We start from the raw sequence: 144179 nt of genomic DNA on the forward strand, positions 1-144179 counted from the left end.
AGACTTTGACATTGTAGGGTATTCCTCTCATACTGTTAAAAAGGAAATAGAACGTTCAAAGGTCTTTCAGACTTTTTAAAGTTAATGAGTTCAGAGAGGTCAAGAGGCCTGTGTCTTTATGAATATGTCTCGTCTATTTGTGTCCTGTGAGACTGGCAGGCCAGTGGGACTCCAGACAGCCCATCTGAATAGCAGTTATTTAAATCTCCTGGTCAAAGACCAACATCAATGCAAATGTCCAATGTGCTGCTGGAGAAACTGACAGAGAGGAAAATGACACAATTCTGGCACTGCTCAGGCAGAAAGGGAACATTCATATGTACAGCAATTGTGAGAATGGATTTCCAGAAGCAAAGTAAGCTTAGCTGATATTTGAGTGTGTGCACATTGGTGTGTTTGAGAGAGAGAGAGCGAGAAGAAAGGAGGAAGACTTTGTGTCATGCCATTGTTGATGGGTTCTATACAAAAAACAACGCGTTTCCATTCATCTTCCTTATTCTCTCTTTTTCCCCTGCATATCCTTCTGAGTGTTTCCCTTTGAGGCCATCACAATTTAAAAAGTAGACCCACTGTCCTTATACAAGGACATTGCTTTTTTATATAAACAATTTCCTGTTTAAAGGCAGTGCTTGTTTTTCATAGCTATGAGAGAAGAATAGTGACAAAAGCCAAGTAATTCAATTTACATTCAGCAGCATACAGATGAGCACAAAGGTTTGCATATTTGTAGGACAAAATGGGGTCAGAGATGAACTCACTGTTGGCTTTTTGGCAGACCTTCAAGTCAGTAGCACAGAATCTTAATGGCCAAAGTAACACTGCCTTCCTGCTTCCCATGGTGATTTAGCAAGCCACACACCCTGTACTGTGAGCATCACTCAAGAAACTTAATAATTTACGATTACTCATTTTTTTGTGATAGCGTCCTGTGTTTACATCTGTGTGATCTTTATCATTAACACTAGAAAAACCCCAAAAGCAGTCAGGCCTCAACAGAAATGTTATTTCTGTAATTGCTTTTCATTATCAGACTCTGGTGGAAGTTGTGTCTGTCTCGGAGCTTGTCAGTAATTAGAGATGATAATTGATACAATGTGTTGTGGGCTAGATAAACACCTGAGGGCATTAGGGCTCTGTGATTTGGGCATATCTGAGGTAAATTTTAGTGTGTGTGTGTGTGTGTGTGTGTGTGTGTGTGTGTGTGTGTGGTGGGGGGTGGGGAGGGTGGCCATAATATAGGTAGTATTTGAGTCTGTAGTGCTATCTCTCCTTCTCACACTCTCTAAATAATGCTGGAGTAACATGTCACAAAAAAATAGAAATATCAAGCAGTGTCTTACTTAGGCATTTCAGAGTTCACAACAGAATGCACAACACATCAAAAATGGATGTAGTAAAAGGGGTATGGGCTAAAACAGCAGAAGAACACATTGGGTTCCACTAATTTCAGCCAGCACCAAGAATCTGAGGCTACAGTGGCCACAGTTTCACCTAAACTGGACAGTTGAAGATTTGACAAATGTCACTTGGTCTGATTAATTTCCATTTCTGCTGTGACATGCAGATGGTTGGGTAAGGATTTGGAGTCAGCTGCATGAACCTACCTGCCTGATCAAGAGTTCATCAAGAGTGTTGGTGGTGTTATGATGTGGATAATGTTTTCTTGGCACACACTGGACCCCCTGTTAGTATCACAGCCTATCTGAATATTGTTGCCGACCACATACATCCAAATTTACCCATCTTATAATAGCTACTTCCAGCATGACAATGCACCATGTACTAAAGCACATGCCATCTCAAACTGGTTCCATGAAGATGACCGTGAGTTCAGTATAATTTAGTGGCCCCCCCAGTCACCAGCTCTGAAGCCAGTAGAGCACCTCTGGGATGTGGTCAAATGGGATATTCACAGCATGAATGTGCAGCTGAAATAATGATGCAAGCATGGAAAATTCTCCCAAAATCTGAAAAGGACTGCTTTCAACACATAGTGGAATCCATGCCATAAATATAATTGGAGATAAACAGAAGGTTTTAGAATTCTTAAATATTTAATACAAAGAAAGTAAATGTTCAATAGCTTGAATATTTAATATTCAAGATCCTGCACTATTTCTAGGTTCCTATTTAAATGTAAGCTAAGTGAACTCTGTATGTATCATTATGTATCACCATGTGAACTGCTTTGCACTAAAGGTCAAGTTTTCATTAAGTCTTGTGCATTCTATTAAAGCACGTATTCAGATGGATTTGATATAACATGAATCATCGGGTTTTACAAACTACTGGAGTCCATACCAGCTCAAATGTGTTGTCATTATAGCAAAAGGGAAATAAATACGCAGATAAGATACTAAACACCAAATACTAAGAAATTCTGAAATTTGTGTAAATATTTCTAACTAAGGTTACTGCTGACAATATAATTAAATTAAATGATCAAATTATTAAAATGTTTTAATTAAATTGAACAAATAATGCAAAATAGAAGAATTTCCCAGAATATTGTACTCTCTGTGTGTGTAAAATTGCATTGTTGTTTTTCTTCTTAATTTAATTATAGTAAATGCTAATTACAGCATGTATAATGCATTAGCTATTAGAATCACATTAGAATGTGTTGGATGTTGGATACAAACTGTGTGGAATAATATATTGTTAATACATAATACATTAACACATTGAATGGCTAAGAAACTGATAAAATGCTATATAAATATACATGACTATGCAAATTATAAAAAACACCTTAGTGCCATCATCCTTAATAGCTATGGATGTTGAATATATACTGTGTGGAATAGAGGCTGTTTAAGTAGCATATAGTAGAGATTTAGGGGATTTTTATAAGATGACTGATACATACAAACCACTTTTTTGTTGCTTATTTTAAATATTATTACAATTTACAATTTTTACAATTTAAATTAAAAAATATAAAAAATAAACAGATCAGTCACATGGAAAAACTAAGTACACCCCTAAATTTATCACACATTCAAATCCGTAGAATTAGAATCGGGTGTTGAAGACTGGGTGCCAGTGATTAGAACCTTCTTAGGGAGTGCAGGTGGAACATGTCTTATTTATACCCCTCTCATGTCTAGTGTCTGGTGTTCCCTTTACTATCGAGGTGTGTGGTGTCATCATGCCAAGATCTAAAGAGTTCTGTGAGGCCTTGGATGCCTATGAGTCTGGCAAGGTATTTAAAAAGATCAACAAATTATTTGAAATACATCATTCCACTGTAAGGAAAATAATCTACAAATGGCAGAGATTTCAAACAACTGCCAATTTTTCCAAGACTGGCCGTCCCAGCAAATTCAGCCCAAGATCAGACCATCTGATGTTAAAAAAGAAGTCTCCAAGAACCCCAAAATTTCATCACAGGATCTCCTAGTAAGTATTGCAACTGATGGTGTCAAAGTGCACATGTCTACAATCAGAATGAGATTGTATAATTGTGACCTGTATGGGTAGCGTGCCAGGAAAAAGCTTTTTCAAGGCTACAGTTTGCCAATGAGCATATAGGCAAAGGCCAGGACTTTTGGAATGTGCTCTGGACAGATGAATCAAAGATAGAGTTGTTTGGCCACAGTAGCAGCAGACATGTTTAACACAGACCAAAGACAGCTTTTCAGGAGAAGCACCTCATACCAACTGTGAAGCATGGTGGTGGAAATGTTATAGTTTGGGGTTGCTTCACTGTCTCAGGGACTGGACAGCTTGCATTCATTGATTCAACTATGAATTCTGCTTGAAGATAATGTAAGGCCATCTGTCCAAAAGTTGAAGTTGCACCAGTGGACCTTTCAACAGGATAATGATCCTAAGCACTCTAGCAAATCCACCAAGGAATGTCTCAAAAAGAAGAAATGGAGAGTTATGGAATGGTCTAGTCAAAGCCCGGATTTGAATGCTATTAAAATGATGTGGGAGGATTTGAAACAGGCAGTACATGCAAGTAAACCCTCAACCATCTTGCAACTGAAAGAACATTGCATGGAAGAGTGGTCAAAAATTCCAGCAAGCCTATGTCAGAGATTGGTGGACAATTATGCAAAACGCCTACAAGAAGTTATTTCTGCTAAAGGGGGCAATACATGCTTCTGGGGCCAAGGGTGTACTTACTTTTTCCACAAAAGAATATCACATATAATGATATTTCTGTTGAATAAATAATTTAACAAGTTCATTTTCCTTGTGGTTTTGTTCAAGTGTATAAAATGTATTAATAGGCACTATTCCAAAGAAAAAAATGTTTGCTTGTCCAAATATGTCAAAAAAGCCAACAATTTCCATGGGGTGTACTTTTTTCTTTTTTTTTTCTTTTTTTACATGACTGTATGTGTGTGTGCATGAAAGGGAGAGAGAAAAGAGAGATGTGCATGTATTAAATATACAATGCAACTTGGAATTGAATACAGTGGCTTTTTGTTTGCATGCCAAACTGATATTTTTCAGTTCTTTTGTAATATGTTGCTCTGGAGAAGTTATTTCAGTGAGTGTGGGTATAAGATCAACTGTATGTATTGAGGATGTATAGAGATATAGAGGAAGGTAGAAATGTTGCATGTCACTGCTTTGACCTGGCACTGAGTAAATTGAGAGGGAGGAAGGGAAGAGGGAAAGGCAGTAGAAAGAAAGAGGGGAAAGGGAAAGGTGAGAGAGAGAGAGAGAGAGAGAGAGAGAGAGAGAGAGATGCCAAGGCCAGCCAATTCCAGTGTTGGTCTGTCAGACCCATTTGCATGCTCTATATCTCTGGGCACTACTGTTTGTCACAGACAAAGGAGAAACACAATCATGCAATCTTAAATTAATAATGATGAAACACCAGCTTTCAGAATGTGTCCTACACCCTGTCCTTGCCCTCAATGAGCATTCCGTCTGAATCATCATCAAGACAGAAAACAGATTTCACAGGAACAAAGTAATGCCATGTCAGCTTTATTTTTATATACCCCATGCCCTAAACCATGGAAAGCAGCTTTTCCTTTCTTGTCATTCTGTCTACTGGATGATCTGGAAAAGCAGCATCACTTGCAGGCTAATTATGTTCCTACTGTACACTAGACATTAATGACACAATCAAGCAACAAATACAGTTCTAAATAGATTTAGATCATGAAACGAAATACAACCCCAATTCCAAAAAAGTTGGGACGCTGTGTTAAATATAAATAAAAACAGAATGCAATGATTTGCAAATCCCATAATCCCATATTCACAATAGGACATAGAAAACATATCAGATGTTTAAACTGAGCAAATGTACCATTTTAAGAAAAAAACAAGGTAATTATGAATTTGATGGCCGCAACACGTCTCAAAAAAGTTGGGACGGGCGCAACAAAAGGCTGGAAATGTAAGTGTTACTAAAAAGAAACAGCTGGAGGTTAATTGGCAACAGGTCAGTAACATGATTGGGTATAAAAAGAGTATCGTAGAGAGGCAAAGTCTTTCAGAAGTAAAGATGGGAAGAGGTTCATCAATCTGCGAAAAACTGTGTTTACAATTTGTGAAACAATTTCAGAATAATCTTCCTTAATGTAAAATTGTAATGACTATGAATATCTCATAACCTACAGTGGATAATATCATCAAAAGATTCCGTGAAGTTGAAGAAATCTCTGTGTGCAAGGGACAAGGGTGAATATTGCATCAATATTGCATGTCCATGATCTTCGGGCCTTCAGGCGGTACTATTAAAAACAGGCATGATTCTGTAATGGAAATCATTGCATGGGCTCAGAAACACCTCCAGAACTCATTGTCTGTGAACACTGCTTGCCATTACATCCACAAATGCTGGTTAAAGCTCTATCATGCAAAGAAGAAACCATATGTGAACATGATCCAGAAACGTCGCCGTCTTCTCTGGGCCAAAGCTCATTTAAAATGGACTGAGGCAAAGTGGAAAACGAATCGGAATTTGAAATTCTTTTTGGAAACCATGAATGCCGCATCCTGTAAACTAAAGAGGACTAAAGAGGAGAGGGACCATCTGGCTTTTTATCAGTGCTCAGTTAAAAAGCCTGTATTTCTGATGGTATGGGGGTGCATTAGTGCCTATGGAATGGGCAGCTTGCACATCTGGTAAGGCACCATCAATGCTGAAAGGTATATACAGATTTTAGAGCAACATATGCTTCCAACCAGATTCCATCTGATCTTTACTTCTGAGAGACTCTGCCTTTCTAAGATACTCTATTTATACCCAGTCATGTTACTGACTTTTTGCCAATTAACCTAATTAGTTGTACAATGTTCCTCCAGCTGTTTCTTTTTTAGTAACGTTTACTTTTCCATCCTTTTGTTGTCCAGTCCCAACTTTTTTGAAACGTGTTGTGGCCATCAAATTGAAAAGGACCTTATTTTTTCCTTAAAATTGTACATTTCCTCAGTTTAAACAATTTGATATGTTTTTATGTTCTATTGTGAATTACATATGGGTTTATGAGATTTGCGAATCATTGAATTCTGTTTTTATTTACATTTTACACAGTGTCCCAAGTATTATGGAATTGGGGTAAAACATAATACAAAGGCAGCCTCAGTAAACAGATAATACAGTATTTATTTATTTATTTTTATTGAAGCAAAAAAGTTATCCAACACCTATCACCAATGTGAAAAACTAACTGCCCCCTTAAACTGAAAATCTGGTTGTGGCACCTTTAACAGCAATAATTGCAAACAAACGTTTCCGATAACTGGAGATCAGTCTTTCACTTAATTCAAGGACTAGGGCTTACTCCTGTTCTTTGGATCATTGTCTTGCTGCATAATCCAGTTGCGCTTGAGTTTCAATTTATGGACTGAAAATCAGATATTCTCCTTTAGGATTTTCTGGTAGAGAGAAGGATTCATATTTCCCTCAATTATTGCAAGTTGCACAGGCCCTGAAGCAGCAAAGCATCCCCACACCATCACACTTCCACCACCATGCTTGACTGAAGGTATTATTTTCTTTTTGTGGAATTCTGTGTTTATGCCAGATGCAACTGGACCCCTGTCTTCCAAACAACTCCACTTTCGACTCATCAGTCCACAGAACATTCTCCCAAAATGTTTGAGGATCATCAAGGTGTGTTTTGGCAAAATTCAGACGAGCCTTAATGTTCTTCTGGGTTAGCAGTGGTTTTCACCTTGCCGCACTTCATCGGATGCCATTTTTGCCCAGTGTTTTTTTTGATAGCGGAGTCATGAACAGTGACCTTTATTGATGTAAGAGAGGCCTGTAGGTCATTTGATGTTGTCCTAGGCTCTTTTGTGACTTGCTGAATGAGTTGTTGCTGTGCTCTTGGAGGTATTTTAGAAGGTCTGCCACTTCTGGGAAGCTTCACTACTGTGCCAAGTTTTTCCATTTGGATATAATGGCTATCACTGCGGTCATTTTCTGTCCCAGAGCCTTTGAAATAGCTTTGTAAACCTTCCCAGACTGATGTATTTCAATCACCTTCCTCATCATTTCTGGAATTTCTTTCAACTTTGGCATAGTGTGCTACTCTGTAAGACCTTTTAACCAACTTCATCCTGTTGAAAAGAAGTTCTATTTAAGTGATGACTTGATTGAACAGTAATCAGGCCTAATTGTGTCTCGTCCAGTTGAAACCCATTATGACTGCAGTTTCATAGATTTGGGGAATTAGTAACTACAGGGGCAAGTATATTTTCACACAGGCCCAGCTGGTATTGTATAACCTTTTTGCTTCAATAAATAACATTATTAAACATTAACATTAATATTAAATAACATAACATTAAAAACTGTATTTTGTGTTTACTCTGGTTGCCTTTGTTTATATCTTAAATTTTGTTTTAATTCCTGAAACAATTTAGTATGAGACATACACAAAACGGAAGAAATCAGATACTTTTTCACAGCACTGTAGAACTATAATAGTACATTTATAGCTACAGTAGGGTTCAAAGTCCACTACAAGGAAATGTCATCCATCAATTTTCTGTAACACTTATCCTACACAGGGTTATGGGGGAGCCTGTGGCCTATTCACACATTCACACTATGGACAATTTGGAAATGCCAATCAGCTTAAAACACATGTCTTTGCATTGTGGGAGGAAACTGGTGTACCCAGAGGAAACTCCTGAAGCACAGGGAGAACATCCAAACTCCACACACACAGGGCAGGATTCCAACCCCAACCCCGGAGGTGCGAAGCAAACATGCTGACCACTAAGCCACTATTTAAAAAAAAAAAATAGGGCAATTTTGCCAACCTGTATAATTTTTCACTTTTATATCACTAGCAAAAAGTGACACCGCCCATGTAGGGCATCAAGGCAAATAGATTTTATGATCTTGCTCCCCTTCCAGGAGATTTGAGGATTGTGAGTCTGCATCTACAGAAAGCCCAGCACCACCGGGAACTTGGAGGTGACGGTGATGAGGAGGAAGATACTTTCATGGTGCATAGCGCTGACACTGAGGGTGATGGGCTTGGTGCAATGTGTGATGGAGCCTCCACCAATGGCTCCTCCATTCAGGGCTTGAACTTTGAGGGGATGTTGCAGTGGTTGTAGGGGTAACTAGAGTCTCTCTACCAGGGTGCGGTCAATGAAATTTCTAGTGGCCCCGGTGTCAATTAGCACTGTAACAAAAGGTGCATCCCCTGAGTGCTCAATCTGAATGGAGTGAGTTGTGGAGGGAGCTCGCTCAGAAGAGGGCTGAGAGGCTTGACTCTGTGAGTGTGACAGAAAATTGTGCCACTTGATGGTGGGAACTGCCAAAATAGAAGCACAGCCTCTCTCGATGTCACCACTGGCATTAAATGTCATTCAGCTTTTCTTGTCCTAGCCACATGGGCTCGACAGGCTGGGGTTCAGGTATTGGCGAAGTGCTCACTTCTGTGGTGCCTCAGTTATGGAGGAGAGCATCTAGGAAATGGAAATATCATTCAGTGTGTTGAGGGATACTTGGTTATCATGGTATGCTAGCTCTGTGAGAAGGTTAGGTTCTTGAGTTCTTGGTGGTAGGCTGGCTCTTTCCAGCCACTGCCTGCTTCCAGCATGCAAGTCATGCAAGGTCCGTGGCGTGATGGTTCCCTTGCTTAAGCGTGAGAAGTTGTTCCCCAATCTCCTTACCCTCAGGAGAATTGTCGTACACATGTTAGAACAGTTGGAAAAAGTGGTTGTAGGAGGTTCTCGCCTATTGTGACCATACAGCTATGGCCCAGTCCAGTCTACTTTGTCAGTGAGCAGATTGATGAATTGCACAATCTTGGTGCACTCAGGGACTCCCTCCTGGCACAAGAAATAGAGAAGGCATTACAAGATGAACCCCTTGCATCTATCTGGGTCACCAGAAGTACATCTGAGGCTGTACAATGAGTGGCTTCAAAGGTTGGGAAAGTGCTGCTGATGGAGTTGCGAAGGCTGGTGGAGCAGTTTGGCGCTGTGGCATTTGCTAGGTGAGCCGATCAATTCGCTGCTGTTGTACTCCAGCGGTGTGGCCCTGTGCCGCAAGCGCTTGGTGCCAGGCAAAAGTTCCTGCTGTGTCCATTTGTTGGCAAAGTATTCTGTCCGGAGTGCAGGTGAGGATGCAAGTGCAGATTGACAGGTTTTTATTTATCCAAACAATCATGCAGGTGATGAGGTTAGATGCGCACTAGTGAACTCCACTGGCTAGCCTGATTATTCGTCAATAATCCTTCATTAGTACCCCTTTTCAGAGGAATTTTTTTGATTGATATCCAATTTGAAAGACTTTACTGCTTATGGCAGTATATAACGGGTCGGAAAGGTCATAAAGTGCAGTCGAGCAAGAATATCCCCGAAGCTAACAAACTTGGCATGCTAGCAAACATGGCTGACGACCTAGAGGGTGAAATTCCATTTCAAACTCTCTGGAATACGACTAAAGCCAGCAAGGAAGATATTAGCAAACAAACAGACAAGATAACCAATCAAATTCAGATTAAACTGATCCACATCGAATCCTCTATGTCAATGCTGTCTGAACAAATGGCCGAGTTTGAAACTCAAGTTAGTGCTGCTGCCAAGGACGATTTGAGGGACACTCGCTCAATAACTATTCGTTTGAAGAAGGACATTTCCTACCTTAAGGATAAAATGCAAGATCTAGAGAACAGACGCAGGAGATCAAACATTCATATTGTAAATTTCCCAAAGAAATCCGAGGGAGGTAACATGTCTACTTTTTTGGAACATTTTATCCCTGAGATTCTTGGCCCGGAAAACTTCCCATCCCCTCTGATAAACGAGAGAGCGCACAGAACAGGCAACATATATTTGGACAGACCAACTCCTATAGATCCTTGACAGATAATCATGGCAAAACTCCTGAACTTCAGAGAGAAGCAGAAATTCCTTCAACTAGCGAGAGAACATAAGGAAGTATACTACAATAACCGGCGCATCCACTTCTTCATGGATTTTAGCATGGAGTTTCAGAAAGTGTGTAAGGCCTATACAGACATGAAACGGCTGCTGAGAGATCGAGAAATTGAGTATTCCATCGAATACCCCTCCAAACTTCAGATCATGCACATCGGTAAAGCAAAGGTCTTCTCCACGCTGGCTGAAGTTCAGATCTTTCTCGATGCCAATGACAGGGATAGAGAAGTCTCTGCCCCGAATAGGTATCGAGATAATACTTTTCACTATACTCTGTATCCTGTATCCAGGCCATGCTTTGGCTAAGGGCTTTCCTCTTTATTTTTGACCAAAGATTACATCAGGCATCATGAGGTAATATTATTTCTCAATTGCAGGTTTTTATTGCCTTATGATTGTAACTCTAGTTCAAGACATAATACTTGAATAATTAGCTTACTGCTTAGCTCTTAGCACTGTAATAAGTATAATGATTCAATGATGCTATTGGTCAACAGCTTGATATGCCCAACCGTCCGAATAAGGACTTTTTGAACCGCTTTACAGATGAATGTTTAGCTGGCCTGCTATAAGTTCTGTTGTTAGGTAACTACAAGGCTGGGTGTCCTTTTTTTCTCACTTGTTATTTCACTTTTGGAATGTTTACAACTGTAGTTCCCTTTCTTTTTCTTTTTGTATTACCTGATGTATCATGCAACACAACATTACAATTACGTTTATTCATTTAGCAGAAGCTTTTATCCAAAGCGACTTACAAATGAGGAAATACAAGCAAAGCGATATATCAAGCTGAGAACAATACAAGTAGTGCTACCATACAAGATTTATAATTGAGTTCTAGAAAAGCAAAGTGTGCAGAGTAGAGGTGTAAGTGCCAGAGTAAGATTTTTTTTTTTTTAAGGATAATGTGGGGTTGGCATTTTAGGGGTTAGTTACGTGCTCATGGAAGAATTGGGTCTTTAGCTGTTTATTGAAGATAGTGACAGATTCTGCTGTCTGGATTGAGGTTGGAAGTTCATTCCACCACTGAGGGACAGTTAGTTTGAAGGTTCTGGAAGCCACGCTGAGTAGGCACTACTAAGCGTTAATCGTTTATGAGGCAACATAAGCCTATATATATATATATAATGCCTCCCCTTGAGAATTCCCAAGTCTTATTTTAAGGAACTTAATAAGGTACTCTCCCACTTTCTCTGGCAAGGTAAAATCCCTAGAGTGAAACTTCTTAAAATTCAAGCGCCTTATGATAAAGGTGGCTTGAACCACTCAAATTTTAAACACCATTATTTAGCTTCACAATTCTGCCCTATATGGATATGGTTGTTCCCTGATAGAGTAGATACTAGTTGGACATCAGTAGAACAGTGGGAGATGAATTCTATTCCACTAAGGGTCGTTCCTTTTTTGGGGCTGAAAGGAAGCTTTTCTAAATTCAAAAAGAACCCAGTAATACTCCATACGTTTTCTGCGTGGGCGGAATCACATCAATTATACTTTGCCTTAGTATAACTCCGCTTAGACATTCACGTCTCTGGGAGAACCCCGCCACACCTTCAGGTATAGCAGATAGTACCCTAAAAGCATGGACATGTAGAGTTATAAAGACATTTGGAGATTTGAATACTAATGGTTCCTTAATGGCATTTGATCTGCTATCTCAGACATTTAATATCCCAAAACATTATTTCTTTAAATATCTGCAAATTAAAGATTGGGTGAAAGAAATTACCCCTCAGACATTTCCTTATATTTCAACACTGTCACTGCTTGAAAACATTATGGTCAATGGGACTTCGTCATCCCCAAGAGGTATTACATCTTTAATCTACAGCACAATAACAAATAATTTTAAACAATTTCATAATGCAATCTTGAAACTGAAATGGGAAAGAGACCTCGCCTGCACATACAACCCCATAGAATGGGAATATGTTATGGTAAGAATGCAAGCTATGTTTATATCTACCACGCACAGGCAAATCCAGTTTAATATTTTGCATCAAACATATTACACACTTCAAAATCTTCACATGCTGAAGTCTGATACATCCTCAAAATGTCAAAGATGTAAAACATTTGAAGGTGATCTACTACACATGCTGTGGAACTGCCCTGTTCTAAATAACTTTTGGGACTATAGAATCAAATTATCTTCAAAGGTTCTAGTTTCTGGCATAAGCAAGGATCCTAGAATTTGGATACTGGGTGATACTGACCTAGTAGATTCTTCTCACCATAAAAAAAATTTCACCCTTCTGACTGGAACCGCCGGCAAAATAAATGCGTATAAATGAACTGGAAATCTGTACACCCCCCGTTAAGAAGACATTGGATCAATGAAATCATCTCATACTGCACTCGTGTGAAAATCTTTTTCAATTTTAGGAAAACGCCAAAGACCTTTGAAAAAATTTGTGGCTCCTTTCTGGACTCTTTACCCTCCCTCACTGAAATGTAATTGCAATGTCATACCTATGGTCCTACATTAGTGATCAGTGAAGAAAGTACGTAAATCTATGCACTACCTTCACTGTAAATTGCGTGTTTTTTCCCTCCCTTAGTTGTGTTTATAAAAGAAAATGACTATTGTGATGTCACATAATTTTCTCTTTTTTTATCATGATAAGAAATTGAAAAATATGCAGGCAAAGGTCAGGTGATTAGCAAAATACCCCAACCCTTTTTTTAATTATTATTATTGTTTTACTTCAATAGAGTTTATCTTAATACACTATATGGCCAATAGTATGTTGACACCCCTTGTAATTATTGAGCTCAGGTGTTTCAGCCACACCATTGCTAAAAGTTGCATAAAATCAAGGACATAGCTATGTAATCTCCAAAGATAAACATTTGCAGTAGAATGGATTGTACTAAGGAGCTCAGTGACTTTAAACATGGCACTGTCATGGGATGCCACATGGAAGCACACCGACACTTGACTCTGGAGCAGTGGGTACATGTTCTATTGCGTAACGAATCACGCTTCACTATTTGGCAGTCTGATGAACGAATCTGGGTTTGGCAGACCCCAAGAAAATGCCTCCTACCAGAATGCTTAGTGCCAACAGTAAAATTTGGTGAAGGCGGGATAATGGTCTGGAGTTGTTTTTTTTAAGAGTTTGGGCTTAGCCCCTTATTTCCAGTGAAGGGTAATGTTAATGCTACAAAGGCATACAAAGACATTTTAGACAATTGTATGCTTCCAACTTTGTGAAATAGTATAGAGAAGGCTCTTTCTTGTTCCTACATGGCAATACCCCTGCGCACAAATTGAGCCCAGGGGGAACAGGACATAACTCCCAAAGGTTATCAAATGTGCTCTGGGTACATGCGCCTCTCTCTCTCTCTCTCTCTCTCTCTCTCTCTGTGTGTGTGTGTGTGTGTGTGTGTGTGTGTGTGTGAACAACACTATATTCAGAACCTAACTGTAGTACTACACAGCATTACAGGTAAAATTATAAACCCACTGCTTGAGGATCTCTGTGCACAGCATAGCATTTCGGCTCAAACCTTACACCACTCAGCATAGATCCTGTTCAATTCTGTATATGAGATTACTGGCACAATTGTGAAATCAGAAGCCACAATTGGAGCTAAATTTCTTTTGACATGTACAGTGAGTCATTTTCCAAGCTACTATGTGAATAGCTTGCCATCAGGCCACACAGGAACATGAAAATAGGAATGACTCTTGTCCATTTCTCTTTGTTCCTGTTTTGTGGATGCTCAGTTCAGTAAAAATAAGGTCAGTGGGTGTGGTATGGTTTCAGTCATAAACTGTGCATGTTTTATGACATTACTCTCTCAGTAAATGTTGCACGATCATCTTTGACTCTTATCATTCATAGTGCATTTTGTAGCACTAATTACTACTGGCACTCAACTCCAAGTTCATGGTTACTTGTGGCTTTCTTTTTGTCTTGAAAGGAACTCACACTTGAGAGTTGTTGTATCAGTGTAAACAGCACTACAAACTATATGCCTGGATCTCATACAAAGTCAGTGTTTTGCCTGCTGAGATGAATTTCCATGTGAATGTAAATACAGAGTGCAGGGCTTTAGGTAAACACTGAATGCTGAATATAGTACATACTGTACATAATCCTAAGAATCCAAACAGGCAGGGAATTTGTAAAAACAAAACAACAACAACAACAACAACAACAACAAAAAAGAATTATCATGCATATACAGTCTCCTCCAAAACTATTGGAATGGTAAGGCCAATTCATTTGTTTATGCCATACATCAAAGTCATTTCGGTTTGAGATCAAAAGATGGATATGAGATGAGAGTTTAGGATTAAGGCTTTTATTTCCTGGTATTTACATCTAGATGTGTTAAACAACATGAAAAATAGAACCTGTTGTTTTTGAAGACCACCCAGTTTTTAGATGAGCAAAAATATAGGAACAGATAAGACTTAGTAAATTAAAGTAAATAATACTTAATATATGGTTGCATATCCCTTGCTTGCAATAACTGCATCAAGCCTGCAACGTATTACCTTCACCAAATTGTTAATTTCTTATTTTGTGATGTTTTTTCCAGGCTTTTAACGCAGCCTCCTTCAGTTGTTGTTTGTTCCGGGGGTTTCTCCCTTCAGTCTCCTCTTCAGGAGGTGAAATACAAGCTCAATTGGGTTAAGGTCTGATGATTGACTTGGCCAGTCTAAAACCTTCCAATAAAGTCCAATAATGTTTCCCCCAATAAAGTTCTTTGTTGAGTTGGCAGTGTGTTTTGTGTAATTGTTTTACTGCATGATGAAGTTCCTCCCAATGAATTTGGATGCATCCCTGTAAACTGGAAGACAAAATGTTAATGTAAACTTCTGAATTCATTCTGCTGCTACCATCATGAGTTATAAAGATTAGTCAGCCTGTTCCAGAAGCAGCCATGCAATCCCAAGCCATGACACTACCTCCACCATGCTTCACAGATGAGCTTGTATGTTTTGGATCATGAGCAGATCCTTTCTTTCTTCATACTTTGGACGTATGGGAGAAATTTTACATCATTTTGGTAGATGTAAATCTTGGTTTCAGAACTTTTGTGGCTCGTCTCTGTATTTCTTTGTTAATTCCGATTTGACTTTCCAATTCTTACTGCTGATGACTGGTTTGCATCCTGTGGTATGGCCTCTATATTTCTGCTCTAGAAGTCTTATTTGAATGGTGGATTGTGATACCTGCCCTGTGGAGGTTGTTGGTGATGTCACTGGCTGTTGTTGTTGTTGTTTCATAACAGCTTTCACAATTATGTGTTCATAATTGCTGGGGTGGACAATTGCAGCAGCAAAACTATCATCCTGAGTTTACATGCTCAGGATAAACTGGGCATACTGTAAAGTTCTTCCTACTGAACTTTATAGTGTAATATTGCAGGTGTGTGATTTTAATACATATTTTATTCTTTACTTCAATTAAGGAAACATACACTCTTTCCTGCATGACTCGAGTGTCAGACAACTTAAACTTAATGAATACTGGGTGTGATAGATTTTCAGTGTTTACCACAACATGATTAACCTCATAGAGGAATGAGTTCCAGCATCTTTGCAGAACAAGGAATACCTTTTGGTTAGAGTACAGAGGAACTCTGGGTTGGTATACACATGCATACACCTGCTCATTTGTTTCATACTCACAGTATGTTGGCTAGTTTCAGATCAGGGGGAACTTAGACTTTCAGTATCACTGTCAGCTAAGTTTAATGGAGTAAAATTAGTGAAATAGCAAATTAGACATTTAGCAAGGAACACATTGGAACACACTGGTATTGCATATTTATAATGGAGAGATATGTAAACATTCTCATGCCAGTGACCTTCTTAATAACCATCGTTCTCAAATAGCCCAATGTTGGACCTTCTTGCTAAGCACCTTGTGTGAATTTTCTTTCAAGATAATTACACAAAGGGTGAAGCTACTTCACACAGAATATCACTTTAGATGAATTTGTCCAAATTAATGAATATTATGCTGAAATTGCTAACTGGGTTGTGAACAAATTTTTTTTTAAATTATAGTAATTCCAATTCTAGATAAAAAGGAATAGACATACAGGTTACAAAGAATTGGCTTATGGCTCGGTGGAGCTGTAATTCAAGCTTCTCATGTGTGCCATTACTATGTGAAGCTAGATAAATTGAAATTGCTCTGTGTCGATACTGGGTGTGTTAAGTTTTCATAGTTAACTGCTCACGACATGGTTTTGTTCAAGAGGAACAAGTTCCAACATCTTTAGAATAAGGGACATTTTCATACACACACACACACACACACACACACACACACACACACACTAACACATGTGTATTATTGTACTTTATACTCTTTACACTTTACACTACTACTATATTTTGTCACTCTGTTTCACTTACTAGTATATTTACCATTATTAATCATTTCCATAGTAATGAGCAATCAGCACTAGACAGATGGAACTTCAGTCCAACTCATGTTTATTACTCAACATGTGAATTACTCAGGATTTCACAGAAGTGACAGCATGATTAACTACAATATACTGTAACACAGAGGACTGCTTCTGCAGCGCACGAATATTGTAATCACAGGCTAATATTTAGTCCAAGCATTAGTCAGTGTCTAGAAAACTGGATTAGTAGTTATGGGTCTTTACTTGCTGTTTATTTATGCACAAGTGTGTTACTATGTTAGAACAACAGCAGTGGAGTATGTCTGTGACATGCTCAAAAAAACTCAGATCAGTTTTAAAAATTAATCCCTGACATTGATTGGTCAAATGATTGATTGATTAATACATTCATTCATCTTCAGTAACCACTTGGTCCTGGTCAGGGTCACAATAAATCTGGAGCCTATTCTGGGAACACTATTCGAGATGGGAATAGACTGTATGCTATGCCAGTCCTTCTTGTGGGCATCAAACACAGGCACCTTCACAGACTTATTCACACCCAGGGGCAATTTAGAGTCACCAAACCACCTAACATAATGATTTTTGGACCGTTGATCCTGGGGATAGCGATATAAATTAGTGTACATAATACCTGTATGTTTGTTTGTTTTACCCAATGTGCTATGGTAAAAGCCAGGAGTATGATAGCATTTATAAAATAAAATAAAAAACCTATAATAACAGTGTAAACAGCGGGCAGCACAGCAATGCAGATAGTGTTAGTGCCTCACATATCCAGGGTTCAATCTTAAGCTCAGGATACTTCCCAAAAACAACTGCCTACTTTAAATTACTGCTCGGTATAAATGATTGAGTATGTGTTTGATGCTATGCAATTTAAAAAATATGATGCAGTACATAACTAAGAGTTTTGTAACAAGATAACAAAATAAAAGTTTTTTTTTTTTTTTTAATTACTAATAAGTCAAAAAAGAGGTGGAGCAACATAAAGCATTCACCCTATTGGCAGAAGTTTTGCAAGTTCAAATCCTGACAATGCTACAGCCATCTGTAGCCAGGAGCCAAGAAAGCTAAACTCTCTGGATGGGAGGAATGGCATACTCTCTCTTCCCTGTCAATCACAGTGATACTCGCAAACTGTAGTTGTCTGTGATGTCATGAACGTGGAAGAGGGTAGATAGTGCTTTCTTCAGAGTGTGTTAAGCTACCCTGTGATGCAGCAAGAGTCCAAAAAGCTGCGGTTGGCTGGCTTCACGTGTCTCAGAGGAAGCATGCGTTAGCCTTCACCCTCCCCAGTTGGTAGCGATCTTGTGATAGGGGAGAACTGGCTGGTGGGTGGGAATTGGGTAGTGACCAAATTGGGGATAAAAATAGGGGTACAGTTCCACATACTGACTTATATTTAAATACTGACACTATATTTAAAATACTACTATGCAGGGTGTGGTATTGATAATGGGTCTCTAATACATTTTCTTACCATCATATTAACCATATTGGGTGGCATGGTGGGACAGAGGGTTACTATAAATTGGTTACTAAAGTTGAATGAATGCATTAGCCATGTTAGCTCTTATCACAATGGAAGTATAGGAGCTCATAGTCCACATTCTACAGTGCCGTTTCAGTATGACAGTCTTATCCCACTGCCTAACCCAACTTTACTCTTCTATCTTACATTTCCATATGTGACTGCAAACTTGCAGGGTTAATTTCTAAGTGATTGTGAACACACACGACTCACTAATAGTACATGTTCCTCTGATGTATGACCATTTTTTTCTTTTCTTTGTTCTTCTTTTAGTTTGACTTCATGTCAAACTAAAATTATATTCAGACCTCAGAATCAGGATGTGTGTGTATCTGTGTGTTTGCATGTGCATATCAGTTTACATCTGCTTTGCCTAAGAGAAATGATAGTTGTGTTTGAAGGGCTCTCCTTCCTGCTATACTTACTGTCTGTTGCGAGGTTCCTCTGTGTGAGAAGTTTTGCCTTAAGCAGAAAACTGCCATTACAGGCTCAATGCCTGCACACAACATTGGATACAAATAAATACATAGATTATGATGAATGTACACCTAATCATAAGATAAAGTAAATTAGACTTAATGACATCTGAGGACATTTTATAATATAGAAAATGAAGACTTGTTCTGATTGCATGACCCACTGACTGTAAAATATCTAATTGGAAACATATTAAAGTTGTTTTATGCTCATACCGATAAAAACTCCTAACACTTCATCAGGAAAAAATGGTATTTCTTGATACACCATGGTTCTTATGATATGATATCATTTATTAATCAGTTTATTCCACAGGTCTGTTGAATTCTCATCTCTGACTTGATAACGTAACTCTGACAGTAGTGCTGGCTGTAATTGAAATCACAGGTTTAAATTTATTCTGATCATGCTATTGTTTCTATAATCACAGCTCATTCACATGGACTTGTATGGAGGATGCTCCACAAGTGTTAACATGAACTCATGAGCAGTGAAAATTGTCTGGAAATATGTATCATTCCAGCTGCAAAGTGGCAATAAACTCACTTCAATGTATTGATTAATTCAACTGATATCAAAGAAGACATATTGACGAGTAATATGCTTCTCTTTGTCGAATAGCAAGTGAATTATATTAATGGACTTTGGAAATGAAGAGAAATACTCTACAACAATTCATCAAATATAAGCCTGATTAGAAATGAACTGAGATATGTGGAATAGTGAAATAGTAAAAAAAAAAAAAAAATTAAATAGAAAGTACAAATACATCCGATAAAATCAGACAAGACAATATTTCAACACTGATCGAAAATTGTACTCAAACCTTCAACGTCCATGTGTGTGCGTGTGTGTGTGTGTGTATGTCAGGGAATACAAGGCCTCTTCTTTTTCCACATCATTTTAAATGGGTTTTAATTTGCCCCTGTACTTCGGAGTTCGGAGTACTTTGATGTAAATTGCTGTATTGGAACACTAAACACACAAGCTTGGCTTTCTGCCTAATGATGCTCTCCTTCTCTGTCCTTTCTTTGTTTCTCTCTTTTTTTCTAACCCTCACATCACCTTCTTTCACCCCAAAGCCACACCTCCACAAGCCTGTTCTTTCAATTCTTTTTTTTTTTTTTTTTTTACATTTATTTCTTTATTAAAGTTCTCTCAGGGGAATAGGGGACTGAAGAAACACGGGGTTTCCTGCTCCGAACCTACCATCAGAAATGTTACTGCATTATTACACACTTATTACTATGGATGTGGTTGGTTAGAGCTTGTCTGTCAGGTCTACAGAATGTAAGTGAGAATTGTGCAATGCTTCTTTTCATTTATTCCAAGAAGTATAACATATTCATCAGGACTCTGAGAGTGACACATAAAGACAGTAAGTTTTTCCCAAAAGCACTTTAGTGAAATGTTAGAAGTATACCAACCAAGTCCCTCAAGCTCATCTTTGTATTGTCCTGGGTATATGTAACTGCAAGACTATAATAATCTTTATTCCCAGAGGATTTTTTTTTTGCTGAAGGCTTTCTCTTTGATATCTCAGGAGACTTAATAATGATTTTCTCTTGTTTGTCATGTAGGTGTCAACATTGTCAAACGTTACTACTAAAATCTTTTAGGAGAAATACAGTCAGACAAAAAAATGAGACATGGAGTAGTCAGAACAGAGATAAGGGCCATGCTTCAAACATACAAGCTCCTGATCAAACACTTTAATGCTGCACCATGCTGTTTGATGACACTGTTACAAACATGTTTCTTTATATTATTCACTGGTTAGGTAACTTTTTTTTTCAAGTGTTGGCTGAAGAGCTTCACAGTAAAAAATAAAGTTAAAATAATATTTGACTAAAATGAATTTAAAATCTGTCCTCCAAATGCAAATAAAATGCAAGGCTTATCATTCTTTACATTTAGCAAGAAATAACAGCTCCAAGGTCCCTGGTACAATCCTGACCTCAGGTTCACTTGTCCTCATGTCCATTTGGGTTTCCTTGAGTTCTTCGGTTTTCTCCGTACACTAGCGTTCGTCTCATCTGTTAAAATTGGGCTTCATCATATATCAAAAGTTAATTCTAGGTCTGTCCAAATTTACATTAGTATGCTTATATTAAATCACATCACTGATTTTAAAGAGATGAAACTGAAGTTTAAGAAGAAACATACAGTGTATGTTAGATTACTGAGGTCTTTTGTTTCATGAGAAAAACCTCAGAGACAAGAGACTTCATCAGTAATCCATCCATCCATCCATCCATCCATCTTCAACTGCTTACTCCTTTTCAGGGTCACGGGAAACCTGGAGCCTATCCCAGGAAGCATCGGGCACACGGCGGGGTACACCCTGGACAGGGTACCAGTCCATCGCAGGGCACAATTCATCAGTAATCTATTTTCTATAAATATAATAATTTCAGATTTTCCATTATTCATACAGTCATTAAGATGTATTTGTTTAAAAATAGTTTAATATTTTTAAATACACTTCCACCACCACCCTTTGAAGGACCATAAAGCTTTGTAAGAAATGTATATGAGTGTATGTATGAGTTACAATGCTTCAAAAAAAAAGTATGCTTTTCTTTTAATCACTTAGTTTTCAATTTTTTTTTCTCTTTGCCTTTGGTCAAGCAGGTGATGCATTCCCAAAATAAATATGCATGCTTCGGTCCAGGTGGCTTCGGGCAGGATGAGCCGACCTTGCTCAGGGATGAAAAGGTGAGAGCAGACCTGCTAGACAGCTCGCTTATACCTGTCTGCCTCTCTCGCTGGCTTTCTGTACATCCCAGCAGTACATGTACAGTAGTACATCCCATTACCAGTGTGCACTACCTGTCTGACTGTCTTAAAGGGGCTGTGTGTTATGTTATTCCTCAAGATAAATACACTCCTCCTCACGGTAATTGGGACACTTACCGTGTCCCTTACCGTGTCCAGCTGTCCGGGTGGTCAGCTGCCAGCCTAATTGAGAGGCTGTGCCATGATTGCCTTTGATCCTGTTTCCCACAGGCTGTAACCTGCCCAGTGTGTGTGTGTGGTGTGTGTGTGTGAGTGTGTGTGTGAGAGAGAGAGAGAGAGAGAGAGAGAGATTGGGGGGGGGGGGGCTAGGGGAGAGAGAGGCCTTGCAGATCTAAGTTCCTTAAAGTGTAGTTTGTTCTTTATGAGATGACAGATAGGCGACCAGGTGTGGGTAAGATTTTTTATCCCTCAACAGCATACACATGCATGCAAACACATGCACACTTGTAATAGGCAAACACACACTTCCTCAACGTACAGGCCAACACATATGTAGATAACACATAATACTTCCCTTAAGCCCAAATTATGTGCAGGGGAGGTACTGAATGTGTGTGTATGTATGTGTGTGTGTGTGTGTGTGTGTGTGTGTGTGTGTGTGTGTGTGTGTGTGTGTGAGTGTGTATGTGCATGCACCAGACACCAGTAGTGAATTGCATCCCAAATGAATAAACCATGTCAGTCACTAGCACAAAGAGCACTGCCGACTTCACCACTTTTTTCTGAGCGACAGAGAGAGGGGCAGGCGGAGGGATGGAAGAGGGAGATCTTTTTCTTTTCCTTCTCTTCATCTCAGTCACCTCATTCCACTTTATCTTCATCAAACAGCTTTAAGATTTTCTTTTTCATTCCCCCCTCTAATCAGAATTGGAGAGTAGAGAAAATAAGATTCATTCTTTAAAGACATTTGATTGTTTTAGTGGCTGCTCGAGAATCTTAACCTGCAAAGAAGCTTTGCTTTGCTGGCAAAAGTGAATGCATGATAAGGTCATTTTAGCCATATGTTACCTATGCAACGCTGTGTATGGAGATTGTGAATGTGTTCTCATGCTAAAGTGATTTAATGTATTGTTTCTACGTGAAATCAAAAACTCCCAAAGATCCCAAATATACAAACACTGAGTGTGTGTGTATGTGCGTGTGTGTGTGACATAATCAACTGCCTTGCAGTGCAGAGCTAAATTTTCATTGTACATCATTGTATAATGATAACATTTGGTTTTCAAATCAGCAACTATGTGTGCTGCATTGTGTCCTGAAAAATGATGAGGTGGACTGCAGGACAAAAGCCTGCACTGAGATTCACATCAGCAGTAAGCCTACTAGCCTGGACCAACCAAAGAAATAATATGAGATTATGTCTGCAAGCTTTCTGTGCTTTCTTTTCTGAAATATTACTGTTTTTATCCAGCTACTGACAATAAATATTAAATTTTCATTGCCATGAAAAATGTAATATTTAAAAAAAAAAAATTATTATAATATTTACAATATTATAAAAAACTTTCTTAGAAATATAAATAGAATAAATATGTAAGAAACCTATCCCATTTTGATGTAACATTTACTTTGGCTGTTTAAAAATGCTCTTATGATATTTTTTTCCATTTTTCTCTGCAAGCTGAGAAGGTTACTGGTTTAGTTACAGTTTCTTTTCAATTCATGCTCATCATGATTAAAAACGAAACCAGGTGAAACAGTGACACTGACTGGTTTGGATTTCAATAATAATATGAAAAACATTACTTTAGACAAATAGTTCATGATTCCTATGCCCTATACTTGTACATGTATTACAGCAGTATTCTTTATTCATGCATTCTTTGTAGCCACCACTTACACAGGGACACATACTGTGATAAGGGGGTTGAGTAACAACATGCACTGTCTAGAATAGCATTTTGAAGGAAAACCCTGCCGTTTCAGTCATTCATCTGTGTGCATGTCTTAACACGCTCAACAGCTGTCACTGCACACACTGAGATTGACTGATATAATGCGCTGTGAATTTGGCGCTCATTCTTCAGTGTAGTGTCTTTCAATGCTTGCCATTCAATGCTAATGATTTATGTCATCTCTGCTGTACTTCACGTTGATATAAAGCTCCTTGCGTGCTGGAATGTCATCCACGCCTAGATTCCTGGAAGGTGTGTCCTCCTTGTAACTGTGGTGTACAGAGGAAATGAATCTCAGTCAAACCACGGGGAATATACAGGCTGTTACATGGTTTCTGACTGAAACCTTGGGTTTGGAGTTAATTAGATTTTGATTTTAATTTGTATAATTGATTTTGAACAAATATACAAATGATAGAATTGTTTGTCAATAGTAAGAAATTGTAGCTTACTGAGAAATAACTCTTATGTCTATCTTTTTTAGGGGGACACAGTGGTTTATTAGTTAGCATGTTTGCCTCGCACCTCTGGGGTTGGGGGTTCGAATCCCACCTCTGCCCTGTGTGGGAGGAGTTAGCATATCCTCCTCGTGCTTCGAGGGTTTCCTCCGGGTACTCCAGTTTCCTCCCCCACTCCAAAAACATGTGTTGTCTGCTGATTGGCATTTCCAAATTGTCTGTAGTGTGTGATTGTGCCCTATGATTGGTTGGCACCCCATCCAGGTGCCCCACTTTCTGCCCCGATTCGCCTGGGCTAGGCTCCAGGCTGTCTGCGACCCTTTTTAGGATAAGCAATTTCTTTCATATTTGGAAAAGCCTTCATTTCATCCTCTACCTCACCCGCTCTTGTGACACTATTACATTATCATTAGCACTGAGTAGTTTTCCAGCTCTTTAAATAATCTAAGAATGGGTGCAGTAAAACATTACCAGTCCAGCCAGCTTTACTGCTATAGCATATGCAGTCATAAGCTGAATACAGCAGGCACAATATACAGAGCTCAGACATCATACACAAGAGTAACATATCTAGCTTGCATTGTCATTATGAGACACAGGATTGCAGAAAATTACAGTGCTGAATGTAAGATAACAATTCCTTATTCCACCAATTTAACCCTTTAACATCCCGATGTTGACTAGTCTAGGTGGGTTAAACCTGAAGCCTTGTTCTCATAACTGTATATTTATTTTGCTGTATCTACGTTGAAACTAGCAACTTGTTACGTTCACACTTGTAGTTTGTCTCTTGTGGACACACAGTGAGTGTTACTGTTGTCACATGCAGGTATAGTTCCACTGAGAAACAGTAATGGCTATATATAAAGCTTCAATGTGCTTATAATGCACAAATTACACAATTTAATGCTGTAATGCAGTAATCAGTATAAAAATTGGCGTCATACTAGTTTCGCTGACATATTATCAAAGCAAATTACCTCTACTACCTCCATACAGTCACCAGAGGCACAAAAACGATCTCTGCTACTTCATTCCAAGCTTTATTTTTCTTTTTATTGTCTCTATACAAAATTAATCAGCAGTACATAAGTATATGACTGGGTAAGACGAACCAAGATTTTTTTTCTTGGGGGGGTGGGGGGGGGGCATTGAGTTGGAGTGAAACAGTAAATGGGAACTAATTGCAGCTGTGACCCAGAGTTTGAGTTGGAGCTTTAAAGTACAAAATGTAGTCTGTTTTATAGGTACCATTTACTCTATTCTGACAATTGGGTTTACTCTATTCCTCTTCTCTGACTGTATGTAGTGTACTTTTTACAGTTCTTGGCAATTATAATCCTATACCCAAGTTTTGATCTGCTCTTAGCAATGCATTTCTCCTTAAATTATTTTAGGTATAAAGCATTATACCTATCTATCTAGTCACATGTATCACGTTGATCGAAAGAAAACTCAGGTGTGTGTGTCTGTGTGTGTGTGTGTGTGTGTGTTTATGTTCTTAACAGCTAGAGCTAGAAAAGCTGGAAGCGTTCACTCCCTGGAAACTCAACAGAATGAAATGTGCTTATGGCATTTAACTTTCTCGGCATTGCTACTTCATCAGCATAGCATGTGACGACTGTAGAAGGGTGTTAATTCAGGTTCTGTCACTGGCAGGAGTCCAATATGCCCTGATCTCGTAACCAACCATGGAAACAACTGATCAGTGCTCGTAGCCAATTATGGTTACTCATTTACCAGTAGTTACAGTAACAATAATAGCATTTGTTCGAGCTGTGACCGTTCCCGGCAGGTTCCTGTGGTTTAAAATGCATGGGCGTGTGAGAAAGAGGTTTTCCCATGCTCTCCCTGTTTCCAGATAAGAAAGCAGCTAAATGATAATGTGATCAGCTTGTTTAAGGATATCTCCTTACTTACTTTAATGCAGCATGAAAAAGAGGGAGGTCTTTAAAAAACAAAAAAACAAAGGCAGTAAAGAGTAGTGAAGTGTGTCTGTGTGAGTGCATGCTTTTTCCTGGATGAACTCTCTGATACAGAGCTTTTGCCTAGTTTTCTTTAGAAAGTTCTCTTGTTACTTCAGTGGAACAGAAAATTTTAAAATGCAAACTTTAGTCTGTGGGAGTCATGTGACCCGGAGGCAAAGTGCCAGACTGCATGCTGGCAGTCGATTCTCGATCCAGGGGAGGTGAGACTGGAGAGGGGGAGTGAAGGAGGGAGGGAGAAAGAGGGGGAGGAGAGAGGAGGGTGGAGCAAGAGAACAAGTGAGTGAGTGAGAGAGAGAAACACACACACACACACACACACACCCTCTATACGCCAGCTCTTACCGGATAGACTACTCTACTCCACACATGACTGGAGAAACAAAAGTAACACAGTGGAGATAGAAGAAGAGAAAGAGAAGGAGGAATGCTAGCTCATGGTGGAATCTACAGTTTTACCTGTACAGCTTGGGATCTAACTGACCTGCAGTTCTTTCTTTCACAAAAGAGGAGAGCCATAGACGAGAGGAGCTGCATTTCTTGGACTTTTTAGAGGTACACATGAGCAAATCATAAGTCCACATAAGTGGATTTTTAATAGTCTGTATAGTCTTTTGGTGCTTCTTTGCTTTCTTTTACACTTGTGCTTCTTTAAATGGGGGGGGGGGGGGGGGGCTACCTTTGCTGCACAACTGGTGTCTTTATGTGTGTGTGTGTGTGTGTGTGTGTGTGTGTGTGTGTGTGGCCAGCATTGTTTTGGGTGGAGGTCCAGGTTTTCGAACCAAAGTGCCTTGTGGTCGTACAGCCCCTGCCTCCAGATGGAGGTATTAGAGAGATGAGTAGATTGGGGTGCACACTCATCTGTCTCTATCTTGCATGCATGCTCTGTGAGTGTGCAGTCAATATGTGGAGTCAATGACGTGAAATCTATCTTCTCTCTCACTCACTTCCACACTAACTTTTTAAATTGCATTGCAAGAGCGTGACGGGTCTCGCAAGTCTGTACCAGAAGTGTTGTGTTTATCTGAACCTGTCAAAACTGGAGCCGTCCCAGAACTCAGAGAGTGTGTTGCCTCGTTTCACACTCTTGGCTGTATCTTGGTTTGATGTCTCAGCTGTACTGGACTCTGACCTTTGGTGTGTGTGTGGGGGTCTGAGTTTGTTTTTGTTTTGTTTTTTCTTAAAAGGGATAAGTAATGTGGACAGGCAGATAACTACATATTTCACAAGATTTTCAGACTGTTTTGTAACTCAGAACTCAAAAAGAGAGAGGAAGATGGGATGATGTAAAAGGAAGTCAAACTGGGAGGGATAGAGGGTAGTGTGTAGGAAAAGGGAAGATGAGAAAGGCAAAGATCAGGAAGGAAATAAAAACAAAGAGTAAGTGGTGGGAATACAAGACAGGGGTCATAAGATGAAGATCATGTGAACGCAGAGAGAAAGAGAGAGACACGACTATGCTCTTGCTGGGGTCATTAGGTCGCTGCTGTAAGTCACGGCTGTGCAGCATCACTGCAGGCATCCAGACACACAGAAGGGGGGGCAGAGAGGGACATTTGATTTCGGTGTTATTTTTTTACATTTTCCTTTTTGATCTTCATACGGCTTACGAATGACAATCAAAGGAAGTCATTGACCACACCGATCAACACTGTGGTGCTTATTACAGTTGTGTTTATGACTGCTCTGCTTATTATCACTGTCATTTAATTGTCTTTAAAGACCCATTATAAAGCCATTTGAAGTGCAAAGTATGAAGGAAAGAAAATGAGGGAGCTAGAGAAGGGGGTGGGGGTGACTCCAAAAGATGACTATAAAGACACAAAAGAGAGAAAGAAACACAGAAAGTGTGCCACAATTGGCTTTTCGGTATAGTGCAATAAGAAACAGAGAGCATGAAGGGAAATGAGAATGCACAAGAGAGACAAAGAATGAGAGGAGGAGAAAGAAGCAGCAGACTTGCTCCTAGACTTTAAACATGTTCTGTCTTACACTCTACTTCTGAATGGAATTGCTTAGTGTGCAGTATGGTGGTGGAGAGCCAACCCAAACAAAGACCTGCTGCCTCTCCTCCACTCCACACCGAGGAGAGTTAAGAGACAATGCGCCACAATTGTGTGTGTGTGTGTGTGTGTGTGTGAGAGAGAGAGAGAGAGAGAGGGAGAACCTGTGTGTGTATATGCCTGTGTGACTCTGGTTTTAATGGTTGGCTGTGTTTGGGTAGTTTCTTTTAGAAAGTGCCTGCTCTTTATCACACTCCAGTTGCCCTGGCATTGTGACACACACACACACACACACACACACACACACATATATGTTTGTCTTAGTATCCTCGTGAGGACATTCCAATGATATTAATGCAGATAATTAATGCAATGCTACACCCAATTCTAACCCTAACCTTAACCTCAATAGCCAAAAGGAAACCTTTGGATCTTTTATTTATTTATTTTTTAACAAAATGTCTTCCCTAGTGGGGAGAAGTAAAAAAAAAAAAAAAAAGGTTTCCACAAGGTCAAAACTGTCATGCTTGTTGTGATTTTGGTACCCATCAAGATATAAAAACATACCCATGCACACATATGCTGTAGACAGAAGATTAAGCTCAGCAAGCACACTCCTTCTCTCTCAAACGGTTGGCCTTATCAGCTCTTTTCTATCACAGTCACAACTCATTGTGGCTCAGTCTGGATGTCTGACTTGGTGCTTTAAACACATTCTCTTCAAATGTAGATTATCTGGGGAATTGGGCTGTATTTTATCAGAGTTGTCCATGTGACTAGCACAAAATGTAAAACATGTTGAGATAAGGATAAAGAGACACTAGGCATTTTTTTCTGACAGACTGGAATATACTGGATGGCTACCGACATTTAGGTGCTTAATGGGGATGGTGTGTTGTGTATGTGTGGGAATATATGACATTTTCAACTATGTGGTTTCTCTCCATGATGACACATGCTCCAGCTATTATTTGAAAAACTAGAAGAGCTAAAAAATATGGCTACTGGGTTAAGGTTAGGGTTATGTTTAGGATTCAGCATAGTATTATCTAGCTATTTTAATATATAGGTCAGTGGAAATACCCTACAAATATATGGTAGCAATGCGTATGTTGTGTGTGAAGGAGGCACAGAGGCTCTGCTTTGAGTACACAGGAACCCTGAAGCGACTTCACTTGAGCCTTCTGCCCCAGTGGAGAAGGGGGCATCAGGGTGTGAGGTGGGGGTGGAGAGAGTCTCTGGAAGCATGTGTGTGTTTGTGTGTGTGTGTGTGTGTGTGTGAGTGAGTGAGGGTGTTGGATGATGTTACTTAAATGGGTCGTAGCATGTCTAAAGAACACCTTAATGAAGTCAATAAGAGAGCATGCTGTGTGTGTGTGTGTGTGTGTGAGAGAGAGAGAGAGAGAGAGAGAGAGAGTCGTTATAGTGACCTAGTTTTTCACACTGTGCCACAGTCACATCACTTAATATAATCCCTGTTATTTTCCCCAACTACAGAGAAACTGATACACAAGATTGCCATTGACTTACATACAGTAAAAAATGCAATATTTAAAAAAAAATAAATAAACATGTTGCATTCAAATGAAATCAATAACTCAACTCTTGTGTTATCTTGTTCAAATGTCCTCTTTCATCCTTTATCAGCTCCATGAATGAATGAGCTGCACGTGTTCTGGGCTTCCTGACCTCCCCTGCTGCTTCCTCCTCTCTTAAGCTAATGTGTGTCTTCCTAATGCACCATGTCCCCCCGCCTTGGTATTAGCATAGGAGTGTATAGCTGCTTAACCAGAATCACCCAGAGGGGGCAGCGGGAGGGGAAGAAAGGAGGAGGAGACACGAGGGAGGGTGTTGGAGGTCTAGGGGGGACGCTTTCTGGGGGAAAGAATCTGACATTTGCAAAAAGGCCCACAAATTTGTTTTCTCATCCTCTCCCTGCAATGTATAATTAATGCAGACGCTCTCTGCATCTCTTCAATCGTCCTCCATGTTTCTCTTGTTATTTTCTTATCCTTTACATGTTTTAAGAGAAGACATGTGTTATGTGAAGTGCATATATTCCCACAGGAACAGCAAAACATATAGAAACATGTATTACAAGCAATCATTTGTATTTTGTATTTTTGTTTAGCAGTGTGTGTGTGTGTGGCCAGCATTGTTTTTGGTGGAGGTCCAGGTTTTCGTACCAAAGTACGACCTTCTGGTCGTACACACACACACACACACACACACACAACACACACACTGTAAATGAGCTGTTATAATGGCTGGGATTAGTGCACTCCTGAGTAGTTTTACATTGACCCAAACTGAGGGTGTAGGATTAGGGTTAGCCAGTTTGTAGTAGCCAATTGTTCAGGCCTCAGTTGCATTTCACACCTACAGACACAGTGGGTGATTTTTCCACATTACGAAGCACTAGTGTTAGTTTGTTTGTCACAGTGAAGACAATAAAAGTGGGTGCTTGGATTAACATTTGTTTCTTTGGCCTATTGGCTGTTTTGCAATTTATATTGGCTGCAACAGTTCCAGTTCCCTGGCGCTAAAACTTTTGGTACACTGGTCATTAAAAATAAAACTTTTGTGGGAGGTCTGGTGGCCTACCCATTGGATACCTGAACAAAAATATCATTATCTTAAAATAAATTGATCTCATCAAGTTGTTAGCAGTTATTACATAATAACAGTTATTACATAATAAATTGCAAAATACTGATCTCAGATCACCATGAGCCCTTGCTTCATTTTTCTCACACCCCTTGTAACTGACTCAGAGCATTGGTAAAGACCAGCTTGGGAGAGGAGCACAGCTGTAGACAAACTCATGGTCCATTACTTGTTTTAGATGCTATCGCAGTTTGGTGTTAGCGGTCAAAGAATGAAATGACACACAGGAAGCACACAGAAGAGAGAAATCGAGTCTATAAGTGTGTGAGAGTATGTGTGCACAGAAGGAACAGTGTTGATGAAGTTCTTTTCCACCTGGCTGCCTCTATGTACCGTGTGAAATGATGAGCCCAGAGTAAAAGGGTATTTAACTCACAGGAGTTTGTCTGTGATCAAGCAGCTTTCGATGTTTTTTTTGTGCACATGCATTTCAGTAACATGTGGAGGAGATCAGATCATTTAATGGAAAGATCCAAGATGGCAGCTTGTTTTACTTCTCAGCTCACATGTTTTGAGGCACTCCTATCGTTTGTGCTCTTGCACTACTTCACTTCACTTCACTTTACTTCAAAGTCTTCACCCTTTGAGCTGGATCTCACTGACGAAGATCTCGCCCCCCCCCCTCCCACACACAGCGCTCGTACTGCAGTGTGTCTGTCACCTGTGCCTTGCAGTCAGGCTACCTGATCACACATTTCACCAAAAATGCCATTTTGCTTCCTACAGCAACAGGCAGGAAGTCATGAAAGCCACAAAGGCCCATGTTTTAGAATCTGAAGTGGACTTCCTCCTTTCTGCAAAGTACATGTTTGATCTCATATCTTGCAATTGTAAATTAGCATGAAATTCTAACACAGGCTAATTCACTAGGAAGGAGAGACATTTAGCAGGTATAGCATTGGCAGAAGGGGTTTATAATTTTTCTGAATGCTATGGTTCTGGCTTTAAATACTTACATAGTTCTGTATTTTATATATCATGCTTATTCTATAATATATTATGCTTCATATAACGGTAGTGTTTATTTTACTACGAAGTGCTGTGATATTACATCATGTGTTTAGAGAACATTGCAGGAACGTTACAGCCTTCATATAAACTGCCAATATGTATTCAGTGTTTTGATAACATCAGTGTTTTTATACATAACTCTAAGAACTTCTGGTTCCTATAATGTTTAATAAATATTCTTGGTATTTTTTATTTGAATGGAATGAATGAATGGTCGGCACTTATTTATCCAAAGCAATTTAAACTGTGTCTTATTCATCCATTCACACACACACACACACACACACACCAATGGTAGCAGAGCTGCCATGCAAGGCGCTAACTTGCCATCGGGAGCAACTTTGGTTTCAACGTCTTGCCCAAGGACACTTCGGCATGTGGAGTCATGTGGGCCGGGAATGGAACCGCCAACCCTACGATTAGTGGACAACCCACTCTACCACCTGAGCCACAGCCGCCCCCATTTTTTAAAATTTATTATGTATTTATTTATTTATTTTTACATAACGTGTATAAAAACATTTTTTAGCTTCTATAACAGAATCTTTTCCCCAGTGTTATGTGAGAAACATTCTAAGAACATCGTGGACTAAACAGGTGCTACATTACTACTACACCCTTTCAGAACATTTCAGGAGTGTTATTTCTCTTACATTACAGCCTAAACTTCTGTGAACCTGTTAAATTAATTACTAAACTTGCTGCTAATGTTCTGGACACCTTTACCAGTTGACAGGACAGAATTCCTCATAAGTGAATATAGGAGTGAAATAGGACAGAATTCGTCATGAGTGAATATACATTTTGGTGCGGATTGCTAAAGGAGTGTTGTTAATTTGTTGATGAAAAGCAACAGTGTGTGAATTGTGTGTTTGCGGCTGACACATGCTTGACCTCAGTACCTGCTGTTGAAGATCACAGCTCAAATGTAAGGAGAGGTGAGTATTTGCGTTGTGATGTGTGGTATTCATGGTTTTTATAGACATGAGAGTGTGAGTGTGATGGGACAGTACGTTGTAAGAAATCATTTATTTACATGTAATTTACAGTTACTCACTGTTAATTTTTGTATATCAGCAAGAGTGAATTTTAATAGTGTGGTGAGGGATTTACCCGAACACACACACAGACACCTGGCTGTTGTCTCCTTACTGACGAATTGCAGTGTTAGGATGAATCTATTGTGATTCAAACCTATACTCAGCTCTCATTACAAAATGAACACAAAAGCACAAAAACGCAACGACTGACTGCCTAACAGGTGACATTTGTAAGTGTGTGTCACAAAAACACCATCCTACAATGGCTGTTACTATTTTAAAAAGGTTGCACATTCTTTTAATAATGGCAGACTGGATCTTATCTTAATTATGGAGACAATGTTGACTACATATGCTACTCAAAAGTTTTAAACTCTCTCTATGAGCATTTGTGTGTGTGTGTGTGTGTGTGTGTGCGCATCTTCATTGTTTGTGTGTGACATTCTGATCTTCTCCGGGGCCAAAACAAAAGTTGCGGTCTTACACCTCCCTCTCCGCATTTTCCTCCCCTTTCTTCTTTTCTACATGCACTTTGTTTGTAGACAGTGCATGTTGACCCAGGTGCAGCAGAACGGGAGAACCCTCATTTCTCCTCTTTAAAATGCTCCCTCTTAAACCCCCTGCCCATCCCCCATCTTGTCTGGTCTTGCCAGGGCTCGTATGAATCCGGCCCATCAGCTGTGGGAATTTCTAAGATCTGCCCTCAGGTGTGTTGGGTGTGTCCATGTGAGCACCCCCCCCCTCTCTCTTACTAAATGTCTGCCCTGTTTATGAGAGCCTAGTAGCAAAACCCGGTTCTGAAGCTACTACAGTGCGTGTGTTTGTTAGAAACAAATTCACTAAGTGTCCTTCGGAAAACTAGCAGCTTCTAAAAATTATTTTGCGTGTGTACACAGATCAAGTGCACAACTGGGGATGAAAGAGACAGAGGTGAATATATTTTTAGAACATAATAGACATTTATTCTATATGGAATTTTGTCACTGAACAAGGCATTGAACTTCTGATTTACTTATCTCACTTTGCGTCTTCTCCCAACTTACAGGGTTACTGTATCTACTGGGTTTTTTCATGTTCTCGCTGTGTGTCTTCTTTGGTTTCCTCTATGTTCTCTGATTTCCTCCCACTTTAGGCTACACTAAAAGTAAGTCTAGGTGTGAATGAGTGTGGGAATGTGTGTACATGGTGCCTTGCAATGGAATGGCGTCCCATCCAGCATGTATTCCCGCCTCCAGCGTATATTCCTGCCCAGAGAGGCTCTGGATCCACAACGATCCTGCTAGATAGTTAATGAAGTTGAATGAATGAATGACTGAATGAGCTTTGCTTTTCATGAATAACATTGTTCTTTGTTCATTTACGCATCAATCCATCCATTTTCTGTACCACTTACATAAAGCATAGAGCACAAATCTGAAGATTTAGATCTCTACTGAGGATCAGAGGTGACAGTGGAAAGTTAAAACTCTCTGAGACAGGGTGAGGAAGAAACCTTGGAACTCAAAATGGATCCCATCCTATTCTGACATCAGATACTGGCATTATATTGGCATCATTACTTCTCTACGACTGTGTAATATAAAGTTAAGCAGAGCAGTGGTAGCTCAGTGGTTACGACAATGGACTCCTGATCGGAAGGTAATGTCAGGTCATGGAAGGTCAAGTCCCAGCTCCACCAACCTGCCACTTCTGGGCCCTTTAGCAAGGCCCTTAACCCTCAACTGCTCAGTTGTATAAATGAGATTAATGTAATGTACCTCTTATCCTACACAGGGTCGTGGGAAGCCTGGCTCCTATCTCGGGGCAAAGGCAGGGGTCACCCTGGACGGGGTGCCAACCCCACAGGGTACAATTGCACACACTCACACACGCATTTACACACTACAGACCAATAGGAAATGCCAATCAGCCTGATTGAGTCCTCTGGACTCCCTGGAGGAAACCCCAGAAGCACGGGAAGAACATGCAAACTCCACGCACACAGGGCAGAGGCGGGATTCGAACTCCCTACCCTGGAGGTGCGAGGCAAACATGCTAAACACTAAGCCACCATGCCCCCCATTTATTTTACTGGCAAAAAAAATCCTATGTAACAGCCAATAAATAATTGTTAAATTTAATGTAGATGTATTATCCAGGTCATACTCCAGTAATTCTCTTATGATGGGAGAATTACTGGAGTATGACCTGGATAATACAGTGTTGTTTGTTGTGATATAGGAACAAAAAGGCCCATTCTCGTCTCATCTCTGCAGCAATTGACCAGTGCGTACCTTGTAAAAAGTTGAACAGTTTTATAAACAGAGGAGTGCAGTAGTGTTGATAAATTCTACATTGTTTTATTTTCTTAATTAATGTAGTCTAAAGAATGAATTGATGAATTGATTTTGCTTGGTTGGAGATATGTTTCTCTTTTATCGCTGAAGATGTTTATTATGGATTCAGTATTTCAGCACCTGCATCTTAACATGTATCTGAACATATATTTTAACTAAATAGAATTTAAAGTGGCTTGGAAAAAAAATCAACACACACTAACACTTGTAACATACTCACTAACAAAAAGTTTGCAACCATTTTGGATGAGCAGTGAACAAAACATTCACTACCTTCTGTTTATCACCCAGCCCATTATAGGAATAGGAATAATAGGAAAGTACGTTCTATAAAAAAACCCACCATGAACGTGTGCTTCAGCCAATTCTAAGAAACCATGCTGATTAAGCATAATAGCTTGTTTGCATGTTGGCAAGTGTTGGAGAGCTGCCTTAGACCTTGTGCTGGGAAGACAATTAAATCCTAATAATAAAAACCGACACAGAATTAGACTAAAACATGTATACAGTCAATATCATTCTGTTTACTATCATTTTCTTCTCTTTATCACTCTCTGCATTGTTCTTTCTTTAACTTTAGAAAGCTTTACTAATGCTGTAGCTACCTAAATGCCTAAACAACAAGTATTACAGTAAAACCATGTTCCATCTCTTTGCAGTTTCTCCTGTAACTTTTAGTAAAGGTTTTGCTTCTCGTTTGAGAGTGTGTGTCAGACATGCTGCCTTACTAGGCAATGAGGCTTGTAAATGGAATGGAAACAAAAAGATATAAAATGATAAATGCATTAAAACTAGAATCTCTGTGTTGTTCCTTTCATTAATTCATCAAACCAGCCAGACAGCTTCTCTGTCTTAATCTGTGTCTCCCTGTTCAAGTGTATATATATATGTGTGTGTGTGTGTGTGTGTGTGTGTGTGTGTGTCTCAGGCTGCAAGGCTTTGTTCAGGCGTGTCAGTGGGAGAGTGTTAATGATAAGTTCCCTTCGCCAAACTCCTTCTCTCTGAACAGCCGAAGGGCCCATCTGTGCTTACCCCCACCCCACCCCACCCGCGCTCTTCTTCTCCTCTTCTCCTGCATGTCATCACTCCATCACTGCACACTCCCCTTTGCTCTCAAAAACGGAGGACAGACATTAGCCCCATTCTCCCATCTCTCCCTACTTCACTGCTGGTAACCAGGTAACCACCATCCAGTCGTTTGTGTGTGTGTAGAGGATGTAGACATGAATTCCACTAAATAGACATATTCAGAGATGCTTTCAAGGCAGCTATACAAGTCATTGAATTAGATTAAGCCATTTAACACAACCAGTTACAGAAAACAGAATGAAGCTTTGCAGTGACATGAAGCAGAAAGTAATAGTTAAAATAAAAAATACAGATCATCCAGATCATTCGTTGAACACATTTTGCCTTCAGACCTACAGAATGAGAAATCCAGCAATCATATTTACCCATTTAACCAATTTTACCCTAGCCTAATCTTGGTGATGAAATTTTATCTGATGATTACTTGTCATATTAAGAAATGTGAATTACAATTTAACTGTGTCCTCTGTTGGCTTTATCCCTTTATAGTACAAACAGTACTGTAATAATGCAAATACACAGCAATGTAATAACACTAAATTAGACAAAATTGACTGTAGTATGTATGAGCATAAACCTTGTACAATTATAATGTATTGTTCTGTATTAATGTACTAAATTTTGTAGTGCATAGCTTCACTAAATGGTACAGTGTGTAGTAGTGTTGCTGCCTCACAGCTCTGGCATCCTTGGCTCGAATTTTGAGCTTAAGCCATCCCAGTAGGTGCACTGGCTAATATAAATTGCCCATAGGTCTTAATGAGTGTCTGACTGTGAGTGCGCATGGTACCCTGTGATGGACCCGGATGACAGAGTTCCTTGAGTCGAGCTTATTTCCTGTCATTAGTATGAGCACTGAGAGTGCAGGGAGCTATACAGTTTAATCTATGGTAAGCCCATGACTAGAGAGATGAACTGATGAGTCCGACTTTGAAGTGTCTGTAGTTGAACCTTAAACCTTCAGAGAGAATATAAATCAGAGATACTACTTAAGACTAGGCTACAGTGCTAATCTCTGTGATGTTAAGTAGAAGAGAGAAGTTAGATAAAAAATGCTTCTTATACTGAATGTTTATAGCACACTGGAATTTGATATGGCAGTCAGTGCAAGAATATTCCATATTCCATATATGATCCATGTACATGTACAATATATTACTAACAACTGACATGAAATAATTATTCATTCATCCATCCATTCATTCATTTTCATACTTCATCTTGGTCAGGGCTGTGGATCCAGAGCCTATCCAAAGATCACTGGGCACAAAGCCGGAATACACACAGAAAGGGACGTCAGTCTATCACAGGGCAGCATGCATACTCGCGTTCACACACTCATTTACACGTAATTAGCATAGCCATTCCATTAACTTGTTTAACATGTTTTTGGGAGGTGGGAGAGAACACGGCGGAAACCCACACAGACACAGGGAGTACATGTGAAACTCCACACACACAGTAACCTGAGCTCAGGATGTGAGGCAGTAATTTATACTGATATTTATATTGATGCTGATGGTTATTGTTCAGAACATCAGATATGAATTAAGCGGTCAATGTGAGTGTAAGAGGGCAAACATAGCTTTGAAGCAATGCATGTGCAGACATGGAGGAGGTAGGTGTCTTCTTGTTTTATTAGGAGAAATGGACAGTTTACAATGAACATTTAGAAACCACTAGCCACTATCTACTTTTTCAACACCTGCTAATGGTTTGGATTTGCTTCAATGCAAGTTGCACTTATTACATACACTACTTATTTCTTAGAGCCATATTTTGGACTGAGTGCCATGGATCTTGATTATACAGTCTAACCCTTAGTAATCTGTAATGATAGAAGGTTTTATGGTACCTCTTGTGGTATAAACACTCAGCAAAATCCCCAAAGTTTATTCAAGCTTAAATGAAACTGTGTAAGACTGGGGATTTCTGTGTGTGTAAATCAGAATTGCATAGATCTTTAGCATGTGTAATTTTAACCCTGATGGGATTCCTTCTCAACATCTCTAAGTTGGAACGTTATCTGCATAAGTTGGTCTTGGATTTGGCATGTCACACACAACCACTGCGCTTATACAGAGTCAACACCCTCATTTCTATTTGATACAAGATGAAAATGTTGTGGTTGCAGAGTGTCCTACATGTCTTTTACCAGCCAATGAGGCTTGAAGCGGGAACATAAATTCACCAGAACCAGCGCTGATAAGCTTCTTGTGAATGAGCCAAGACTTGAGATACAAGAATCTCTCTCTCTCTCGCTCTTTCTCTCTCTGTCTCGCACTCTCTCTGGCTCCACTTCCCTTCCTCAACCCCCTATTTTCTTGTCAGCTTTGGGATTGTAGCTGCTCTCATCTTTATGCTAAGCTTTGCTAAGAACAATGGCTCTCCTTACTCCTCCCAACTCCATGACTTTTTCCATGCTGGGAATCTGATGAGGAATGTGGGAAGTGGAGACCTGACCTGAAGGCAGTAGGTGTAGCAGAGATGTAGAAGTGAAAGCAGTTAGTGTGAAACTAAGATACACATTCTTCTTCAGTCAGAGAATTTGTAATCACAGTGAAAGCCCTCCATAATTAATTAACAACATAATTTATTCCCTGATAGAAGTTTTTTCAGGCTTTCACTGTATTTTCAGAAAGCATGATAATAAAAAAAGACACTGCAGAGGTAATGCAAGTATTAAATGGGTTCTGTGACAACATTTTTATTATAATTACCTTCAGTTTTGTATATTTGCACTCATTTTCTGCTCTTTAAAAATGATTCTACCTTCTTTTTAAAATTTTGCAACATATTTCAAGGAACTTGCCACACCTTTTTCCCCTCTTACATTATTACCCACACCAGTATAGCTTAACATTTTAAAACTTTTTCACACTGATTTATCACAGTACACCATCATATCCTGACTGCTGAGGTCATTGTGATATGTTGTGGCCTAACAGTAAAAGAGCAGAACATGAATGTGAGTCATCTCACCAATGTTGTTTGAGATGCCAGAGAATGGCAGTGACATAGTGTATATACAGCACTGATAAGATCAGTTTTGTGGGTGTTCTACTATTTTCATGTTAATGCTGTCAACAAGGTTAAATGCAAAAGTAAACACTCTCAGACCTGTCTGGCTTTCCCCTACCGTGTTTTTACCCAAACACTATTAGCACAATCCTTTTATATCACCACATTTTTCAGTTATAATGTTTAACAGGTGGGATTATGAATGTATAATGAGAATGGGTAAAGCAGGCGACTGAGAGAGGGAGAGGCAGGGAAAGCAGGAGAGAAATAACTTGTTTTATCCTGTTGGGGCAGGTTTAGCTAAAAGGTAGCTGCACCTATTTGGTTTTTAGGGAACAAAAGAGGCAGTGCTGTCACAAACACAGCAAGGAGGGAAGACATTAGAACAGAAGCCATTAAAACCCGATACCTGTGAGCTGTGTGTGTGAGTGTGTGTGTGAGTGTGCGTGCGTGTGTGTCTGTGTGTGTGTGTGTGTGTGTGTGTGTGTGTAGAGGAGGTGAAATGATAAATGCTCTGTGGGGGGGATTGTGGCACGAGCAGTTGGTGTGTACCTCTATTTTTGGGGGGTTGGGGGGGTGACGTTCCATGCAGCATGTTTAACTAGGGTCAACAACGCATATAATGTTTGGTGGTTTAGAGAGCCAATCCTCTCTCTAATTTTCCAATATAGCATTAACTCTTTCATGCGTAAATCATTAAAAACCTGTCCAGGTTCTTTAGCTAACTTAAAATTGCATGTTATCTGGATTTTGATTTCTTTCTAAATATAATTTATTTAAAAAGTAAATAAACTGGCCATATGTAGGAATAAAAATGCACCTTTGTATAGTAATATTGCTGAAGTAGAAAATGTACACAATTTAGGACTGTTGCATGATGTAGCTGATTTCTGAGATTATTCTATATTTTCAATATAGATTTGACATTCATTTTAGCGCCTCAAAAATATATTTGATTTGATTTGTACTTTTCGTATAAAAAGTTTGGACAAATATATTGGAAACATGGTGCACTGAGAATACCAAATAGCCTAGAACAGAATTGAGGATAATAATTTATGTTATAGTAATAGTATGTTATGTTTCAGGTGATTTGGAGGTGATTTATATTGTCTCCTATTTTCCTAAAACAGCAATGAATGTAGATGCTGTGCATGAATGGGTTAAATGATTCTAATCATTGCTTTAATGTGCAATTCAGCAAAATTATTGAAACTGTTTTTGCAGTTCCAGTTTTGTGAGAGTAATAACAAGCAATGCATGCACTTTTTCTTCAAGAAATGAATTGGATTTAAGAACAGGATTCCTGTTCTACAAATTAACCCCAACCAACAAAGGAAAACAGATTAGATTTCATTCTTTAGAGTAACACCATAAAATAATAAAATATAAACACCGCTGGTCGTAAGATTGACTAAGACACGGTGTGAATGTGTGTTCTTTAATGACTCAGCACTATAACAAGCAGCCTTGCGTGTCCTGATTGGGTTCATCACTTTGTCTCTGCTCTCTCAATTAGACTAGAGCCGGGCTGAATAAAGACACTGAATTACAGACTCCAGCTGAGAGAACAATAGAACACCCTGTCTCTCTCTCTCTCTGTCTATCTTTCTTCTCCCAGTTCTCTCTTTCTTCTCTACCAGTGGGCTTAGGGGAGTTATCTCACCCTACTCAGTGCCCTGGGCCTTAAGCGAAGCAACCCAAAACGAAAGACTAAGCGCTTGACTAACTGGAACTGAAGTAGAAGTGGGAATATGCAGTTCCATCTTCATCTTCGTCGTCCCCCACAGCAATTCCTCCTCTGTCTGTTTGGGCTGTTTTTCTCTGCATCCTTTCTCGTTTCATCACTTCTCTCCGCAGTCATCACTGTGAGCTGGCTCTTACAGCCGAAAAACGGGAGGATTATAATAACTGTGAGTTTGTGGCTTTCCCTTGGCTGCTAAGAAACCTGTCTGAATGATTCATATCCAGGGCTGTTGCTAATTCATTTATTTCAGTGCAGTTAAATGTGAGGCGACTGTGTACAGGATGTAAGGGAACATTTAGGGAAGAGTACTGAAGAGTTTCTATTTTTGGATAAGGTCCGTATTGATCTGAGGTTGCAGCTGGAGTGTAGTGGTACTATGAGGAGGAATGAAGAGCTGGGGGGAAACATTGACCTCCACTTGAGCTGGGGGGCAGGGATGACCTCCTCTCAAACCCCCTCTACATTACTCCACATGGAGTCTATTCTTCTCACAAAATATGCCATCAGATACGGGGGAGGGGCTGCTGGAGTCATTCATTTCCATTATCCTATTATCCTGCGCTCTTTCTCTCCAAAGCCTGTAGAATCAGGCTGCTGAATTTTGAGTTAGGTGATCATTATGTTCCTTTGAAATGGAGCTAGCGAAAGAATCGGGATGCAGAAGCTTTGCAGAACCAACAAATGACTTGTTACGGATGACACATTTTATAAAAATAAAAAAAAGTGTGATGTTTTCTTTATCTCCCTGTTGCATAAGGATGGTTTGGGTGGATTCATATTTGTTATTCCTTCATAGATAGGAAGGAAAGGATGCTGAGTCAGTGTGTGATGATTAACACTAGGGCTGTAGTGCATTTCTGTAGGAGGTGGTATGTGTGTATATATCTGTGTGTGTATATATATCTGTGTATGTGTGTGTGTGTGTGTGTTAATAACAGACTTCAGATCAGCACATCCTACACAGTAAGGAGGAGGTAGGCCTCCTACTAAGCGCCTGTGATTAAAGGTTCAAAAAGATACTGCATGGAGAGTTGCAGGAAAGGTAGCAGACGTGGCAAGCTGTGATGAAAACATGAACATAGACATGCTTTTTATCTTTTCTCTCTTTCTACTTCTCTTTTCCTTTTACCTCCCTCTTCCTTTGCTGCAGTACTCAGTTCAGGGTTAAAGCTGACACTTGGGCCCCATTCAGACTTGATAATAGTATCTGTCTCGGATGACTGGATCGCAAATGGACAGCATTAAATACATGTCTGAATGGTGTAAAATGTGTCTTGTGATCCAATCACTCAGGCTCTGTAGTTAGCACTGTCCACTTTTGATCCAATCACCCGAGACAGATCACCTGGTATTTTCATGGGTCATGAATGACCGTTTTCAATGAGCACTTTTCAAAACGGATGTAAAATCAGCAGCCTGGTGTCACTTCAAAACCAGACTCCAAAATTCCAGCCATTACCAAAACAAACGCAATTGAAATGTTTATTTTTAGCCATTGAATGTCATTTCCTAATTAAAAGGTTGGCGCTCATATCAGTTGGTAAAAGCTTTACTCCTACTATCATCTCTGTGGCATTTTGTTTGACTTTTGTTCATCTAATCACCTTTCATGTATTTTCAAGCAAAAACAGAGGAAAGTAAAACCTAAATAAAACTTGAGTTGCATAACTACATAAATTTAGTTACTGCATAACAAGACCATGGGTACACACTGTCAGAGTTCTGATTAAAAACCAGTCTCTTACAAGCAGCTCTAATAACTCTGAATACAGCGCACAGGGATAATAACTCAAATATACTGTACATATAATAACATTCTTTCTACAATAGGCAGTTTCTGGAATGTCTGGATATTTGTTTGTGTGGTTTCTGACCATTTAGTGTGCTCCATGGCTTTTATATAGAAATTCTGTCCAATGGTCTAAAAATATTTTAACTATGCCAATCTAATGGCTAAAAACATTCTGTAAACATACAGACAAACTCAAAATATTACACTTCAAATGGATGCATCATAATTTTTTTTTTAATTATTACATATTATTCTATGCAGTGTTTTTGCTAACTGTAAGAAGAAGTGAGCATATGAGGAGAATTTGCGTACCTGGTATGTACATATTATTTTGTTTTGCTTTCCTTTTTTTGCTAGTGTGGTGTGCAACCAGATAACAGTATGAGCTATAGCTACACCCATAGTTCCTGGTCTGTAGAAAAGAAGCTGCTATGGAACCAAAAAAGTTTCTGGAGCTACAACATCTAAAATCTGCCCTGGTTCCTGAGTTCCTGAAAAGGTTCTTAGGAGTCTGGATAAGTTGTATGGTAGATATATGCTTTTTCTTTTTTGAGAAACTCAGAAACTTTGAGTTTGAGAAAGGATTGTGCATTTTATTTCCTGTTTTGTAATTCCAAAAACCTTCATAGTTCCTCGCCATCCTGAACGCTGCTGATTGTAGTGGTTTCTGAATACTTGTGTTTGTGGAATCTAAGCACACTTGTTCAATCTATTTACTGTATTTATGCAAACGTCAAATTGTTTGTGTTATTAGGTGTTTTATTTTACAATATAGTTTCATATTTCTATGAAACACAATGCTTAAAAGGCTAAATAAATTTCTTTTTGTTGTTTTTGTCACTACTCCTTTAAGGAGTTTTTGCGATTCTGTGAGACCCTCTGGCAGCATAGTGAGATTTGTAGCAGGTGTTTGTTGTTTAATTGCACCAGAAGGACACAGCAGCCTAACAGGGGAATGAGAAGAGTGAGAGAAAGAGAATACAGGGAAATCAGTTCACCTAGAATTATTTCTCTAAATTTTGACATTAATATATGACAGATAACTGTGAGCAAATTTCCCTTTCATTTAAATCACTAAAATCTGTTTTTATGAAAGGCCTAGGTGAGAGATTTGATCTTTCTGATTCATGCCCAAATTGATCCGCATCATTCAAATAACATCAGTGAAAGGTTAGAGACAAACAGAATATTAGATAGATTAGATAGAAGATTCAATTATAGTGATAAGGAAATGAAAAGGGGACTGGCTTTGTGATACAGGATTACGCTTAAACATATTAATGAATTCATGTGAAAATCATACCTGAGTTCCACTGGATCACAGTTTAAGCCAGAGGATTTATTTTTTCCTTTTACAAAGGAATCACTGTGACAAATTACCACGTTGAGCAGTCTGTTGGTTTCCCCCGGAGATCTGGTTGAGATTTTCATTATTTGTGGTGGAGATTCCTCCAGCTGTTGTGACAGATGAGCAAAGGCAGTAGGAAAGGAAGAGTTGTAAAGGAAATGACACAGGGGTGATGAAAGGAGAAGAGGTTGGAAAAAGAAGAGTGAAGTGCACTGGGGCCAAATCAAGTTTATGTAAGGCTACAGCAGGGTTGACTGCTACAGTGCATGGTAGACACACACACACACACACACACACACACACACACACACACACACACACACACACACACACACACACACACACACACACACACACACAAAAAATCATACTCCACTCTGTAGGAAAGCTGGCTAAGTAACAGCATCTAATGGACCCTTGATGCTCTCTCTCTCTCTGAACCTGATCCAGACAACTCTCTACTTCATCCTGTCTAACCAAACACACATATTGCTTCCATTCACACATGAACACGCACAAAAATACAACTTCTGCTCTTTAATTTTCTCTTTATTATTTGTTCACAGCCTCCAATATAGCTGATTTTTTGGTTGACCAAAAATTAAATGCTGGAAAATGAATTAGTGTTGCATAAAGTTTTGAAAGTTTGTCAAACAAGTAAATGCTTATAATATTTTCACATATTTATTTAAATACAGCAGCACTATGTTAATGTTTGAGAGCTATATAAAAAGTGTCATTGGGTTGTTTGTGGCCTAGTTTCATATAATCTACTTTCAGATAGTCTAATAAGCTTGAGAATACATTTCTCAGGCCAGATCCATATTTTATCCCAGGATCTAAAACGCTTTTGTAGCCAGGGATCCCATTAACTGTAAAAGGAATTCCACAGACTCCCTTTTGATGAAGATTATCCAACTATTCATATATAGCGTGTAAGAGTCGCTAGAGTTTACTCAGTATGGTGAGGGGAAAAAATCCCAGTGAGCGGCTGGAAATGCCTTGTTTACGAGAGTTCAGAGAAAAACTCTGTAGAGCGTTGTGCATGAAAATCCTGGGAGATCAGCAGTTTCTGAAAGTTTCCCCCATATTTGATGTGAACATTAACTGAAGCTCTTGCCATGTACAGTGTGTGCACAATTATATGTACTGCAGCACTGCCACATGGCTAATTGGATAATTGCATGAATGAGCAAGAGTATAGGTGTTCCTAATAAAGTGTCTGGTGAGTGTTTACGGACCCAGTATTTGTGCATGTGTATGTATAACTTTGTGTTTACATTTATATATTTAAGTTTTTGATTGATTGTATCCTGCACCTGCCCTGCAAGCATGCCACTAACCTATTGAGAGAACTTTTTCCCTCTCTCAGCCTTGGCTTAGAGGAAATTAGGTCATGCAGGCACTGAAAAGGATGTAATTGAGTTTGTTTTTTGCTTCAGTACTGCAGCTGTTCCACTATAATTCCTCAGTCATACTTTATTACACAAGGCTGATGTTCTTCTTTCCAGTCAAATTAGGGGAATCTTTGCTCGTATGTGTGTGAGTGTGTTTGTGTGTGTGTGTGTGTGGGTGTCTGTGTGGGTGGGTGTATGCTTCCAAATTTCACTGTTTGTGTAGGTCATTTAACATTCCTCTATCTCATTCCTTGAGTTATTTTTAGAATTAAAGACCATTTATTGTCTGTCTTTTTTAAAGAACAATACTTTTACCCACAACCATTATTACACTTTCAGCAAGACTTATATCTGTGTTTTCTTTATTCCACAGACCCTTGCATGAGAAGCTCCCGAAGACCATGAGGTGTGTGAACAGTGACATCCCTCTTTGGAGATGCCAGTAATGCCAGTGTTTGAGTCAGGTAATGCGATCACTTTTATACACAGAGAGAAATCACACAAGCCCCAAAAATTTGTTCTGATTTTACTAATTGTTGTTAGAATTGTTGTGGTACAGGAGACAGTAAAATTGCTAACAAATGATATCCCACATCCAACTTTAATATTAATGGCAGTAAGCAGCAATGGCATTTTATGTATATTAGTCAGAGTAGTGGTATTTATTTTTATAGCACTTTGATAATATGGTAGCTTTGCTTTTTTTTAAATTTAAATATCCAATAAGCAAAACTGCCTTTATCGGTGGCTGTGGCTCAGGTGGTAGTGCGGGTTGTCCACTAATCGTAGGGTTGGTGGTTCGATTCCCGGCCCACATGACTCCACATGCCAAAGTGTTCTTGGGCAAGACACTGAACCCCAATTTGCTACTGATGGCAAGCTAGCACCTTGCATAACTCTGCTACCATTGGTGTGTGTTTGAATGGGTGAATGAAAACCAGTGTAAAGTCCTTGTAAAACCGCTAAGGTTAAAAAATTGCTATATAAGTGCAGACCATTAATATGCATAAAGCAGCAAAGCCATTTGCATATTCATGAAACAGATTGTGTCTAACTGTAAATATAATTTTAATGTTGCTGAAGTGGGAGGTGAGTAGGCTTCACATCCTGTACTCTTTGCTGTGTGTCAGAGATATTTCTGGTGTTTAAGACTCTGCATACACATGCTGCAGCTCTCTCACTCTGATAGCTGTGTGTGTGGATGGTGAGACTTCTTTTGCCTTCCACTGATTTTCACCTCAGCAGGTGCTTTGTGAGTACACATGCTCTGAGAAACCACTCCCTTTGAATGTGGTGCATGGTGTCAGTGACTTGCTTGTATGTCAGTTGTAACATTCTAGGAGTAATTTACAGTTTGCTGGTCAAACATGTTTGAGAGTTCGAGGGCTAATGTGTTATTGAGGTAGTTCAAAGCTGGGAACAGCGCATTCCTTATCATGACAGCTCCAATAGTAGGCTATGTTGTGGCAAAATTGCCAATGGTTCTTGTCTGTCTCAGATGCTAAACCATGCTAACTTGGTTCTTGTTTGTCTCAGATGTTAAACCATGGGAAATATAGAGAGCCAGAATGGAGACCACAGCTTATACTTCGAGACTCAAAACCATCTATCACGCAAGCACATGTCACACTCTCTCCGGATCGCCAATAAGCATTCTCGCCGCTCTCGCAACATTTCGTCTGGTAAAGAGGAGCACAATGATTCGGAAGCCAGCACCAGATCAAGCAGCACTCCCAGCATCCCTCAGTCGCTGTGCGAAAATGGCCTGGAGCCCTTTAATGAGACAGATGCTCTGAGTGGACATGTCTGGGGTGATCCAGTTGGCGTGAACCTGCGGCCCATATCTTTTCATGACCAGCCTGGTGAACAGAGTACCACACCAGGCTCAGAGGACGGAGGGGAAACAGTGGTGGGTGATGGACAGGATGATGACGGCCTCAATGAGACAGAGAAGTCATACCTGCAGAGGGTGAATGATCCACTTGATGAAGGTGGAAGCTTCAAGAACAAGAAGCGTTCCAAATCAGCCGACATGTGGCGCGAAGACTCGCTTGAGTTCTCGCTGTCTGACCTCAGCCAGGAACAGTTGACTAGCACAGAGGAGATCGTCCATACCACTGAGCCTAAAAATGGAAAGTTAAATGGAGGACATGAGGGTCACTGTGGCGAGAGGACCAATTCTTTAGATGAGCTGTGCACGCAGAAGACATCCACACACTGTGGCTTTAGGAATCGCTACAAGTACAGGCGGGATAGCAAAAGGACAACAGCCAGGAATATAAACAATAGTATGCTGTCTCCAGAGGAAGAAGGCGGCAGTGGTTATGGAGCATATACACTGCCCTGCAGACGCTCTCACTGCCTTTCTGAAGGTCGTCCTAACCAACAGGGGGCACTGTGCTCCAGCATGCAAGGTCGGCGTGCACAGACTTCGCATGTAAGTACCTTTATTAAAGTAATATGCATTATTGCCCATTAACTGCATGTACAACATTTACTCCATTTATAAAAAAGTACCAAAAATACTGTAATATTTTAATTACTGTAATAGCTGTAAACAGCTAGCAAGTGCAACGATCAAGGAGTGTATGACTAGAGTATGTATGACTCTTCAAATTATCATGATAACATGATAAGCTCACTTATCCTTAATATTGGATCAGAAAAAGTGTGACAGACCTCAAGCTTGTTGTTCTTCACCCAATACTATTAAAGTTTAATAATCAAGAACTAATGCTGTGTTCTTTGACTATATCTGATGCCATTGTAATGGTAATAAATTCTAGATCCTAGAATATATAATCAAGACCAAATTGTGAGGTGCTTGGCTAGTTCTTAAATGTTGAAGTAAGAAGATAAAAGGGAGCTGAAAATAAAGGATCACAATGGCAATTCTGCCTTCTACATATCTGCTATACTGAGATTTTCATGGCGCTGTCCTCAGTTTCATAGAACACCTTTGCCAATACTCGTCAGCTTTTTAAGTGCCCTGCAATGCCAGAGTGATCTCTGTAGTTCAAGAGGGCAATGTAGAGGGTTTTGGATGGTTCTTTGGATGGGCAAACTTAATAGCTTTCTAAACAGCTTCTATTTGGAACCTTTTTTGTTGTAACGAGCTACATAGAAGCTTTTAGGTTTCTACAGAGGTACAAACAAACAGTGTTTTATCAGTCTCAGTCAAGACCAAGACAAGTCCAAGACATATACCAATTGAGACCAAAACTGAGACATTTGCCAGTTAAGACCAGGACTAAAGGCAATATTTTAGACTTATGGTCCAAGAAACTTAGGATCAGAGACACCAAACACAGATACAATGGTCTGGTGACCAGGACGCCAATCTTGAAAAGTACAACCATGCAAACTGATGAATGTTTCTAAAAGTGTACACTTCCCAGTGTCATTGTACCAGTAATGCATTAGTGTTTAAAAGGCACTAAAACCTGTTCTTAATGCTGCTCATAGGACATCACAGCAGGTGAGGGCAGTGAATATGGAGACAGTGGCATTGATGGTGTGACTGTTGATGCCAAGCCCCAGTCACGTCGCTGCAAGGCCATGTCGGCTTCTTTCTCCGTGTACTCTGCTGCCAGCATCAGGAGCAGCAGTGGAAGCAGCAGTGGAGGAGGAGGGGATCGGGAGCGGCGGCTGGGTGAAGGCCAAGGAGTGTATGAGAACTTTCGACAGGAGCTTGAGATAAGCTCACGGCAGACATGCGAAAGCCTTGAGGAGGCGGGGTCGGCTGTCAGTGATGAGAGAAGCAGTGGCACAGCGAGTTCTGCCTTCCTGTCAGAGGCACTGTTTCTCGAGACAACGCAGGGTACAGTACGCAAGGCAGGTGCCTTGGCTGTGAAGAACTTCTTGGTGCATAAGAAGAATAAGAAGGTCGAGTCGGCAACCAAGCGCAAGTGGAAGCGCTACTGGGTATCACTGAAAGGTAAGAACACTGATTGACTTTAAGTGGCACCTATTTGTGATACAGATTGTAAAACTATACATTTTTTATAAAATACATTTGTCATGATTTTATTTATTTATTTGACATAAATTCCAGTTCCTGGATGTGTTGTTAAGCTATATAAACTTGAATACTTTGAATGATTGTTCAGTTTAATAGTAGTTGGTTGGATTTGGTTTGTCCTGCCAAGCCCCATCTATTTTTCTAATACATGTGGTTACATTTGTTCCCTCCAAAGATCATGTCCTCTCATTCATCCATTAAAGTACAATAGAATTACACCCTCAGGCCACAATGACAAAATGCATCAATGCACCTGTTCCTTTTCTACCTCACCAGCTAATCACATCAGCAGTAAGGTTAATTCACCTAGAGCTTTTGATTCTTTTGTTTGAGGTATTACTTGGGACATTGTGGAATTTCACACGCTCTGGTAAAAAAAAAAAAAAACAAACAAACAAAAAAAAACCTATTGTGGGTAACTGGCAGGAGAACATTTCCTAACGTGGGTTGTGCTGTGCTCTTCCTCCACTGCATTCATTGACCTCACACCTGAAAATACACACATCTATATAGGATTCAGGGTTGTGTCCCAAACTGTAAAACATACTCTAAGTATTATAACTAAATAGTAATGACACTATTGTTGTGACATCTTGTTTAGTGCTGACTCTCAATTGCTCAGTTTTAGGAGCGTTAGGAGAATAAAATAACTTTATTGTGCACATCAATATGACTGTCATAGATGCTAGAATAAGATGAAAGATGAAAGTCTCTCAAGAAGGGCTTTTAGTTTTAATCAGCTGTTAGCTCTTATTGTGACTGCCTGATCAAACATCAGTGCCCATGCATAACTGATACCATGGTGTAACTCATTCTCTGGCACCATAAACAACACATAACCAACAGAAAGAACTAGTTGCCTAATGTTAACTATAGTTAGTGAAAATATAAGCACTGGTTGAAGGGAAATGGGTTGTGCTGTTGTAATCTCACACTACATGTGAACTAGCTAGCTAAAATAGTGAAAAAATCTAAAACCTGGTTCTTTCTGATGCCTTTTTTAACCTGGTCTGTGTTTTCCATTTATTTTGTTACCTAATCTGTGTACTTTGTTCACCAGCCTGTCAGAAAAGTTTGGCACAAACCAGATAGTGTTAGCATGTTATTTACAACCCTTACCAGAGTTCACATCACATCAGAGTGGTTTTCTTTCATATATTAAGTTGGGGTGAAATAATTTGGTGCATCTGCACTGAATGAGTACAGATTCCTTGCCAATTCCAACTTGATACCTCTGACGCACTGCTGACAGTGAATTAATATTACAGGATTGACTATGCGAATCACAGCAGCCCAGAAACGTTTATTATAGAGCAGTGGTTCTAAAAACAGTCCTCAAGGAACCCATGAGGACATGCACAACACATAGATAGAGCAGGTTTCAGAACCACTGTTATAGAGAATCCTGTCTTTTTTTTTTTTTTTCATTTTTAACAAAACACACTATAGATTTAATTTTAATTTCATTCATTATTCCTGCAAGAAGCACCTCAAAATATCACAGATTGCACTCTTTCTTGTCCTTTGCACATGAAACCTAATAAAATAATTTGAAAGTATTCTCTCTGGACCTTGTGCTGTAATTCCCCTTAACCTAGCGGTGTCAAATCATATCACTGCTGCCCTCCCACTCCTCAGTTCATTTTCTCATTATCATGGGAGGGTAGAGACGAACCTTTATAGTTGTTTCCCTTTATACTTCAGATTCCCCTTTATTTATTTATTCAGTGCTCATTACAAATCAGTTCTGACCTAGACGCCAAGACTTGCCCTTGAATTTTAATGCAGTGTCTGTTCCAGGTTCCAAGATGTCTCTGTCTGTGGATTGCAATCCCCAAACAAATCTGGTGTGATATTCTAATTAGGTTTTCACTGCCTATCTTGTGGCCACTGGTGTGTGATGATCTCATGCCACACAGATTTTAGTCAAAAAGGACTAAATGTTAAAATCATGCATTAACTGGTCTTGCTAACCCTTGCTTTTTATACTATCCTAGAGTTGTCTGTTCATTACTAGCGACAGTATGCTATCAAACAAATCTTTACCCTCTCTTCTCTTTTGTTGTGTACCCTTTCCAGGTTGCACACTTTTCCTTTATGAGACTGATGGACGCTCAGGAATTGATCACAACAGCATTCCCAAACATGCAGTGTGGGCTGAGAACAGCATCGTCCAGGCTGTTCCTGAACACCCAAAGAAGGACTTTGTTTTCTGCCTAAGTAACTCATTAGGTGATGCCTTTTTCTTCCAGGTGAGTTTTTTTTCCTGATTCCAATGGATATAGCAATGCTACTACCTATATTTGAAAGCAACTGTGGTTACATCAGGTGATTAGAGACCTCCAGCTATTTGTCCAAATTAGGCAATTCTCAGCATTTTACAAGTTCCTCAAGCAAGGTGTAGCAGTAAATGGCTTAATGGTTAGGGTTCTTCTGAACCATTTTATGTGCTTGGTAATAATACAAGAAATCTGAATGCCTTAGTGGCATTTCATTGTGCTGCAGATTATATGTATCTTGGTTTTAAAGGCCAATCTGTCAGACATGATCCAATAATGACATTAACATTATTCATGCTATTACTCTCATAAATGGCAACAAAATGTTCTATTTCTGTCAGTTTTATATTAAAAGGAGGACCCAATAACCATGCAAATACCCAAATTCTCTGTTTTCAGACATACACTTTTTAGGTCTAGCTGTTGGTTGAAAGTGTATCTAGTTCTCAGTTGTTTTCATATTGTTGTATATGTCTAATATAAAACAGATCTATGCCGAATACAATTGTAGGCACATCATTCAGCAAACATCTTGTAGGTTTGCTGGAACTCAGTCCATCATTTCAGTCCACTGTCTAAACGCAATCTTTGATGTGTCTGTGATCAGACGTCAGGTCAGACAGAGCTGGAGAACTGGATCACGGCCATCCACTCAGCATGTGCCACGGCGGTGGCCCGGCAGCACCACCGCGAGGACACCGTGCGCTTCCTGCGTGCTGAGATAAAGAAGCTGGAGCAGAAGATTGATATGGACGAGAAAATGAAGAAGATGGGAGACATGCAGCTCTCAGCTGTCACTGACAGTAAAAAGAGGAAGACCATTCTGGAACAGGTGCATGACAGAGTTCAATCAACTTCTCAGATCCTGATTTACTGTAGCACTGATGGTTTTCAGAAACGGTTATATTTAGGGAGACATTCATAAAACATTCACTGTTTTAAGTAAATAGAGCCAAATGTTAAAGAACAGGTTTGCATGCTTTCATTGTTTTAAATACATATATGTCTCACGGCTAATTATCTGACGTTTTGTACCATTTCCTTCTGAAACATTTGTGCGTGTATAAAGATTTACGGAAAGAATTCCATGCTCTTTGCACTGAGGGCACAGTCCTAAATCTGTGCATTTGTTTTTAAATGTGACTGGAATGTAGTGCACACAGTTAGGATTACTGGATTTCTGAAAAGCAGGTGCATTTTTGCTGCTGTTTTTAATTTCTTCTAGTTAGGTCATTGTTTTTATGGAGCCAGTTTTATACTTCCTGTAGAGCTTACTTAAAACATACTCATACATAAACAGTTGAAGTGCTTTAAGTGCTTCCCGATGGTTTATACAAAATCCTTTTGTATGGAGTACAGTACTGTGCAAAAGTCCTAGGCACCCTAATTTTTTTAAACTAATATTTTTTGTCTTAAATGTTCTGCATTATGGGGTCAGTAAAAAAAAAAAGTTTCGATTTCTAAACATTACTTTCCATCTAAAATTAAATGTTCAAATTAAATGTTTGTATGCCAGTAAAGCAGGTAACATATTATGTAATAGACATTTCAGACCAAATGTTCTATATTTTTGGAAGAATCTTTGCTTAAGAGAATTTCTCTGCATGTGCCTTTTGCACAGTACTGTAAGTAGTTTAATAGTTAATATTTGTGTTTTTTGTATTAAAGGTGTTTTTTTTTTAAATAATGGTTGTTTATAGGGAATCTTTTGAGTAGGACTGTGATAAAGAAAATGCTTTGATTCATGCATGGACATTATGGTTTGTGTGTGGGAGATTGGTGTATGCAATATGTGTTTGAAAACTCTTTGCCTGAGTGCTTGTTGCGGGGGAAGAGGGGGGGGTGTTCGGGTTACAGGGGGTTTGTGCTTAAGAGAGTTTTCTGTTTTTTGTTGTTCCAATGATGGAGGTGTACACTCCTCCATGGATTTTAAATAGACTCAGTATAATGTGTGTGTGTATAATGTGTGTGTATGTGTGTGTGTGTGTGAGTGTCTGTGTGTGTGTGTGTGTGTGTGTGTGTGTGTGTGTGCTTGGTTTGCTCACTAACACTGCTCTCTAGCACAATATAAGTATTAAGAAAATTCTTGCCCACAGCACTCACCACAAAGCACCACTATCCCTTCCTAATCATATTCATACCTCTAAATATTTTGTAATAGGAGTAATATAATAGCCTAAAAACAATTAATGCTTTATATTTTTGCCAGTTTTTGGTAAAAAAATAAATGTTGGGATAATATTTTTCTAAGCTGTTTTATTCTTTATTGATCTTATTCCATAATCATCTCTATTTGAATCTAAAATTCTAGTAGGACTGGAAGCATTTTCATATACAGTAGACCTTTGCTATTGAATTGTATTGTAGTCTTTATTGTTCTTACTGAATCTATGCCTTACCTGCTTTTTTTTCTGACTTAGATCTTCCTTTGGGAGCAGAACCTCGAGCAGTTTCATGTGGATCTGTTTCGTTTTCGCTGTTACTTATCCAGCCTGCAGGGCGGCGAACTTCCCAACCCCAAGCGTCTACTGGCTTTCGCCTCACGGCCCACAAAGCTGGCCATGGGCCGCCTGGGCATCTTCTCCGTCTCTTCCTTCCATGCCCTGGTACACACCCACTTACAACCATACCATCCCCCCACCCATACATATCCACATATCCACACAAAAACACTCAAATGTACATGTACACTGTAGTTATTTGGGTTTCATGTAGTCTTATAAACATGGCCCTTAAGTAAAGTGTTACAAGCATTTCTTTAGGCATATGTAGCTTTAATGAGGCACTGTAAACATGTTCCTTAATTATTGCGTAAGCAATGTCTCTTTAGGGTTTCTTTTTTTTTCTTTTTAGCTTTTTTTTGTTTTTAATAATTGGAATATCTTACTTCACTACCTTTCTCTTGCTTTGTTTCTGTGAAAATTCCTTTGAGCTACATTCTGTGTATGCCAACAGAGAAACATACACACACACCCACAAATGCAAACATACCTCTATCATATGCATGCCATTCTACAGTACTAATGTGCATATCTTTAGTTTTCCTTCAGTTTCTCACACACCCACAGACACATTCACTATCTCATAGTGATCTTATGTAACACCTCTCAGGTTTAAAAGGAAACAGGTTTGAGTTATGTAGGCAGACTGATGGAATGATCCACCTGTACACTCTACTCTTAACACATCCAGCATCATCCCACACTTCTGTCATTACTGTGCAGAATGGCAATGCTTGAAAAAAGTTTCTCCTGAAGGAACTACTTGGGGAATAAATAGAGGAACTACATGAGTCTGTCAGCATTGTTCTTCCCTATAAGAAGGGAATTCAATGAGAAATTGATTACAGTTTTAAGCTGAGAGAGAGTTTTTTCCCGGGGAAAGCTTCAGTGATGAGTCAGTAATTGGCTTTGTTTGGTTTGTATAGGGACTGCTCTCTGTGTAATATATTCTTCGTGAGCATTTAACAAGATTAAAGAACCATAACATGTCTTTTTAAAAGAGCTCTTTCTCTCACTCTTCAGCACAAAAACTGAATAGTAATAAACCCTGTTCTACCAGAATAAAGCCTTCAGTGCATTGGCCCATCAGCGATTACACTTTCCTTCATACAAGAGTTGCAATCATATTTTCTAAGTGATTTACTGCTTTGCTAATGACATGTGGGATTTATGTTCTCATCTTTGCTGCAGAGTTACAGCTTCGTTGTGTAGCTCTGCCCCAATGTGAATTAACCCAGAAACGCCAGACAGATTCTGGGTCTCTACAGGAGGTGAATGTGGATGCCAAAACATTGTGGCTATGTGTATATTCATGCTGTGACCTATATATGCAGCAAGTTATATTTCCAATCTTATCAGAGGCTTAGGATTTGCTGAGGTGTCAGCATGTTACATTATCACCATTATCAAGAAATGGTAACTGTAGGGAAGATAAGCTTGGTACTGTTTATGTCAGCAGGTTTATTTGGCATGATTTTGAAACTTGAGGCCAACTATGTAAGCATGTTTTGGTTAATGCATTAATCAGCATATGCAGTTAAAAGCCGTATTTAGGGTAATTTATGCGTTTCTGTGCATTTGTGTGTGGTTTCCAGGTTGCAGCACGGACAGAGAGTGGCGTTCGAAGGCGGACCCATGCCCTGTCCCGCTCTTCCAGTAAACGCAAGAGCCGTTTTTCCTCACTGTGGGGTCTGGACACTACCTCAAAGAAGAAAAGCAAAAGCAGACCCACCATTAGCCAGGTCTTCACATTAACATGAATATCATAGTTTATATGTGATTGAATCATATAAGATGAGTATATTGAAAGGATATCAGCTATTGGAAGACATTAGTAGAGGTGAACAGCATCTGTCTATGTGAAATTTAAGCACAGTCAGGAAAGCCAGTAATGTGTATTGTCATTAAGTCTACCTGATGACAGTTGTTAATGTACACAAAGCCATCGCTGCTTTTTAAAAAAAAATTATTTTGGAAAAGTGACTCCTTTAACAGTGCCAAAATGTGATCTTCTCTGTCTATTCTGTTTGTTATAGGTGTTTGTGGATAGAGAGGAACCAGTGGAGAAAAGTCTGGAGAAAATGTTTGGTGATCCAACCAAGGAGAGCTTGGTAAGGAAAATACCGCTTTACTGTGAATTTTTAAAAGAATTAACCTTGAAAGAGAACTGCAAACTGTAAATAATTACATTATGTGCAATTTTTTGGACAGAAATTTTTTTTTGGAAACCCAGTAAAGTGGGGGGGGGGGGGGCGTGGAAAAGGAGGAATGCACTGAGTAATAGGGGTGTAAACTTTTAGTTTAGCTGTTCATTGGGCATTGCTGCTAAGGGTCTCCTGGGAGAGATGGGGGATGCTAGACTATTTTCCCACCCGACACATCCATAACAGAGCTGGATGAGACAGATGGTTTGAGTCTTGGGGTGAAATGTATTTGCATGTGTATGTGACAGAGAGCGAGAACCATTTGAAAGAGCACACATATGTGAGAATTTGTATCTGTGTATAAGAGAAGGAATGCAAAGGAATGATTATGCATACTGTGTGTGATGCAAAGGGAGAATTAAAAATGGCTTATTTGTATTAGTAACTCACAGTGACCAAACTGCTACCATTTCATCAGCCTGCCATCAGTGTGTTCATGTGTATGCACAATCCTTTACACTCCCTTTAAACCCTGTGTGTGGGATCATGCTCTCATTCATTACATAGCCCACCATCAGTGGAATGCTGTAGCCAGATTGCTTGGAGGGAAAGGGCACAGTGAAGCCTGTCACCTGATATGGGATGATAAGATATCAGCACTTGGGCAGTATGCTGCTGCTGACAGCAGGACGGATCTGCGGACAGGCCTGGGAGTCCAAGAGCCTCATACCCTAGCCACAATGCTCTCCTGTTCATCAAAATTCACCCCACTGATCAGCAACCACAGGCCAAGCTTTAGCTCTAAGGGGCAAAAAGAGATCAGATACCGTTATGGTTGGATGCCAAGTTAATTGGATTCAGCAAATTAGCTGGAATTAGTGACAGATCTGGCTTGATGCATTTCTCCTATATTCATCTAGACAGCTCTGTTTAATTGTGATATGGCTAAATAAAGCCCACATTTAAAATAGTACAGGCATGACAAAGTCAAATGTGCGTGGCGTGTGTGTGTGGATGTTATGTTGAATGGGAAGGCTAAAAAAATCTACTGTACCTCAGTGTTACTATTATGAAACCATTATTTGCCTGTTTGTTCATTAGTTCATTCATTCATTTGTTAGTTTAACTTCTGTTTTGGCTTCCCATTTATATTATGCACATTGTTACTGAAACTGAGGAGCAGTCTGAAGAGCACACCATAATCGTACAGCCCTATTACCTGCATATTGACGTTCTTGTTGTTTGCTTTATGCAAGGATCAGACAGGTTCCATGAGGAGCCTTCCTCAGCATGCTGCAGACAGTGATGTTTGGGTCACTGAATACCTCACACCATCTTGGGTAATTTTGCCCAATGATCAGCCTGTTCTGGCAATTATACAGCCAGGAGAGATGACCCTGGAAGCCCTGGAATCTGTCTGCAAGGTGAACACACAAACATACATGCGCACAAACATTCACACACTTACAGGTCAGCATAGGCCCGAGGGTATAGCTTCAAAGCTATAATATAGACTCGTTCTTTTTTTTATTCTTTTTTTTAACCATATTCTCTCTATAGTGCTAAATTATCACATGCAGCTCTTAATGCCTGTCATATTTCCACAAAAACTAAATTTGAACAATCTGAACTAAAAACAACCCATCTGAATAAACCACAATATTTATATTGAGTAATTGATTGAACTTTATCATCTACCAATGTGAAAATTTTCCTCTGGCTTCTCATAAAACACAAAAGTTATAAACATACACAATTAAGACACATACAGTAATCATAATCATACAACAAATTCAAAAAACAACCACCCAATAAAATAAAAGTAATCATTCTCACAAAAGAAGCTTACCCTTACTTAATTCCATACCACTGCCACTGGTATAAAAGAGTGTTTTTAAGAACTTTGGGAACCTTATACCTTCTTCCAGATGGAAGCATTACAAATCCAGAGTAAAGTAGGTGTGTGGAATTGGATATAACCCTTGTATTGCCAGCGAAAATAGTTTATCAAGCTTGTTGTGTTTGCTGGCATCCTATTACCGTTTTCTCTATCTTGTGCAACTCATACTTATTCCTCACTCCCCGGTTTCCACACCAGACTGTAATATTAAAAACTAAAGACTATTAAACACTACTCTCAAAATGGCTTTTATATCTGCCATGTGTGTATTAGCGGAAGAACCTCTATTAATATGGATGATATATCTCAGAGCAAAATTTAGTCAGCATAGGTCTAATGCATTAAGAAGTGTAAAAACCTAATTTTTCATATCCTTAATGAGTATTTAAGTAAATATCAATGTAAATAGTATACTTTAGTTTGTTTGATTATTGGCTATATGACAGACTGCGGTCCAGTTTCCCAAAGGCAACACAGTGTAAATATCATTGTACCAGTTACAGTGCATGTTTAAAGTGTTCCTCACTCTACACTCTTGTAGACATATTTCCACTGGGTTGCTTTTGTTTCCAAACACTATGACCTGTAATTACCATAAAGAGGCCAAAACTTAGATTACAGTACATGTGCCAAAGCCAGGAATAAACTCTTAATTCCCAAGTGCTGTTGTCACTTAAGCATAGATATAGAGAGTAATCTCAATTATCTGGCCTGGATTGGTGTAATTAAAGGAAGACACATTCCTGTCTGGTGACATTGGGAAATTTTTCTGTGTTTCTCTTTATTACTTTACTTGGAGGTAACGGTAAACCAGGGATCAGAGAACTTGACCCTGAACAACGAGTTAAAACAGCATATACTTTAGTTTTTGAAAAAACTATCCCTGTAACTAGGTAAAGCATGTTATGGGTTGGAGGTTGAGGTAATAGAAAGGAATGCAGAATGATATCTTGAAAAAGACTTTAAACTAAACCAGAACACGATGTGAAAGTGCACAATAATCAATACTTACTTTCATCCTGTATACTGATAATGTACTGAATGGTTGATTGCATGTTTGATACATAAATGCTGCTAAGAGACCTTGAATTTTGCCATTTAATCTGTGTGCATATGCAAACGCACATCAAATATGTTTTTTAAAAAATGAGCAGCAGCTGTGGAAATAGAATTTTAAATAAATTATATTGTGATGTTAGTATGCAGACCAATTCAATCTTAAAAATGGTTTTCTGTCAAGTAACGTAATGGAATACAGTATGAGGCACTTGATGTTTTGTACTCCATCATAAAAAATTTATATTTTCACTTTTTCATGTTTTAATAAGAAATGGGTTTATGATGCATAGGGCCAGCCATGTGTATATATAACTACCTTATTAGAAGAATAAAAAAAGGCTTTTAAGCATTGCTAGGACACTTGGAAAGGAGCACCATTGTTTAGATCAAGTTCAAGCAATTGATGCTTTCTGTAGCACCTTTCTGACCCAAATGACTGCTTCAAAATATAAACAGTGAGGTATGTACTGAATGTTCCATGGATATTTGCCACATGCCTGTAGGAAATGAATTAGTATAGGGCACTGACCCATGACCTTTTGTATTATTACATGACTTAACAGATCTGACTTAAAAGCTTTTGCCCAAGTGGTTCGTAGTGAGTGTTTCATAGTGTCTTTTACTACATCAGTTTTGCTCCACTATGTTTGACCTCATCAATCATGATGTGGATGCTAATCATGTATTTCTTTTCTCTGTTCTCTCCCAAGGCCCACTGTCTGGATCGGCCCAAGCACTATCTCCGGCTGAAGTTTCTAATCGACAATCAAGTGCAATTTTATGTCCCTAAGCCTGAGGAGGAACTCTGGGACCTGGTGAGTTGTAGCTACAGCAATAAGCATGGATTGAATATTGGTGCTATACTGATAGAGGCCCTAGTGTCTTTGACTGATGAACATATTCATGCAAACAATTCCATGATTTTCTGATATTGAACACAGAGCTCAGTGTGACATAGATGTAGTGTTCAGAATACCTGATTTAGGATTGTGTTAACCATTTCAAAGGTGGAAAAATATTTAAATGATTTACCGAAATTAAACCCTAACAGCTTGGCTCAATGTCCTTAATAACATGAAAGCATATTTGCACACAGAGATGTACAGGCCATTTTAACCTTGGAATAACACAGCACAATAATATTTGCATTTGCACCCATGCACACACACACACACACACACACACACACACACACACACACACACCCCTGCAGTTGAAGTAGTTTTGGGTCTTTAAGCAAATGATGTTTATGTTTATGTGTTATTTTCCCTATGTGTAAAATAAAGAGGTTGTCAGAGTGTTTGATTTCAGAGGGATTCTTTTATGAGGTTTCTGTAGGTTCTAAAAACTGAAAATAATAGTAATAAGATAATATTTTCACACAGAAATCCAGATCATTATACACTTTCTTCCTTTTCTTTCAGCTCTACAAAGAGATTGAAATTTGTACCAAAACTACCAAAGTTATCCAGTTTGACAGAAAGGAATCCTGTGCCATTGGTTATGGTAAGAATTTTATTCACACTGCTGTCTCGTTTAGTAAATACATAAATTGTATTATTGAATTTAATGTATCAGTCTACTTATCAACTGGTATCAAATTCTCTTTTCTTTTCTTTCTGTCTCCTCCATAGGGTTTTCTGTAGTTGTGGTGGATGAGGATGGCACACAGCAGCTACATATTACAAACATAAAGGCAGGAGGCATGGCTTTCACTAAAGGTGAGTAGATCAGCTCTGATGCCTTAATGTAAATTAGGCATCTGATGTAAGAGTGTTGTACACTATGAGAAAAAGGGTACTAAACTATACCTTTCCTTATTGCCAGTACATTTCTGTACTTTTAGTATGGATCTATAACCTAGAAAGGTACACATAGTGAAACTTGAAAAATTAATTATGGTAAATATATATATTAAAGATACATGAAAAATACAAAAGATGTGCCCACTGAGTGTAACAGTGCTGACTCAGGAACAGATTCTGTATTCAGACTAAACCACAAGGTTTTCAGAGCCATTTAGGTTGCCTTTGTACAAGTGAAGCCATTGTTTTTTATTGAAAGAGGTGCACTGCTTTATCTAAAGCTATCCTGAGTAAATTTGATGAACTTTCAAATCTCAAACAGTGAGATAAACCATGGTACGAGACACCATTGGAATTGACAGACAGGTATGGGTGGAAGTTCTCAACCAAACTTTATACAGTTTCATGAACCTAAGAGAAAAATATTTGCCTACTTCATGGAGACAAATCAGCACTCAAACATGACTACCAGATAGGCAGAAAATTTTGACTGGGAGCTACTACATGTTCTTTTGTCATAAATAAAGCTACATTTTTGGAAAAACTGCACCGAATATATTAGATCTCAAACTAGACACTAATCTGTAGGGTCGCTCCAACTTTGCAGTGAGCAAAGCACAAAACATTATCTCTAAACCAAGAGTTCTCAGACTTTTTTGTAGCCACATGCCACATGAATTAATGTGAACTCCCCCTCAGTCCAAATTGTTTTATGAATATTATTTTAATGTGTACAGTAATTATTTTTGTTCCCCTATTTGTTCAAGCAACATACCTTTCTATACCTGAACCAACAGAAAGATACTATGTCCAAATTATTTATAGAGTTAATGAAGCTTGGATTAAACCTGTTCAATTCAAGTGGCCAATCAAATAGTTTTATAAGTACAAGAAATTATAGAACAAGCTATACATTAAGGTCTATAAGTTTGAATTGTTCAGCAATAAATAATACAACTTTGGCAATATGGGTGGTGAGTTCCACTGTGATAACTAAATTAACTAAAATCATCAACCCAACAATACCAGACCCCACTTTAATAACCACTATTCTAGAAATTAAGAATGCATTAATAATCAATCAATCTAATCAGAAGTAAAAGATAATAATAAATATACAATTATTAAATATAACACATAGTCAGAAACAACTAAGCCCATAAATAAATATCTAAGATGATTTTACAAGCAGTTGCATAGTTTAATTGGTTTTATTCACTAACCTTCCAATGGACATCCAGTGATCTTCCAATAGACCTTAAAGTATAGCTTATTTTATAAGTTCAAATGAACCATTAATGTTACTGTCAAAAGTTATAGCTTTGCTGGCTAATGGAAATTGATTTGGCAGAAGATTTATTTCGAACCTCACTTAGTGTGTTCTTATAAAGTGCTTTACCTTTTGCTGACACATTGCTGAGGGAATATCAAGCTATTTAAAACACCACAGACTGACCCAAATCTCCACTCAGCTGGAGGAAATGTGTTTTAAAAGCTTTCACATGTGACTGGATCAGCAAGTTAAACCAATTCCATGCCAACAAATGTCAACTCATCTCCATCTGACATAGGTTATGACTTGATTCAAATATGTGACGCATACTGTCCTAACAAAAATACTGGGGTTGAATGAAATCAGAAGCTAAAAAAATTTAAGTTTCCAGTGCTCTTTCTGATATGTTGTTTACTTCAGTATCTCTTGGAGCAGATAGACAGACACAGTTTTTCTGGTTATATTAAAACCAATGTAGCAAACAAACACAAGGGCTAGGTAAGGCTTAGAAACATTAGACAGGACAATGGTAGGGCGATCAACATAAACTAGACACGACTAGATCGGTAATAAGAATCAAGCTATGGCCAAAACACTTATCACATCAGGTAGATAACAAAAGGTTTGAAATTGTCACAGACACAATGCTGGAGCAAGAGTTTGTGCCGCTATACGGAGAGTCTGTGTTATTTAATGGGAGTAGTGTGATTGCAAACAGACGAGTGTCATTAGTAATCAGGTGACTGGGAGCACGGATAGGTGTTTGACTAGAGGTCACGTGATGAGGGAGTTTGCACACATGTCTATATGAGGACAATTTAAGCACAGTAGTCTGTAGGATATTTTGGGACTGTTGTAGTTAAAACACGTGCACATGTGTGTGTGCTAGGTTTTAATTGGCACTAGTTAGTCTGGTCATCCAGTCATGCACAAGTATTAGAGCAGAAAAGTGCTTATAGCTAGACTCCATGAATAACCAGGCCAATCAGCACAAAGCCAAGTAGACAGTGTTTGTCCCTGGAGAACAAAGCCTGTGTGTCAAGCGTGTGCCCCAAACATACACTCTATACTGAAGCTGAAATTAAAGCCACATGCAGTCTGAGACAAATGAGCATGGAATATATAGCACTGTAGCATGTTGCCCAGGGGCTGTGCTCTTTATTTAGGCCAGTTTGGACACACTGGCACTTCATTTTTATGACATCTCTCTGGCCTTTATCATTACTCCAGTAGCGACGGTTTGCTTCACATCCAATTGGGTCACACTTCAGGCTATGCCTGTATGGGTTTGTATGTGTGTGTGTGTGGGGAGGGGGGGTGTTTGTGTGTGGAACAGCAACTTGCAAATGAAATGTTCACCTACAAGAACTTGGGCCAGTTAAATTATTTGGTAACACTTTTCTGAAGTGTACTTACTTTAGGCCTTCATAACACATTCATAAACAGACATGAATATTACATAAACTAATATTGGTGGCATTATGTATGTCTTTTTTATTTAAAAAAAAGTCCCTCTCTGTGTTGTGCAGCTTAGTGCAGGGTTCCACATGGGGAACTACAACTATTTTGATTGGCTCTTCAAAATCAAGCTTTTGAGCTGTATTTGAAACATGTTTACAATAAGAATATTATAGTGACATGTCTACACAATGTTCAATGAATGATGGGAAAATATATGGCCAGCTGCGATAGCTAACTACGGAGCTAATGCATGTTTCCTAGTATAATTTACAGCTTTATCATGAGCACATTATCTAATGATATGGACAAAAACAAAACGTAGGCTATAAGTATATCAGGGATAGTTTGTTACATAAAATTACAAAACCAACTTCTGGAATGATGCATAATGTGCAAGGTATTTATTAATATGTTATTAATAGTACTGTTATTAATTAGTTATTAATATGTATACCATAGTATTGTAAAATTCTGATTGGTCAGAAGGTACTGATTATTTTTAAATAAAAGCAGCCCTGGCAGTAGTGTCAGATGCAAGACAAAGCATGGGTTGGCATTAATGCGTTCATACTAATACATTATTGTTTCTATAGTAACAGCTAATTCACACGGACTCAGCTCATTGATATGGTGAAGCTTTTTTTAACATTAGTGTGTCAGTGTTTGTAGTGGTTGTAGGATAGAGCACTTTGTAGTTTCTGCTTTCTCAATAACATGACAAGCTGCCTCTTATTAACTTCAACGCAGAGAAAAAAGAGAGCCTGGTGAGGAACGACTGTTTATAACTATAACATAAGTGATTACAGGAAATACCTTGTCTCACGGACAATGTTAAATGTAAATATAAATTGTTGTTCTCATTTTAAGAAGAAGAAAACACTTCAAAACATGCTGCTGGAAAGTAATCAACTTTAGGGTGGTAAAAGGTCTTTTCTTTACATCAGGCACATTACTCTGCCTACCTCGTGTAACCTCATCCCAAGCTTCAAGCGGTAGAGAAGACTCTGCAACCAGTCTCTGAGCTGGCTATGAGCGTCAATAAACAATTAGAGTGGGAGTCATGTGGTACTGTAATAAGTAGTACTGTAATTGCACCGAATCGGATGCTGATTGGGCAGCTCTTATGCTGCTAATTGATAATCAAGAGAATGGGAATCAGCTGGAGCGTGCAGCAGAGACAGCTTTTTTGTTTCTCCTATTGTGCAAGGAGTGTAATAAAGTGTTTAAAAATGGCAGATCTGTGAGAATATGGAACAAAAAAAGCCCATGTGACACTACTTCCAGCTCTTTTTTTTGCACACACTAAGGAACACACCTCTGTCAAATAGAGAATTATCTAGCATGTCATAGAGTTTTCCCAAAGAGCACTATCTACTTCTTTCAAATTGAAAGTATTTTTAATTAAATTTGTTTAATTAAATAAAATTGTCATCTGATAGCTTGCGTGTGCGTGTGTGTGTGTGTCTGTGCATGTCTATAGGTCTGAGAGCTGGTGATGAGATCCTGCAGCTGAACGATAAAGAGGCAAGTGTGTTGGAGCTGTCGGACCTGAATGCCGCGTTTGCTCAGCCTTCTCTCACACTCACCATCAGTACTGTGCCCCAATCCGAGCCGTGCCAGCGATGTCTACTGCTTCCCCGCCGCTCAGACGCACCCCATGATCTCTACACAGACATCTTCTCCCAGAGCCAAGGTACAATTATCAACCCACTCACAACATATTTAAAATTGGCTTTGGGATTTAATGGTATGATACTGTATATCACTGATTACCTGAAAATGAATGATACTGGCCTCAAAAACTGGATCTTATTGGATGGGGTGTTGCTTATTTTCTAATCGAATCCAGTGATGAATGTTATACAATGAGTGTGTTATGATGAACACAGATCATCCACACAAACTCAGAACACATGTCTTAAAGCATGCAGCCATCATACTTTTGGTATTTTGTAGAACTTTCCATTACAAACAAGCAGACAGCCGCATCCCTATTTTTTTATTATTATTATTTACTTAGTTCATTAATTTTAATTCATAATTATAATTAATTTTAAGGAATCCCATAAAGGAAATTGCATTGGTACAGCAGTCAATCACAGTGAAGAATTCAAATAGAAAACAGTTAAAAGTTATAAATAGCAAAGATAACTAGACTAGGAAAGAGGGAAGAGTAAATTCAGTAGAATTGGTACTACACCTATTTTATTTAATAAATACTAGACACTATTCAGTGATGTTGATAACAAACCAGAAACTGTTTAACATTATGGTTGCTTTATTTATGGGTGTGACAAGACCATGCTAGAATTGTGACATAGTGTGAGTAATCGTAAATTTGGTAGAATTGAGAAGCTTTCAGGCATGTGCATGAGAAAATCTGAAAGGAAACACCAGGAATTAAAAGCAAAAAAAATTGTAAAGGTGATTGAAACAGATTTTTAAAAATAAATAAATGATTACCTGGAAAGTATGCAATTCACATTTCAATGATTGCATTTTCATCTGGTGGTTAGTTTATGAAATTTGGTTAAAAAACTGATTAAACTTTGGATGGAAAAGACCTCTGATTTCTCTCCACTTTCCTTCTCCATCTCCTACTCCCTCTAGAGGACATCCTGGATGAGACCTCTGGAAATGTGCTTGAGAGCCCGGAGACTGAAGACATGGAAGAATATGCCATTTCACCTGTGGAGGATGTAGTGGATGGATCTGTGGCTGAGCTGGAAACTGACTCTGAACACAAGGTAAGGCAGAGTTGCTATGGTATAATGTTGCTCAATGCAGTCAGCCTCAGAGTTCTGTATGCACTCTGTATGCTCTGTATGCTCGAGTAATTAAATGGAGGTCAATGAGTTTCAGATCAGATGTCATTATGGTGGATAGGAGGTGTTGTATGAGTGTGAACAGTGCATAGTAAAGTGTAGGAACACAACTTACTGCTAGGTTTGGAGTATCATTATCAATGTGTTCAACTCACTTCAGAGCTGTTAGACACACAAACACAGAGCTGTGTGACACTTTCCCTGTGGATACACACACACACACACACACACACACAGAGAGAGAGAGAGAGAGAGAGAGAGAGAGAGAGAGAGAGAGAGAGAGTCCCTGTGGATTAAGGGTGTAACACAATGCCATTATCTCTATCTGCATTTGTTTAGGGCTCAAAAAATTCGTATCTGTTTTCATATTCGGCTTTAACTTGAACTTGGTCTTTGTCCTACATGCAGGGTTGCCAGGTTCAGCATAAACTATACAGTGGGGAAATTAAGTATTAGACGCGTCAACATTTTTTTCAGTAAATATATTTTAACCAGACATCAGTATTAACTCAGGAAATCCGTAAATATAAAGAATTCACAACATTAAAGTCCATAAATAAAGTTATGTGTAATGAAGTGGAATGACACAGGAAAAAAGTACTGAACACGCTAATGAAAAGCAGTTCTCCAAGGCAAGATAAGGCAAGGAAACAGCTGAAATCCGTAAGTAATTATACCCCCTATCTGTGCAAATTAATATCAGCTGGGTTAGTAAATTGATGGTCTATAAAAAGGCTTTTCGTTACCAAGGTGTCACACAAGAAACGTCTCATAAAGGGTAAAAGCAAAGAGCCCTCCCAAGACCTTCACAATCTTATTGTTACAAAACATATTGATGGAATCAGATAGAGATGTTTTTCAAAACTTCTGAATCCTCTAGTAAGCAACAGTGGGGCCATTATCCGCAAGTGGAAGCAACATCACTCCATCATCAACCGGCTATGCACTGGAGCTCCTCGCTTTTTCTGAAGATTTCTGACCAGGGAGTCAGAAGAATAATCAGAAGTGTACCCCAAGAGCCAAGGACTACTAAAGCTCCAGAAACACTTGGAGGCAGCAGGTGCCATCATCACAGAGAAAACAATAGGCAACGCACTCCACTGCCATGGCTTCTCCGCACGCTTACCCCGCAAGACTCCATTACTAAAGAAAAAGGCATGTCGAAGCTTGCTTAAAACTTGCTACAACTCATTTGGACAAGCATATGAAATACTGGGAGAGCAAAATTGAACTTTTTGGCTGTCATACTACACACCATGTTTGGAGAAGAAATGGCAGTGCACATCACCCTAAAAACACTATACCAACAGTGAAGTTTGGAGGTGGAAGCATCATGGTGTGGGGCTGTTTTTCATCGCATGGTACTGGCAGACGTCATATAATTCAAGGAACGATGAATGAAGCACTTTACCGGGAGATTCTTGAGAAGAATTTGCCGCCATCCACCAGAATGATGATGAGATGTGGGTGGATCTTCCAGCAGCACAACGATCCAAAGATATGTTTAGAATAATGGGCCAAAATCACACCTGAATACTGCGGCCGATTAATTTCTTCATACAGGAAGCGTCTTGAAGCTGTCATTACAAGCAAAGGCTTCTCCACTAAGTATTAAATAAATTTCAGTTATCGTGTTCAATACTTTTTTTCTGTGTCATTCCACTTCATTACACATAACTTTATTTATGGACTAATTTTGTGAATTCTTTATATTTCCGGATTTCTTGAGTTAATACTGATGTCTGGTGATTTCTTGAGTTAATACTGATGTCTGGTGATTTCTTGAGTTAATACTGATGTCTGGTGAAACTTTCATGTGAATAGCCTCATTGGAAATATATTTACTGAAAAAAATGTTGACGCGTCCAATACTTATTTCCCCCACTGCATGCGTACTGCAGATTCTGCAAATCAGAAATGCACCACTGTTAACTTGTTTCCTGGATAAAGACTGGTAAAACGTGCCAATATTTTTTCAGTTTCCCAAACATTTCTGGCTAGTTTCAAGGCTTTTTGTGCAGTTGTAGTTGGGGTGCGGAATATAGCTAAAGCCTGGCAATCTGCCCCATGAGTTTGCACACACTAGGAATATAATCCATATATTAATATAAAAATATATGGATTTTGTTCCTACTGCACTCAAAAACAAACACAGAGTTGTGTTTCACTGTGCCAGTGTAAATAAACACACACACACACACACACGGAGCTGTGTGCCACTGTGTCCCTGCCTTCAGCAGGTCTTCATGATGGCTACAGGGCCTTTGGGTTGGTTTTCATTTGTTCAGGATCAGATTCTTTGGTTCTACATCTCTCTTACAGGCTGTCCTCTTACATCAGCTCACTGACTAAAGCACAATGTGGCCATCTCCTGTTTCACATCATAACTGACACCTATTTCTTCTTTGAGCATAAGTTATACTGAGCTGTACAATTTCTCAATATTTCTGTGAGGTTTTACTTACACTGTGCACAGTGTCTGGCATACAGTAATCTGAGCTCATGGGTATCATTGCATTGGAGTTGGTTTTTTTTTTGTATAAATCTATTGTATAGTGTATTCTTTTGTCATGTGATCGCACAGGTCACATTTGCTTTATAGGCAGCATCAGAAGGATGGGGCTGCTCACACATGCGAGTGCAGTGAACTGTAGTAACGATGCATTACTTTTATATCCTATTGAGGACAGCAAAAAGAGAAATAAACACATTAATTCTCAATTTTTCTCAGTTTTATTGTATGAAAAATCAGTTCTTGGTTCTAGTTCTTTATAAATTCAATGGTTATATACTGTTGAACTGTATTTATTTTGTTTTCCCCCTCTGCTAAGCAGTGTATGTGTGTATGTGTGTGTGTGGGTGTGTGCATGTGTACATCATGTTCATTACAAATTATGTAATATATAATGTAGTATAATAATTATGTAGTGTATATATATATATATATATATATATATATATATATATATATATATATATATATATATATATATGTATGTATGTATGGGTATTCTGGAGCCTTACTCAGCAAAAAAAGAAACATTCAATTGCTTTTATTTCCAGCAAATTTCTTAACATGTGTAAATATTGTATTAACATAAAAACATTCAAGAACTGAAACATAAACTGAATTAAGTTTCACAGACATTTGAGAAACAGAAATGGAATAATGAGTCCCTGAACAAAGGGGGGGGGGGGGGATTTGTCAGTTCTTGCTGTGAGATGTTACTCCACTCTTCCACCAAGGCATTTGAAAGTTCTCAATCACGTCTGGGGGGACAGACAGTTACATGTAATTTTCCACTGCAAGGATGATCAGCTGTCCTACCTGTCTCCCTGTAGCAATGTCTTAGGCGTCTTACATTAAAGACATTGCAGTTTAATGCTCTGGCCACATCTGCAGTCAACATGCCTCTCTGCAGCAGACCTATGACATGTTCACGAAGGTGAGCAGGAGCCAGAGACATCTTTCTTCTGGTGTTTTTCAGAGTCAGTAGAAAGGTCTCTTTAGTGTCCTTTAAAGTTATTGTCCAAAGTTATTGTAACTGTGACCATAATTGCCTACCTCCTGTAAACTGTTAGTGTCTTAAGGACTGTTCCACAGGTGCATGTGCAATAATTGTTTATGATTCACTGAACAACCATGAAAAACATTGTTTAAACCCTTTCCAATAAAGATCTGTAAAGCTTATTTTATCTTTAAAATGCAGTCTCCTGAAAAAGGGAGGTTTCTTTTTTTGCTGAGTATATATATCCTGGTCAATCAAGATCGTTCAAGTAAATCTGAAACGAAAAACAAAAGCAAACTATGAGATCTTTTTGCAATATTTACTGCTTTAAAGACAAAAACAGACCCTATTTGCATATGTTTCCTCATTCTAATCAAGATCCAGACTCCAATCACACTCAGTGTATTTGATTTGCCTCAGTGTCAGTGCAGAAGCCATGCTACACTCTCCATGCTTGTCATTTCGATTTTCCGTTGCTGCATTCAAAACCAATTTCTACTTATTCCCATTTCCTCCTGTTAATCAGTGCTTCAGAGAGCACATCATGGTATTAAATCTCAAATAATACCTTGTACATTCACTTAGCACACAGTAATAGGTAATAAAGTGATACTTACATGCTTGATTTAGCCTGTTTGTCTGTTTGCAGTGCTGAGCTGAGGTCAGATCTGAGTGCTTTTTGCATTTTACCAGTCTAGGGACTCGACTGAATGCAAAAGATGGTAGCTGGTTTTTCATTATATCTGTCCTTTCATACTTATCTTTCTTGTTCTATTTATTGTTTACACATTTCTGTTTCTGCCACCTTGATGACAGGAGAGGAATCAGGAGAGGATGACAGGAGAGAATAATCTTTGTCTCTCTAGCTGGTGAGCCGATACACCATCTGCTGCTGAGCCTCATGTTTAGCCCCAATAACTCATGCACAGCAAAGCCATGGCATCTGTGTATGTGTGAGTGTGTGCATGTGTGTGTATCCCCATGTCTGTCTCTTTTTCTCCTTTTTGACTTAAGATGTCTCATTATACCGGTATTCAACTTGCAGAATGCACTGCACAACAACACACAGAAATCCTGTCTCAAAAAGATTCAAATCCACACTACCATATTTTGGTTTAACAGCTAATTAACACTTTTTTGAGTATCTTGCTAAATAACACAATTGCTAAATAACACAATTGCTAAATAACAATTGGCTATCAGTACATGTATTATTCCTATATTTTTATTTATTTATTATTTACATATTATCTATTAGCTAATGTAACTCACACTGTGAACACAGATATTGTCTTCCTCTACTGAAATTAATAAGGTATCCATCACAGCTATCACAATGTCTCTCACATCTCTCACCTGGTGCTACTTCAGAGTGAAGAGTCTGTAATTAGACCCCATTTTCCCTCTTCATACAGCTCTTACTGAAGCTAATGCTCCTTCTGTATAATCAAATGAACATCTTTAACAGCTATTCAGCTCCTGCTAAGTGAGATCCTTTAGGCCAGCCATGCTTTGTGCACTCTGTCCTTTTTAAATCACACTGTTGACCAGTGTTATGATCTCATAGGGTGTTTTTTTCCTGGAAAGCAAAAAAAAAAAAAAAAAAAAAAAAAAAGGAAGGAGGACACCTTTTTTTTAATTAGCCCTTCATTCTAATTGCTTGATTACAATTCAGATTGCTTTGTTCTGATAAATTGAGGCAGGTGCTGGAGGAAACGGACAGCCCAGCACACAAAGAAGAGAAGGACTTCATTAGATTTCTCATTGAATAATGCCTGTGTGCATTTCTCATCCTCTCTGATGAGATGGTATGGGTCGTCATTTCAGTTGTAGACTAATTCAATACAGCCCTTGCTACTTTGCCAAATCACACAGGGAAAAAACAAAGATGGATTTGATAGTCAAGTTAATTTCACATTTATCATGTAGCTTTGTGTGGGCTGTGTATGTATGAGCTTATTCCAAGACTTTGTAACTATATGGTTTAATCTTTTTTTTTTCTTTGCAAAAATTAATCATAAATAGTCACATGGCCAAGAATTAATTGTGTGAGGACATATACTAAATGTCACTGTGTGATCTGTACAATTAAATTAATAAGTTCATCATGCTCATAGGGGGGCATGGTGGCTTAGTGGTTAGCACATTTACCTCGTACCTCCAGGATTGGGGGTTCGATTCCTGCCTACATGCGGAGTTTGCGTGTTCTCCCTGTGCTTCGAGGGTTTCCTCTGGGTACTCCAGTTTCCTCCCTCAGTCCAAAGACATGCATTGTAGGCTGATTGGCATTTCCAAATTGTCTGTGGTGTGCATGCGATTGTTCCCGCCGATGGGCTGGCCCCCCGTCCAGGGTTTCCTCCTGCTCGTGCCCTGAGTCCCCTGGGATAGGCTCCCGCGCGACCCTGTGTAGGATAAGGGAACACAAAATAGATGGTTGGACCATGCTCATACATTTTGGGTGGATGTCCAAACTATAGTTTAAGCAGTTATTGCACAAATTTCTTATTTAATCATTATTTTTGAGTTTTGCCACATATTGTACATTTATAATAGTTGCACTGAAAATGATTCTTACAAAACCAGATCCGCTCGTCTTTTTCTCCTCCTCCAGTAAACCTCCAGTACTTCATCACCTGTCACCTTGATATCACTATCTTCAGATGTGATTAAACAGACTAAAATGTGATTAAACAGACTAAGGGATGCGTTCATTTAATGTCTGGAACAGGTAAAATATGGTAGACTTATTTTTAAGAACAACATTATAGTGTGCTGATGTTGATCATTGTTGATTGTGTGTGGGGTTTACATATGAGTGTGTACCGTGGTGTGTATTAATGGAAGGAGTGCACTTTTCTTTTAGTTATTTTAGTCTTAAGTTTTCCATTTGTTCTGTATTCTGTTCATACTCTTAACATGAACAGAACAATAATAATTTTTACAGAAACTTTACAGGTCTTGTTTACAGCTCAATTAATTTGTCAAGTGCTGGCAGCATATTTGTCATTCAGAAGTGTTATAGTCATATAGGGTTTAAATGAAAGTGAGTGATAAGAGGACATCCTTGCTCTCTTGGGAAGGAAATGTTTGCCTTTCTGTCCCATGAGTCACTCTGATAAGACAAGTCTTCCTTAAGTGTTTGGCTGTATGTTTGTGTAAGTGGGGAGGTGGGAACTTTGGAGTATAAAACTACACCTACAAAACTGTGTCCTAGTTCAGATTCCTTTGGCAGCACAAGAGTCTGTGGACAGGTTTGGACTCGTGTCCTTCTCACTCTCATACTTTCGACTGCTCCCTTTTTTTTTTGTTTTCCTTTTCATCTTCTTTTGGTTGTTTCCCTTGAGCTTATTACTGGTCGTACGTGCATGGATGGAGGTATGGCTAATGTTTGTATTCATTTTCTTAGCTTTGGACACCTTAGTGATTTATTCATTTATTTATCTTAAATTTAGCAGTTTTTAATGTTAATTTGTAAGGTTTTTGACTAAATGTTTTGGCTGCACTAGTTGCTTATGCCAGTTTTCCTGCACCGTCTTAAATAATGGCTATAATAATCATGCTTCCAGTTCTATGTATAAAGGTGGCAAATTTATTTGTGATTGTTTAGAACTGCACTTGGTTATGTTGTGCAGCGTTGCAACGAGGATCTCTGGATTTTAGTGTCCTTTGTTGAAAGTTCTCACTTCCGTATGCTGGAGTCCTTGTTAATTTGCATAACCTTTTGCGTTTGTGCCACTCGCAGCTCTAAATGTACATGAACGGATTCAATTCATAACTCATTGGAAAAGGCATTACATGAGCATGTCAAGACCCACAGCACATTGTTTGCAATACACAGTAATTACACTGGAATTCGTTCACACTCATTCTCCAAAGAAAAGAAAAGTTGAAGTGAATCAACGAGCATCACACAGTCACATGCTGAGCTCTTGTGTGGATCTTATAGTTGGTGGTGACAGTAGTATTATTGGTGTTTAGCAACACTAAGCTGTGCATTGCTGGGCAAGTGGGGGCGAGTGACGTGCCACTGCTGAGCTTCTCCTGCCTTTTACCCCTCCCCATCCCTCCTGTCCCTCTCATCCTGCTCCAGATGGGATTATTATTGTTATTATTCTCTCTCTCTCTCTCTCTCTCTCTCTCCCCTGCTCTCTCTTTCAAACACTACCACTTGTGCCATTTACCCAGAGAACAGACGAGTCAAAGCGAGAGAGGAAGGGATACAAGAAAGGGAAGGGCTTTGCTGATAAAGCACTGAACTATAGAAGACAGCAGTCTTTTTCATCTCATCAGAGCAGTGAGTCTCATTCTCATGCTTGGGCAACTCTTGTGAGGAGATAAGTTCATGGTGGAGCTGGGTTTGGTCCTTTTAGGGGTCATCCTGTTGTTACCTCCTTAAACGTTAGGTTTAGGATGTCTGTGCTGCGGAGGATTAGGAGCTCCAAGCGCTCCTCTGAGTCTGTCTATGACATGCTGCAGCTGGTGAGCCAACCCTTGTGTGTGTGTGTGTACATGATTGAGCATGTGTGTGTGCTATGGGGAATGTTACATAACCACTCTTGGAGGCTGTATGACCTTTTTAAGTCTCTAACATGTATATGTTTTGTTCACTTGTATACTTGTATATGTTTCAGTGTGGTTATTTTTAAATTCATGATCTCTCTCAGGGTAAAATTAATAATTACTTGCTGTAGTTCCAAAAGATCTGTCAATCCTTCAGCTACTTTTCATTCTACTCCTCCATGGCTGTCTGAGCAGTTTAGAGGAGACAGTGATGAGATGTCAGTCTGTCTCTGTGTGTTAGGGGAGAGGCCACGTTGCTGGCAGCCACATCTGTCCTTTCCTCCTGCTGTCCTCGTGGATATGTTCCACCTCTGCTGTTAGTCAGGTTGGGTAAAATAGGCCTGGGCAGGGCCTGAGAATTGTGTCATATCGTAATAGTGGGTGAAAAATACACAATCCTAAATCTGTGTCATAAATCTTCAGTTCATGCGAAGTTTAGTCACAGATCTGTTATTTCTTACAGCGACTGGACTTTTAATTAGTTGCATTATAAAATTGTGTTATATTTCTTTTCACAGAATCACTGATGTGTTCTCTGATGTTTGAGGAATCAAATATTGTGTTTTTACACAACAGTAGCAACTATGGATAATTTTACCTTTTGTCAGTCCCTTGAAGCCAAAATATTCACCTACACCATGACCAATTTTCATGCCTAATTTGGCCAGCATTTAAATTGCAATGCTCTTATGCCAGATTGCATATCTCTATACACACAGATTTAGCCAAGATTTGATAAAGAAGCGACATTTTTTGCATATTACAAAAACATAAATGTTTTGTAGAGATGCATTGATGTATCGGCCAATACCAATTAGACTATTTTTTTTTAAAAACATGCGATGATCAGGGCTGATTATATCCTGTCAATCAAAAGAGGGCGGGAAAACACATCGATTTCATGCTGTGTGTAAAGATGTCGTCTCTTGTGTGAAATGATGACAAAACTGCAGTTTGTAAGCTCTGTAAACTCTACACTGCTAACATTTTACACCGGAAGTGTGCAGCAGTGAAGAGGCGGTGAGTCTAAGTCTAACATGCAGTTAATGTTAATGAGTTAATATCATCAAAAAAAGGTGTGTGTGTGTGTGTCTTTATGTTGAATACGGTTATTCTGCTGAACAGCAAAAAGAACACACATAAACACACACAAACACATACTCTCACATTTCCCAGAGGAAAATTCTTCAGAGCAGCGATTCTAAGAAGTAATTTTCCATGTTAATGCGTAGTTATAGATTTACAGATTTACACACTGTACAGCCATTTTATAACGTAATTTTCTATTGTCTATTTCCTTTGTTCTCAGCCTTATCTTTACAGTTCAGCTATTAGTGCGTGTGTGTGTGTGTGTGTGTGTGTGTGTGTGTGTGTGTGTGTGTGTGTGTGTGTGCACATGTGCAACATTTCGTTTCAGTTTATGTAAGTGTTCTAGATACCTCATCTAATCATGTTACATGCAGAAAATTCCAATATACTTTACTAATTATTTTTATTTTGGACAGGGAAACTCTTTTCTTGTTGTTGTTGTTGTTGTTGTTGTTATAACCAGAGCACAAGGTTCTTTGTCATTAATCATAGAGCTCCACCTATTGTTTTTCTTTTCTAATATGTGAGACTGCATGTTGAGTTAAAAGCAATATCAAGTTCACTTTTGCTCATATTTTTCGATTAGTTAGTTAGTGAAGTTTTCTCCTTTAAAAATAATTCACTAGAATTAACTGGAGTCAGCAGTATATTTGTGTGTGTGTGTGTGTGTGTGTGTGTGTGTGTGTGTGTGTGTGTGTGTGTGTGTGCATCTATAAAACTAAACTGTAGCCAGTCAATCCTGCTAGTCCACATTTTTGTCTTTGTCCTACCTTCAGTAAATTGTACACAACTACCAGTGAACTATAAAAATACCCCTTAATTCATGCATTGATAAGAATCATGCATGTAAGCGTGGTCAAGCACTAGCACGACTCACATTCTCATTACATTCAGTGGCGTTTAAGACGCAAGGCATGGATAAAGTAATTTAGTAGAGTTCACCATTTGAATGTTAAGGTAGTTGCTCAGTGGGCTCAACAGTAATGTGTTCACCCTACTGTACAATGTCACAACCATCCCCTCTCCTAGAGCACAAAAGTTTATCTGTGCTCTCTGGGTGGGAGGGATGGCATAACTCTCTCCCCTGTCAGAGTGACACAAACCAGTGTGTGGGTGACTCTGAGCTCATGTATGCGGAAGAGGGCAGATAGCACTTTGCTCTGAGTATGTTCAGCGGCACTGTCACATGCATGACAGGAATTTGAAAACATCCATTAGTTCCTCAGAATTAATGGATGTTTTCAAATGGGTGTTAGACCTCACATTTCAGAGAAAGCATAGTTCCTGGTTGGTAGCTGCTCTGTGATAAGAGGGTGAGAATTAGCTAATGGGTGGCAATTAGCAAAATGACCAAATTAGGAAAAAATTTAGTTCCCAATAGGTAATTACCCAAATATGTAACAGTTTAGGAACTAATTTAAGAACCAATAATAAAAAACGCAGATTAATGGATTTTTAGCTGTTTGATAAGCCTTTGTATTAAATTGACATACAGTAGACTCCACTAATATTGGCACCCTTGGTAAATATGGCTGAAAAAATTTTTCTTTATTGTTTTTGATCTTTTGTTAAAAGAATTCACAAAAATACTCTACTCTAATGGATATCAAACAATTACAAACACACCACAGGTTTATCAAAAAATATCTTTGTTAAATATAGGTGTTCAACAATTATTGGCACCCCTATGAATTCATATCAGAACAATATATTTGAAGTATATTCCCATTGATATTTGAAATTTTTCTAGTACACCTAGAGTGAATAGGAACAGGAAATTATTCAACCATGATTCCTGTTTTACATTGGTATACATACGAGGCCAAACACATAGGCCAAAGTCCCTTAGTCATTCATAACAATGGGTAAGACCAGTGAATAAGGCTGTGATGTTTGGCAAAAGGTTGTTCACAAAATGGCACAAGCATTGAAAATGCCCATTTCCACCATCAGGGCAATAATTAAGAAGTTCCAGTCATCTGGAAATGTTATGAATCAACCTAGAAGAGGACGTGTCTATATTGGCTCAGTGCACTGTGTAGAGGATGGTTTGAATGGCCAAAAAATCTCCAATGATCACAGCTGCAGAACTGTAGAAGTTAGTTCTGTCTTGGAGTCAGAAAGTCTCCAAAACTACAATCCGAAGTCACCTACATCACTACAAGTTGTTTGCAAGGGGTTCAAGAAAAAAACCTCTACCCTCAACCAAAAACAAACTCAAACATTTTCAGTTTGTCAGACACTACTGGAACTTCAAATGGGATCGGGTTCTAGGGTCAGATTAAAGCAAAATAGAGCTTTTTGGCAATAAACACCAGAGGTGGTTTTGTCGCACACAGAGAGGTAGCCATATGGAAAAGTACCCCATGCCCATGGTTAAATATGGTGGTGGCTCTTTAATATTTTGGGGCTGTTTTTCTGCCAGAGGACCTGGACACTTTGTTAGGATACATGATATTATGGACTCTATCAAATATCCACATATATTAAATGAAAACCTGAACAACCTGCCAGAAAGCTTAAAATGGTCCATGGTTGGATCTTCCAGCAGGACAATGATCCAAAACATACATCAAAATCAACACGAATATGGTTTACTGAGCACAAAATCAAGTTCCTGCCATGGCCATCCCAATCCCCTGACTTGAAACCTATAGAAAACCTGTGGGGTGAACTCAAGAGGAGAGTCCACCAGCGTGGAACTCAAAATTTGAAGGATCTGGAGGGATTCTGTATGGAGGAATGGTCTCTGATCCCTTGCCATTTATTCTCCAATGTCATCAGGCATCATAGGAGAAGACTCAGAGCTGTTATCTTGGCAAAGGGAGGTAGCACAAAGTATTGACTAAAAGGGTGCCAGTAATTGTGGCACACCTTTATTTAACAAAGATGTTTTTTATATATATAACCCTGTGTTTTGTTTGCAATTGTTTGATATCCATGAGAGCAGAGTATTTTTGTGATTTTTTGAGCAAACAATCAAAAGGTTCAAAAATAAAGACAATTTTTCACAGCCTTCTTAATCTGCACATTAAAGGGTGCCAATATTAGTGGAGGGCACTGTATATCTGAAGGGATTTTTCCACACCATTTGCCCCATTCTTTTTAAATCCAAGATATTTCATTTAAATTCTAATGTATGTTCCTAAAACACAATCACAGAGTGATTACAGAGCTCAGGCTTTTTTTCTTTTACTTTGTCTGATGTGTCAGACAGTGTTTCGAGTTATGTCATAATGTCAAGCTCACTAGCTGTGTCTAAACTGTTTGTACATTTACCTGCTCAGAGATTGCATATTTAGGAACAAATATACAAAAAATATCTTAATACGAACTTATGATGAATCTTAAAGTTATATTTGTTCCTTAAGATAGAATAGCATTTATATTTACATTGACTCCATTAATGTGGTTCTCTGTGTTATCTAATGCTTATAATTAGAAACAAATAGATTAGATTTTTGCATCTGATCAACTGAAACTTATCCTCCTCCAAAAAGTGAACATGAAAAAAAAGAAGTCTGAACCTGAAAGGTCCTGTATCTAATGCACTGTATCTAATTGGGGTCTTTCTCTGCTTTTTCTCTTCAGAGTACAGAGCAAATGACTTCATTCTGCCGCAGCCTTCATGATATGAATCCTGCGGAGCCTGTTGCATCCTCTTCCTCGTCCCCCTCCTCCTCGTGTGAACCCAGCCCTATCTCTCCAGTGCCTGTACCTTCCACCCAGCGCCAGCTCTCAGATGCTGACAAACTGCGCAAGGTTATAAGTGAACTGGTGGACACAGAGCGCACCTATGTGAAGGTCAGACCCTGCTGGAGATAACCATTTAATACTAAAGCCACTGAACTAGTTGAATACTTGCAATTTACTCTCTTGATGTGTGTGACACATCTACATATTATGGATCCACTTGTCATGTCAGAAAACTACACTTACTGAATCTGAAGAATAAGGAAGTATAAATTACTCTTGTAGGGCTCCATGGTTTGATACTGATTACTTCATGTGTTTGCAGGCAAAAACAACAACTACATTCTCGTTATTTCTCTTACCATCTGAAATAGCTAATAAAGCCAAAATGTCTCTCTTACGCTTTCTAAATTTGTCTGTTCATAGGACCTACATTTTCTGATAGAGCGATACCTGACTCCTCTGCAGAAAGAAAATTTCTTGTCACAGGATGAGGTAGGTGCCAAAACTGACCTAGGACCAAGTTCTGTATAGAACTCATGTGATGTGCCTCTGAGTCATTTCTAAAATATGATGAGTAATTAAATGAAATGACATGCAGTACAGTACAGTATGTTGTCAAACAGGAAGTAACATTTTTTTTTTTTTTAATACAGAAGCAAATATAAAATACTTGGTGACTTGGTTAAAAATAAAAAAGGTTGTGCATTTTTAAAACACAGTGTGCTGTTTGATGCTATGGATTCACTGGTAGAGATGTCAGAGCTGGATGCTGATGTGTTGTCTGTGTGTGTTTACAGCTGGACGTGCTTTTTGGAAACTTGCCAGAGATGGTTGAGTTTCAAGTGGAGTTTCTCAAGACTCTGGAAGATGGCACAAGATTGGTTCCAGATTTAGACAAGCTTGAGAGAGTGGATCAGTTCAAGGTGCTATTGTCAAACCATTAAATTGTTTCCAATGGAATGTTTATCTACTGTGTGTAGATAACTTCATTTCAATAAATGTCCAGTACTATAGTAAATTCTCTTCCTCTTCCTCTTCACAGAAAGTGTTGTTCTCTCTTGGAGGCTCTTTCCTCTACTATGCAGACCGCTTCAAAATTTACAGTGCTTTCTGTGCCAGCCATACAAAAGTCCCTAAAGTCCTCACCAAAGGTAAACCCAGTCAACACTAACCCTCATTTCATCAACTATGACTATCTATACTTTGGAGGTTTGTGGTGACCAGCCCAAAACCATGTAAAATACTAATTCATTAATTAGTTAAAGACAACAAAAATATAAAATGAACTTTTACTTAATGGAGTGACCCCATGTGCTGTTAGAAACACTGGGGCCTTAAACCTTGAAGGATATGGATATTATATTATCAAAAAAGGAAGCATTAAACACAGTACTTCAAAATATTTGCTGTATTGTTGAACTGTGAACACAAGTATACCATAAGTATAACCAATGATTAAAGATAACTGTATAATTCTTAACATTTCTTATATATGTTTTATACTAAGATATAATATTTCCTATGTCTTCCTTACCATTCTTGGCTTCTTAGATGAAGGTTTTCATGTCTGTCCCCTTGCTTCTAAATTGTCTAACAACCATTTTCCTGTCTATGTGGGTGAATATAGCTAAAACAGACCCTGAATTTAAAGCATTTCTTGCCAAGAGGAACCCGAGGCAGCAACACTCATCCACTCTGGAGTCCTACCTGATCAAGCCAATCCAAAGGGTACTGAAATACCCTCTGCTGCTCAGAGAGCTCTACTGTCTCACTGACCCTGAAAGTGAGGAGCACTACCATCTCAATGGTAAGTACATAAAATACCATGCTTTACATTTTACTGTCTAAATTACAATGCAGTCTGTAAGTGATTGCTCAATAACAGTTTTTGTTTTTGTTTTTCTGAAATATCAATGGTTTCACTGACCACAACTTCTAAAATCAATTATTTGTATATTTTGTTAACCAAAGATGCAAGGACACACTACTGGACAAAATGAATGTATACTTATTTCTTTAGACAGTTATTTAGATGTAAATAATTCAATTTAGGCTGCCAGTCTACACTATACTCACATTCATTGTTCCAAATTCAAAATCCAGTGTGCTGGTGGGCAAAACAACTAAAATCACCATTGTCCAACTACTCAATAATCGATCATTTTTATAAAATATTTATTATATGTTGTGTCACTTTTGGAATATCACTTGGCTTCTCAGTTAAATGCATCATGGTTACGTTATATGGAGCAGTAAGTATTCTTTTGTAGTCTGACTCTATTGCCTTTGTTTCTCATCATGTACAGTTGCTATTAACGCAATGAATAAAGTGGCCAGTCACATCAATGAGATGCAGAAGATCCATGAGGAGTATGGAGCTGTGTTTGACCAGCTCATCAGTGACCAGAGTACAGACAAGAAAGAGGTAAGTTAGCTGCTGAAATTTGTTTAAAAGTTCATCTAATAAAGGCAGACAATTTTTTTATATAAAATTTTGTGCTAAACTAATAGTTCATGCTTACAAATTCCTATGTAGTAAGTGCAGAGTGCTACTTTTACTTTTATATTATACTTTTTTTTATTATAATTATTATATTATAAAATTATATTATAATTTTGTTTGCAATGTGTGCTAGGTGGCTGATTTATCTATGGGTGACTTATTACTGCATGCCACTGTGGTTTGGATCAATCCTCCAGCATCTCTGATGAAGGGAAAGAAAGACCCAGAGCTTGCTGCATTTGGTAAATGTGCATCTGTGTGTGTTGATGCATATGTGTGTTTTGAAGGGAGAATGTAAAATGTGGTATACTGGTTCCTGGAATAGCATCTTTTCTCTTATTCATTACCTGATCTCTGCACTTACCGTTCCATGGCCAGTGTTGTGTAAAGGAGCCATCAGTCAGACTTAAGTAAAAGCAAAGATACCTTTCTGGAAAATGATGTGTAAAAGTTAAAGCAACTGATGAAGTAGTATTTTTTAAAGAACACCAATGACCTATATTTCTGTTGTCACACCTTCTTTCTTCAGACTACTTTTACTGGGTGCTGGACATGATCACAGGATATTCAGCTGCATAAAGACACTCTCTGAGCATAGAGATGTTGTCCTTTTGACAGCTGGGGGATTAGTGTTAATATAGTATTCATTTAGTGTTACCCATAAGAATGTACATTTAGCTGAATAGTTAAGAAATTACATTATGTAACTACAGTTTACCTTTTTACTCAAGCATTTGCCTAGCATTAATGTTAGCTACCTTACCAACACTTTAGCTAGCTATGTGACTAACATGAACTGAAACATCAATTTGTAATTATTAGGTAGTTAACTAATTTAATTTAGTATAAAATATACATTCATTAAAATATAAACATATGTACATCAAACAAGCATGTTAACTAAATTATTTGTATGTATGGTAAATTTTAGCTTCAACAATCACATAGTTTTTTTTCTACAAAAAAAAAAGAAAAATGGCCTTTTCATTGATCATATTTGTAGTTATTTGGATTTGGTGCTATCTAATAACAAATTGAACATTATCATCTGTTAGCTAGCACCAATTTACTGTTCTGTTAGTTTGGGTCCTTGTATATAAGGTTCTGTAGATGTAAACAATAGTGACATGGCTGTAGCCTAATTGATGTACATGGACTGGGGGAAAAATACAAAGGAAAAAGTAAAGAAGTTAAAACAGCCATTTGATTTTGAATATGTACTGAAGCTAAAGTTAAGGTCAACAAAAACTTTATAGTGGGATAATAACTATTCTCAAAACATAGGGGTATGTAAGTACAGTAGCAAAGTATTTCTACTTCGTTACCATACACCACTGCACAGGGCTGCATCAGAAAACACAATTGCTACTATACACATTAATATTGCTTCTATTAGCCTTTACAATTTTTTTTGCAAATAAGGAAATTTAAAAAGAAAGAAACAGAAATAGCCAGATGGTATTAAAGTTGGTTTGCCCACGGATGTGGGTTACTCATTATCCTGGGTCATCATATTGGGGATGACTTCCCCCTTTAAATGCTAAACTAAAAGGATGGTAACAAAAAGAACATGGAGCCCCAAGCGCCATTTAGTCAGCCATCTGTGCTGAAGAATTCTATTAAAGTCTGACATGCCTTTTGAATTCCTGGGTCTAATGCTTTTCTTTCTGCCTTTCTTTTTCAGTTTTCAAGACAGCCATCGTTTTTGTGTACAAAGATTGCTCCAAGCAGAAGAAGAAAATTGTGAGTGCTTTTGTTGCCCCCTTTTTCTTTTATTATGCATTAAGAGAACTACAGCGTGGGCAGTACAAGTCTGGTCCTGACAGCATGATTACTGTTAATGCATCTATGGTTGTCTCTTTGTGCCCTTCTTTGTGTACCTCTGCAATAAAAATGTCAGAGAAGAAAAGCTCTTTACATTGAGTGAAACTTAAAGTTCTCATTAGTTGTCAAAACAGCTAGAGACACCCAGGACTGACCCAGACCTTACTAACTGCACACTTTGGCACACTTTATTAAAATGTGCAAAAATTAATATAAAAAAATAATAAATAACATACATTGGGTGACACTGTTTCAATCTAAAATATATAGGGAAGCTGTTTCAATACAGTACAACTATATACAAATGATTTTTTATTTTAAAATTTTACAATTGTTTCCAGTGTTTATTTTATACAATAGTTTTTGCTTGTTCTCTTGAAGGGCGCCAATAATTTTGGACTGGACCAAAAAGTCTGACGCAGGGACTCTATGAATTGTTTTGCCACCCCAGTCTTTCTAAGTGGTTACAATCATTTCTTATTTCTCTTTCTTCTTTTTCTTTCTCTCATTGTAGGGAACGTCTCACAGAGGCTTTGTTTCTGATGAGAGAGACCCATTTAGATTCAGGCACATGATTCCTTCAGATGCTCTCCAAGTCCGCAATGCTACTAGTAAGTCCCGCCACTCAGTTTCTTCCATTCCACTACTTCCATATTTACTGACTCCTTGTAAAGTTGATACTTGGAAAATAGCTTGGAAAATAAATAATTCCGACAGTTTGATGTTAAACGAAGACGCTATGCGAGCTTGACACACAAAACACAAGCATGTCTACCACTGTATCTGAGAGATATGGCCATTAATCATGCTTGCAAACCTTGTTTGAATATTTTCCATTTGAAGATTCAACAACCCTATGTGTAATTAAAGGCATATAGCGAACCATTCCATCCCATTTACTAAATATATAACATATTATATATGTTATATATGTTTATTTATATTTACTAAAGATATAACACATTATATTAGGCATCCAGTTGCCTTTACATTCACTCCTTATTTACAGAAGATGGTAAATATCCCATGTACTTCATTTTTGCAAGGTTGTGTCAGGATTGCAGTGCATGCTTCTCAGTAAATGGGAAAGTGTTGGCTCCAGGCATTGCCTTTTAACTTTTAACTTATTGCACTGAAGCTCAGTAGCCTGAGAATGTATTTCAGTATCTCTCGAGCCCTTGCAGTTTACAAAATTAGCTACAAAGTCTCTTACTATTGGACAAATGATGCCTGTGATGTGCATGTGGTGTGTCTGTGTTTAAAGTAGATGATCTATTGAAGTCGATAAACAAATGTAAGTATTTGTCTATGTTTGTCAAGATTCAGATGGAACGGCAGTGTGTGAGATAGTTCACACACGATCAGAATCTGAAGGGAGGCCAGAGAGGACTTTTCAACTGTGCTGTAGGTAAGTCCTCAACCATGAGACCTCATATATGGATTTACTAGTACATGGCTAGTAGATGATTAATAGTACTAGTACTGTAATCAGCTGATATGACTGTTACTGTCATGAATCTAGAAAGAATCATCCCAGACCCTCTTCTTCATACCATAATTTGTGTTCTTCTTATGACCATTGGTGGTGTTGTTGCACTTGGTTCCACGACAATCCAAAATAATCTTCCTTAAGACATTTGTTAACAGCACATAATCTGATATGGATGCCAAAAAACAGAAACTTAAGAGTTATGTCTTTTTATCTTTGAAAGACATGCCTTATTACAGTGAAAGACAGCGATTATGTTTTTCAGAAATATCCATTAATTGTGCATAGTTCTTAATCTTAATAGTTAATTAATTTGTAATAATTAGTAAATCTTGAGCATAAAACATAAGGCACATTGTTTCACATATACTTGCATGGTACTATCATTATGGGCTAAATACATTAACACCAGCTATGACGTCTATACGAAAACAAACATGTATTGACACCTTCTATTTTCTTTTCCAGCTCCTCTGAGAGTAAGAGGGACTTCTTGAAAACAGTGCACTCTGTCTTAAGGGACAAACAGCGTCGGCAACTGTTAAAGACAGAGAGTCTGCCTCTTAATCAGCAGTACATTCCATTTGGAGGGAAACGCTTTTTTGCACTGAAAGGAGTCAGGCCAATGAGCAGAGCAGGTAAACCTCCATCTCCTTTCTTCATGTGTAAAATTTGCCTGGCATCTACTTATCAAGCCAAGAAACTTACCAACATCTACTTATCAAGCCAAGAAGGCACAACTGTCTGACTGTATTTCACTTCTTCTTTCAGTTTCAGCTCCACCTGGAAACCTCGGCCAAAAAAGACTTGTACGCAACCGGTTCACCATCAACACCGACATTGTCTTTGACAACTGCTCCAGCCAAGACTCCTCAGATTTTCCTCAGAGACATCATCCCTTGCCATACCAGAATAATCACCAGGCTGATGGAGACACCAACCACTGGGTGGAGGAACAGTTGGACTTGAAGCTGTATGACAGACAGACGGACGTAAAGGAGACAGACATCCTCAGCGATGATGATGAATACTGTGAGTCTGTCAAGGGCTCCTCAGCTGAGCCCAGCCTGGAAGAGTCCTTTGAAGCTCTTATTGCTGAAGTAGAAGAGGAGCAGAAGGAAGAGGACAAAAAGGAGGAAGACAGTGCTCCCAACAGAGGTTCAGAGAACAAGCTCCCAGAAAAATCCCTTGGCCAACTGAGGTTGACCCCACTACGCAAGCAGTGTGCTGTAGAGGGCACTGTGGCTCAGAGGGAGGTAGAGGTTATCTGGGTTCGCAGAGATGATTTTAACAGTGGCTGTGGCACTGATATCTTCTGAAGTCAATGGTAAAAGTACAAGAGATTGAAAACATAGGTGCATAGAGACATTTGAGCCAGTTTTCTATCCATAGATTAAGCTTACTGTTAGACAAAAGGTCAAAGGAAACTCTGTTGCGTGTGTAAATACATTTGACAATAAGTTAAAAGAAGCAATATAGGTCAGTATCAATGAGTCTTCAAGTCCCTGCACACCTTGTTTGGATGTAGTGACACTACTTCCAAGCTCTTAAATTCTTAAGCAGTGCATTGGGACTGTGTGAACTGACTTAAGATGATCAAAAACATCTGGATAGGATCGCACATTGGTATGGACTTCATGTAAACTTTCATGGGGGACCTACTGCACAATCACATGTCTATAGATCCTACACACACTGACATGCTACATGATGTGCACTCATATCCTGTAGGCAGCTACACTTCCTTTCCAAACCTTGTTGCCAAAATAATTATTTTTGTAAAAATGCTAGGAACGTGGGGCTGTCCTGTTTTTATAGCTTTTGACCGCTGTTCCATAATCAAGGGCTGTGTGTGTTCGTGATGTCCAGGGACCCGTGGCTAAACTCAGGCCTTATTATACTCAACAGCACCACACAGACCACACAGGCCAATAGACCACACAGACCAATACTTTGTCCAGAGCTTTGTCAACTGAAAGTCACTGTTTACTATTTAGCATTTGCCAGCAACATCCTTGTTCCATCCTTTCCTATTGGTTTTACAGTATACCCTCCAGTCCAGTATTACCCAGCCCTATTCACTGAAGGGACATTTTAAATTATTATTATGGATCCTGGTGTACTTGAATTTTCTATCACAGTTGTTTTGGGAAGGTGTAATGCCCTGACATTTTAGCCCTGCACACTGCAATAATGTGAGTGCTTTTGGTTCAAGCTACTCATCACAATTTCTCCTCTATATGATGATATACTACTGAATTACATACCCACTCAAAGTCAACACTGACACACTGTATGATATAACATCACCAATCACACCTGTAATGTAGTGAACTACACTTGAACAGTTCGAAAGCAGTGAGTTTGAATTAAATTATGTGAAATATAAGCCTTTGATTAATTTGGACCTTTTGTTGTATTTTATACAATGGTTCTTTAGATGATGGTGGATATAGAATATTACTGAAAGATAAGTTATATTTTTAAAATTAATGTGGACATTGTGAAATGCAATCACTTACTGTATATGTGGTTATGAAACTTTTTGGCTGACGTGTTGTAAAAAAAAACAAAAAAACAACTGTAAATATTCCTCAACTTTTACAATGTGCATTTTTGAAAATGTATGCTCATAGTTTTGTGAACTATTATTATTGCGCTTCTTAAATAAAGGTTCTTTATTTATATTGGCATATATTGGCATTACTTGAGTATAAAGTCCATTACTGTTGGATGCACAGACAAAACTACCTGCCTGATTAAAAAGAGAAAGAGAGAGAGAGGAAGAAAGAAAGAAAGAAAGAAAGAAACATAGATCATTGACCTATTCAACAAGTTTAGATTTTAGTTTCAGTAGTGTGATAGGCCGATTGCAACTACATACAGTGAAACATATTTCTCTTAAAACTTCAGTTAAAACACAATTAACAGCTTCTTTTTCATAGTGTTTTGTGTTAGATGTTCATAGGTGCGTAGTGTTCTGAGTGAGATGTTTATAAGTATGGTCAGGAAGTGGCAGCTGTATTTTGTAATCTACATGTGTCAATAAATGAATATTAATGAATACTGTGGGCCTGCTTATGGATAGCAAGCAGCCTCAACAAAATGGCCTGAGCTAAAGAGGAAGAGAAATAGAAAAACAATTTATTTAATATGTATTGACACAAGAATTAAAGTAATACAATACAGCCACTTTAATGTAAAAAAGGGGGGGACTGTATGGTTTTAAGCAGAAGGATACAAGGATGAAAAAAAAAACCCTATAAATGAATAAAGAAGTTCTTAGATTAAAAAGGAAAGCTTGTGATGGTAGAAACATGCGAGTCAGTTTAACATTGTTTCTATTTAAACCCTTGTACTTGAAGCAGAGTTCTTTTTTCAAGTTCAATTTCAATAGCTCTTCCTGTGGTTAAATTTGGATTCAGTTCATGGTGAATGCTCCAATCAGAATGAACTGTGTCTCTGCTGCTTTTGGATATAATAACATTTGGTAATGTCACTTACTCCTGTAATTTAACAAAGTATTATTGAAACAACAAATGATGTAAATAAATGTACTTGACCTGGTAGGAGTAGTAATTTACAGATAACAAACTTCAAGTGATGTGTATTTTGCCCACACAGTATACTGGATGGTTGGCCAGGTGTTCCTTACATACTCAGTCGTCACTGCCACAGTCTAGTCTCTGATGCATCTGTCTGTAGGACAAGAAACTTGTTAAAGTTTGGGTTGATGATTACCAGTTCTGATGTTAGAGCATGTAGGATGTTGCAGGAGGGGTCCTCCACATTGTGTCTGGCAGGTCTTTTCTAGTCACGTTTTAGTTTAAGTGGTTAGCTACCCTGTTCACACACCCTTACTAAACATGGTAATAAACTGATGAGTAAAATCAGGTTCAACAGATGTTTCCAGTACCACTGATCACCAGTTTTATCGGAATCCATATTAAGACAAGAAGCATGTCTATTTATAAGAATTGATTGTACTGAACTGTGGTTGAAAAATACACGTCCATATTGTAAATAAATGTCCACTAGATGGCGCCATTCTCCAACTCACAGTAAAAAGTGGTCCGTTTAGCTCATATTAATACCTTTCAGTTAGTTGTAAATTGTCACTCTGCAAATTAAGTCCACCCAAAAAAATGTTAATCCAAAACATCAAAAGCGAGGACCCAAGATTGATGGAATTAAAGGAGCTGTCTAATCTAATCATTTGTCATTCAACTAATGCTATGATTAGATCTGTTTGTTCACCAGCTGAATGATAAAAAAAATCATATTAAGAGCTAATTAAGCTGTTAATCTATTAAAAACAACAATAGTAGTAATTGTAGTGGTAGTATACACACACTTCAATATTACTGCTAATATTTATTATCATCATAGTCATCATCGCCATCATCATCATATATAATGTGCTCTGTGGTTAGCACATTCGCCTCACACCTTCAGTGTTGGGGGTTCGATTCCCACCGTGGCCCTGTGTGTGTGGAGTTTGCATGTTATCCCCGTACTGCGGGGGTTTCCTCCGGGTACTCCGGTTTCCTCCCCCAGTCCAAAGACATGCATGGTAGGCTGATTGGCATGCCCAAAGTGTCCGTATTCTGTGAATGTGTATGTGATTGTGCCCTGCGATGGATTGGCACCCTGTCCAGGGTGTACCCCGCCTTGTGCCCCATGCTCCCTGGGATGGGCTCCAGGTTCCCCATGACCCTGTAGGATAAGCGGTATAGAAGGATGGATCATATTTAATGACAGCCTCTGAAACTGACTTTTTTTTTTCATGATTTATGGGTCAGCTTTTTTTTTTTTTTAAATTTATTTACTTATTTATTAATTTTTTTGCCAGTATGTCAAAATGTATCAATACTAATTTTACAGATGTACCCCAGAGCATATTGTGTTTTCACAGGACTTCTCAAACTTGGGAGGATGAAATACACCTTCGGAACGCATTATTATCATATTATTATTATTATTATTATTATTATTATTATTGTTGTTGTTGTTGTTTTTGCTGCTGCTGGTGCTGTTGTTATTATTATTACTGTATCATTAGATTGTTTACATTATTTTTAGGCCTGGTTGTTTTTAATTTGTTGGATTTAAGCCGTTCAATTCAAGTCAAACTGTCAAGTCAAGAGGGTTTTATTGTGATTTCTTGAAATGACAGATGTAAAGTAACGAACTTTAAAAAAAAAAAAAAAAAAAAATCCCTCAAAGATAGGCTAAATATAATAACTTTGATAATGGTGGGTTGTGATTTCCACGAATATAACGTATACGGTATATAATAATATAAAGTTATAATGTAGGCCTAAATAATATAACGTTTTATAAACTGCTGATTTTATAAAACTGCTGTGCTTCATGGACCACTGTGTTTAAATATGCTCCACATGTGCACGCTGGATGCACGCGCTCCAACCCAGTGCGCGCTAACGCTCTCGCGTGCACACCCAGGTGTTCTGTCTGTAGAAACTGACAGGTGAGATTTGAACGGAATAAAGCTCAGCAAACAGACCGGAGGCGAAAAAAAGTCCTGTTTTTGATGTTCGAGTCGGAGAAGAGGGCTTCGTGCTGCCAGTTTTCACTGAGGTATCCGAAAGAGAGGGAAAGAGCAAGGAAGAGGATGCGAGTGGATTTGACTCGACAGCGTCTTCTCTAGACGTTGGAGATGAAGTATATTATCAGTTTCGATCACGGAGCCATGGAGAAACGAGCCAGGCTGCTGCTCTCGCTGTTCTTACTGATGTCGAAGTTGTGTCTCAGTGAGCACCAGGTCCTCCGAATCGGTATGTTTCATGACAGAATTGTGTCGCCTTTGTTTTTGTGTGTTCAGTTTGAACTCAGCTGATAATGTTAACTTATCTTAGCAGGTCCCTGGAAAGTGTTTCTCTTTCAAGCTCAGTTTCTGATGCGGTTTGATTAACCTATTGATATTAGTGCCCTGTGCTAATATCAAGATCAATATTAGAGTTTAATCTAAATCAGAATTTTAGTGAAGCAAAATTCATAAAAATCTTTCTCATTTACATCATCATTTAAATTCTTCTCCATCCTCATGTACAAGCCAAATAGCTGGATTATTGATCCTCGCCTGACTCACTGACCTGAGGCTGCTGTAGTGTTTGGTTTGTCATACAGGCTTGCCAGATCTCTTCAGGGAAAGTAGTAGGGCTATACCAATATGATGTATTAAATCATTTTTGTTCGATAAAAAGCTTGCAATTCATTACATCCACGTATCGAACAAGACATTCAACAGGCTGCATAATCAAGTAGGCTATTCGTCATGAAAAAATAAGCCTACCGCTTATTATGTGTGGTGTAGTAAACATTTAAACTTAATCAAGCTACACTTCCTCCTCTGGAAAGAAAGTAATGCTGTATTCGACATAAGGTTGTAACTTCTGTAATTTCATAATTTCCAAAATAAAGAAAACGCCTACTAGGGAACTCTGGAAGGAGTCTCTGAGTTCAGCAAGTGACGTCAAATTAACACGATATCAGAAGTAAACTTCTAAACCGTATAGAATCAGGAGGCCAGACCGAGCGTAGACATGACCTTATTGTTAGTTTGAATATTAAACAGGTTAAAATGAACTGATCATATGACATGGTGGTGCAACGGGTAGCACTGCCACCTCACAGCTCTGGGGTTCCTGGTTTGATCTTGAGCTCGGATTTCTGTTTTTCCAGTGTTGTCCACATGGACTTCTTCTGTGTTCCTCAGTTTCCTCCTAAAAGCATGCTAGTAGGTGGATTGACTCCTTTAAATTTTCCATAGGTGTGTGTGTGTGTGTGGGCAATGGAATGGTGTCCCATCAAGTGTGTGTTCCTACCTCATACCCAGTGTTCCCAGGATAGGTTTAGGATTCACCACAACCCTGACCAGTATAATGCAGTTATTTTATAACCTTTTGATATTTTGTGTAAAAAAAATCACAAAAATACTCTGCTATTAGGGATATCAAACAATTACAAACACAACACAACTTTATAAAAAAAATATGGTTAAATATAGGTGTGCAACAATTATTGGCATCCTTTTAATCAATACTTTGTGCTACCTCCCTTTGCTAAGATAACAGCTCTGAGTCTTCTCCTATGATACCTGATGAGGTTGGAGAAAACACAACCTGATGAGGTTGGAGTGGGCACTATGACAAGTACAAAACACAATGTTTTGTATACAGGTGTAATAGTAATAACAGTTGTAATATTAATTTGTATTTACAGCCTACCATAGCGGGAGATTTTATGTTAATACACAAATAACCTAATCATAATCAAATGCCTTATATGGTGTTGTCTGTCATTTCGGCACGGGTTTGTTTGAGCGCGGTAAAATCCAGTCAGGCGAATTCTGTGATTTCACTTCAGGTTCTGCCACTGCGATGGATGTTGTCGGGAAACCAAATGTTACATCGGGGATCTGATAATATTTTGGATTCGTACCTAATGAGAGAGGAGGACCAATAAATTTGGATGAAGCCATATGTCGGCTTTGTGGAAAAAATAAGTGTTAAACAGGCGACCACTAGCCTACACATCTCAGGAGCCATCTCCAGGCATGTCACCTGGCAGCGTTTTTTAATCTTATTAAAAATCTTATTACCCTAACCCTAATATTTAGATTTTTAACATATTATTTAGGTTACTGTCCTACTGGTATTTCTTTCAAAGTTTTATAGGCTTGTGGTATGCTACACTTGTAAAAGAAATAAAGTATTCCTCAGAGAAACATGCGACCATGTTTAACTCCATCTTTTTATTATCCACTTCTTTTCCTCTCCTCTTGCGTGCAATCACAATACCGTACCCCACAGCGTCCTCAGGCTGTTTCTCATTGCAACAACATGACACAACTGCATTGAGTTGTCTCACTGACAGAAGTGCTAAAATAAAGCCTCATTTAATGTTTTTATATTTAGGTTTTTATTTAATTTAAGCCTATAAAATTATATATATTACCACCGCTTAACAGATTAGGGCTATGCTGGCAGCAGCTGTTTACCACCGCGGTGGTTAATAACTAAACCACCACGGTGGTAAAAAGCTGTCACCATCACAGGCGTAATCTGTTGACATTTGATAGAGTCAATAATGCCATGTATCCTAACAAAATGTCCAGGTCCTCTGGAGAGCCCAAAACATTAAAGAGCCTCCACCATATTTAAATGTGGGCATGAGGTACTTTTCCATATGGCTACCTGTCTATATGCATCAAAGCCACCTCCGTGTTTGTTGCCAAAAAGCACTATTTTGGTTTCATCTGACCATAGAACCCGATCCCATTTGAAGTTACAGTAGTGTCTGGCAAACTGGAGACGATTGAGTTTGTTTTTGGATGAGAGTAGAGGCTTTTTTCTTGAAACCCTTCCAAATAATTTGTGATGATGTAGGTGACTTCGGATTGTAGTTTTGGAGACTTTCTGACCCCAAGACGCAACTAACTTCTGCAATTCTCCAGCTGTGATCCTTGGAGATTTTTTTGGCCACTGGAAATTGACTGGAACTTCTTAATTATTGCCCTGATGGTGAAAATGGGCATTTTCAATGCTTGTGCTATTTTCTTACAGCCACTTCCCATTTTGTGAAGCTCAGCAACCTTTTGCCGAACATCACAGCTATATTCCTTGGTCTTACCCATTGTTATGAATGACTAAGGAAATTTGGCCTATGTGTTACCTCATATTTATACCCCTGTGAAACAGGAAACCATGGTTGAACAATGTCCTGTTCTTACTCACCCAGGTGTACTAAAAAAAAAAAGTAAAATATCAATGGAAATATACTTCAAATATATTTTTCTCATATTAATTCATAGGGGTACCAATAATTGTTGCACAGCTATATTTAACAAAGATGTTTTTTTCTTTTTTTGATAAACCTGTGTTGTCGTTGCAATTGTTTGATATCCATGAGAGCAGAGTATTTTTGTGATTTTTCTTTAACAAAAGATCAAAAGGTTAAACAATAAAGACAATTTTTCACAGCCTTCTTTGCTCATATTTACCAAGGGTGCCAATATTAGTGGAGGGCACTGTACTAACATCTAAATGTGTAAATCTTATAAATCTTCATATGGTCAAATGTTGTAATTTTCTACTTTAAGTAATTTTTTTTTCTACTCTACTGATGAAAATTATGGGTTTTCCTGAACAGAAATACATGTGTTTCTATTTTGCATATATCTGAAACCAGCATTTTAGGTCTGACTACCCACAAAAGTGAAAACAAAATATTAGCATTCAAAGGAAATAATAAATTTAAAGATTCCACTCCAGTTCTACTGAGACACACCAACACAATGATTGTCTAAAAGCAACTACTATTTATTAATTGTATTTGCATTGAATTGTATTTACAATAAATAAGATATACAAGTTACAGCTAATATTTTGTAATTATTTTATACTGTAAGGACAAAAGTACCTGGACACCTGACCATCACACCAATATGGGTCTTTCCCAAACTCTTGCTACAAAGGTGAATGCAAATAATTATATAGGATGTCTCTGTATACTATAGCATTAAATTCCTGGAACTAAGAGGCCTAAACATGTTCTAGCATGACAAGGACTCTGTGCACAAAGCAACGTCCATAAAGAACTTGAGTGGCCTTTTAGTGGAAAGCTTACACAGTTTTAACATTTGTTTGTGCTACTGATCGAAGTTTTGTCTTTGTGAAATGTGATTTATTGTATGGTGCTTGTCAGTACATCAGGCCTTCAATGTTTTTACTTTACTTTTAGGTGGTGAGAAGTGAATATTGTACAGCAGAGTTGCAAGTAAAACCAGTCAGTCTGTTTCTTGGGTTAATTTTCATCAAAAGAAAATTGTGTTTAATTGTAATATTATAATATTTATTTTTATTTATGATAACTGAACCAACTGAAACCAGATCCATGTGTAGCATGATAGGGTACAAAGAAACAATAGAAGTACTGCTGCCACTTTCTCCAACAACTTTAGTAGTTTAAAGATCCACATTGATGAATTTTTGTAATTTTCATTGTCAGTTCTGTTAAGCAATCATTGCAGTATTACACTATATTTTCAACTAGAGGTCACTCCTGGCCACTCCCAAAGGAATTCTGACCAATCCCTCTTGCTCGTGAATAAAGCTTGACCAATCCCTACCTACTTCCACAAAAGGTGTTACCTATCCCAACTCCAATTATTTTTGCCTGCAATATATTTTAATTAGTTGATTCTATTTCCCAAAATATAAAGAAAAAGGTTATTTGAACCACAGCAACCCTGACCAGAATAAAGCAGTTACTAAAGCAGCACTACACCATATCCAGTACTTTCCCAAAATGGCCTGTCTTTGTTTTGGGAGCTTCAGCCCACATGAGAATATAACAGTGGACCCATTCCAACAACTTATTTGGTTGGTCTCACAGGATCCCAGTCCCAGTACATGTGTGTACTGTACTGCAGGATGATATTTCATCCGTAGCCATCAGCACAGATCTGTACTGACTGACCCTTTGTTCACACTAGCAAAAGACAAGCCAGTTATGTCACTTGCAGTTTTGCTTTTGTGGGCATTTAGCATTACTTGTGTATGCTTGTGTGCATTGTCCAGCTATTTTAAGCTCTGATGTGGGATGGCAGCTGCCAAAATATATACGCTCTACTGTAAAACACAGAGCGTGGGCACAATAATGAAAACATGTAACAATATAGTAATATAAACGGTCTAATAAAGACTAGGGCTGCTCTATGCACCAAGGCCATGGACTGCTGTCATACAAGTGCTGAATGTTTGTGGTGGTATATTTGACCATTATTCAAGAAGAAAATCTTCCAGTTTTTTCAGAGATAAGGAGGCAGATCTACTTTGTGCTCTGTGCTGTAGAACTTTGCATAAAGGTTCATTCATTCAGTTTAGTTACTACTGTATCCTGGTCAGGGTTGCGATCGGTCCAGAGCCTGTCAATGATGTTTCAAACTGGTGATTGAGGAGACCATAAAAGGCACTTGACTTTATCATGGTTTCTAGTAGTCTGTATGAAGGCATTATTATCCTTCAGTATGGGAACTTTGTCAGGAAAGAGTGTTAAACTTGCCTGTAACATTGCTTGTCTTTTAAAATTGTCTCATATTTGATGGACCTAATGATTTCCCTGGGCTGCCCATACCATTGTGTGTCCTACATCACACTTAACAGTTGGCAGCTGACATTGTGGGTTAAAAGTATTGTTTGGTTTCCTCCAAATGTAAATGCATTCAGGATGAAGGAAATGATGAAAGTTGACTCAACAGACCATGCAACTTTTCCCCCATGCTTAGGGGTCAAGACTTTATGCTTCTTACAGCAAGTTATTTATTTTCACATATTGGCCTTTGACACCAAAATATTTCTGATTTCCAACTTTGTGAAGCTCCAGCATACAGTTTTATGTTAAGACTAGGTGACAGAAGTGGTGGTGCACTATGAGACTATGCTGTAAAGTGTCAGTTTATCCCTGATAGTGAGCTTTGACTTGCAAACACTTTTTCTCTTCACTTCCGCAGTTTGTCCATGTCTGAAATGGACTGCCATCATTTTTGTTCCTGGTCTCCTTGAAACATGTATTTTTTTGGTTGTTTTTCTGCTTTTGTGAGCCAAAAAACATATTGTTTGGCATGTGTATTTGAAAGACCTACAGATTATGTCTCCAGTGGGTAAAAATGGTAAAATCAAGGTTGCTGTAGTTTCTTGATCTTTGGCACCGTGAGTCTCTCGATCATCATGCCACATACATGAAAAGGTTTGCTACTTCTTTTTGATCATGTGCAGCAGGTGCCAACACTTAATTCTGAAAGCATAAACTAGAGATTATGGTAGTGGGAACACTCGTTTCTGCAAGCCCACAGCAGGTTTGCAACAAGTATGTTTTACGGCAGCAACATTAGCTGTTTTTGGAGTTTCTCGTCTAAACTGGTATACTAACCTCCACTAATTTAAACACCTCATAACATCCTGTTCGTATTTTGTAGGCATGCATACTTTCAGGTTTGCCTCACATCTTGTTTTTTACTTTTGTGTGAAAGCTGGATCAATTCCTGATGTAGGCTTTGACTTTTAGGCAGGAATAAAAAAAGACCAGTTGTCTAGACATACTGCTACTTCACAAATAAAAATGACCTGGATGACTAAATAGACATTTATAGCTGCGTTTTTGTCTAAGAAAAGCCTTGCCTGTGTCTAACGTCTGCCAAAGCCATTCAGAAAATCCCCAAATCAGTTTTAACAACCTCCATTAATCCTCTTTTCTGTCCAATGCTTAATTGAGTCTCCTCTTCCAAACACTGGACTTGATTTAGACTGAAAGGCTTGACATATTGCTTGTGTGGCCTAGTTTTGTCCCAGCTGTGTCCTCAGTGCACAATGTTAATAAATGCAACACATATTTTTCCTGCCCATTTTCCCACCTGCTTTGACTATCATACGAGAGCTACCAGGCAGGGAGGGTGTAGGCTAACAATTGCTTCCTCTGAGACACGTGAGGTAAACCAACCACATGTTTTTAAACTGCTGCTCATGCTACATTCTGCCCTGTTCTGCATGCATACACTCACAGACAACCATGATGGCTAGTGATGCTGTGATGACAGCAGAGAGAGAGTATGCCATCCCTCCCACCCAGACAGCACCACCAATTTTGCTCTCTAGGCTCCTGGGCATAGATGGCTGTGGCATCATTGGGATGGAATGATGGAACTCACAATCTCCCAACGTTAGTGGAAACGATTATCTATTGTGCCATTCAGGGGCCCCCTATGACTGCAATTCTTATACCTTTCCTCTAAAAGTAAGTTCCTCTGAAAGTAAGGTGGGTGATATATATGTTTTTCTATTTATTTATTTTAGTAATGGCTTATAAAATGGTGGATATGAAAAAATATCATATTACAATAATTGATATACGATATATGATAAACAATATGCATCGTAATATATAGATTTGCTTTAAAAAAGGCAATAAAACAGTAGTTTAGCATTAAAAATAAACCTTTAAAAAATAAGTTGCATGATGATTTTAAAAAATGCGATAATGAATTAAATTTATTTATTTATTTATCTGTAAAAGGAAAAATAAAATACTTTTTTTTTTTTTTTTACAATTTTAAAGATTTAATCATTTTATAATTTTTAAGAATCAAAACAGTATAAAACTTTAATATTTTAGTAATTATTATTTAAAGAAGAAACATTATGTAAAAAGATATAAAACAATACCACAACACCCACAATATATGACAAAATATATCACGCGGGTGATATTATGCCATATTGCCCAGCCCTACTGGTGGAGTTAGCATCTTGGCTTATTTGTTTAGACTTATGTGTTATTGTGTGATTTTAAAAATAATTTCAGTTCCCTGCCAGTATACACTTTTAATACACTGTCAATGCCTACTGGGTATTTTAGATTCCAGTAATGAACAGACTTAAAAATCAATTGGAAACACCAACACATATTTAAAGCCTATGAAATGAGGCTATTCCAGTTATGGCAGTATCTACACCTAATCAACAGAATGTTTTGTATTTGCATTAATATTCTTTTTTTATACATATATTTGTAAATTTGTTTGGCATTGGAGATGCTGAGATATCTCCCAAGGTGTCCTCAATATACAGTGCCCTCCACTAATATTGGCACCCTTGGTAAATATGAGCAATGAAGGTTGTGAAAAATTGTATTTATTGTTTAACCTTTTGATCTTTTGTTTAAAAAAATCACAAAAATGCTTTGCTCTCATGGATATCAAACAATTTCAAACACAGCACAGGTTTATCAAAAACAATCTTTGTGTGCAACAATTATTGGCGCCCTTTTAGTCAATACTTTGTGCTACCTCCCTTTGCTAAGATAACAGCTCTGAGTCTTCTCTTATGATGAGGTTGGAGAAAACATGTCAATGGATCTGAGACCATTCCTCCATACAGAATCTCTCCAGATCCTTCAAATGGGTTTCAAGTCAGGGGTGGTCATGGGAGGGACTTGATTTTGTGGTCAGTAAACCATTTTTGTGTTGATTTTGATGTATGTTTTGGATCATTCTCCTGCTGGAAGATCCATCCACGGACCATTTTAAGCTTTCTGGCAGAGGCAGTCAGGTTTTCATTTAATATCTGTTGATATTTGATGGAGTCCATGATGCCATGTATCCTAACAAAATGTCCAGGTCCTCTGGCAGAAAAACAGCCCCAAAACATTAAAGAGCCTCCACCATATTTAACCATGGGCATGAGGTACTTTTCCATATGGCTACCTCTCTGTGTGTGCCAAAACCACCTCTGGTGTTTATTGCTCTAAAAGTTCTATTTTGGTTTCATCTGACCATAGAACCTGATTCCATTTGAAGTTCCAGTAGTGTCTGGCAAACTGAAGATGCTTGAGTTTCTTTTTCTTGAACCCCTTGCAAACAACTTGTGGTGATGTGGCTGACTTCGGATTGTAGTTTTGGAGACTTTCTGACTCCAAGACAGAACTAACTTCTGCAATTCTCCAGGTGTGATTATTGGAGATTTTTTGGCCACTTGAACCAGCCTCTTCACAGTGCGTTGAGACATTATAGACACACGTCCAATTCCTATTTGATTCATAACATTTTCAGTCGACTGGAACTTCTTAATTATTGCCCTGATGGTGGAAATGGGCATTTTCAATGCTTGTGCTATTTTCTTATAGCCACTTCCCATTTTGTGAAGCTCAACAACCTTTTGCCGAACATCACAGCTATATTCCTTGGTCTTATCCATTATTATGAATAACTAAGGTAATTTGGTCTATGTGTTACCTCATATTTATACCCATGTGACACAGGAAGTCATGGTTGAACAATTTCCTGTTCACTGTCAATCAGGTGAACTAAAAGAAATGTAAAATATCAATGGGAATATACTTCAAACATATTTTTGTCATATGAATTCATAGGGGTGCCAATAATTGTTGCACATCTATATTTAACAAAGATTTTTTTGGATAAACCTGTGTTGTGTTTGCAATTGTTTGATATCCATGAGAGCAGAGCATTTTTTTTGTGTGTGTGAAAATTTTGAACAAAATATCAAATGGTTAAACCATAAAGGCAATTTTTTACAGCCTTCTTTGCTCATATTTACCAAGGGAGGGCACTGTATCTTTCACTAATAAATTTGCTTTCCCAGATATTCCTTTCCCACACATATGTAATCACAGTAGTCGCAAAATGTGCACAGAATTCATGACAAATGTATCAGAGCGTATTAAAGAATTCTAGCTCCACACACCATAGAACTGAAATAAGATTAGGTAATAAAAAAAATTGGTTACTGTCTGTTTCACTTTCCCTTCCACCATTGAATTGCCCCTAGCTGTGAATGTGACTTACATCACATTCAGGGTGTATCTACCTGACCATGATACAGTGGTTACTGAAGATGAATGAAAGATTCAACTGTTGACTGACCACCAATGATTTTACTAATCACATGCAAAAGCAATTATGTCACATTTCAACGGAAATGACAGAAATTTCTTTTGTCTATTTTTTTGTCTTATACTTTTGAGGCATACTTCTTGAGGCATTGTAATGCATTAATAACACTTTCATAGCAGTTATTCACAACTCATGCAGAAAAAATCCTGTTAGTTCTCAGAATGTGCAGAACACTAATCACAGAACAAATGATCATATAATATAGCATAGTGTGAGCACTAAATAATTCAGCTGGCCATCAGCAAGTTATATTGCTAACCTGCATTACTAAATTATTACAGAAAGTGTAATCATAAAGAAGGAAGAGAACATTTTTTTGCAGCTATGCTTAATGAATAAATGAAACACCAGTAGCTTGAGGTGTACTGCCCATTGTCTATCTTTTCTTACTTGATATTTTATTTCCTCATTCTTTTTTATCCTTATTGTTTTCTTTATTGACTTTCACAAAAGTAAGGCTGCTTTTTTATGGTTATCAATCAGTATTATCCTGGATTCAACCTGATTTGTAAATGTAAACGTTGCGTTTTATATCAGGTTTTGCATGAAAGTTTGCGTCAAGCATTGCACGTCAACCGCAGTCCATTCACTCTGTACCAGCTACAGCTACTGGCAGCAGAAACGGCAACAGTGCACTTTGATTTTAATCTGTTTTGGTAACTATACCATTTGTTTATCAGTTATGAGTAGGTAAATTTTAATTAAGGGCTATTTTCTGTTTTGTTTTGTGAGTGAGATTAACTGTTAAATGTGCAATAATGAATGGAATAAATGTAGTATTAGAGCTACTGAATACCCGTGACCTATAACCATGTCTTTCTCTCTCTGTCACACTGGGTGAGCTCTGCTTTTTAGTAATTACACTTAAACTTACCTGTTGCTTATTACTTCATTAGTGTCCTTTATAAATCAGTCCATACAGGATTTCGCAGTTTTTTTGTGATTGTTTGTTTGAAATTGGCCCAAAATTCTTGATTTTGCGATGGAGTTTTTTGTGCTTATTTGCGGAAAACTACTTGAATTGATAAAATTGCAATTGTGTGAAATTGTTTTGCGTTTGGCCTTTGCATTGATGTTTGTTGGTAAATGAGACCTTTTAGCTGTACTCATGTTTGATGCATGTGAATTATAGAGGGCAAATGCCGAAAATCTGCGGTAATGAAAAATTGCAAGCTCCTCCGCATATTGCGAAGTTTGCTTGATTTTGCGTTAATTTCTGCTATTGCGAAATCGCGAAATCCTGGAGGGACTGATAAATGTTGTTTAGTATGGAACACATTGATATACAGGATTATATAATAAGATGTTGGAACACAATTAGGAAGTCTCCTCCACACTCCACCATAGTAGGAACTAAAAGTTTTTGGCAAACTGTCAGGAAGAGTGTGCTAATAAAAAGGACTGGATGCAAAGCATTGAAAAAACAAGAAGAGCTCACACTGTTACGCTTTGTTTGCTCTATTATTATAGTAACAATATGCCAGCTGTAAATACGAAACTGTTTAGCTAGAAATGTGATATGAGTTATGCAGATACAGTACAGGTGACACAATGTAGATTATGATTTTAAATAAAGTGCACAATACATAAAAACTGTGGTTTTGTATTTTCAGTGGCTGAGTTTATGCTTCCCTCATGAGTGAAAAAAACACAAGGGTAGCTTCATGCTCAAGCTGGAAACATGATACTAACGTGGCCATTGTAGACATCAGTACTTTGATTTATATGTTAGTTAACATTAGTTGAATATGGACATTTTGTTGCCTTAAAGATGTTTAAATGTTTGTTTATATATTTATATTTTCAACATGTACAGTTTTGAGACCGTGTTCAGCAGTTATAGGATATCACCTTTCTTTATTTGTTTTTCTATGTTCTTACAATTGTTTTCAATAAAGAAATAAAGTCTTCCAAACAACTGCTGTTCCTCCACGGAAGTAAAGGGTCACAACAATATCTATGGATAACATTCAGACATAATAACAACATAAATCCTGAAATTTTGCCTGGGGCTCCCACATAATCTAGGTTCGCCTCTGTTCCTCATATCCCCTCTGTTGCCAATAGAATGAAAACAGAGTCAGTGGATTCCCACTGCAACCAAACACTTCCGATAACTGGAGATGAGTCTTTCACTTACATCTAGTACTAGGATTTACTGCTGTGCTTTATATCATTGTCTTGCTGCATATTCCAGTTGCTCTTGAGTTTAAACTTATGGACTGAAGACCAGGCATTCTCTTTTAGGATTTTCTGGTAGAGAGCAGAATTCATGTTTCCCTCAATTACTGTAAGTTGCCCAGGCCCTGAAGCAGCAAAGCATCCCCACACCATCACACTTCCACCACCATATGGTGACTGTAGTTATGATGTTTCTTTTTGTGGAATTCTTTGTTTGGTTTACACCAGATATAATGGGACCCCTGTCTTCCAAACAGTTCCACTTTTGAATCATTTTGAATCATCAACATTCTCCCAAAAGGTTTGAGGATCATCAAGGTGTGTTTTGGCAAAATTCAGATGAGCCTTAATGTTCTTCAGAGAGCCTTTGGAATAGCTTTGTAACCCTTCCCAGACTGATGTATTTCAATCACCTTCTTCCTCATCATTTCTGGAATTTCTTTCAACTGTTTATCCAATCTTCAACTGTCCAGTTTCAATGATCCTATACCCACTATAGATTTAGATTCCTGATCTTGGCTGGCAGGAGTGGAACCTGATGTGTTGTAGATCATCTACCTCAAGGTGTGCCGTGTTCTGAGATGCTTTTCTGCTCACCATGGTTGTAAAGAGTGGTTATTTGAGTTATCGTAGTATTCCTGTCAGCTCAAGCCAGTTTGGCCATTCTTATCTGACCTCTTTCATCAACAAGGCACTTCCACACACAGAACTGCTGCACATTGGATTTTTTTATTGTGTACGAAGATCCCTGGATATCAGCATTTTCTGAAATACTCAGACCAGTCCATCTCACACAAAATAAAAAAACATGCCATGGTCACTATCCCCATTCTGATGTTTCAAGTGAACATTAACGGAAGATCTTGACCTGTATCTGTATGGTTTTATAAATGGCATGAATGAGCAGGTGTATTGGTGTTCCTATTAAAGTGGCTATATCAGCATGCACATTCAAATTCTCTCTATTTGAAACCAAATCTGCATATCTCTTCCTCGAACTGCTAAACACTTAGGCAGAGCCAAGTTTGTGTGGGCAGTATACTCTATAAATTCTCTGGTATCCGTGGAGACCAATGGAATATACCAATCAAAACAATTCTGTAAGCATCATATGAAATTTAGCCACTCTGGGGCAAAGAAAAACATCACAATTTGGTCCGCGAAGAGTCTTGTTGTGATTACCAAACTGAGTTCTTGTTTTTGTCTCTGCTATTTATAAACAAACCAATAATCAAATGCTGTGCGAATATGTTAATTGTCTACTACAAATTTTTTTCAACACAAGTATAGATAAATGTAAGGCTGCTTTTCTTTTACAATACCAATATCCATATTCAATAGTAAATGCTGTTTCTGTAAGCTATGATGTGCTCATGCTTTAAAATAATGATAATGATAAAAAAAACACCTGAAAGTAATCCTGTTGCAATTCTTATATAATTACCTGATTGTGATTATTTTCCCCAGTGACTAGATGTCACCTTTGCGCAATGCAATAAACTATGTGTGAATTATCCATTAGCCTGAGGCCACTGTTGTATGAAAAACAAAATCAGCTGAACTGTCAAGTAATATTCACTACATGGTTGTTTTATTTGACAAATGCATATCTCACATAAACTTCTTTCTCACAAAAGAAGTAAAAGTTTTTTTTAGCCATATTGTAGTTGTCACATCAGCCATATTGTAGAAGTTTTGTCACATCAGCTCATTTACAACTCACTCTTTTCTCATTAGATAATTTTTAAGACACTTGGCAACAGAAATGCACAAAAAAAGCTGTTTTACTTTTAATTGACACCCAAACACTGATGACAAGCCTTTCATTTCCAACTGGAAAACCTCCATTTACCTGTCACAAAATATTTGTATTGCACAAACATATTTATATAGCAATTATTTGTTTGGGGCCACACAGTGGGTAGTGTTTCCGCCTCACAGCTCCAGGGTTCCCAATTCAATCCTGAGCTCAGGTGGGATGCCAGTCCATCTCTGGGCACTATGCACACACATACACACACACACACACACACACACACACACACACACACACACACACACACACACACACACACACACACATTTGAACGCTCATTCACACCTCAGGGCAATTTAGTGTAGCCAGACCACCTATCACAGTGTTTTTTGGGAGTTGGAAGAAAACTAGAGGAAACCCACAAGAACATGTGGGAGTACATGCGAAACTCTACACAGAGCTCATAACCCTATTGAACCATGGACTCTGGAGCTGTGAGAAGGCAATGCGATCATGCCATCTGTTAATACACTATATGGCCAAACGTTTTTGGACACCTGACCATCACACCCAAACATCTGGGTCTTCCCAAAACTTTTGCCACAATGTTGTAAGCACACAATCATCTAGAATGTCTTTGTATGCTGTAGAATTAATATTTCCCTTCACTGGATCTAAAGGGTTCAAACATTTGCCAAAGTTGGAGTGGAAGAACTCAAGTGGCCTGCACACTGTCACCCAACATCAGTGCCAGACCTCACTAATGCTCAGTTGGCTGAAATCCCCACAGCCACACTGCAAAATCGAGTGGAATGCCTTCCCAGAAGAGTGGAGGTTATTATACCAGCAAAGAAGGGGAATAAATCTGAAATGGAACGTTCAAAAAGCATATATGAGTGTTATGAGCAGGTGTCCAAAAAGTTTGGCCACATAGTGTATGTGTAAACCACATTCCAAATGTTTCAGCAATTGATAAATATACTATGCTTGATTTTTATATTTTAAAATGAGCAATTTAAATTCCTTATACATCAGTAAGCCAAGTATACAGTATCTTATGTAGGTGTTGACTTGCTAAATTTCATTTGTCTCTATCCAGTGACTGCACTGGGTATTAGCTTGAAAGACCAGTCTGTGTGTTGTGTCCAGGCAAGAGATCATGACACTCACTGCCCTTTGTAGTTGCTCTTTTGCTGTAGCAATATTGCTGTAGCATTACAGAATGTTACTTTGTTTATATGAATTTGTGGCATGTGTTTCAGTCTCACTGTAATATTAAAAATTCATTAAATATTTACATTGTGTTTTAATCACTTTGAACCAACTCCACTACTGTGGGTAATTTGAGCAGTTGTCAACAGCAGCCACATTCACTGTCACCTCGCTGTACACCCTGGCTTTCTCAATGACTTCTTAATATGCCTTTTATTTAAACAGACACATCTCCTGACACTCTGAAAATCAAACTGTTCTAACAGTTTCCATGCTCATGCTGCCAACTTGAGATTCATGAAATGATATGGTAAAGTCAGCAGTACCTGCTACAGATATTACATTATTTTAGTGTGACATGAACAATTTTGTTCATTGTCTTCTATGTATGGGACATAATTCAATATGCCAACCGACTGAAATCACTTCCTTCTACTCTGTATTCTGAATTTCTTTGGATAAGAATTAAAGTTCTTAAATTGCATTTCGGAAGCATCAGGTGTGTTATTACTTCTCAGACCACTATGAGTTTTGACTAAGTAAAGTCTTATTTATTTGATGATATCCACAATGCATTTCAGACAGCATTACATTTATATTTACAGTTTAAATCTATCTAGTTTTTATTAATGTTTTATTGTTTCCCTTTTTAAATGGCAAAAATGACAATAGGTGTTCACATATGCAAATGTGTTGGTTTGTTCTTTGATCTCTTTTTTCTCTTCTTCCTCTTTTTTGTCCCTCCGCTTATCTCCATTTGCAGGGGGTATATTTGAAACTCGGGAGAATGAGCCAGTGAGTGTGGATGAGTTAGCCTTCAAATTTGCTGTTACCAGTATCAACCGCAACAGAACACTAATGTCAAACACTACATTGACCTACGACATCCAGAGAGTGAACTTTTTTGACAGTTTTGAAGCCTCCCGAAGAGGTCAGAATTCAGATCATGCTGTATAGCTATATTGTGGTCTGGACAAAGAGTAATAATTTTACTTTCATTCAACCTTTTCAGTTCACCTGTCTCTCCTTTCTTCTCTCTGTTCTGCATTTTGATTCTGTTGCAACTTTACTTGTGTACTCGTTCTATGTGTTTAATTTTGTTCTGTTCCCTGGTTCTTCTCTCTTTTTGTATTTCTTTTGAAACTCCTTATTGATTTTTGTTACTCCTTTACATCCCTCCTCTCTCAGTGTGTGATCAGTTAGCTCTAGGTGTTGCTGCAGTGTTTGGCCCTGCTCACAGTTCCTCAGTCAGTGCAGTTCAGTCAATCTGTAATGCCCTGGAGGTCCCACACATCCAGACCCACTGGAAACATCCAGTGGACAACAAGGACTCCTTCTTTATCAATCTCTATCCAGAGCACAGCTCCATCAGCAGGGCCATTTTGGACGTTGTGACCTACTACAAGTGGAAGACTCTAACAGTGGTCTATGAAGACAGCATAGGTGAGTCACAGAGACTATTTGACAATGTTTGTGATTGTCTGTACACTAGTATTACACACTTTTCATGTTTTATGGTTTCACCCCCCCCCTCCCCCCAGTTTTACATTTTCAGTGTGAGGAGGGGCTTTGATGGGGCACATAAATGTAGTGTCATAATAGTTTGACAAAGAAATATAAGCAAGGTTCGTACGGTCATGAAAAACCTGGAAAAGTCATGGAATTGTAAAATAGCAATTTCCAGGCCTGGAGAAGGTTTTGGAAAAATAAATAAACCCAGAAAGTTTTGGAAAAGTCATGGAAATTTGCTTCACAAACACATTTATAATAGAATATATGTTTAATTGTTAATACTTTAAACAGTACGATAAGTCACGTCATGTAATGTTACGTTCTCTGCATGGGATAACGTCTGGCACAGTTGCAGCTTGTACTTTGAATCAGGGCTGTAACCACCATTGACACTGAGGGGGACATGTCCTCCCCAATAATCCCCCCTGCAAGATGTGCTCTGGAGTATACACTGCTATGTATGTTGTTAGGATGACAAAAAGTTACAAGTTTAGAATGAATTTAATGAACGTGGTAACCTGGTTTTCCTGGTAGCCTTTCAGTAAATTCACTTATCTAAGAAACTTATTCATAACACACAAAGTGGAAGAGTTATCATCCTCGGACTTAAACTAGAACATGGTTTTTAGTTTGTGGATGACAGAGTCATTTATTAAAATAAAATATTATTTGCAAATCTAGTTCTTTAACTATTTTTCTTTATTTGTATAATTTTCTTTTTTGGACAATAAACCCCCAAGTGTCTGCAACCACTGTATTTTGATAGTAGTCGGTATGTCCAGGTGTGTGCTCAAAAAGTTAAAGGGTAAGTTCACCTAAAAATGAAAATTCTGTTATCATTTACTTACCCATATGTCATTCCAAACCCAAATACTGTTACTTTTCATAACGTTAAAGAGGATATTTTTAAACTCTTTTTATTAACTCTTTTCCACTCTATTACAGCTATATTCCATAAAATGGCAGAATATTGTAATCATGAGCTTTAAATGTGCACTATAAAAGCTATACTCCAAGTGGCCATACTAGAGCTTTGAGTCGTATGGACTGATTTTATAGTACAGCTGTGTAAACATTCTTCAATACACACGGACTCACTACAGTTATTTTGCTTTTGGTTTGATTTTTCATTCTTATTTTGCATGTATATATGTATAGTCATGAAAATTTGTCTCAAAAGGCATGGAAAAGTCATGGAAAAGTCATGGAAATTTGTCGGTAAAAATGTGTATGAACCCTATATAAGGCATATGTATTGGCTTAATGCAAAAAACTTGACAACAACATACAAAAAAACCCCATAGTATAATGAAAAGTAGGCAACTTTACACTTTCAGTGCTAAACAAATCTCTTTTTTTTTTTTTTATAAACATTTACGAAATGGGTGCTGATGTTGTCTTTGGGCGTTGATCTTTCCTTTTCAAGCTAACTATTGTTAAAAAAAAAACATCAATTTGTTCATGCTTGCATGTTGATTTTCCTGATGCACATATGCCATTTAAAATAAATTTGGCATTCACAAAATGATTAGTTATAAATCAACCCAGGTATCTGTTATATTGCTCTAACGCACTTCACTCACTTCACTGTAGTCATCATTTTTAGTTAATAAGTAATGATATCCATTATGAGCTAACTTGACAGTTGATGAGTTTCTGAGTGCTTTCTAAGCTACATTTATGTTTTAAAAGGAGTGTACAACTACAATCATTCTAAACAGTAATCATTGTAATTTAGCCAGCAGCTGGTGCAGCATTCAAATTTAGTCCAGTGTTGACGTGACTTACATTGCTGCATTGCTTTGCTATGCTAAGCTTCTGGTAACAGCTGGGCCACAGAGTGCATTTTTCTCTCTCAGTGTTTCAGCACATGCATAGAGTGTATACTCAGTAGCTGATCATGAGCCCTTTCATGGCAGAAGTATTAATATACCACTGGCTCCCTGCTAGTGAAAGTTATGAAAAATGGTATTAAAAAGTCCAGAAAAAGGTTTTCAAAATTTCTAGACAGTTCACCACTCACTATTTAGTACAGAATTCTTGGGTAAGGAGGGAATTTTACCTGGTGAGCCCTACTGCTGTTGGGGGGGTGAGGATATTTAGCCACTGCATCTGATAGGTACCTCCTCTACAGTGCCTCAGAAAGTTGAACTGTTGCGGTTGTTGGCCAAGTAGTCACCCCGAACTGCCACAACTTCAATGATCCTGAACCTGTTGTCTCCATTTGGCAGCTACGTCTCATGTCATGTGAAGCTTATCAAGACTAGTTGAGATATAATGCAGAATAATGTAAACACTGACTTATTAGCAAACACAGCAGGTAAAGTAAAAATCAAACAACAAAACAGCAAAAAAAAAAAAAAAACGGCAAATAGGTTTTTATAACAATTATAACATATAGCAGTTGATCTCTAGCGGCAGTGGTGGCTCACCTCCAGTCACCTTGTTTTGAAAAGGTGGAGAGACAGGTTATAGTAGTGAGACATGGAAGGTGGATACAATCTAGGGTACAAGCTAGGTGGTAGTTCCAGTTTACGTGATACAGGGTTAAATCTCAAATGGGTTAAATAAAATCTCAAATGGACAAAAGAATTGGGGACTTTCTCAAAGGCATTTTATTATTATTTATTATTAGTTTCAGATCCTGGGTGGAGAGCCAGACCATCTCTATTGGTTATAGTTGTGGCACGATGTCAATCTGCTTTGTTTTTTTATTGATTGATGGCTCTTTGAAGTTGGAGGTCTGCTGCTGCCCAGGTTTGCTGGCTTCTCCTTTCCATTCATTGACAGAGGGTACTCAGGGTTCTCCTGACCATGGAAAGATTGATGTTTGGTAACCAAGTACACACTGGAATGAGGTACGACCAGTGGAGGAGTGAATCAGGGTAGGTAGAAGCTCCAGTCATGCTGGTTGTTACTGCAGTGTGTTTTAATGAACCTCCAATTTCTTTGTTTTGGTCAATTCATTCAAAATGCTTGCCATACCTGTGAGGTGAATTGAGGTGACATGTCAGTATGTTACTATGAGAAGCAGGGAGAGCAGTGATAAAATCTACTGTTATGTGAGACCAAGGATGCTGCAGGATGAGTAGTGGTTCCAAGGAGTCCAGTGGTTTGTCTTGGGGTACAGTGCTGTGCACAGACTGGACAAACCTTGTGACATCAGGATATGGCTCAGCAGAATTTGTTTTACACTAACTTGATTATTTGATGAATGCCCAGGTCTTCTGATCTTCTGAGGAAAGTGAGCATTTGTTTGATTTTGTCCATGTCTCTGGGAAAAGCAGAGTAAGTGCTTGCAAATCATATAGTAGTGTTGGGGCCGAGTCCACCTTTGTCGCGACCAAGTCTTTAATCAATCGAGTCTGAGTCGAGTCTGGCCGAGTCCAGAAATATTTGAAATTGCAATTGTAAACTCAACACTGAGCTGTTAAATTAATATTTTCATCTTCACAAACCAATGGCAACATAAATCTAACAAAACATACCATTATTACATCTTGCCATTGCCATTTGATATTTTATTTCATGTACCTCAACTATCAAAAAAATGGTTTCAAAGAAAAAAAAGGGATATAAAGGTATAAGTAGAACTTTTATTATATTATACGTGTATGAAAATGCAAATTAATCTGTTTTGTTATTGTATCATTATATTGTGTCCTCCAGTTCAAGTTGACATTTTAATTATTTGATGCCTCTCCCCCACAGTTATATAGGCTGAGAGAGAATACAGCATTACATTTAGAGCATGTCATAACAACAAGCTTCATGCTTTAATACTGCTTTTAATCTGTCTATGACAACAAACTCATTTCTGAACACAGTTCTGTTCTTGTAACTTTTTTCATTTTAATTCCTAAAATGAAAAAAACACCAAAAAACATATCAGCAAGGTTTGTGATATTTACTACATTAAGAAGTACATTTCACATTTTACATGAAATTCAAAACTGGAATCACCAAATGCTAATGTTTAGGGGTGGGCGATATGACTACAATCTTATTTCACAATAACAATACATTTTCTCAGATAGGTTTATCAGTATTCAAGTAAGAAATACTACAGAAATTGAATAAAGCAATTAAATGAAAAATAAAATAGACTTCACTATATGACATACAGTGCATCTGTAAAGTATTCACAGCGCTTCACTTTTTCCACATTTTGTTATGTTACAGCCTTATTCCAAAATGGATTAAATTCATTATTTTCCTCAAAATTCTACAAACAATACCCCATAATGACAGCGTGAAAGAAGTCTGTGTGAAATCTTTGCAAATTTATTAAAAATAAAAAAACATGTACATAAGAATTCACAGCCTTTGTTCAATACTTTGTTGAAGCACCTTTGGCACCAATTACAGCCTCAAGTCTTTTTGAGTATGATGCTACAAGCTTGGCACACCTATTTTTGGGCAGTTTCTCCCATTCTTCTGTGCAGGACCTCTCAAGCTCGATCACGTTCGATGGGTGCACAACCATTTTCAGATCTCTCCAGAGATGTTCAATCGGGTTGAAGTCTGGGTTCTGGCTGGGCCACTCAAGGACATTCACAGAGTTGTCCTGTGGCCACTCCTTTGTTATCTTGGCTGTGTGCTTATGGTCGTTGCCCTGTTGGAAGATGAACCTTCGCCCCAGTCTAAGGTCCAGAGCACTCTGGAGCAGGTTTTCATCAAGGACATCTCTGTACATTGCTGCATTTATCTTTCCCTCGATCCTGACTAGTCTCCCAGTTCTTGCTGCTGAAAAACATCCCCACAGCATGATGCTGCCACCACAATGCTTCACTATAGGGATGGTATTGGCCTATTGATGACTGGTGTATGGTTTCCTCCAGACATGACGCTTGCCATTCAGGCCAAATAGTTCAATCTATGTTTTATCAGACCAGAGAATTTTGTTTCTGACGGTCTGAGAATCCTTCGGGTGCCTTTTTCAAACTCCAGGTGGGCTGTCATGTGCCTTTTATTGAGGAGTGGCTTCCGTCTGGCCACTCTACCATACAGGCCTGATTGGTGGAGTGCTGCCGAGATGGTTGTTCTTCTGGAAGGTTCTCCTCTCTCCACAGAGACACGCTGGAGCTCTGTCAGAGTGACCATCGGATTTTTGGTCACCTCCCTGACTAAGGCCCTTCTCCCCCGATCGCTCAGTTTGGCCGGGTGGCCAGCTCTAGGAAGAGTCCTGGTGGTTCCAAACTTCTTCCATTTATGGATGATGGAGGCCACTGTGCTCATTGGGACCTTCAGTGCTGCAGAAATGTTTCTGTACCCTTCCCCAGATCTGTGCCTCGATACAATCCCGTCTCAGAGGTCTACAGACAGTTCCTTGGACTTCATGGCTTGGTTTTTGCTCTGACATGCATTGTTAACCGTGGGACCTTATATAGACAGGTGTGTGCCTTTCCAATCATGTCCAATCAACTGAATTTACCACAGGTGGACTCCAATCAAGTTGTAGAAACATCTCAAGGATGATCAGTGGAAAGAGGATGCACCTGAGCTCAATTTTGTGTGTCATGGCAAAGGCTGTGAATACTTATGTACATGTGCTTTTTTGTTTTTTATTTTTAATAAATGTGCAAAGATTTCAAACAAACTTCTTTCACATTGTCATTATGGGGTATTGTTTGTAGAATTTTGAGGAAAATAATGAATTTAATCCATTTTGGAATATGGCTGCAACAAAAAAAATGTGGAAAAATTGAATTACTGTGAATACTTTCCAGATGCACTGTATACTGTGATTCTTATTAAATTTACTGACGTTATTCAGTCAAATGAGTGAGTGAGGGATTTTCTCTTTGTCTTTTGTTGTTTGATTAACATTAATGACACAGACATCACCAGGTTTATTAGACTGCTGTCACTTTAAGATCTAATGCACAGAAACAATATACTGTATTGACACACCTCCGATTTTTTTCCCAACTGTTCACATTTTCTTAAGGCATAACCGACTGTGTTTGCATGATTACTTGGCCATACCTGCAATTTGACATGATGTATGTGTATTTATTTGACCGTCTGAACTCAATTCGGTACTCGCACGATGAGCCGGCTTTCTGTGCACGCGTTTCAAGGGTGTGCACGCAGAAAGCCCCTGGTCAGGCAGGGAGATATTCATTAAATTCTTGTTATCAGGGGTGATTCTAAAGTCTGTTGGGGCCCTAGACAAAAATGCTCAGGGGGCCCCTCCAACCAGCGTTCATCACTATTGTGTTATAAATAATCTGACACCAACCAAAACTGTACACAATCTAAACTTTTGTATGTATTTCAAATGTTCACATTAGTACAATTTTCAAACAATAAATACAAAGAACAATAAAAACTTAAATAAATAACTAATTACCTCCAGGTCAAAAGACCATTAAAAATTGTAAATATAAATATATAAAACGATAAAACATTGCAAAACACTTAAAATAAAAACAATATGAGCATAGTACAAACTATATATCTCAAAAATGGGGGGGGGGGGGGGGGGGTTTGGTTTGTTTTCTTAGGGAACTAAACCCACAGTGCTCAGTAACATCCTTTAAGCACTGATTTTACGGGCCTTGGCTAGTGCTAATACTGCCGCTATGTCCTCCATATCTAAATAACAGCAGTCGGTTATTTACTGTTATATTTAAACAAATAATCGACATTATCTGATCCACTTACCACTGTCTTCCTTTCTTTTTTCCTCATTCTGTTTTTTGTCTTTTTCTTTCTTTTTTCACTTCCTGACGGAAAAGTCCTCTTCATTTTCCTTCATTGATGTTGTTTTCTGAAAATATTACCAGCGAAAAGTCAACGGGAATGACATGGGGCACCTTTCAGGAGGTTTCCAACTGTCATGTCATTGCAAGTCGTCCATTATCACTGCTGTTGCCACATTTTGAGACATTGCTGTGGAGTAAAGTTTGTCAGCCCTCGGGGCCCCCTAATGGCCCCCTAATGGCCAGTTGTCTGCCTTGCCTGCGCCCCCTGCTTGTTATTTTAAGTTTATGTTGTTATTTATTTTTTTAGCTTTCTTTTCATGTTACGCATGACACAGACTCAAAATGTCCAAAATGTCAGAGTCCGTGTCAAGTTCAAGTACAAATTTACCCGAGTGCATGACAAGTTCGAGTTCGTTCATAATTGGACTCAATTCTGAGTCCAGGTTTGAGTGCCCCAATTCTATCATATGGAGAATTGCATCAAAAACCCTTTGCAGAACATGGGCTGTAAATTGTAAACTATTGGTAATGTAGCAGCAATACGTTAATTGTTCCATAAAATGTCTGATGCCACTTTGTAAAGTGCAGTATTCAATGGTATTTACTGGGTTAGGTGTTTGACTAGCCCAGGTGAGCATTGGGAGGCAGTCAGGTTACTCAACACCTTGCTGCCTCCCAGTGCTCACAAGGAAGAAACAAGAAGTCTGCTGATGCTGGCATGGATGTTTCTGTACCTTCTTCCAGATGGCAGGAGGATGAAGAGTCCATGGGATGGGTGAGAGGGGTCATCTGCAATACTGGTGGCTTTGTGGATGCAGTGGTTGTTGTATGAGGTGTCGATGTTGGGTAGAGAAACTCTGATGATCTTTTCAGCTGTCCTCACAATCCACTGGAGGGCCTTGCAGTCAAAGACTGGGTAGACTGGTCAGGATGCTCTCTGCTTTAAATCTGGTCCCTCTGTTGAAGGTTGTAAGGATTGCAGGAGGGAGTTTGGCTCTCTTCAGCCTCCGCAGGAAGCGGAGGCACTTCTGGGCCTTCTTGACTAGGCAGGTGGTGTTGAGCATCCAGGAGAGGTTCTCTTTTATGTGCACACCAAGAAACTTCGAGCTTTTGACTCTCTCCAGAGTTGTTCTGTTGACCTGCAGTGGTGAGTATTCTACTTGGGTCCTCGTGAAGTCAATAATCATCTCTTTAGTCTTATGAACATTAAGAGATAGACTGTTGTCTCTACACCATTCTGTGAGCTGGTTTGCCTCCTCTCTGTATGCTGACTCATCATTGTTGCTGATAAGGCCCACAACTGTAGTGTCATCAGTTAACTTAATGATGTGATTTGAACTGCATTTTGTAGCACAGTCATGTGTTAGCAGTGTGAACAGCAGTGGACTGAGAAAGCAGCACTGGGGAGCGCCAGTGCTCAATGTGGTGATGCTGGAGGTGGAGTTCAAGATCCTGATGGACTGGGATCTCCCAGTCAAAAAGTCCAGAATCCAATTGTAGAGATGGGTTGTCAGACCCAGCAGGCTCAGCTTTGTTATCAGTAATCAGCACATTACCTGAGCACCCAGTCTGGTATGTTTTCAGGACTTGCAAAGTTCTGTGGATTAATTCTGGACAGTCTTCCTGACATCTACTGCAGATAGACAAAGTACTATCGATCGATGGGAGTTGGGGTTGTTTCCTCTCTGGTATGTTGTTCTGTGCTTTGAACCATGTGTAGAAATCAGTCATTTTGCCTGGGAGTGAGGTGTCACCATCACAGACAAGTGGTATAGCTTTGTAGTCTGTGATGGCCTGAATGCCTTGCCACATAAACCTTGTGTCATTGGTGTTTAGGAAGTGACCATGGATTCTTTCTGCATAGTTGTGCTTTGCCTCTCTGATAGCCCGGAACAGATTGGCCCTTGCTGTGCAGAGGGCAGTGTCTCTGGTTTTCAGCAGCATTCACACTTCAGGAGTCATTCACGGTTTCTGGTTTGCACATGTGTTGGTCTTGAAGAAAGTCACATCATCTATGCACTTACTGATGTAGCCATTCCAGTATGTGTGCTCAAAATGGTCCTGAAGTGTTGAGATGGCTCCCTCAGACCATGTTCTCACCTGTTTCAGATCTGGTTTGGCTCCTTTCAATGAGCAAGACAGTAGAGCAGTCCTAGACTTCATGGGGAGGGTATCGTTTGGTAGCATGGCAGTGAAATGTCCTGGGCAGTCGTGACACCCAAATCTCCTTCAGTTTCTGATAGCACCGAAAGCTATGTGATCTCCTCTACTTGCGGTTTATTTGTTTTACCCACAGCGAAAAATTTAATTCCGTCAGTGGTATTAATTCATTGCAATCCCAATCACAGCAAGAAAAGAATATAGGAATATATCCTATCTGTTGTGGGTGAATTTTGTGGAGACGCAGCATGCATATTTTTTAACAGGAGTGACACTTTCTAAAATGTGATCTGGAGTGGGATCTATAGCTCATATATATACATTTGTTGCCAATCTATAAGCCGGACTATTAGATAAATGGCATATTGGTGTGAGTACCCAGTTACCCAAGCTTGCTGTCTGACTGTGGTATTTATTTATTTGTTCTTCTTGTTTGTTGGTTTGTTTGTTGAGATTGTTGCAACTGTGCACAGGAACTGTTTTTTACTTACAATTTTTTTTCTTGGATTTGTGAAACTTGTTTTGTGGACACTTTAACTTGTAAATACATAGAGTGAACTTTACTCCTTGAGTCGTGTTGGACACCCCGATGGACTGTTTATTATCGCCTGAGATTTCAACCATGCGAATCTCAAGTCAGTGCTCCCTAAATTTCATCAACATGTTGACTTTGCAACGAGGGGGCAAACACACTGGATATTGATTACACAAACATCCACGGCGCGTACAGGGCAGAGCCCCACCCCCACCTCGTCTACTCAGACCACATCTCTGTTATGCTAATCCCAGCATACAGACCACTCGTCAAGACGCTCCAAACCAGTTTTCAAGCAGGTGAAAACCTGGCCAGCAGGAGCCATCTCTGCTCTTCAGGACTGTTTGAGCACACTGACTGGGACATGTTCAGAGAGGCTGCAACTGACAGCAACTCCTCCAACTTGGAGGAATACACGGCGTCAGTGACCAGCCACATCAGCAAGTGCACTGATGACGTCACCGTCTCCAAGACCATCACCACACGCTCCAACCAGAAGCCGAGGATGACTGCGGAGGTGCGAGCACTACTGAAGACCTGAGACTCCGCCTTCAGGGCAGGTGACGAAGCAGCCCTAAGAACAGCGAGGGCCAAACTGTCCTGGGCCATCAGAGAGGCAAAGCGCGCACACGCCCAGAAAATCCACAGTGACTTCACGGATAGCAGCGACACACGGCGCATGTGACAGGGCATTCAGGCAATCAGCAACTACAGGACAACATCACCTGCCTGTGACAGTGATGCCTCCCTTCCAGATGTGCTGAACAACTTCTACGCTCGGTTCGAGGCTCAGAAGGACGTGGCAGCGAGGAAGACCACCCCTCCTCCCAATGACCAGGTGCTGTGTCTAACCACGGCTGATGTGAGGAAAATCTACGCAGAGTCAACCCACGGAAGGCTGCTGGACGAAACATTCCTGGCAGAGTGCTCAGAGGATGTGCAGATCAGCTAGCAGATCTTTTCACTGACATTTTGAACATCTCCCTGAGCAGTGCCATCATTCCAACGGGCTTCAAGGCTACCACCATTGTCCCCGTGCCAAAGAAGTCTCCAGTGTCCTGCCTCAATGACTAGCAACCTGTTGCACTCACATCCATCATCATGAAGTGCTTCGAGAGGCTCGTCATGAGGCACATCAAGACCCTGCTGCCCCACTCACTGGACCCGCTGCAGTTCGCGTATCGCACCTACTGCTCAACAGATGATGCCATTGCCACCACCCTACATCTGGCCCTCACCCACCTGGACAAAAAGGACACCTACGTTCGAATGCTGTTCATAGACTTCAGTTCAGCATTCTACACAATCATTCCTCAGCACTTGATTGGGAAGCTGAACCTACTTGGCCTGAACACCTCCATCTGCAACTGGATCCTGGACTTCTTAACTGGGAGACCTCAATCAGTCCGGATCGGGAACAACATCTCCAGCACCACCACACTTAGCACTTGCGCCCACCAGGGTTGTGTGCTCAGTCCACTGCTGTTCACTCTGCTGACTCACGACTGTGCAGCAATGCACGGCTCCAGTCACATCATCAAGTTCGCCGATGACACGACCGTGGTGGGTCTCATCAGAAAGAACGATGAGTCAGCATACAGAGTCGGAGGTGCAGCAGCTAACGGACTGGTGCAGAGCCATAAACCTGTCTCTGAATGTGGACAAAACAAAAGAGATGGTTGTTGACTTCAGGAGAGCATGGAGCGACCACTCTCCACTGAGCATCGATGGCTCCTCCATGGGGATCGTCAAGAGCATCAAATTCCTTGGTGTTCACCTAACGGAGAACCTCACCTGGTCCCTCAACACCAGCTCCAAAGCCAAGAAGGCCCAGCAGCGTCTCTACTTTCTGCGAAGGCTGAAGAAAGCCCACCTCCCATCCTCACCACATTCTACAGAGGAACAATTGAGAGCATCTTGAGCAACTGCATCACTGTCTGGTTTGGAAATTGCACCTCATCGGATCGCAAGACCCTGCAGCGGATAGGGAAGACAGCTGAGCAGCTCATCGGGGTCTCTCCCCCCCATCACAGACATTTACACAACACGCTGCATCCGCGAAGCCACCAGCATTGTGGATGACCAAACACACCCCTCACACACACTCTTCACCCTCCTGCTGTCTGGAAAAAGGTACCGAAGCATTCGGGCCCTCACAACCAGACTGTGTAACAGCTTCTTCCCCTAAGCCATCAGACTCCTCAATACACAGAGACTGGTCTGATATACACACACACACACACACACACACACACACACACATGCGCACACACACACACACACACATGCACATGCACACACACACACACACACACACACACACACACACACACATGCACACACACACACACACACACACACACACACACACACACACACACATACATGCACACACACACACACAGTCTGAACTGAACATCAACTCCCATTGAAATATTTGCACATTCCTGCATTGACACTGTTGCTTTTTTGCTGCTACTGTATTATAAAAATATAGTATCTAATTTATTGTCACTATATACACTTTATATACACTTTACCTGGCTGCTACCACTATAACTGCTATGTTAATATTTCGTATAAGCTAATTTGCTAAATACTCAGTCATAGCATGTTATGTTTACATTTATACACCATTTTTTCATTATATTGTTACTCCTTGGCACCCATCTTTTGCACTACCTGTTATATCAGACACTTCCACACTAGAACTGTGTACTGCTCGGCGCTACACTGTCACATACTGTACCTATTGTCCTGTCTTAGTAGTACTGTACTTTCCTGTGTTGTTCGCACACGTCTGCATGTACACTTTATGTAGAATGTTAGTGGATCTAACTAGTTCTGTGTCTCATGTGGTTAGCGTGTTGTTTTATGTAGCACCATGGTCCTAGAGGAACATTGTTTCGTTTCACTGTGTACTGTACCAAGTGTATATGGCTGAAATGACAAAACCACTTGAACTTGAACTTGAACTTGAATGCTTTTCAACAAATGGTGTTTTATATCTGAAAAAAATACCTCTTTACCTCTGAACAAGGTAAAAGGTTCATGTATTTTGTATGAAACTTTTTATGGTATTGCATGCAACCTTTGTATGTTTTCTTAAAGACTTGACAAAAACTACGGACAACCCAAACTGTAATTCAAATGACAGAATCCCTGTTTGGCACCCCAGCATTTAAAATTAACATTCGAGTAGGAAAATGTTACAATGTGTGTGGGTTAAATGTAGGTTAAATAATCATTATTTGATGCATTTCCATTATCATTTGTAATTTTATCGTGAACCTTTTTTGTCACATTTAGGATGCCCTAGGTGACATCAAGAAACAGTCACACAGGATGTATTATGAGGGTTTTTGTTTGTTTGTTTGCTTGTTGTTTGCAAGAATTTGGCCCTATGTCAAATATAATCGATGATCCCTGCTCTAAGGTTTTTGATCAAAAAATGTAAGTTGCCAGATTAAACAATTTCTAGGAAATAGGAGTAATAGGTAGTGGAATGCCTTTAATGAATACATATGTATTAAGTGATTAAATATGAAGGTCAAAATCACATGCTAAGTGGTCACTGCAGACTAGACTGAGTTTAAGAAGCAACTGAAATAAACAATGGTTAATAGATGGGCTTACGGGCTATTAGAGCATGGGCCAAACTCAGCAAAGAGTATAACTTTGCCAAATTTGATACAAAAACAGTATATTTCAGATCAGATGCACTGTGTTCTACAGGCATCATTGTGGAATTGTGAAGACTATATTTTACCATTTATATTTGACATAAACTGTGAATTTCTCATTTTAACCCATGACAGTGGCCAATTGTATGGTCACATTCCAGTTGTGTCATTCAGTAAATCTAGATGTTCATACACCAAAGGTTTACATTTGTTATCCACAGCCCGACAACAACCATTAATGCCAATAAGCTTCTGAACCCCATTATAGCTGATTGCGTGTGTCAGTAAATAAAATCCTGTATTGTTAAGCCACATCCTCTCTGCTATATAACTTGTGAATACAAAGCACTATTTTATCTTTGGATGCTTAAAATAACTGTACTTCATGTAGCTATCTATGAAAACCTTTATCTCGTATGTCCATATATATATATATATATAACTCTATATAACTCTCAGGAGATTGTTCTATTATTATGGTTATTACATCCATTCTTTTTTAAGGTTATGGGGACTTTAGGTCATGGGTCTGAGCAATATAATTATATACACTGTATCATCTGGACATTTAATAAATGACTGCTGTGATCCTTTATGTCTGAATAGCCTTGTTTCTGAAAACTTTACATGACTAAAATGCATGTCTGCATTCCCTTTTCTCTCTGTCAAATCCACAGTCTTCAAAGTAACCTGTTGTTGTAAATATTCTGATAAATATGCTCATATACTCTAGGTCAGCTTTTTATAGGGATATTTGCATATATTTGTATATTCAGTGGTGCTTGAAAGTTTGTGAGCCTTTTAGAAATGTCTATATATCTGCATAACGATGACCTAAAACATCATCCGATTTTCACACAAGTCCTAAAAGTAGACAAAGAGAAGGCAATTCAATAGATGAGACAAAAATATTATACTTAGTCATTTATTTATTAAGGAAAATTATCCAATATTACATATCTGTGAATGGCAAAAGTATGTGAACCTCGTTCATTTGAAGGTGAAATTAGAGTCAGGTAAGTGTTTTATCCCTGTTTTATTTAAAGAACAGGGATCTATAAGAGTATGATCTTCACAACATTTGTGGAAGTGTATCATGGCATAAACAAATGAGATTTTTGAGGACCTCAGAAAGAGTTATTGAAGCTCAAGAGGCTAAGAAAGGTTACAAAACCATCTTTAAAGAGTTCACAGTCAGACAAATTGTGTACAAATGGAGGAAATTCAAGACTCCCCAGGAGTGTTCAACCAACAAAGATCATGCCAAGAGCAAGAGTCAATAGTCCAAAGGAGCCAGGGTAACTTCTAAGCAACTAAAGGCCTCTCTTACATTGACTAATATTAATGTTCCTGAGTCCACCATCAGGAGAACACTGAACAACAATTGTGTGCATGGCAGGGTTGCAAGGAGAAAGCCACTGCTCTCCAAAATTATCATTGCTGCGCCTCTGAAGTTTGCTGAAGATCACACTGCCAAGCCAGAAGGCTTTTGGAACAATATTTTGTACATTGATGAGACCAAAATTGAACTTTTGGTTTAAATGATAAGTGGTATGTTTGGAGAATGGAAAATACTGCATTCCAGAGTAAGAACCTTATCCCATTTGTGACATATGCTGCTCTCTTTATGCTTTGGGCCTGTTTTGCTGCATCTGGGGGAGGACGGCTTGTCATGATTGATGGAACAATGAATTCTGAATTATACCAGTGAATTCTAAAGGAAAATATCAGGAGATCTGTTCATGAACTGAATCCCAATAGAAAGTGGGTCTTGCAGCAAGACAACGACCCTAAGCACACAAGTCATTCTACCAAAGAATGGTTAAAGAACAAAAAAGCTGATGTTTTGGTATGGCCAATTCAAAGTCCTGACCTTTATCCAATAGAAATGTTGTGGAAGGAACTAAAGCAAGCAGTTCATGTGAGGAAACCCATCAACACCCCATTGTTGAAGCTGTTCTGTACTAAGGAATGGGCTAAAATTCCTCCAAGCCGATGTGCAGGACTGATCAACACTTACCGGAAATGTTTAGTTGCAGTTATTGCTGCAAAAGGGGGTCACACCAGATACTGAAAACAAAGGTTTACATACTTTTGCCACTCACAGATATGTAATATTGGATAATTTTCCTTAATAAATAAATGACCAAGTATAATATTTTTGTCTCATTTGTTTAATTGGGTTATTTTTATCTACCTTTAGGACTTGTGTGAAAATCTGATGATATTTTAGGTCATATTTATGCAGATATATAGAAAATTCACCTTTCAAACACCACTGTATATAGAGGTTTATATTATCAACATTATGCTTGAATGTAATATTATACTTAATGGATGAACCTGTGGTTTATTATATCATTGAAAACGAGATAAAAAATGTTTTTAACCTTATACAGTAGCCTACATTAGTAGGTATATTGGTACATTAACAGAGCAGGATTGCTGGGTTTTGTTTTTTTTGCCAGGCCCCAGTGGAATTTGATGATAGACAGTCAACAAAGCCCAAATGTTTTGGGACCTGAGGACTTACAGAGCCTTACTATTACTGCAGCATAATGTTGATAGCAACGTATGAAGCTCACAGACTATGTGAATACTGCTGACCATGCATTAATCCTTCCGTTGATGCTGCACAATCGCCAGAAGGAGTAAAGCAGGCAAGTAACATGGTTGAGCCTTATAGGAAGAAAAATGTAAGCTCCTCTGCTGTGTTGTTGCAGCAGGAACATTCTGAATGCTTGCCTGCTCAGCCTCCTGTAATGGGAAGAGTGAGAACCTTTACTATATTGGAATGAATGAAAAGTAGTGGAGTTGGCAACAGGCATGAGCCAAATGCAAGAGCTATTAGCAGCAATACAATAGCAAAATGAAGTGTGAAATGAACTGAAATCACAGAATCTTAGTACACCTACCTAACATACAGATACTGATATACTCTCAGTGGCTATTTCTCATTCTCTAGACTTGTGTAATGAGCCCACCCCTGGCAGAAAGTGCAGAAAGCCCAATGGAGCATTTTGAAGATCCGAGCATAACACAGGAACGCAGCCCAACAATAGAAGCAAATGAGCTGTAGGTTGGTATTAAGGTTGCAAAACTGAAACTGGGTCTTCCACTGGACACAGCTGATTGAATGCCTAAGCTATTTTGTGCTATAATTGTCCAAACAAGAAAGGCTATACCACGTACACATATTTAAAAACAAAAAACAAAAAAAAGCACATGCTAGTTTGCATTGAAGCCTCAAAGTTCTAAAAGGTCAGGTCATGGACACAAAATGGCTTTGCTCTTTTTGTTCGGCAAGGAGACGAGAACACAGTAATACTCCTAGTTCAGAAGGAAACTGGGCTGGTGAGTATTCTTTTGGGTGGGTGTAAAAAAAAACAAATGACAACAAATAAATGAAATAATAATAATAATAATAATAATAATAATAATAATAATTTCCTCTCTATTTTTTTCTGCGTCTGATCTATAGATTTGGTGTACTCATCGTTATGATTCAAAGGAATATGACTCCCCTACGCCTCCCTAAAGACAGCTTTGAACAAAACCCCTGTCAATCTCTGTCTGATACTACCATTGCTCAAAGGGATATAGCAATTGTTTCAACTGTGGATTGTGTAGACGCTTAACCTCTCCATACCCATGTGTATTCACCAAAACATTATGCCATATAGTTACATAACTTGTTACAAGGAACCAAACCATATTTTCCAATCTTGTTTCATGCCTCATTAAAGTGTTCTCTTGTTTTTAACAACCCATCTACCCCACATTTTTACAAGTAAAAATTTTAGATTAAAGAAAGTGAAAGAGGTATAAGCATGTTAAATGAGGTAAATAGACAGAAAACGATTAGGGTCCCAATTGTGGTGATACAGAGCAGCACTATTCTCACACCAGGGAAATCAAAAACATGCAACTACTCCAGCCCATAATGAGTTTGTTTTCCTCCTAACTTTCTTGTCCTTCATTTGAGTTCCCTTTATGTTCACTTTTAACAGGCCTAATGCGCATGCAGGAGGTTATCAAAGCACCATCCAGAAATGGTATGAAGGTGCGTATTCGTCAGCTGCCCACGGGGAGCAGTGATGCTCGCCCACTTCTCAAGGAGATGAAGAAGGAACAGGAGTTCTATGTCATTTTTGACTGCTCCTACCAAATGGCCTCTGAGCTGCTTAAACAGGTGCCAGATGTCTAAAAAAAAACCATTTGTTTCTTTGACACTTAAACACTTAAAAGTCTTTGTATTGTGGAATGTTCCAAAGTGTTTTTAAAACGTCCTTTTATCACACTTAAAATATGGCTGTTTATAAATTATTTTAAGATATAGTGCATTCCTGTTTTTTTCTGTATATATAGCTAATGTCGATGGGAATGATGACTGAGTACTACCATTTTTTCTTCACTACTTTGGTAAGTTTGCAAAAACAGTATTTACAAATGTTGACGGCTTTGATAATAACAGCACATTGTATGCAAAGAAAATGCACATGCAAATACAGTGCTGTGTTTTTGTGTATATCTCATATTAAATAGTTTTAGATCTTCAAACAAAATACGACATAAAACAACGCCAACCTGAGTAAGCACACAATACAGTTTTATTTTTATTTTTTTATTGAGGCAAAAAAAAGTTTTCCATCCCCTTAAACTTAAAATCTGGTTGTGCAACCGTTATCAGCAATAACTGAAAACGCTTCCAGTAACTGGAGATCAGTCTTTCACTTACTTCTAGGACTAGGACTTACTTCTGTGCTTTGGATCATTGTGTTGCTGCATAATTCAGTTGCACTTGAGTTTTAACTTACGGACTGAAGACCGGACATTCTCCTTTAGGATTTTATGGTAGAGAGTAGAATTCATGTTTTCCTTAATTATTGCAAGTTGCCCAGGCCCTGAAGCAGCAAAGCATCCCCACATCATCACACCTCCACCACCATGCTTGATCGTAGGTATGATGTCTTTTTGTGGAATTCTGTGTTTGGTTTACACCACATGTAACAGGACCCCATCTTCTAAACAGTTCCACTTTTGACTCATCAATCCACAGAACATTCTCTCAAAAGGTTTGAGGATCATCAAGGTGATGTTTTGGCAAAATTTAGACGAGCCTTATTGTTCTTCTGGGTTAGCAGTGCTTTCACATCGCCACTCTTTCATGGATGCCATATTTTGCCCAGTGTCTTTCTGATAGTGGAGTCATGAACAGTGACCTTTATTGATGCAAGAGAGGTATGTAGTTCCTGTGATGTTGTCCTTGGCTCTTTTGTGACTTGCTGGATGACTTCCTAGTTGTTCTGTTCCTGGCGGAATTTTGGAAGGTTGGACACTTCAGGGAAGCTTCACTGTCGAGTGTTTTTCCATTTGGAGATAATGTTATCACTGTGGTCCTTTGGAGTCCCAGAGCCTTTGAAATAGCATTGTAACCCTTCCCAGACTGATGTATTTCAACCACCTTCTTCCTCATCATTTTTGGAATTTCTTTCAATTTTGGCATAGTGTGTTACTGGTTAAGACCTTTTAACCAACTTCATGCTGTTGAAAAAGTTCTATTTAAATGTTGATTTGATTGAACAGGGTTTGCAGTAATCAGGCCTGGTTGTGTCTAGTCCATCTGAACCCCATCATGAATACAGTTTCATAGATTTGAGGAATTAGTAACTACGGGTGCAAATACATTTTCACACACGCTCAGTTGGTATTGGATAACTTTTTTGCTTCAGTAAAAAAAAATATTTAAAAACTGTATTTTGTGTTTACTCGGCTTGCCTATGCTTTTATCTTAGACTTTGTTTTCATTTCTGAACAATTTAGTATGAGATATACACAAAAACAGAAGAAATCACATTTCACATTACTGTATCATGTAGGCCTACTACTCAGAGAGTATGCAACCCAACAAGAGTATGCAACCCAACCCAACAAGAATATCAACCCAGTTACAACGTTAAAACAGATATTTCTCAGAAAACTCTATTGCACAGTTATTATATATACTGTACAAGTATTATTTTCCCTTAATAAATTCAGCAATTCAGTAATAAATGTTGAGGTAGTTAAATTGCAGCATAATGCAATCTTTTCAGGGAATCAGGGCATTTAGGATAAAAGTGCTTCATTAGCTGTGCAATCAAACTATCAACTGGTTTTAACCTCCTACAGCCTCAGAAGCACTTTGCTTACACAGCTAATGAAGAACCTTTGTCCATAATGTCCTGTATTTCTGGAAACTTTATGTATTGTGCTGTTTCCCTATTTGCAATCTCTCTCACAGTTTTTCACAGAGAAGACACCAGCTTTTATCAGTCTAAAAAAAATTCTTGCCTACTTTTAAGGATCTCTTTGCACTTGACCTGGAGCCCTACCGATACAGTGGCGTGAACATGACTTCTTTCCGCCTGCTAAACCTGGACAACCCCTATGTTGTGTCTGTTGTTCAGAAATGGAGTGCAGAATGGCAGTTTGCCCCATACAGACCTGAAAGTGGCTTGATGAGTGGCATGATGACTGTAAGGATTGATCTATTTCACTTGTCAACCATCCATTAAAGCTTCATTTTAACCATGTGTGTTAGAGGTGTAACAGTTGTTACAAATGTTTTGGATAGAATTAATTTGTTTTATCTCATCGCAGTTATGTGTACTTTGGATTTTTTATGTTAGTTATTAATTGTTATTTTTCAAGGTCAAAAACCAGAATACAATGTACTTGAAATGAAATGCCAGTACTGGACACTAGGTAGAATTAGTGAAGCTGGTTGAGGTTGCTTAAAAAAAGATGGAGCACTCAAGTGGGTAACTAATACCTCTGTATTCCAGACACATATTTACAGTTTGATGGTAAATTTGATTTTGATTAAAAATTTGATTAACAGGAAACATGGCAAGCACATCACACATGACACTGTTGCCAAACTTATTAACAAATTCAAAAAGACTGGAAGTGTTGGGAAACCAACAGTAACAAACATCCATTGAAAAAGGCACAAACGAAGTGGTGCTAGCATACATAGTCCCTTATGTTTGGAGACTTTTGTGACACCCTGTATATATGAACATAGATTTGCTTTGAAAAAAGATATAAATAAAATAAAATAAAAATAGGCAATACAAAGCTGGTTACTAGAATGACCCTTATAGACAACTCCCAGGATAATATAACTTGTTTTAAGCTAACCCGCTTGAGTGCCCCCATATTGGCCCAAAAGCATTGAAGCTATGCTGCCAACTGAACTTTTAGCCACTCAGAGAGCACTGTGGATCTCTTCCATCCTGTATATATTGGAGGCAGCATTTAGAAGCTATTCCTCTCTGCCCTATCTTCCTGACAACTTCAGTGATAGTCACCTTTGAACCACATAATTGCATATTGAGGTATCATGACATATTGAAGGACAGATGGATCATAATTTGAGCTCTATTAATATTTTGGAATAATTTTTATTTCTTTGCAGACATCAGCCGCTCTAATGTATGATGCTGTGTTCATGGTTGCGGTGGCATCACAGCGGGCCAATCAGATGACAGTGAGCTCACTGCAGTGCCACAGGCACAAACCGTGGCGGTATGGACCCCGCTTCATGAACCTGTTTAAGGAGGTGAGTGCTCCTAACAAACACTTGCTGCTGGTAGTTTCCAGAAGAACACAAAAGTGAAAGTGACACAAGAGAAAATATGCATTATTCAGTGGTCATATTCATAGAAGGGCTGAGATTGTGTGAAAAATTCATAGCATGGTAACTATACAACTGAAATTCACAAGCGAATATCATCAGCCTATCCCAACCCACCTTACAAAAAAAAAAAAAAAAAAAAAACAATTGTGAGACTCTGCAGGCAAATAAAATAAACACTCTTCTGGGTAGTTGACTGATTTCTGTCTTCTCTAACCTAATAAAAAATATTTAGCTAGTTATAGACCACATACAAGAATAGCACAATCCAAAATATACAATATACAGTAATTAAAGATTACAGCTCCATTTATGGAAGAATTCATTTGTTGTTTGGTGCAGGACTTATGTTGATATTGCATAATTAAATAATAAAGACAATTTTCACAGCCTTCTTTACTCATATTTACCAATATTAGTGGAGGGTACTGTATATTACAGGTCATACCAGTACACATATATACTGGTACAGCCCTTTCATGTCACAATATAATCAGCAAATATAACACAAGAGTTTCAAATGACAAACCATTGTCATTTTGCATCTCAAACCTGCATTTTAGTTCTGGAATATCAGTAGTATTTTGACCACCAACCTTGTTTATTTGATGTATTACACTTTTATTCACTCCACCTGAAGGCACCCGAAGACATATGCATGACGCCAAAGATATTTTGCAGGCCAGAATATGGGGGCAGAAAATGGACTTTGATAAATGTGTAGATTGATCCTGTTAAATCTCGATGCACTCTAAATGCAGTGTAAATCACTGGTCTTGTCCATTTTATAGCCTGTGCTTACTCTTTGCTCTGAGAATTCATCACACAAAAGATGACTATTACATGAGTTCCTGGAGGTGCTTTAGGATGGAGTAGTCCTTCAACACATTTCAGGTTAAGTTTTCAATATGGCTTACAGATGTCAGCCTCAAAATGCAGTTTTGAATATTCAGCCCCAGATCTTTGACTTGAATGAAAAGGCAATGCAGCTGCATGCTTACATGTGAAATTTTGTCACTTGGCTGTTTGAGTATATCAGTATATCATTTATTAGTTATTACTGTGTTAGATCTCTTAGTATTTCTATTGCACATTAAATCCTTGTTGTGATCATCATGCTCAGTCCCTTATATCCCATCTTTTTGTGGATGCTTGATAAATTGACCTAACGTAAATCATTTCGGTTAAAATAATGTAATATTATGTGCATATTACACTTAACACAGTGTAATCACAGTTTAATATTTTGTGCATATCATGCAGACTGATTGCCATCAGTAATAATGGGCATTACAATTCCATGAATGCATTTTTGAAAGGGAATCTCTCAGACCCCAGGGCTAATAACACTTCACAATTAAGTATGAATTGGACAGAACAGAAGAACAGTATTTGTGCCTAATTGGTCTTATCACTCTCTAATAGTGGGTGTGAGTAGAGAATGAGAGAATACAATCAAGGCAGAATGCAATAAAGCTTTAGTCAGTGACATAAAATGGGTGAAAGAGGAGAGAAAGAGAGACAGCTTGGCTGAGTCTCAAATGACTCCAGATGCCATGTTTAAATGACCTATAAAAACTCAATTACAGCATCATTAAGTCATTTAACTGTGTATTGTGAACTTTTTTCCCCACAGCTTATCCACCAAGCTATAATATTAACTAATGTACTGGATCTGATTTAGGGCAGGAGGACTTCAGCATATGCTTACTGCAGTGCAGATTACACTATGCAGCTTTGATTTGTCCTTCAAGGCCACAGTGCTGAAGCTGATATAGCTTTCGTAATCAGGGCTCTTATTTCATAAGGCCTGTGAAATAAGTATCCTGCATTGAGCAAGGTCATGCATTATACCCTTCTTAGCTCTTTTAGAAAAATCCAAGCAATATACTTGAGACCATTTGAAGGCTTTACTTTATGTATGTGAGACAGGTATAAAACCTATGATTGACTCATTACTGTTCATAGCAGGGGTGCACACAATCCAGCCCTTGAAGCCTGAGACACTGCTGTGTGTAGTATTTTCTTTTCCCTAACCTGACTTACTCAGCAGCTAATTATCAAACCCTTCATGAGCTGAGAAAACACACACACTGCAGTGCTGTCATCCTCCTGGACAGGATTTGGACTTCCTTCTTCTGAATGGTAATGAGATAAGGGAGTAGAACTGTGATCATCACAGAGATGGCTGGAGAAAAAGTGTAATGTCCTGGTGATCTGACAGAAAGTGACCGAGTGTTATGACAGGTTGGAAATCTGCTTCTGTGAAGGCCAGCACCAATGTCTATAAAGGGATGGCTAGCAGAAACTAGAAGGGTTGGCCATCTATACTAATGTCTAAGCTTTCTTTCCCCTCTGTACCTCTTCAGAAGCAGTGTTAATGTATCTTTTTACAGTATAAGACAAAGTAACTCAAGCCTTATAACAATATACCACAATCACAATATTTAGCATTGGAATCACAATAAAGTATTGTATATCATTAAGTCTGAGAACCATCAGTATCAGGCTTGATCTGACTCAAATATGGTACTCTTGCCAGTAGCTTCAGGTGAAATCAAAATGTTTAATTTTGTTTAATAAAATGTCATTTAATTCAAAAATGCATTGCAATTAAGAATGTCTCATATATTATTGAATTACAGTGAACTATAGTGCCTTGCAGAAGTAATCAGCACCCACCCCTTGAATTTTTCCACATTTGGGTCTGCACTTACACATGTGAATCCTTTTCTTGCACATACGTCTTGACAAAAGTTCTCAAATTCTGTCAGATTGTATGGAGACCTTTGGTAAACAATAACAATGTCTTGCCACACATAGTTAATTAGATTGAGGTCTGGGTTTTGTACTCCAACAAGCCTCGTAGGCAAACTGCAAATAGGATTTCTTATGGCTTTTTCTTTTTAGTAATGGCTTTCTTCTTGACACTCTTCTATAAAGTCAACTTTGTGGAGTGCCTAGCTTGTGGCTGTCCTGTGAGCATATTCTCCCATCTGAAACCCTAATTGATAGTTTTTACCAGAACTTGGTCCTGGACTTGTTTTGATAGTCTGTTACGTGTTTTTTTTTAGATTTCTAACAGTTCTCTGGGCCCTTTTATGTTCATTCCACTAATTATTTAACTTCTGGTGGCAAGTGGTTACAACAGAACTAATTTAGGGGTTTCACAGCAACAGAGCTGAATATTTATGTGATCACAGCTTTTATGTTTTTTATTTGTAAATACTTTTATGTATTTGTATTTGTATTTGTATTTGTATTACTGTGCCGTGAAAAGGTATTTGATTTCTGATATGATTTATTTTAATTTTGTGTTTATCTCATACTAAACAGTTTTAGATCTTCAAACGAAATACAACATAAAACAAAGGCAACCCGAGTAAAACATACAATACAGTTTTTTATTTATTTAGTTGTTACTGTGCTCTCACTGTTACTGTGCCCTTGGAGGAATTTTGGAAGGTCGGCCATTTCTGGGAAGGTTCACTACTGTGCCCAGTTTTTCCATTAGGAGATAATGTGGCCATTTTGAGTTCCAGAGACTTTTAAATCGTTTTGTAACCCTTCCCAGACTGATATATTTCACATTTCTTCCTCATAATTTCTGGAATTTCTTTCAATTTTGGCATAGTGTGTTACTGGGTAAGACCTTTTAACCAACTTCATGCTGTTGAAAAAGTTTTTAAGTGTTGATTTGATTGAACAGCGTTTGCAGTAAATAGGCCTGGTTGCATCTACTCCAGCTGAACACCATTATGAATGCAGTTTCATAGTTTTGGAAAATTAGTAACTACGGTGGCAAATACATTCCACATAGGCCCAGTTGGTTCTGGGTAATGTTTTTGCTTCAATAAGTAACATTATCATTTAAAAACGGTATTTTGTGTTTACAGAGGTTGTCTTTGTTTTAGATTTTGTTTTAATTTCTGAAACAATTTAGTATGAGATATCCACAAAAACAGAAAAAATCAGGTATATACTTTTTCACAGCACAGTACATAAAGGACACACTATCAATTTCTTGTAGACTGAGCGGTTTCAGTCATTTTAGTAATGTAGTTTTAGTCAGATATATCAGAACAGTTTGTAAATTATATAAAAGAGAGAGCAAGTATTTGTTTTGAACTTGCTAAAAAGTTGACCTATCCTGTTGTGGAACTTAATGATTAACATCTAAGCATTTGTCTCTTTTTCACTGTGGTGGACACCCCAGGCTCAATGGGATGGCCTGACAGGACGGATTGTCCTTAACAAGACTGATGGACTGAGGAAAGACTTTGATTTGGACCTCATCAGCCTTATGGAGGAAGGTACAACAAAGGTGAGGCAGCTCAGTTAAAGCTCTGGAAGAACATTTTTAGAGCTTCTGATTGAACAGTATTTGGACTGATGGATCATTGATAGATTTGTTTAAATACAGTCTATTCATTACATACTTCTTTTTGTATGGCAATCATGATCTAATGTACCTTGTTATTCCAATATGAGATTTAAAAATGTACGTCATTTACAGTCCCTCCAAAAGTATTGGAATGGCAAGACCAATATTTGGTTGCATATCCCTTGTTTTCAATAATTGCATCGACCCAGCGACCCACTGACACCATCAAACTGCTGCTGCTAAATGCTTTTCCTGTCTTGTACTGCAGCTTCTTTGAGTTGTTGTTTGTTTTAGGGGGTTTCTCCATTCAGTCTCCTCTTCAGGAGATGAAATGGATGCTCAATTGGAAGAGTGTTTTGGGTCATTGTCTTGCTGCATGATGAAGTCCCTCCCAATTAGATTGGGATGCATTTCTCTGTAAATTGGCAGACAGAATGTTTCTGTCGACTTTTGAATTCATTCTGCTGCTACCATCATGCATTACATCCTCAATAAAGAATAGTGAGTCAGTTCCAGAAGAAGTTGTGCAAGCCCAAGCCATGACACAACCTCCACCATGCTTGACCGATGAGCCCGTATGATTGAATCATGAACAGATCCTTTCTATCTCCACACTTTGGCCTTTCTATCACTTTGGTAGAGGTTAATCTTGGTTCCTGAACTTTTGTGGCTCATCTCTATATTTCTTTGTGAATTCCAATCTGGCCTTCCAGTTCCTACTGCTGATGTGTGGTTTGCATCTTGTGGTATGGCCTCTATATTTCTGATGTTAAAGTCTTATTTGAACGGTGGATTGTGATACCTTCACCCCGGCCATGTGGAGGTTGTTGATGATGTCACAATCAGTGGATTGTTGTTTTGGGTTTTTTTTAACAGCTTTCACAATGTTTCTGTCATCAACTGCCATTGTTTTTCTTGGCTGACTTTTTCCATGTCTGGTTGTTAGTACACCAGTGGTTTTCTATCTGTTTCAGGGCATTCTGTTGTTGTTTTGGCTATGCCCAATGCTTGTGCAGCGGCTCTAACTGATTTTCCCTCTTTTCTCAGCTGCAAAATGGTTTGCTTTTCTCCCATAGACAACTCTCTGATCTTCCTCTAAGTTTATCATTTTTAACAACAAATGCAGTCTTCATAGGTGGAATTGGACAGAGTAGAGTAGACATTCAGAGCAGAGTTTCCGCAAAAAAATTTTGGTGCCAGCCAACATGTCCTGGAATGATAAAGTTTAATGATTTTTTTTATTAAATAAATTCTGTTTTTCTTTTTAAACTGCAAGTGGTTTCAGTTTAATATGTTCCAGGCTCATTTATTGAGGCTGTTTACACTGAGGCCGTAACAAACAATAATTATATTGAGCTTGTTTTGGGCTTGTTTTTGTGGATGCAGTTGCTTATTTGTCTTGTACGACTTGGCAACACTGGGTAACGAGTGAGTCTGACCTGTGTTGGATAATCCAGAGTTTACTTGTGTGTCTGTTTGTGCTTTCAGAGCCTCGTTACTAGTGTTTCTGTTTGACTGTATTGTTGAATGTATGTACATTTGTTTCTAGTCATTTATTTCTAAGTTACTTTCTAAAGTTTTTTTTTACTAGTAAAACTTTATGCGAGCAGTGTTGCTCTGAAATCTATGGTTTTATGGTGAAAGATTTATCCTTCATTATCTTTCAGTAAAGCATTGGCACAATCATCTGTAGGAAATAGGAAATGCAATTGGAAATACAGTTTGCAGTTGCTTTTGAAAATTGTCCACAAAATACTTCCATAATTCCAGTACTTTCGGAGGGGACTGTATGTTTCTAAAATAACATTTTTTATTCATTTATTCATGACTCAAAGTGATTTGAATGCAGACAGGAATTGTTAGAGAAGCTAATTTCAGAAACCTTGTTTATTTGCTTACTTTTCAAAAGCATGTAGGTGATGTTGCACCACGTCGTACAAAATTGTGGACAAAGGTCTGTTGTAGTCTTGTTTTGGTTTTTCAGTTCTTAAACAAAATATCCCCTTCCCTGAGTCATCTTCCTATATAAAAATTTCCTCATAAATTTCCAACACTGATTATCCCTGAACTCTCACAGGGATAAAGCACAGCTGAGATTTTGGAATATGTAAGCTATAATTAATGGCACTGATTACATTTTATGTACTCAGAGTAATGAAAAGCCTCCTCATTTGTCAATACTGAATTCTTATGAACCAATATATTTCTGAAGGTGGCTCTAACACAAACACAGTTAATCCAATGGCAGATGTTTGGGGAGAAGTACTAATTTATTTATAGAAATCCCTGGAGGGAAGCAGTTCTGTATGTCATACACCATGTTTAAAGTTGTTTATGGTGCTGGTAATGAAGACAGACAGACAGATACAACCCCAATTCCAAAAAAGTTGGGACGATGTGTAAAATGTAAATAAAAACAGAATGCAGGGATTTGCAAATCTCGTAAACCCATATGTTATTCACAATAGAACATAGAAAGCATATCAAATGTTTAAACTGAGTAAGTGTACCATTTTAAGAAAAAATAAGGTCATTTTGAATTTGATGGCCGCAACACGTCTCAGAAAAGTTGGGATGGGGCAACAAAAGGCTGGAAAAGTGTTACTAAAAAGAAACAGCTGGAGGAACATTTTGCCACTAATTAGGTTAATTAGTAACAGGTCAGTAACATGATTGGGTATAAAAAGAGAAGAGTATCTTATCGAGACAGAGTCTCTCAGAAGTAAAGATGGGATGGAATCTGGATGGAAGCATATGTTGCGCTAAAACCTGTATATACCTTTCAGCATCGATGGCATCTTTCCAGATGTGAAAGCTGCCCATTCCATAGGCACTAATGCACTCCTATACTATTAGAGATGCAGGCTTTTGAACTGAGTGCTCATAAAAAGCTGGATGTTCCCTCTCCTCTTTAGTGTTCTTTAGTTTACAGGACACGGCGCCCGTGGTTTCCAAAAATAATATAAAAATTCGATTCACCTGACCACAGATTACTGCATTCTGATTGATTTTATATACACTTTACACAGCATCCCAACTTTTTTGGAATTGGGGATATATATATATATATATATATATATATATATATATATATATATATATATATATATATATATATATATATATACTTGTGACTTCCAGCTGTTTGCAATGAGCAAATCAAACAAAAGCAATTGAAATAGTTCAATACAACAAATGCTTCAAGTGGATTCTCCAAATACAACTAAAAATGCAACTTATAATGATTTCTCCAGTTTCAAAATTATTCAACCCCTTCATGGCAAGCATCTTTAGTACTTAGTAGAGCACCCTTTTGCTGTTATGACCTGCTGCAAACGAGATGCATAGCTTCTGGCAACGTTCCTGAGGAATCTTAGTTCATTCCTCATGAGCAATGGCCTCCAGTTCAGTAATATTCTTGCATGCTGCACCAGAGTTTTTCTATGGGGTTCAAGTCAGGTGACTGTGATGGCCCTGTAGAATTTTCCAGGACTTCTTCTGTAACCAAGCTTTCGTGTAATTTGAGGCATGCTTGGGATCATTGTCCTGTTATAAGGTTCAGTGACACCCAAGCTTCACTATGCATTGTGTTGAACTATTTCAATTGCTTTTGTTTGATTTGCTTATTGCAAACAACTGAAAGTCTGTACATTTTGACAATAAACCTGATTTGTAATAGGGGTTGAATAATTTTGATTGCATCTATGTGAATGTAAATATAAATACAAACACACACACACACACACACACACACACACACATTGTATATCGTAGTTCAATCCTCAGTGACAGTCCTTTAGATGTCACACCTTCTTCTTGTTGTCTTCTTTCCACATTCCCCTCTGTTGTCTATAAAATTGTCATTCTTCTGTTATTGTCTTAAGTACTTTACATGCCCATATTTTTTCCATCCTATAATATGTTGGCTATGTTTCTTCCTGAGATGTATTCATTTTGCATTACTCATAGATTGGGGTGTGGAAATCATACACTGGTCTGAACTTGACTGAAAAAAGGGACAACTCTAATAACGTCACAGATTCTCTGGTCAACAGAACGCTGATTGTTACCACAATTTTGGTAAGGATTTTTTTGTAGGGATTTTAATGTCTTTTTCTAGGAAATTAATATATTTTTATAAGGTGGATTTGTTGGGTGTTTGCAGGAGAACCCGTATGTAATGTATAAGAAGTCTGATAAGGTGCTTTATGGGAATGATCGCTTTGAAGGCTACTGTTTGGATCTACTGAAGGAGCTCTCCAATATTCTGGGATTCAGTTATGAAGTCAAGCTGGTGTCGGATGGCAAGTACGGTGCCCAGAATGACAAGGGAGAATGGAACGGAATGGTCAGGGAGCTCATTGACCATGTGAGGCACTCACACTAATAGGTCTCATTTACCAAAGCATTTTACCTTCAAGGACATATGACTGGTGTAGAATTTGTGCTTAGTTGAGATATTCATTCAGACATTGCAGTGGAAATAGTTTTATGTAATTGGTTGAAATAAATGCAGATATATATCCTTCTTTGTTATTACTTTGACATCATATGACAAAATGCTGCTGCATAAAGCAGAGAGTATAATATAGTTTCAAAACGTGATTGGAGAATTAGTGTGCAGGATTTAATTAACTACATATTCTTGGTCTGGCTAATTGGACAATTAATTTAGCTTGCTTAAATAACTTGCCATAAGTAGATTGAAGCACATAATACTAAAGAGAGGACTTGTCTGTTGACAAAAGTTATAAAAAATCTTGTGATTCACCGTAATTTTTTATCAGGTCTTAGTGCTTGACTTCCATGAATTTCGAAGTGCTTCCAGATTCTCACCTATCACTGTGCAGATCATCAGTCACTTGCATTCATGGATTTGTTTTACTCTAAATGATCAACCAACTGTATATTTTCTCTTCAGATTGCTGATCTGGCTGTGGCACCTTTGACCATCACTTATGTGCGAGAGAAAGTTATAGACTTCTCTAAGCCATTTATGACCCTGGGGATTAGTATCTTGTACCGTAAACCCAATGGCACCAACCCTGGAGTTTTTTCTTTCCTCAACCCTCTCACCCCAGACATCTGGATGTATGTGCTGCTGGCATGTTTGGGAGTCAGCTGCGTGCTCTTCATTATTGCTAGGTATATTAGGAAATCTGTATTCTACCATACCTTAGCTTTGGCATTTTGCTTCTTTTTTTGTACACCAAACACTTAAAATCAAAGACCAGGCTTAATCAGAGAAACTGATTCCTAGAAGCTTATCAGGGACATAATAATAATAATAATAATAATAATAATAATTCCTTAGATTTTATATAGTGCTTTTCTAGGCACTCAAAGCACTCAAAATCTCCACAACTACCACCAGTGTGTAGCATCCACCTGGATGTTTAATACAAAAGCATGTACTTTTTCACATTGAAAGGGTTTTTTAATTTGAAAATGTTTAAAATTAATTTGAAAAATCCAGCTACATCTGTTGTCAAAATATCTTTTGTGTATCCTGTAGATTGTTAGGCAATGTAGCCTTTAAATTTCAGAGTGCTACTACGAAGTAATATAAATAATAACATTATGATAAATTGTCTTTATTATTGTGAGAGTGCAAACCTTTTTGTTTTATTATCAAAAACCTGGTTTTAAAATTGACAGATATCCATCTTTCTATGGTTATAGAGAGAATTTATAGAATAAAGAAACCAATTTAAGACTACACACAATTTACATTTGGAAATCCAAATATAATTACAAGACACAGCAAAATCCCCAGTGTTGAATTAACACTCTACATTGTTAATATGTCCAATTGGACACAAATTAACTCTGAAAGTGTTAAGTCAACACTCTGGGTTTTAATTCAACACTTTGAATTACCTGTGTAACTTGTTCTGTATTTCTAATGAACATCTAATGTTCTCATAAGTTAGTATTGGCATGTGTGTTTATGTCTACATTTGCTTAAAATTATAGTGAGGCTCATATGCTGTTATTGGACATTCAGGATCGAGTTTGAGCACTTATTTAAAAACTGTGATTTCAGAATGTGTGTATTGAAAACTCACATTTATAACACTCGTCTCTATCACTCACAGTTTCATTATAATACATGTGAATTAATCTGGCTACGAAACTCCCTATAACCTTTACTTTTTTTTTTTTTACCTTTTTTTTTGCACCAGACAGTTCAGAAAATTAGGTCCCATAATGATGAAGTGTGTGGTTCCTCTACTTTGAAAACGTAATTATTTATATTGTGTGTGTGTGTATGATTCTCTTTTTCAAACTCCATACAGGTTCACACCATATGAATGGTATAACCCTCATCCTTGCAATCCTTCATCAGATGTGATGGAAAACAACTTCACGTTATTAAATAGTTTGTGGTTTGGAATTGCAGCACTCATGAGGCAAGGTAGGAAATTAAAAAATATATTTTATATGAAATAAATATTTCTATTGCAAAAGCCAGTTTATACACTCACCAGCCACTTTATAAGGAACACCTGTACATCTGATCATTTATGCAGTTATCTAATCAGTCGATCATATGGCAGCAGCACAATGAAAAAAAAAACCCTTTCAAATACAAGTGAAGAGCTTCAGTTAATGTTGACATCAAACATCAGAAGGGGGAAAAGTATGATCCTTGTGACTTTAACCATGGTATGATTGGTGCTAGATAGGCTGGTTTGAGTAAATTGCTGCTGTCCTGGGATTTTCACACACAACAGTCTCTAGAGTTTACATAGAATGGTGCAGAAAACAAACAAAAAAAACATCCTGTGAGTGCAGGATCTGCAGGCTGAAACACCATGTTGATTTCAACCATGTTGAAAAAAATAAAGATTTAGAAATTTGGTGTTGCAGCTTATTCAGCATCCTGTTGTGGGAGTAGTTGCAGTTGTGTGGGTCTTCCCACAAGCTCATAATCCACTTTTTGTCCAGATACTGTAATTTCTTACATATCCATAAGCCTTCATTAAAATGCATGTGTATCCATCTGTCCACTTGATATCTGACAGCTATGGTCAATAATGAATGTAAAAGATCTAACAATAAAATTTTTATTTAATGGCTAGCATTAGTGCTTTCACATGAACTATTCCTTTAAATATAGCATAGTATTTTAAATTCATTTGTTTTGCCTATCATACGATGGCTTAGTAGTTAGCACGTTCACCTCGCAGGGTCGGGGGTTCGATTCCCACCATGGCCCTGTGTGTGCGGTCTTTGTTTGTTCTCCCCGTGCTGCGGGGGTTTCTTCCAGGTACTCCGGTTTCCTCCTCCAGTCCAAAGACATGCATGGTAGGCTGATTGGCATGTCCAAAGTGTCTGTAGTGTATGAATGGGTGTGTGAATGTGTATATGAGTGTGCCCTGCGATGGATCGGCACCCTGTCCAGGGTGTACCCCGCCTTGTGCCCGATGCTCCCTGGGATAGGCTCCAGATTTCCCCGTGACCCTGAAGGAAGGATAAGCGGTATAGAAGATGGATGGATGGATGGATGGATGTTTTGCCTATAAACCAACACAGTGTAAGGGCAGTTGTGTGTTGGTGTTTGCTTACCGCAGCATGCCACTAAACACAGCTGTTTGATGTACTTCATGAATCATAGGGTAACAGTAATGCCCCACAAGTCAAAGGAAATTTCAAAGCCGAGCTAAAGATCACCAGCTGAGTCTGTTCTATCTGTCTTCTGAGCAGTCATACATGAAAGACATTACATTCTGAATAACTTTATATTTATTATATTCACACCTGAAGCCTTTTGATCTCACTTTTATGAGCTCACCCACAAAGTCTTATTTGGCCCTAGCCTTACCCAAAAGATGGGCCAAATTCCTAAGTTTTGTCATATTGTAAACAGTATAAATATCCTGGATATTTATCCACAAACCTTGTGCTGTAGTCTGTTGCAACCCTTGAATCCATGTATTGAGGCTGCAGTTAAAGCAGTTCTGGTACCAAAGAGTGGTAGTATTTTGTGTATGGTGGGGTCATGCATGAAACCAGTTCAGATGTGATTTTACCATCTGTCTTGTTTAATCCTATTACAATTTGACAGCATTAAATTCAGGTTTGAACAGACCTCCTTGTGATCTGATCACTCAAACTAATTTTGGAGGTGGTCAGAGATTGTTGTGAATGACTATGCATCCTGGTACATCCCCTACAACATCAAGAGACATATGAGAATACCAGGTCTGAACAAGGCCATAGTAAAGGTAACAACCAGAATGTAGTCCTTTTGTATAGTTTCAGTTTCATAATTCCATGATGTACTGTATATGAGCCTGTAATATCCTTCAATTTCCCAGCCATAAGACGTACATTTGTGTATGCACGTTACAATTTTGGGTTAGTGCCACAGACTATGAACAGATCCGTTTTGAACTTGAAGTGAAGAATTGTATGCATACTGCTCTGTGCAGAGAGAGTAAATGAATTTTATTTTAATGAAAGTCTGTGAAAACTGTTCTTTCTGAATAACCCTGGCTTGGGGTAAATCATTTAATGCATGTGATTGGCCACATGCTGCAACATAACTGCTACAGAACCCGCAGTAGTTCAACTCGCCTGGAGTAATTCAACTATGGCTGTTTTTTTCAGGTGTTTCGTTACAGTGTTTTTTGAGAACTTGGTTTCATCCACTGGATTACTTTCCTCAGTCCACTTCCAAACTGTAGTCCACTAGTTGACAACCCCTAAACTAGTACACGTGTCTTGGAGATAGAATGCAAAACTCTCATATCAGTTACTGGAGCATCATATTACATATTATTAATATTTTAGTGAAATATATATGATATATATGTGAATTATTAGATATAGTATATAGCCAAAGGTTTGTGGACACCTGAAAATCATGACCATATGTGGTTCATTCCCAAACTGTTGCCACAAAGTTAGAAGAAACTTTTTTCCCTTCACTGAAACTAAGAAGCCCAAACATGTTCCAGTGCGACAATGCCCCTGTGCACAAAGTGAAGTACATGAAGTCATGGTTTGCCAAGATTGGAATGGAATAACTAATGTACTTGTGGCTGAATGAACAAATAACCACAGCCATGCTAAAATCTAGTGTAAACCCTTCCCAGGAGCGTGGAGTTTATTATAACAGCAAAGGGGGACTAAATAGGGAAAGGGATGTTAAAAATGCACATGTGGGTGTGATGGTCAGGTGTCCACAAACTTTTGGCCACATAGTGTATAGTAGTAGAGTCATGCAGTTTATAGCTAGGCAAAGCTCTTCAGTGGTTACACCTTCTTATTACAGTCACAGTCAAAATTATTGAACCCCCATGGCAAATCAGGTTTATTGTCAAAATTTCAACGGTTTGCAATGAACAAATCAAACAAAAGTAGTTGAAATAGTTCAACACAAAAAATGCTTCAAGTGGTTTCCCCAAATTCAACTGAAAATTCAACTTATAATGACTTCTCCACATCTAAATTATTCAACCCCCTGAATAGAATCCCTCATAACAGCACAAAAATGCAAAACAGGTGTTGTCTCAAGCACACTTGATGCAAATAATCAAGGGCTTCATTAGTTGCACCAGGTGTGCTTGAGCTGGAACACATGAAATACCTGAACTGGGTTGAGTGTACACTACCTGGACAGGCAGAAAAAGGAAGCTGTCAACAGCTGCAACCAGATTTTTGAGAAGGCAGGTTGTGAAAAACTGTCAAGTGACTGCAAAGGACCTGCAGCAAGATTTGGTGGCAACAGGCACTGAGGTTTCAGTGAGCACAGTAAGGTGCATACTAAACACAGAAGGTTTCCATGCCAGAACTCCAAGACGTACACCACTATTGACCCAAAAGCACATGAAAAGTTGGCTCAAAATCATATAAATAAGCCACAGAAGTTTTGGGATTCTGTTCTGTGGAGCGAAGAAACAAAACTGGAACTTTTTGGCACGATGGATCTGCGGTATGTCTGGAGGAAGTACAATGAAGAAAGAACACTCTGTCTGATGTTTTGGGGCTGCTTTGCATCCTCTGGCACTGGAAACCTGCAGCATGTGGAAGGCAAGATGGATTAATTGAAGTATCAAGAAATCCTGGGAGAAAACGTAAATGGTAAATGGTGCATTTATATAGCGCTTTACACTGTGTCTCATTCACCCATTCACACACACCAATGGTAGCAGAGCTGCCATGCAAGGCACTAACTTGCCATCGGGAGCAACTTGGGATTCAGTGTCTTGCCAAAGGACACATCGGCATGTGGAGTCATTCAGGCCAGGGATCGAACCGCCAACCCTACTATTAGTGGACAACTCACTCTACCACCTGAGCCACAGCCGCCCCACATCATGCCGTCTGTAAGAAAGCTAAAGCTTGGGTGTCATTGGACCTTCCAACAGGACAATGATCCCAAACATATCTCAAATTCTACCAAGTCTTGGTTGCAGAAGAAGTACTGGAAGATTCTACAGGGCCATCACAGTCACCTGACAAAGAAAATCTATGGTGGGATTTGAAGAAGGCAGTTGTAGCACGCAAACCCAAGAATATTACTGAACTGGAGGCCATTGCTCATGAGGATAGGACTAAGATTCCTCAGGAACGCCGCCAGAAGCTGGTGTCTGGCTATGCATCTCGTTTGCAGCAGGTCATAACTGCAAAAGGTGCTCTACTAAGTACTAAAGATGCTTGCCATGAAGGGGTTGAGTAATTGTGAGACTGGAGAAGTCATTATAAGTTGCATTTTCAGTTAAATTTGGGGAAACCACTTGAAACATTCATTGTGTTGAACTATTTCAATTGCTTTTGTTTGATTTGCTCATTGCAGCTGAAAGTCTGTACATTTTGACAATAAACTCTTTGCAATGGGAGTTGAATAATTTTTATTGCAACTGTATGTGAAATAATGCTAGTATCAGTAAAGTAACAATTGGAAACATCAATACTAATGCTACAAATAAAAAAATAGTAATCACAAATTACAGTTTGAAAGTAAATCAAGATAAATGCTTATTAATTTTCATGAATCATTTATCATTTTAGCAGTTTTAGTTTTGCAGGTCCTATCTTTTTTTTTTATAGGTGTTCTTATATTACGCTGACCAGTGCTCCTACTTATTGTGACAGGGTCAGATCAGATGCCCAAGGCTTTATCCACCAGAATTGTTGGGGGGATTTGGTGGTTCTTCACACTAATCATCATATCATCCTATACTGCTAACCTGGCTGCCTTTCTCACTGTGGAGCGGATGGACGCACCAATCGATTCAGCTGATGATCTGGCCAAGCAGACTAGAATAGAATATGGAGCAGTGAGAGACGGTTCCACCATGACTTTCTTTAAGGTAATAATTCACACAACAGGGTCTGTATATGTGCTGTGTTTCAGCATTTAAAAAATTGTGCACTAATTTAAGTAAGTAAGAGTCTAACAGAACTAAAATACCCTTGAATGATATTAGGGGGTTTTTGTCAGGCCAAAGTTCCATTTCTCATATACATTTCTCTAGTGTATATGAGCTATATTTGTGCTGCTTACATAAAAAAGCCTACTTTTGTCTTCTTTTAAGG

At 38.5% G+C, this 144179-nt stretch overlaps 2 protein-coding genes across 3 annotated transcripts in view; both read left to right on the plus strand.

The window, feature by feature from the left end:
• Positions 1 to 26149: 26149 nt before the first annotated feature.
• Positions 26150 to 88015, plus strand: tiam1a (TIAM Rac1 associated GEF 1a). 2 transcript variants are annotated; one of them, XM_053644604.1, is made up of 27 exons: positions 26150 to 26488; positions 45758 to 45848; positions 46921 to 47821; positions 48850 to 49321; positions 51485 to 51657; positions 52292 to 52516; positions 54105 to 54290; positions 55781 to 55927; positions 56222 to 56296; positions 57586 to 57753; positions 59999 to 60103; positions 60713 to 60794; positions 60923 to 61009; positions 65308 to 65520; positions 66438 to 66574; positions 79402 to 79614; positions 79930 to 79998; positions 80304 to 80429; positions 80549 to 80657; positions 81134 to 81313; positions 81813 to 81931; positions 82143 to 82251; positions 83694 to 83752; positions 84348 to 84444; positions 85154 to 85241; positions 85791 to 85960; positions 86094 to 88015. In XM_053644604.1, exons 3-27 carry the CDS (start codon positions 46931 to 46933, stop codon positions 86639 to 86641), a joined length of 4848 nt encoding a protein of 1615 aa, XP_053500579.1. In that variant the 5' UTR covers positions 26150 to 26488; positions 45758 to 45848; positions 46921 to 46930; the 3' UTR covers positions 86642 to 88015. The 2 variants fall into 2 exon arrangements, with proteins under 2 accessions (XP_053500579.1, XP_053500580.1); XM_053644605.1 differs by lacking the exons at positions 26150 to 26488; positions 45758 to 45848; positions 46921 to 47821; ... (10 more) ...; positions 65308 to 65520; positions 66438 to 66574 and adding an exon at positions 72841 to 73536.
• Positions 88016 to 90902: 2887 nt separating this feature from the next.
• The window catches only part of grik1a (glutamate receptor, ionotropic, kainate 1a), a 58482-nt gene continuing 5205 nt past the window's right edge, over positions 90903 to 144179 (plus strand). Inside the window, exons 1-14 of the mRNA XM_053644658.1 lie at positions 90903 to 91120; positions 106728 to 106895; positions 107153 to 107407; positions 124575 to 124756; positions 124933 to 124986; positions 126909 to 127082; positions 128027 to 128170; positions 132462 to 132569; positions 134539 to 134583; positions 136599 to 136709; positions 136795 to 136998; positions 137551 to 137774; positions 138929 to 139047; positions 143736 to 143953. Coding sequence (XP_053500633.1) covers positions 91003 to 91120; positions 106728 to 106895; positions 107153 to 107407; positions 124575 to 124756; positions 124933 to 124986; positions 126909 to 127082; positions 128027 to 128170; positions 132462 to 132569; positions 134539 to 134583; positions 136599 to 136709; positions 136795 to 136998; positions 137551 to 137774; positions 138929 to 139047; positions 143736 to 143953 — 2124 coding nt within the window. The 5' untranslated portion in view covers positions 90903 to 91002. The remainder of the gene's footprint in view (positions 91121 to 106727; positions 106896 to 107152; positions 107408 to 124574; positions 124757 to 124932; positions 124987 to 126908; positions 127083 to 128026; positions 128171 to 132461; positions 132570 to 134538; positions 134584 to 136598; positions 136710 to 136794; positions 136999 to 137550; positions 137775 to 138928; positions 139048 to 143735; positions 143954 to 144179) is intronic.

The sequence above is a fragment of the Ictalurus furcatus genome, chromosome 16, assembly GCF_023375685.1.
Source record: "Ictalurus furcatus strain D&B chromosome 16, Billie_1.0, whole genome shotgun sequence".
Taxonomy (NCBI): domain Eukaryota; kingdom Metazoa; phylum Chordata; class Actinopteri; order Siluriformes; family Ictaluridae; genus Ictalurus; species Ictalurus furcatus.

Excerpts from the sequence above, each read along its gene's own strand:
- tiam1a (XM_053644604.1), top strand. The coding sequence starts at position 46,931 with ATGGGAAATATAGAGAGCCAGAATGGAGACCACAGCTTATACTTCGAG. Across the intron at positions 47,822-48,849 it reads GGCGTGCACAGACTTCGCAT|GACATCACAGCAGGTGAGGG; the intron begins GTAAGTACCTTT and ends TGCTGCTCATAG. Across the intron at positions 65,521-66,437 it reads CATCTTCTCCCAGAGCCAAG|AGGACATCCTGGATGAGACC; the intron begins GTACAATTATCA and ends TACTCCCTCTAG.